The sequence below is a fragment of the Phocoena phocoena genome, chromosome 11, assembly GCF_963924675.1.
Source record: "Phocoena phocoena chromosome 11, mPhoPho1.1, whole genome shotgun sequence".
Classification (NCBI taxonomy): Eukaryota; Metazoa; Chordata; class Mammalia; order Artiodactyla; family Phocoenidae; genus Phocoena; species Phocoena phocoena.
In genome coordinates, this window is record NC_089229.1 from 101,814,017 (window position 1) to 101,956,741 (window position 142,725).

The 142,725-nt window shown below is 53.2% G+C and overlaps 1 protein-coding gene across 2 annotated transcripts; it reads right to left on the bottom strand.

Moving 5' to 3' along the window:
- Positions 1-6,456: 6,456 nt before the first annotated feature.
- On the bottom strand, positions 6,457-104,848 carry MICAL3 (microtubule associated monooxygenase, calponin and LIM domain containing 3). Of its 2 annotated transcripts, XM_065886646.1 has the most exons (31): positions 104,585-104,848; positions 102,442-102,649; positions 100,492-100,608; positions 99,983-100,084; positions 99,305-99,460; positions 98,245-98,345; positions 96,015-96,272; positions 95,558-95,673; positions 92,621-92,747; positions 91,641-91,737; positions 89,144-89,291; positions 86,964-87,160; positions 85,536-85,648; positions 85,384-85,446; positions 84,765-84,938; positions 73,448-73,634; positions 64,746-64,834; positions 63,932-64,019; positions 46,655-46,850; positions 40,639-40,865; positions 37,419-37,553; positions 33,696-33,809; positions 32,892-33,029; positions 32,617-32,699; positions 30,033-31,731; positions 29,501-29,595; positions 22,747-22,857; positions 21,373-21,466; positions 6,945-7,044; positions 6,715-6,788; positions 6,457-6,641 (listed from the first exon to the last, which is right to left on the bottom strand). In XM_065886646.1, the coding sequence occupies exons 1-31, from the start codon at positions 104,846-104,848 to the stop codon at positions 6,457-6,459; spliced, it is 5,856 nt and encodes a 1,951-aa protein (XP_065742718.1). The 2 variants fall into 2 exon arrangements, with proteins under 2 accessions (XP_065742718.1, XP_065742719.1); XM_065886647.1 differs by lacking the exons at positions 6,457-6,641; positions 6,715-6,788; positions 6,945-7,044; ... (8 more) ...; positions 40,639-40,865; positions 46,655-46,850 and adding exons at positions 74,108-74,215; positions 76,485-76,592; positions 78,655-78,711; positions 80,368-80,466 and having other exon boundaries at positions 63,687-64,019.
- Between the last annotated feature and the right edge of the window lie 37,877 nt (positions 104,849-142,725).

Below are 142,725 nucleotides of genomic sequence, written 5' to 3' on the forward strand. Positions count from 1 at the left end.
GTAAGCTCTTTGACATCAATCTTTGCAATCATTTTTTTTGGTTTCACACCAAAAGCAAAGGCAACAAAAGCAAAAATAAACAAGTGGGACTACATCAAATTTAAAAGGAAACCATTAACAAAATAAAAAGGCCATCTATGGAATGGGAGAAGATATTTGCAAATCATACATCTGATAAGGGATTAATATCCAAAATATATAAAAGGGACTTCCCTGGTGGTCCAGTGGTTAAGACTCCACACTTCCAATGTAGCCTGGGTTCCATCCCTGGTTGGGGAACTAAGATCCCGCATGCTATGCGGAGCTGCCACACACACACAAAAAAAAAAAAAAAATATATATATATATATATATATGTGTGTGTGTATATATATATATATATACACATATATATAAATGTGTGTATATATATATATATAAATGTGTATATATATATATATATATACATATATATATAAACTCACACCACTCAACAGCAAAAACAAGCAAAAAAATTGATTAGAAAAATGGGCAGAGGAACTTGGACATTTCTCCAAAGAAGACATACAAATGGCCAACAGGCACATGAAAAGAAGCTAAGTATCACTAATCATCAGGGAAATACAGATCAAAACCACAGTGAGATCACCCACACCTGCTAGAATGGCTATTATCAAAAAGTAAGAAATAACAAGTGTTGGTGGTGAGGGTGTGGACAAAAGGGAACCCTTGTGCACTGCTGGTAAGAATGTAAACTGGTGCAGCCACTATGGAGAACAGTATGGGGGTTCCTCAAAAAGTTAAAAATAGAACTACTATATGATCTAGCAATTCTGCTTCTGGGTATTTATCCAAAAAATGAAATCACTATCTTGAAGAGACACCTGCATCCTCCTGTTCACTGCAGTATTATTCACCATGGCCAAGACATGGAAACAACCGAAGAGTCCATTGGCTGATGAATGGATAAAGAAGATGTGAGCCACCTGTGTGGTGTGTGTGTGTGTGTATCTATAAATGGAATACTGTTCAGCCACAAATAGGAGTTCCTGCTCTTTGCAAGAATGTGGGTGGACCTTGAGGGCATTATGGCTTAGTGAAATAAGTCAGAGAAAAACAAATACTGTATGATCTCATATGTGGAATCTAAAAACAAAAACAAAACCTGGGGACTTCCCTGGTGGTGCAGTGCTTAAGAATCCACCTGCCAATGCAGGGGACACGGGTTTGAGCTCTGGTCCGGGAAGATCCCACATGCTGCGGAGCAACTAAGCCTGTACATCACAACTACTGAGCCTGCGCTCTAGAGCCCACGAGCCACAACTACTGAGCCTGCGTGCTGCAAGTACTGAGTCCGCCTGCCTAGAGCCCGTGCTCCACAACAAAGAGTAGCCCCTGCTCTGCAACTAGAGAAAGCCGCACGCAGCAACAAAGACCCAACACAGCCAAAAAGAGAGAGAGAGAGAAAGGAAGGAAGAAAAATGGACACAGAGAGCAGATTCGTGGCTCCCAGAGACAGGGACAGGGAGTGGGTGAAATGGGTGAAGGGGGTCGAAAGGTACAGACTTCCAGTTATAAAACAAATGTGTCCTGGGAATGAAATGTTCAGCATGGTGACTGTAGTTAACACTGCTGTGTCATGTATGTGGAAGTTGCTGAGAGAGTAGATCTTAAAAGTTCTCACTGCAGGAAAAAACTATGTGAGGTGATGGATGTTAAGACCTACTGGCGTCTGATCTGTAATGTGTACAAACACCAAGCCATGATGTGGGCAGCCGGGAGCCAGAGGTCTGCGTGTGCGAGGTGGTCCGGGCAGAGGGAGCTGGGCTCTAAAGGGGCAGGAAGGGGAAGAAGGGGGCACAGGGATGTGCCGCCGCCCTCCTCCTGAGCTGCCTGCACCGCGGGGCCTGTGTGGGGCTGGACCAGCCAGGGGCCCTGGAGCCTGCAGGGCTGAGGCCAGGGCTCCGAGGGGACTCCCACAGTCGCTGCTGCTTCGACGGGCACCTGTCCCCTCAAGCTGAGGAGGTGAGGCCTCTGACTTCCCCAAGACAAATCCCTTCGGGATGGGGGCTCTGGGCAGCAGCTAGGCTCACACTCCACCTCCCACAGCACCCCCGCCCCAGCCTTCTCTAGGGGTCAGGGTTCCACGGCCGCTGACGCCACTTCTTCCCTCCTGGCGCCCAGCTGCCTCGGGATTTGTGGGGTCCAGCCTTCCTCCATCCCGTCACCAGGATGCAGACTGACAGCCAGTTCGCGAGGGCTGACATCTCACATCCCGAGGGCTGTGGGTACCAGGCGTGCAGTGGGAATCGGGCCGCGGGGCCATGGGCCCTCCCCGCTCTAGACCAAGAGCCAGACCAGCAGAGGCCGGGAGAGCTCTTTCCAGCACCCAGGCCCCTCCAAGCTCCTCCTCTGTGCTCCCCGCCCGCCCCACAGAACCCAGTGGGTCGTGGTGCATTCAGAGGGGTCAGTCTGGGAGGCCAGGGAGGCCCAGTAACTTGCTTGGAGGCTGCGGGAGGTTGGCTGACGTGTAGGGAGGGCCACCACAGCCCTGGAGAAAGGTCTGGCCCTGGGCGGGGGTGGACCAGCTCCCAACCTTCAAGGCGCTTTCCCACCAAGACAGAGCCGAGGCTGTGGACCTCAAAGGACAGGTAGAGAGGTGAGTACCGCCCGGGGCCCCCAGTCCCCACGCCCTCCGCCCCTGGGCCGCCCCCTCTCTGCCCCCGCGTGCTCCGTCCCGCTGCTCCCTCTGCCTGAGGCAGACGCGGGTGCGGGCCGAAGCGCCTCCCCGGCTCGCGCTGCCCTGGACACGCTGCAGGCGGCGGAAGCGGGTTGTTGAGTGACTTAGTGACCGGAAACCCCGAGAGGTCCGAGACCCTCAGCCAGCAGGGGCAGCGTGTGTGCTTGTGTGCACCCTGGGCACTCTCTCCACGTCTGTCCTGGAATCAGGGGCCTTCTCCACTGCCCCGCTGAAGTCCAAGTTGCAAGGCCACCTCAGAGAGGGGACATGGGCGTGGGGCTGCCACAAAACGCTCCCTGCCAAGCCCGGCAGCCCCGGCCCCTGGGCACCGCACTGGAGGTCTCTGTGCGCTGTGGGTGCTGGCCCACCCGGGGATGCTTCCTCCCTCCCCGCCGAGCCGCACTCGGGGAGTCTCCCGGGCAATACAACAGCCGGTTCTGTCCTTCCCATTTCCCACTCTGGGACCGTGGGGATCAGGGTTCAGGAGGGATTTTGGAGCCACGGACATGGGTTCTTGGACGAATGGTGGCAGCTGCAGGGCAGCCTTCCCTCAGTTGTCTGCCTGAAGCCACCATCACCTCCTACCACGTGGGTGCCTGTGAACCACAGCCAAACCCTGCCTGTCTCCATCTCTGATCAAGGGTCCCCTCTTAGGAACAAAAGGGGGTCAGCACAGATGGCACCAGCCCCACTGCCCCCACCAGGCACAGTCCCTGACCCAGACTTCCTTTGAGGAATCGAGGGCCACGCTGCTTGTTTTTCTACCTGATGCGCACATGGTGCCAGAGGCTCTGGGAATCAGCTGGCCCAGCACTGACCCCGCCCGCTGCCACCCCAGAGGGAAGCCCTGTGCCTTTGGGATTAGCTCCACGGTGACAGAGGCCAGCCACACGCCCCGCGGCCAGCGCACAAGGAGGGCGCTGGGGCCTCAACATCAGGGATCCCAAGACCCTGTGCTCTGAATGTACTTGGGGACGTGGATACATCTCATCGACTTAGGCCTGCAGGCTGCAGAGCCCACAGCACCGGGCTGCCAGGGCCTCGGGGTCACCCTGACGAGGAGACCACTTCACAGAACGCGCATCTCTCCGGGAGGGTCCTGGCGCTGCTTTGGAGGGCGGCCTCGTACACCCTGGGTGTTACACACAGTTTCTCAACGGGTGTCAGCAGGTGGCCAGACCAGGACAACATGGACAAAAATAAAGTCGGCTGAGAAAGCACAAAGGTTGTATTCCTCAAACCCATACACACACTGACAGGTGCCACCACGTGTGGACACCAACCCACCAAAAAGCGTGCCCTGGCTCATGCCAAGAATACCCTCCGTACTTGTTTTAAAAACTTTTATTGCGCATAAAATGGCCCATTCCCCTTTGTAGATCAGTTGTTACCACCTTTAAAATTTTCTTTAAACTCTCTCCACTTTCTGCCCCACTGAAAAAATTCTGCTCTTTGAAAAGATAGTGGATAGTCTATCACTGCTGGTCAGAGCAGCTGGAGGACAGCTCCCGGGGCAAAGGCCAGAAGACGCCATCTGAGCAGGACTGGACCCTCAGGTGGAGCCGCTGGTGGCCTCGGACTGAGGCGAGGTGCGCTGCCGCCCTGGCCCTGCTGGAGCTGAACCCGGCTCTCCCTGCACGGGCCTCGGGCTTGGGCCTGCTCACGCCGTGGCATTTCAGAGAGAGATTTCCTGTTGCCCTGCCTTCAAGGGGACTTGACAGGAGCTGAGTGCATTTCCAGAGCTGGGAAACACTGCATGCAGCCCGTCAGCAGGGCACTACAACAACCTGCAAACTAGTGGTTATAAAACGGGAGCTTTCAGAAAAAGTGCTCGACTAGAACCTGAAGTCGCAGCCCTGCGGGAGGGAGTGGCGGAGCATTTCCGAGCTTCTCTGCAGCCTCCAGGCCGTCCTCGTTCCTGCAGGCACGGTGTGCTTCCGCAGGGGCGGGTGTCATGTCCCTCCTCGCCACTCTGTAAACTTGTCCTCGTCCTGGGTGGGCAGAAGCTCGAGGGACGGGCCTGGCAGTTGCGGTGCACCGGGGCGGTGGGTAGGAAGGGTAGGCAAAGGCCACACAGGCGATGAATCCTGTCCCAAGCCCAATTTTATTGGAAGGCTGGGATTTAAGGATGGGATCTAGAACACCCTCCGCTCCCCCTTCTAAGAAACGAGAATAGAAATGGAGGCTCTACCTCATCAAGCAAGAGGTGACGGTCAGAGCCGCGAGGGCTGGAGCAGCGCGTGCCCTGGATTCCAGACGGCAGCTTTGGGACAGACTGAAGAAGACAGCTCTTTGCTCCTTTGCAGTGAGAATGACTGTTCAAGTTGAGGCACGATGTGGCTCCCCAGGGACGTCCCAAGGTCGGTGTGGACGCCCCCTGTCCTGCCCTGAGGCCACTCTCTTCCCTGCACGCAGTCCCGCTCTACCAGGAGTCGGCTGGAGGGCCTCGGGACTGGCCTGGCACTGCCCTCGCTCCTCTGTGGACGAGCACGGCCCCTGCAGAGTCTAACAGTGGCTCTGCAGGCTGGACACTGCCGGCCTCTGGCTGAGCCACGGCACGAGCTGGCTCCGCGGTGCTTCCTGTCCAGTACCTCCCCACGAAGAGGTGCTGGGCTGGAGCTGGGCCGGAGCTCATGTGTGTGTGTGGGGGGCCCCAACTGGAGTCCCCCAGTGTGCCGTCACTGCAGCTCCAGCTGGCTGGATCTGGGCCTCGCTGAGCAGGGTCCCACGCGCTGGTGTAGCCGGCCTAAAACTTTCTTTAATAAACGTGCTGTGGCAGGTGAGATCTCGGCACCAAAATGGAGGAAAAATGGGTTCTGCAGAGCCAGGATTCCAACAGGGAGGCCAAGAGGCATCTGTGCCTCATGGTGTGGCCTCCAGCAGCTCAAACGCGTCCTTGACAAGCGAGCGGTGTAGACACGGACGCCCGGGGCCGGGCACAGGAGGACGGGCGCTGCACGCCGGGCCCACACGGGGGTCTTGCTGACCTGAGGGTTCAGGTCAGCCCCACGATGAAAGAGTAATGAATTGAGTGACAGCGCGGTCAGCTGGGACCCACCTCCACACCCCTACCCAGGTGCCAAGCAATGAGTGTCCTGGTAAAGATATAAAAGTGAAGTTGCTTCTTTTCAAGTATTAAAAAAATAAGTTAATTGACAAAGAGGCCACACCTCCCAGGCTGTCAGCTTCGTTCGGGGCAAACCCAGGAACGAGGCGAGGCCTCCCGCCCGCCACGAGGAGCCCGTGACAAGGCCGAAGGCCTGTGGTGGGGCCAGAAGAGGGTCTCTGCCCGACCCTGAAGTCAGTATCTTCCAGTGTTGTGAATTAAAAGCAAATGCAGCAGCCTCAGGCCTCAGGCCACAGCCAGGAGAGGCCTGGAGCGTGGCACTGGGCCGCGGGGCGGGCCTCCTCAGCCCTGGATGAAGTCTGCGCTGGCCCCCTGGGCCTGGGGATCGGGGCGGAGCCGCGTCCCATCAACCAGGCGTCCCCCCAGGATCCGCGTTCCCCGTCTCTGAAGCAGGAGGGCAGGGAGGCCTCTTCGAGGAGGCTGCACTACTGGACCACCGTCTTCACTGGGGCTCCCACAGCTTGGTGTCTGACTGCTTCTCAGAGCCACGAGGAGGTCTGAGTGCAAACTCCCAGGAGGCAGCAGGCCCACTCCGACCTCGGATCTGGGTGGTCTGGGAGCAGCCAGCCCGGGTCGGACGGTGCACAGACCAGCCAGGGCCGGGCGGCGCTCAGGACCAGTTCAGGCTGAAGCCCTTGGACAGCATGGCGGCCTCCAGGTCCTTGTCCTCCTCCTTCTCCCGGAGCCGCTGCTCCTCCAGCAGGGCCACCAGGGCGTCTCTCTGCTCCACCACCTCCAGCATCTCGTTCAGGATCCTCTTCTCCTCCGACAGCTCCTCCTCTGTCTTCAGGTGATCTGGGCAGAACCAAACACGTGAGTCCCCAGCGCCAGAGGCAGCGGCCCACACCTGCCTCCCCGCCCCTCCTACCTTCCATGGCCATCCGCTCGCGGAGCTCCTGCTGCAGCCGGCTCTGCCGGTCCTCCAGCTCCAGCTCCCGGGCGCTGGGGTTTCCGGGGATTTGGGGGGAAAACGAGCCAGTGACTGGTGGGGGGTGGCACAGTTCCGCACCCCCTAAACTGGGAGGGGGCTGCGCTCCTGCTGCGATGGGCCCTGCGCCCACATCCCACCTCGGCTCCCCCAGACCCGAGGCCACTCACAAGATCATGAGCTCCGACTCATAGCGCACCACGGCGTTCTTCTCCTGCACCAGCTTGAACCACTCCTGCATCAGCTTGGGGTCGTCCTTTTTGCCCATGCCTGCCGAGAGAGGGCGTGTCGGGCAGGCCGTGCCGTCGTCCCCAGCCCGGACGCGGCAACAGGGAAAGTGTGCAGAGAGCCCAGCAGGGCGCTGCCTGACGCTCCCGGGCCAGGCCCAGTCTGCCTTCGGGCACGAGGACGCCCACCCCCAAGGGTCCCCAGCCTGCACCTTCCTCTGTCCCTCCGGCCGGCCTCACGCCCCAGCCACTGGAGGCAGCTCGCCTGGACCTTTCCTGCTCGGCCGCTTGCTTTCTCTTGGCATGTTTTCAGTGCTCTGCCCTCCTTTTTTCTCTTTTTCATTCATCTAGCGCGTATTTGGTACTTGCTAGGTACTAGGCCTGCTCTGAGGCCAGTCTAATGAAGAGGCAAATGGAGATTAAAAGGGTACTCGGCCCTCCTTTCCGGGGACACTCACTACGGCACCTCCACAGGGTCACTGCCCCGAAGCCTCCTCGTTTCCGATACCCTGACCAGGGAGGTGCCTCTCAACTTGCGGCTTCCTGACAGATGCTGCCACGACCCCTGCATGGCAGACGCAGTACGTCCCTGGGAGGTGTGGGGACTCTCACCAGGGCAGGGAGACGGCAGGCTCCCCCCAAGCCCCTGCTCTGATCCAAGCCCAGCAGCAGCTTCTGGGGCTGGTGCACCCTACTCAGCTGACACCCGTCTCCACCAGGAGCGGCCTGGCCCCCTCGGGCTCAGCCGCCGCAGGAGGGAAGGAAGACCTTTCCAAGGAGCCACAGCCCACGGAGGGGACACAAGGAAGCCCACGGCCGTAGTGGGTCCTGCCCAGACGCAGAAGCCAGACTGCGGTGGCTCTTCGCTGTTTTCAGATTACAAGCCACTCGACAGTCTCAGGAAACCTGGGGACTCTCTTCCTGGAAAACTGCACGTGAACACATCCAATACCTCTGCCAAGGACTCCAGGTGTTCATGGGCCCCACAAGTCCACCCCCGGCTGGGCTAAGAGGCCGGGACGGGGAGGTCTCTCCAAGTGCCTCTGCTTTACGGGTCACTGGTCAGAAGTCCTCTCCCAGTAAAACCAAGCCCAGGAACACACGGGGTGGCTCTCAGGGACCCCGACCTCCCACCACACGCGAGGGCAGGGGCCACGTCTGCACTGCGCTGTCCTGGGTCCTGGCCGCTGCGGAGTGCGTGCTGGGCACCAGGGCCAGAGCACTCCCGACCGCCCGGTAGCCCCCATCCAGCTCCGCGCGTTCCTTCCTGAGCGGCTCTGCACAGGGCACCCGCGGGGCGTACGGGGAGCACGGGGCCCGGGGCAGGTAAGCTCTCTGGGCGCCAGGATGCCTCCTGAAGCGCTCGAGCCAGCTCCGGAGGGACGGCCGAGGTGGACGCAGCTGGTGGTGGTCAGCGGTGAGCGAGCGCCGGGGAGAGCAGAGGAAGGTTAGCGGGTTAGCCGTGGTCACACTCCCCGGCCCCGCCCGCATGCCTTGTCAACGACAATCACCACCACAAGGGACTGCAAACCAGACAAACTTAAAACACACACACTCAGCAAGACACAGGGCAGAGAAGTCTGCTTTTAGTGGTTTGGAAGGAACTGGGGCATCTGTGCAGAACAGTCTTTGTAAGGACAGTATTCCTCGACGTCACCAGCACACGTCACTGCCGCACGGGGCAGGGCTCCTCACCCGCGTCCCGGTCCCTCTATCTGCGGGACTGGAGGCTGAAAGGCCCGACCACGAGTGGTGGCCTGGAACCGGGGATGCCTGCAGCCTGAGGCCCCCAGACCTGGACCTGCTCCCTGCCTGCACCCGCCCCCCAGCCCCCCGAGACAGTCGAAGGGATACTGTACCTTGTAAGGGACTGCCACATACTCAGGGGGTTTGTAACAGGGCTACCAGGTACCAGAAGAAGGAGAAAGAGCTGGGTTTCCGGTCCCTGTTTGACTAGTGTTGCTACGGCCCCCCGAGAGGCGGTGGGGAGAAGGTTGGGGTTTACTTTACCTTCCTGGACACAGCAAGGGCAGAAGGAGAGAGGTCTACGTCGTGGAGTCCCGCCACTGGGCTCAACTTCAAAAAGGGCCAAACAAGGAGGACGAGGCGAGACGGACAGAGAGGAGGGGGAGGTGGAAGTGGAGGGGGAGGGAGAGGAGAAGTGAGAACAAGCAGAGGACAGAAAGCAAACGAAGTGAGAAAGGAACAACAGGAGGAAAAGAAAAAATACAAGAAATGGAAAAGCAGAAGCGAGGGAAACACGTCTACAAATGAATTCAGTCCTGTATCCGGCACAGAGACTGAGCAGGAACAGACCCGGGCCTGGGGAGGGCGGGCTCCCTCCTCCTGTGGTCCTGCCGGGAGGGCGGGAGAGCTGGGGATGACAATCTGGGGGCCTTTTGGGTTTGGGGATCCCTCGGTGAAAACATCCAAAGTGCCAGCAGGCCTGCCCGCTGCCGTGGAATAGCCAGGCCTGAGTGAGAGTTCTCAGATGTTACCACGTGGGTGAATCTAAGGGCTGGGGGGCTCTCTGGGCACTGAACCCATAGAGGAGCTCCCCGCCACGGAGGCAGCGCTCAGTCTTTGATGGGCCTCCAGGGCTGACACCTGTGATGCTCTGATTCTGAGCCAGGGCTCGTTGGTCCAGCGTGTCCCCACGGAGGCGGTCCCCACTGCCCAAATCTCTGTCCCCCCACAGCCAGAGAGAGCCGATTGCCCCTCTTCCTCTGCCCCTTCCCTCTCTGCAGAGGGTCGACGCCACAGCTGGGGACGCTGTCACACTGCGGACTGCACGACAGGACACGCCAAAAACTCACAGAAACAAAGCTGGGAAGTCGTGCAGAGGACATCTCTAGACTCGGGGCCTGGGGCTCTCAGGAGCGGGGACCGTCAGCAAGGGACCATCACAGAACCACAGGGCACACGCAGGAGCCATGGCCCCACGTGGTAGGCAGGGCCTGGACCATTAGAAACAAGCCTGTTTAGGTGAACACAAGGGCCAAGCAGCCACCTGTTGGTTGAGAGGCCCTTTACTTTGCAACGGGGTGAGTGCAACTGCCATATTTTCTCTTTCTTTTAAGCTCTTCTCTGTGTTCTCCACAGGGCTTTGTGCATGAATCTGATATTGGGTGAAAATTCACGACTAAGGCCAGAGGCTGTGTGTGTGGTGGGTGTGCAGAGGCTGTGTGTGTGAGGTGGGTGTGCAGAGGCTGTGTGTGGGGGTGGGTGTGCAGAGGCTGTGGTGGGTGTGCAGAGGCTGTGTGTGTGGTGGGTGTGCAGAGGCTGTGTGTGTGAGGTGGGTGTGCAGAGGCTGTGTGTGGGGGTGGGTGTGCAGAGGCTGTGGTGGGTGTGCAGAGGCTGTGTGTGTGGTATGTGTGCAGAGGCTGTGTGGGGTAGGTGTGCAGAGGCTGTGTGAGGTGGGTGTGCAGAGGCTGTGTGTGTGTGGTGTGTGTGCAGAGGCTGTGTGTGTGTGGTGGATGTCAGAGGCTGTGTGAGGTGGGTGTGCAGAGGCTGTGTGCAGAGGCTGTGTGTGTGGTGGGTGTGCAGAGGCTGTGTGTGTGGTGGGTGTCAGAGGCTGTGTGTGGTGGGTGTGCAGAGGCTGTGTGTGTGGTGGGTGTGCAGAGGCTGTGTGTGTGTGGTGGGTGTCAGAGGCTGTGTGTGGTGGGTGTGCAGAGGCTGTGTGTGTGTGGTGGATGTCAGAGGCTGTGTGAGGTGGGTGTGCAGAGGCTGTGTGCAGAGGCTGTGTGTGTGGTGAGTGTGCAGAGGCTGTGTGTGTGGTGGGTGTCAGAGGCTGTGTGTGGTGGGTGTGCAGAGGCTGTGTGTGTGGTGGGTGTGCAGAGGCTGTGTGTGTGTGGTGGGTGTCAGAGGCTGTGTGTGGTGGGTGTGCAGAGGCTGTGTGTGTGAGGTGGGTGTGCAGAGGCTGTGTGTGGGGGGTGGGTGTGCAGAGGCTGTGGTGGGTGTGCAGAGGCTGTGTGTGGGGGGTGGGTGTGCAGAGGCTGTGTGTGTGAGGTGGGTATGCAGAGGCTGTGTGGGGGGGGTGGGTGTGCAGAGGCTGTGGTGGGTGTGCAGAGGCTGTGGTGGGTGTGCAGAGGCTGTGTGTGTGTGGTGGGTGTGCAGAGGCTGTGTGGGGTGGGTGTGCAGAGGCTGTGTGTGGTGGGTGTGCAGAGGCTGTGTGGGGTGGGTGTGCAGAGGCTGTGTGTGTGTGGTGGGTGTGCAGAGGCTGTGTGTGGGGTGGGAGTGCAGAGGCTGTGTGTGGGGGGTGGGTGTGCAGAGGCTGTGGTGGGTGTGCAGAGGCTGTGGTGGGTGTGCAGAGGCTGTGTGTGGGGGGTGGGTGTGCAGAGGCTGTGGTGGGTGTGCAGAGGCTGTGTGTGTGGTGTGTGTGCAGAGGCTGTGTGTGTGAGGTGGGTGTGCAGAGGCTGTGTGTGGGGTGGGTGTGCAGAGGCTGTGGTGGGTGTGCAGAGGCTGTGTGTGTGGTGTGTGTGCAGAGGCTGTGTGTGTGTGGTGGATGTCAGAGGCTATGTGAGGTGGGTGTGCAGAGGCTGTGTGTGTGTGGTGGGTGTGCAGAGGCTGTGTGTGAGGTGGGTGTGCAGAGGCTGTGTGTGGTGGGTGTCAGAGGCTGTGTGGGGTGGGTGTGCAGAGGTGCAGAGGCTGTGTGGGGTGGGTGTGCAGAGGCTGTGTGTGAGGTGGGTGTGCAGAGGCTGTGTGTGTGTGGTGGGTGTGCAGAGGTTGTGTGGGGTGGGTGTGCAGAGGCTGTGTGGGGTGGGTGTGCAGAGGCTGTGTATGTGTGGTGGGTGTGCAGAGGCTGTGTGTGAGGTGGGTGTGCAGAGGCTGTGTGGTGGGTGTGCAGAGGCTGTGTATGTGTGGTGGGTGTGCAGAGGTTGTGTGGGGTGGGTGTGCAGAGGCTGTGTATGTGTGGTGGGTGTGCAGAGGCTGTGTGGGGTGGGTGTGCAGAGGCTGTGTGTGAGGTGGGTGTGCAGAGGCTGTGTGGTGGGTGTGCAGAGGCTGTGTATGTGTGGTGGGTGTGCAGAGGTTGTGTGTGGGGTGGGTGTGCAGAGGCTGTGTGTGTGGTGGGTGTCAGAGGCTGTGTGTGTGTGGTGGGTGTGCAGAGGTTGTGTGTGTGTGGTGGGTGTCAGAGGCTGTGTGGGGTGGGTGTGCAGAGGCTGTGTATGTGTGGTGGGTGTGCAGAGGCTGTGTGTGAGGTGGGTGTGCAGAGGCTGTGTACGTGTGGGGGGTGTGCAGAGGCTGTGTGTGTGGTAGGTGTGCAGAGGCTGTGTGTGTGTGTGTGTGTGTGTGTGTGTGGTACATGTGCAGCAATTACGTCCAGAGTTCCGAGTGGCGTGACCAGCTGGTCACTGGGGCAGGCGCGAGCCCTCCTTTCTTACAAACACCCCCAACTTATAACTCATCTACATCCAACCTTCTCTGTCTAAAGGCTGGTGCTCAGGACACCTGGATATGCCCACAAACTAGAGGGTCCCCACCTCTGACGCTTCCTGGGATAGATGTTAAATGCAAACAGGCTGCAGTGAAAGTGGAACAGCATCCCTGCTTGTTAGCAAGGGACAGGGACATGACACACAGCCACACGCATCCGAAACAAAGAGGCACGCGCCGGCAGCATAGGTAAGAATGTGCTTCCCCTTCTAGACATCACAAAACGCAGCATTCAGCCCTTGTATGCAGCCCACGTCCTCAGACGCCCTTCCAGCACAGAACACGGCATGAGATCGCAGAACAGGACTCAAGACAGAAATTAGGAAAGCACATGTGGAATGGCCAGAGGCCATGAAGGGCGGGTTGTGACTCTCCTCCTTAGCCTTCCTGCACGCTCTGATATTTCCATAATGTATACTTTATAATCAGAAAAAACACCCAATAAATACTGTTTTATAAAGAAGAAACTGAAGGAAAAAATCAGCCAAACAAGGGGAGTTCCACCCCAGACCTGAACCTGAAACGAGCATGCAAGGGAGACACAGAGACGCTGGTTTGGAGCTAGTCTCTTGCCTCATTTGGAGACATGAGAGACACAGGTTTGGTTCACCAGCTGTAAGGGCAGAGAGGTCGTCACACTCAGGGCAAATAGAAGTCGTTGACATTAGTTTCTGTATAAGGTCGAGGAGATGGGGTCCTGTCCATGTGCATCACTCACTCTGACCCCAGCTGCCACCCAGAGCACCCAGAGCCCGCGTGCCAGGTGCGGCCTTGCAGGGTGGCCGTCAGCACCCACCCTCCCCAACTTCGGGTCAAGCAACGCGTGTCACTGAACTTGAAAAGCTGCAGATTATCATCGTGCAGCCAGGCACATCTCATGGATTCCAGAGGGACGCGTGACATGAGCGTGGCAGTGCGTCAGAATTCAAACCACGGGCACCTGTGTGGCCTCCTCTGGCCCCTGCACTGGCCCCGGGGGCTGCCCAGCCAGACAGGCACGGCAGCTCTGCCGTCAAAGGAGGGGCCGGAGGCTCAGAGGGTCTGAGGTGTGCAGCCCGACTAGGACCCACCCTCGCTCTCCCGTTCCCAGCACAGAGGGCCCTTCCTAGAGGACCGACAGAGGCTCCAGGCAAACCCAACAAAAGGACGCAGCTTGGAGGACAGGGGTCACACACAGAGCCCACTCGGGTGCCAGACCTGGAAGGGCCACCAAGCCGCCTGCGCCCCGCCTAACAGAGAAGCCCAGAGAAGGCGAGTGGCTGGGCTGGGAACACGGTGAAGCGGGCCTGAAGCCAGGTTTCGTCTCCCTAAGTCAGGTGCTCTCCAGCGACTGCCTTGCCTCTCTGGTGGCCCGGGGCCGGTCCAGGACCCTGCAGGCTGTGGAACAGTGGGCACCCACGACCAGTCCTGCGGCAACCCCCCTCCACTTGTTCTTTCTATATATTTCCATCTCCCCTGCTTCCTCGTAAAGGCTTTGCCTGCAGCACTGCATCCTCCCTCCCACCCAATCACCCTACTACAGGGAACGTCAGGGTAGCTGGAGACAGAGTGGCTGGTTTGCAAGACGTAGGGCGGCATGCAGCATCTGACAGGGTGGAAGGCTCTGCCCGGCAGACCTGGCCGACAGACAGACAGCTGGGGAGATACCTTGTTAAGAAAACTCAGTATGGAACAAACCTCTAGACTGGGGAAAAACGAAGGGAAAAAAAATGCATGTGAAAACTGAGATCCAACACGCACACACACGCACACACATACACACACACATGTATACACACAGGCTGGGACACGCACACACACGGGAATGCTGGGGAATCTCAAGGATTTAAAGTTCCTAAAGCAAAACCAGAGCCAGGCTAATGCTCAAACCGAACAGACCAGCCCAAAATCTGCTAGCATCAACTCAGTGGGGCAAACAGCACAGGCGGGCTCGGAAGGGGGAGTGGGCAGGCGGGACGTGCTTCCCTGCCTTCCCGCCACAACTCACAGCAACAATGAAAGCCCCTCCCCAGTCCTTTCCACTACGTTTCTAAACCACTCATGTTCTTTCAATGTCCCCTTGAGACATACAAATCACGAGGTGAGGTCTTTGAAAACTAGAAATCAGGTGTATGTATTTCAATTAATTTTTTTTTGGTCACACCGCGCTGCACGGGGGATCTTAGCTCCCCGACCAGGGATCAAACCCACGCCCCCTGCATTGGAAGCACAGAGTCTTAAACAATGGACTGCCAGGGAAGTCCCCAGGTGTATATAGTTCTAATTTAAAGTTCTGCAGAAGAGATGTTTTTATCTGAAGATGTCCAGTCGCCTACCTTGGTCTAGTGCAGCAAGACTGATGGCTGGGCAGGGAGGACGCTGCCTCTGTCCTTTGAAATCACAAGATTCAGCTTTGTGAAAAGGGGATCTTTATACTCTGTGGCTCAGAAAGAGGCTTTTAACAGACTTGGTGACTTTAAAGGTTAGCTGAGAGCCACTGTAAGACTCCACGGAAGCACGTCTGTGTGGTGGGCAGAGGCCGGGCAGGGATCTGGAGGCTGGCCTCCTCTTACCCACGCAGGAAGTAAGGTTGGTGCTGGGTTTCCCTGTGGCTCTTTGGGGATACAACAGTAGAGAAGCAATCAGATTCTACACTTCGGGCTCCAAATTTCAAAAGGGTAAAATTTCCCCAAATAATGAGATTACCAAGCACTCTAAGAAGGTAACAGCATCAGGAACTGAAAAGGGGGCTGATTCTGGCATCTGTTCTCCTCCCAGACCCTGCGGGAGGGCAGCAGCCTCTGTGTGCTGAGCAGAGCCCGCCGAGGCTGGACTTTACCCAGAAATCACAGAGAACTGACAGAGCAGGAAGTGAATCAGGCAGCAGGGGTCATAAGGTGTTTAGTGCAGGTGTTCACAATTCAGAGATACACTGAGTTCCTTTTTCTATTTATTTCATTTTCCCCTGGAATTTGTGGGAATTCTAAACCCAGAAGGCTAGAAGCTGAAGTCCAGGGACACAGAAATGGAAACGGCCAACATCTTATCCCTCAAGCCAACAGGAGCAAAGAAAACAAAACTAGCCACACGAGGTAATCAGTGTGGCAACAGTACTCGAGCTGGGAGGGAAGGGCAAACGCAATTTTAAAGAAACGGGTTCGATAGTTCTTCCCAGTAGATTCTGAATTAAACAAAAAAACACTTGTCACATTCGTTTGGAATCGACATAAACGTTGCCCAGGGGTGTCGGGAAGCGGCGGAAAGGGAGCCCAGGACGTTAGTCAGGGGTGGGGTCTGTTAGTCGGGGTGTAAGCATCAGCCCTTCTACAGCAGCAACAGCCACGAGGTGGCAGCACCTGACACCAGAAGCTCGGGGACCTGGAGGGCCATGCAGAGGGGCGAACCCGTGGACATGGGGTGAGAAAGCAGAGCAGAGGCCAGCGACAGCCCACCCCCAAGGAGGCTGGGAGGCTGGGAGCCTCCTTACTGGTGGAGCCTCTCTAAGGCCAGGGCTCTGTCTTGAGTCGCAATCAGAATCATGCTTTGGTTTTTAAATGAATGGGCCAAGAAGTGACTCAAAAGGATGGGATTACAGTAAAATACGAGAGACAGTGACCTTTGTCCCCTCGTCTGTCTCAAGAGCACTTTCAGGCATGGAGCCTGCATGGGGAGATGAAGAGGTGAGACAGCCTGACCCAGGACTCAGGACTCCAAGAAGGCGCTGGGCCCCGGGAGCCTCGGCTCCTGATACGAGGGCAGCCTTCCAGGAGGAAAGGTGCCCAAGGTCTAGAGGTGAGACTCAGGCCTTGGCTGTTTCTCTGATCCGACACAAATGGTGAGCTTTGTATGCAAGACAACAAACACACTGAGTTCCTTTGAGATGGCGGTTCCACTTTAGAAGGCATGAGAACGGCCTGGAAGGTTTGTTAATGCAGGTAACCAGGCCTCACCTCCAGGGTTCCTGACTCAGAAGGTCTGGGGTGGGGCCTGAGAACCTGCACTTCTAACAGGCCCCCAAGGGGTGGTGCCAATGCTGCCACTCCAGGGACCATACATGGAGGACCACTGCCTGGGACTTTTCCTGTCTTGGTTGAAAAGAGCTGCAAAGTAGGTCCCTGGACAGAGCAAGGAGGGGGGTACCTTCTCAGAGGCATCGGTCAACACAGCCTCAAGTCTGGTGAATCTGGGCAGAAATCACCGTGACACCACTCCCAGGCACCTGGACCTCTCAGGGGGCGCCCGAGCACGCCCTGACGGAGACAGTGGAGGCCGATCTCTCTGTGTGTTTGGTTCCCCAGTGTGGTTGGCAGTGAGCTTCCTGGGGGGAGTGGGAGGGATGTGCTTCGAGGGGAGGTCATGGTAGAGTGTGTGTGTATGCGTGCGTGTTGAATGTGTCGTGTGTGTTCCTACCGTCAAACAACCCAACGATATTAGTGGGACCAGAGTGAAGATTTGAGGTTGACAGGCTGGGGTAGGTGAACTTTTATTTATAAAACATTAAAATAACCCCGGGCAGCAAAAGCTATCTCAGGTCTCCCCCTGGAGCACATACGGGCAGGGGGAGGGTCGGGCATTGCTCCCTTTGAGCTGGAAAAGGGCCTGTGCTTTTGCCATCTGCTGGTTATCGGGATGACTTCTTGCTGTTTGTGAGCAGGTGCGGGGGAGGGGGGCATCAGCAGGGTTAGTTCAGCAACAGGGCTGCATACATACCACCCAGACGCAAGTCGATGAGGTCAGTGTAATAAGACTCTCCCCAATAGTCTACAACAAGGAATCGGTGAAGAGAGTTACTGCATCAGATAACCCTCCGGTCCCCCCGAGCCTCGAGCAATGAACGGCGTGAAGCATAAGAAACACCCAGAGACGCAGCAGGAGGGGGACAGGTGGCAGCTGGAAAGCATGTGTCCCCCCAGGTGCCCCCTCCCCCATGTGCACACTGTAGCCACAGACCTCTGGGTGCGAGGGGCGATCACAGAAAACCACAGGTGACTGCACTGACAGAAAGTGATCGGCCAGGACAGAAGCCTGGGCTTGGTTGGGAAGCCTGCTGGGACTCAACCTCATCTAAGATTTTAAAAAACTCAAGGGCAGGTCAAAGGCTACGAACCTAATTGCTGAATATGAGAAGCCCCAGGCTGAGGGGCTGAAGGCGAAACGGGAACACCCTAAAAAAGCTGTGTCAGGAACCAGCCCTCAGCTTGCCCTGTCCACACCGACCCCACCAGAAGCAGAAGCACTTCTGCTGGACGGTCTGAGATGAAGGAGGCCCTGTATCTTCTGCGTTCAGGCCCCCAAGAGCAGGCAACGGGCGGCAACGTATTCTTGTTCATCATATTCCAGGACCCCAACACAGGCGCTGTGAGCGAGGGCGGCCCCCAGGACCGTAATGCACGCAGAGTGGAGTTGGCTGCGGTTCGCTACCCTTTCCTCCACAACTCACAGCTGGTCCTGGCAGCCTCTGGTTCCACACGAGGGCTCCTTCCAAAACACACACACCGGAAAGCAGACTGAGGCTGATCCAGTGGGTTCCAGAGACAAAGAGGGCTTCCCAGCTGCCCCAGACCAGAAACCTCACGAGTCTCCGTCTTATCCAAGGCTCTGAAGCTAAACTTGCCGTGCGGATATACGTGAGACTCAGAACTACGCGAGCCTTCTCTGGAAGGCAGCTAGGCCACCAGTCTGACCCCTCAGAGAGCCCATCGGGTGAGACCGAATGGCCAGTTCAGGGAAGGAGCTGACCAGCACTACTCAGCCCGAGTGGCCTTCTCAAAGGCTCGGCCGCGGGCAAGCAGACGAGCAGGAGGCATGGGACACAGAAGCCCAAGAGAAGGCACCGCTGAGCCTCAAAGACGACCTCTGTCAGGTGGGAGCAGAGCCCCAGGGGCTTCTGCCAAGAGGGAGCCTAGGAAGTGATGTGCTTAAAAGAAGAAAAGCGAAGTACTGGGTTCCTGTGTCGAGTGTTTCCAAATGCATTGTGGGAATCTCCCAACGGAGGTACCGCAGCCCGTCTTTGAAACAGGAGACATGTATTTGGACAGAAGTTCTGGGAAGCTTAGCAGACTCTGGACCAGAATTGTGGTTTCAACCTGCTCTCTGGAAGCTTCCGGCTCTTCAAGTGCTGTTCTGGGGTCTCCCAAATACCCGATTCCCAACTACTTTTAACTCATCAAAAAACTTAAACATGGCTTCCCCGGTGGTGCAGTGGTTAAGAATCCTCCTGCCAATGCAGGGGACACAGGTTCCATCCCTGGCCCGGGAAGATCCCACATGTCGCGGAGCAACTAAGCCCGTGCGCCACAACTACTGAGCCTGCGATCTAGAGCCCATGAGCCACAACTACTGAAGCCTGTGCGCCTAGAGCCCGTGCTCCGCAAGAGAGACCACAACAATGAGAAGCCCGCGCACCGCAACGAAGAGTAGCCCCCACTCGCCGCAACTACAGAAAGCCTGCGTGCAGCAACAAAGACCCAACACAGCCAAAAGTAAAAAATTAAAAAAAAAAAAACTTAAACAGGACACACCATGTTCGAATCTTTGATCTGCCAATGTGTAACCCACTGAAGCCCATCAACATGTTAATCTGTGCTGCAGGTAAACTCGCTTCTGTGAGGCCCCAGGACCAGGCTTCTTCTGCCCTCTGTGTGCGAGTGTCTGCCCTGCCTGTGATGCGTGGGAAAATGACACTTCATTCATCAACTTCAATCCTGGCCTGCTAGCAGGGTCTCACTCTCTGAGTGTCCTGCCAGGGTGGTCCTCCAGGTGCAGGGTGGTCCTCCAGGTGCCAAGGTGGTCCTCCAGGTGCCAAGGTGGTCCTCCAGGTGCAGGGGGGTCCTCCAGGTGCCAGGGTGATCCTCCAGGTACCAGGGTGGTCCTCCAGGTGCCACAACACATAGCACACCTGGTTCTGGGTTCACTGTATGTTTGGGAGTATTTATCTGATCTCTTCTTCATAAAGAATCTGAACTGCAGTTGGATCTGTAGTGATTCCACTGAGAGAGCAACTCTGACTTGAAGCTGCAGACACCCAGACCGTTCTCACTGTGCATGTCCTAAGATTCCCATGGCTGTATACGACCTGCCCCCACCTCTGCGCATCAGGTGCCCACCCTACGTCCAGGGCTGGACTGGACATGGAGGGTATTAACCCTGCAGCTCTCCACAACCTGCATTTTCAAATTGTGTTTATTAACATTTAAGAGTAATTTTTTTTTTTGCGTTAAACTTGAACTCATAATTTGTCTTGTAAAAAAGCGTTCTGCTGCTTTTTAAAAAAGTTTGAAAACCACTGACTTAGACGAAATTCTGGTTGTATGTGTTTACAAAAAGGTAATTATGTAAACAACTAGTAAGCGGAATTTCAGCAAAATCCCAGGTCAATCTTCAGTGGTCCCTTTTCTCTGGCCCCTTGGCAGGCAGCAGACTGAGGAATGCAGCTTGCTGTGGAAATGCCGAGGAGCTGCTGTGGACAAACCGCAGGGCAGCTGACAGGCATCTGAATGCCAGGCGGAACCATCAGCGCTGGCTGTGCATCTGAACCTCAGAGCCCTGTGGGGCACAGGGGCACTTACGCAAACTGTGGCCCCTCTCCACCTCGGCAGGAGGAATCTGAGGGTCCAGGCTCCTCCTGGCATCTTCTGCAACCAGAGAGACCAGAGATGGCAGGGCCCGCGGGTCCCCGTTCCCACTGCTTGCAGGGCTGCTCCATCCAGGTGGTCACGTTTGACAGAGGAGGCCGGGTCAGGGCACGCAGGGCGGGGGCCCTGCTGGGTGAACCTGAGTCCCCGCTCCCGGGCACAGGGGCTGGCTCGCCTCCGGAGTCAAGTTCTCACATTTCATCTGGTGGCACAGTGAGTCCAGCATCAGGCACAAGACATCACAGCCTCATCTTCCTGCCTCGTGTCCTGTCTTCACCTGAAGGTCACCCTGAGTCCACTGCTAGCTGCATTCCATGGCCGTGAAGGGTCAGGACGGGAGACACCTTCTCTGTGCCTGACCCCAGTCCTCCAGAGCCCCACGAACGCATCCCGACACCAGCCGCTCACTCGGAGGCCAACCACTGGTCAGTCTTCCAGCAAGATCAGAGGCAGCGACAGGCCGCATTCGTGGCTGCCTCTTCCTGATTCGCCTTCAGTTTACCCTCAGCCCAAAGCCCAGAGGACCCGCCCCCGCTCCCAAGGAAAACCACGTCACCACCTGTCCTCATCCCTGGTCCCACGACTCTAGTGCTGACCCTGGAGGCCCGTGCTCTCTACAAAGGGATGGAGGCTCCAGATTCGGGGACTTGGGAAGGCAGGGAGGAATCACTTGTGCCTGGGTTGGGGCTACCAGCTGGGGCTGATCCAGTGGTTTCGAGGTCCTGAACCAAGAGGGCCTCCTGGGCCCTCGGCGCCTCTTTGCTCTCCAAGCCCCACTGTGCTGGGCCCACCCACAGGCTCTGGGGACAGTGGTGTGACTGCACTGCCCCCATGGCCCTGCCCCAGGAAGGGCAGTTACCAGCACATGGCCCTCACAGCCACTTCCCAGGGTCTGCTCTGCTTGGGCTCTACCCTGAGTGCCCAGCCTCCAGGACAGAGCCTGGTCCACCCGGGGCACCAGCTCCACCCGTTGGGGCGGGGGGGCGGGGGTGGCCTGCACGAGCAGTTCTGTGATGGTTCCTTGTGCACAGCCTGCCCCGTTCCAGTCACTGTCTTCTCAAGGAAAAGATGGGGAGGAGGGAGGAGAGAGGAGGCCCAGGGCATCAGCAGCAGATGGTGGGCCGAGGGGACGGCCAGCCCTGCGATGCACGGGCCTTTCTCCTCCTTTGCTTAACAGAAGCCCTGGCTCTCAGTGACGAGGGGACCAGAGAGAGAATCCTGCTGGAGACTAGCTGACTCCCAGGGGCAGGACAGGAACTAGCCTCCCGCGGGGCTGGGTGGGCATTCCTCAGGGATCCCCTGTCCGCCAGGAACCCAGCCGGTACCTGCTTCCCCACGCAGCGCCTTCTCCACAGCGACGCCCCTCTCCTCCAGCTGGCGCTGCTTCTCCTCCACCTGCTCCAGCTGCCGCTGGATGATCTGCGGGTGACACGACAGCGTGAAGGAGGGAGAAGGGCAAAGCGGGCGGGTGCCCAGAGCGTGGCATGAGCACACGAGGGTGCAAACACCCCAGCGGGGCTCTTGAGAGTCTCAAACAGATCCTGCTTCGACAAGATTAAAACTGCCCAGTGCAGACTCGCGCTTGCTGGGGTCAGGGGTTGGGGTGAGGGACTGGGAGTTTGGGGTTAGTGGCTGTAAACTATTAGACGTAGGATGGATGAACACCAAGGTCCTGGTGTACAGCACAGAGAATCACAGCCAATCTCCTGGGATACACCATCACGGAAAAGAGTATAAAAGGAATGTATACACGTAGATAACTGAATCACTTCGCTGTACAGCAGAGATTAGCACAACATCGTGAACCAACTCCACCTCAGCGAGGAAACATGGCTCCACTCTGCACGGAGTGAGGCTTCTCGGGGATGACTGACACCCGGGACGACCTCCCACCCCGAAGCAGCAGCAGGGACATATCTTCACACAGAAAATGAAATAAAATCCAGGGATCCGGTCATGCAGGGAACGCAGATCCAGAGTAACGTCCGGGGAGAGGACGAGAAGGCTGGTTTTGGAAAACCAGAGGAATCTCTTCGCTGGGAATGGACTTGCTGTTCATGTTTCTTGCTGTTGTAGAGCTTTTGATTATTGTCCTAATCTTTATGAACACAGCTATATACATACGATTTCATTAAAAAACCACATTGTATTTAGGTATCATTTAATACTTTGCGTTAAAAAATTATTTTTTGTTAAAAAAAAAAATCTGGGGGCTTTTCTGGTGGCGCAGTGGTTGAGAGTCCGCCTGCCGACGCGGGGGACACGGGTTTGTGCCCCGGTCCGGGGAGATCCCACATGCCGCGGAACGGCTGGGCCCGTGAGCCATGGCCGCTGAGCCTGTGCGTCGGAAGCCTGTGCTCCGCAACGGGAGAGGCGACAACAGTGAGAGGCCCACATACCGAAAAAAAAAAAAAAAAAAAAACCTGAAAGGCCTGGGATCCTGAGGACAGCTCCAACCTCTAAATCCCAGGCGTGTCGGAGGCCAGCCAGTCACAGCTGCCTCTTGCTAACAGCTCTGACAAACGCAGGAGCTGGCTTTACAGTGGCTCTTCCAGAGCTAGGGATCTAGGAGACTCAAAGCCGGGCCCCTCCCTTTCCCCCAGCCAGCGCCCCCCGCGAGGCTTCTGCAGTTGCACGAGTGGCGGCCCTGCTCGCCTCCTCTCCCGCCCTCCTGTGGGTGCGGACTCCCAGCGGCTCACCTGGGCACGGTGCAGCCGCTTCAGCTCCTCCTGCTTGGCCTGCCTCCGGGCTGCTTTCTGCACACGCCGGGTCAGCTTGGTGTTCAGCTCCTCCTCCGTGTAAGTCCTCGGCTGCAGGGGACGATAGGGGTTTATTCAGTGAGGGTCATGGAGGCCGCAGGGCAGGCGGGGGCGAGGTGTGCGCAGACGCCCAGACCCTCAGCCTGGCAGGAGTTCCACGGGCCAGGGGGCACGTGGAGATCCATGGGAGACGCTCCCATGGGGCAGGGACAGGAGGCTGGCTGCACAATGACTGCTGGGCAGTTAGGACAGGAGGGTGGGGCGCCTTTACTGCTGAGATCACCGGTTTCCCATGTAAGGACATCTGCTCTTCTTTAAGACAGTGGGGATAAACATGTTGATCAAATGTTTCCCCCAAGCCTCTTGCTTGTAGGGGGCACACAGGGAAAGGAAAAAGAAAACCCAGGATCCTTCTACTTTTTGGTTTGGTATCAAAAGCCACCTTTTTCAGATGAGCACTACTGGCAAGGTTCTTTGAAGAAGCCGCGCCTGAAGGCAACAGGGTGCTTCTATTTTAAGTCTGAGCGAACCCAAACCAACTAATGCAGCTGGAAGAAGGGTGCCAGTGAACCTGGACAGATCAGGGGTCTGCACACCAAGAGGAGCGAGGATGTGCTCTGGCAGGGCTGTGGGGCTGTCAACAACGGAGGGGGGCTCCCAGCCAGACAGCACAGCTGCACCTGCGAACGTGGCGCGGAGGGCACAGTGGGTGAATGCGGGCGACACTGAGGGACACCTTCTTTACTGCCTCCAAGAAAACGAAAAAGGAGCCTTTGCAGACTTTAAGGGAGCTTCCGAATTTAACTCAGGAGTTTATCCTGGTAATCTTTATTCTAAGAGTTCCAGTGCTAGTGGAGAGCCACCACTTAAGGACCGTCTCAGGACTCCCCGAGCATGTACCCTGCAGGTCACGGAGACAAGGGCTCAAAAACTCCCCGTTCCTGTGGCGCCCAGGCCCAGAGGGGCCTCCCTGTCCCCACTGGCATCTGGAGCAAAAGCACCACATGGCCCCCCAGCCTGCGACAAGCAAGGGGCCTCCCCGTTCTTGTCCGTTGCCGCCGTCCACGCGTGCCCGGACACGGTTAGTGAGGGTTCGGCTGCCGGGCCGGGCGGGGCTGCAGCAAGGCCTTCCCACAGGGACAGGACACAGCCTTCGATGCACATCATGTCCTGAACATAAACCGACTTTTAAGGGGACGTGATGGAGAACAAAGCAGAATGGCAATAATAACAATGATCAAAAATTTAAAACAGGACCCAGAAACGGAGCAAAATCAGCTACAAGTTTAAAACAAACGTGCGCGACTAAAACGCATGACGGCTCTTCCCGTGTCAGCCAGGATGGCTGCGTGTAGGCTGGGAGTGAGACGCCAGCAGCGCCACCTCAGCGAACCCGCCTGAGTGAAGCCAGGGGTCACTCTTCTGCCGAGAAGTCAGTGCCTCCTTCACTGAAGGTCCCAAACTTCCTGTGCTCTGTCCTCAGTCCCCTTGTGTGAAAAGTAACCATAAGGTCACAGGAGCTCTTTCTCTGTGCAAGTTCAGATTCCTCTCTCTGGCCGAACACTGCGGGGTGATGGCTGGGGGCAGGTGGTGGGAGACCCGGGCAGACTGCCTGTCACCCAAGTTCTCTGTCCTGCTGGTGTCCCTGAACAGGCCCCAGCGGCCCTGGGAGGGGGTGGCCATCTCCCGATTATACACCAAGAAAGGGACCTAAATGGCACGAATAACAGACTTCCATCAGGGATACTGCAGGCAGTCAGTGTGGCCTCTTCTCACCCACTGAGCCTAGAACAGAGGTGCTTGGCAGCCCCATTAAATAGCTCAAAGGCAGGAAGGGAGTGAGAGGGGCAGCCACTTCTCCCACGTCAGGGCCTCCCAGAGGCCACACCTGGCCATGTGTGCACATCCTGCCTCAAGCCAGAGTGAGGAAGGTTTTCATTATCAGAACAAGGCAGTTAAAAAGGAGACAGGTAATTTCCCCATGTGGCACATGAAAAAATCCAAAGGAACTAGTAACTACAGCCTGAGGACCAGCACTTATCTATTAAATTAAAGGGGGTGATTGAATAGCCCAAACAACCTTAAGAAAGAAGAATGGAGCTGGAGGAATCAGGCTACCTGACTTCAGACTATACTACAAAGCTACAGTAATCAAGACAGTATGGTACTGGCACAAAAAACAGACACATAGATCAATGGAACAGGATAGAAAGCCCAGAAATAAACCCACGCACCTGTGGTCAACTAATCTATGACAAAGGAGGCAAGGATATACAATGGAGAAAAAACAGTCTCTTCAATAAGTGATGCTGGGAAAACTGGACAGCTACATGTAAAAGAATGAAATTAGAACCTTCTCTAACACCATACACAAAAATAAACTCAAGGGCTTCCCTGGTGGCGCAGTGGTTAAGAATCTGCCTGCCAATGCAGGAGACACAGGTTTGAGCCCTGGTCCGGGAAGATCCCACATGCCACAGAGCAACTAAGCCCATGCGCCACAACTACTGAGTCTGCGCTCTAGAGCCCACGAGCCACAACTACTGAGCCCCCATGCCTAGAGCCCGTGCTCCGCAACAAGAGAAGCCACTGCAATGAGAAACCCACGCACCGCAATGAAGAGTAGCCTCCACTAGCCGCAGCTAGAGAAAGCGTGCAAGCAGCAACAAAGACACAACACAGCCAAAAATAAATAAAATAAATAAATTTATTTAAAATATGGCATGGCTTCCCTGGTGGCGCAGTGGTTGACAATCCACCTGCCGATGCAGGGGACACGGGTTCGTGCCCCGGTCCAGGAAGATCCCACATGCCGTGGAGCGGCTAGGCCCGTGAGCCATAGCTGCTGAGCCTGCGCATCTGGAGCCTGTGCTCCGCAACGGGAGAGGCCACAACAGTGAGAGGCCCACATACCGCGAAAAAGAAAAAGAAGGCATTTTTTACAGAAGTAGAACAAAAACTCTTAAAATTTGTATGGAGACACAAAAGACCCCGAATAGCCAAAGCAGTCTTGAGGGAAAAAAAACGGAGCTGGAGGAATCAGACTCCCTGACTTCAGACTATACTACAAAGCTACAGTAATCAAGACAGCATGGTACTGGCACAAAAACAGAAATAAAGATAAATGGAACAGTATAGAAAGCCCAGAGATAAACCCACACACCTATGGTCAACTTATCTATGACAAAGGAGGCAAGGATATACAATGGAGAAAAGACAGCCTCTTCAATAAGTGGTGCTGGGAAAACTGGACAGCTACATGTAAAAGAATGAAATTAGAACACTTCCTAACACCATGCACAAAAATAAACTCAAAATGGATTAGAGACCTAAATGTAAGACCGGACACTATAAAACTCTTCGAGGAAAACATAGGCAGAACACTCTTTGACATAAATCTCAGCAAGATCTTTTCTGACCCACCTCCTAGAGTAATGAAAATAAAAACAAAAATAAACAAATGGGACCTAGTGAAACTTAAAAGCTTTTGCAAAGCAAAGGAAACTACAAACAAGACAAAAAGACAACCCTCAGAATGGGAGAAAATATTTGCAAATGAATCAACCGACAAAGGATTAATCTCCAAAATATATAAACAGCTCATGCAGCTCAATATTTAAAAAACAAACCACCCAATCCAAAAATGGGCAGAAGACCTAAATAGACATTTCTCCAAAGAAAACATACAGATGGCCAAGAAGCACATGAAAAGCTGCTCAACATCATTAATTATTAGAGAAATGCAAATCAAAACTACAATGAGGTATCACCTCACACCAGTTAGAATGGGCATCATCAGAAAATCTACAAACAACAAATGCTGGAGAGGGTGTGGAGGAAAGGGAACCCTCTTGCACTGTTGGTGGGAATGTAAATTGATACAGTCACTATGGAGAAGAGTATGGAGGTTCCTTAAAAAACTAAACATAGAACTACCATATGACTCAGCAATCCCACTACTGGGCATGTACCCTGAGAAAACCATAATTCAAAAAGACACATTCACCCCAATGTTCACTGCAACACTATTTATAATAGCCAGGTCATGGAAGCAACCTAAATGTCCATCGACAGACGAATGGATAAAGAAGATGTAGTACATGTATATACAATGGAATATTACTCAGCCATAAAAAGGGACGAAATTAGGTCACTTGTAGAGATGTGGATGCATCTAGAGACTGTCATACAGAGTGAAGTAAGTCAGAAAGAGAAAAACAAATGTCGTATATCAACACATACCTGTGGAACCTAGAAAAATGGTACAGATGAACCGGTTTGCAGGGCAGAAACTGAGACTCAGATGTAGAGAACAAACGTACGGACAGCAAGGTAGGAGAGCGGAGGGGGTGGTGGGGTGGTAGTGGTGGTGGTGGGGTGAACTGGGAGATTGGGATTGACATATGTACACTAATATGCATAAAATAGATAACTAATTAAAACCTGCTATATAAAAAAACAAACTAAAAAACAAAACAAAAAAAATGGATTAAAGACCTAAATGTAAGACCAGATACTATAAAACCCCCAGAGGAAAAATAGGCAGAACATTCTTTGACATAAATCACAGCAATTTTTTTTTTGGATCCATCTCCCAGAGTAATGGAAATAAAAGCAAAAATAAACAAATGGGATCTAATTAAACTCAAAAGCTTCTGCACAGCAAAGGAAACCATAAACAAAACAAAAAGACAACCAACGGACTGGGAGAAAATATTTGCAAACCATGAGATCAACAAGGAGTTAATCTCCAAAATATACAAATAGCTCATACAGCTTGATATCAAAAAAACAAACAGCCCAATCAAAAAATGGTCAGAAGACCTCAACAGACATTTCTCCAAAGACATACAGATGGCCAACAGGCACATGAAAAGATGTTCATCATCGCTAATTATGAGAGAAATGCAAATCCAAACCAGAATGAGGTATCACCTCATACTGGTCAGAATGGCCATCATCAAAAAGCCTACAAATAATAAATGCTGGAGATGATGTGGAGAAAAGGGAACCCTCCTACACTGTTGGTGGGAATGTAAATGGTGCAGCCGCTATGGAGAACAGTATGGAGGTTCCTTAAAAACTAAAAATAGAACTACCACATCATCCAGCAATCCCACTCCTGGGCATATATCCAGAGAAAACCATACTTCGAAAAGATACGTGCATCCCTATGTTCATTGCAGCACTATTTACAATAGCCAAGACACGGAAGCAACCTAAATGTCCTTCGACAGAGGAATGGATGAAGAAGACATGGCACATATATACAGCGAAATATTACTCAGCCATAAGAAGGAATGAAATAATGCCATTTGTGACAACGTGGATGGACCTGGAGATTATCACATTAAGTGAAGTAAGCCAGACAGAGAAAGACAAATACCATATGATATCACTTATATGTGGAATCTTAAAAAAATGACACAAATGGGCTTATATACAAAACAGAAATAGACTCACAGACATAGAAAAAAATTGTTACCAAATGGGAAGTGGGGGAGGGATAAATTAGGAGTCTGGGATTGACAGACACACACTACTATATATAAAATAAATAATAAACAAGGGCCTACTATACAGCACAGGGAACTCTACTCAACACTCTGTAATAACCTATAATGGAAAAGAATCTCAAAAAGAATATATGTATATATATATATACACACATATATGTATAACTAGATCCCTTTCCTGCACACCTAAGACTAACACAACACTACACTTCACTTAAAAAAAGAAACGCGCTGGTGCTTCACCGACTTCTGGGGGTTCAGCCCCGGGAACGTGGCTGCCAGCTCCCGGGCCAGTGGGCCAGGCCGCATGGTTTGGTTGTATTTGAGTCAAACTGAGGCAAAGTGGGAAACATGAGTTATCTCTTGTTGACAGGGCTACAGGTGATTTTTTTTAAATCTGTATTAATTTTTCTATATAAACATTTTAAATAAAAATAAGTCATTTTTAGTTAGTTTTTTGCTTTTTTAAATGAAACGAAACTCAGGTTTGTTTCACAGCCGCCTGAAGCAGGGTCGAGGAACCACGTGCCCCACTGCGCGGACCCGAGGCTCCCATGGGGGTCTGCAGGAGGCTCCCCACCCGCCGGCTGATGCAGCCCCATGCTCTGGGGGCGTCCCACGCCCCTCAGTTCTTACTCTGAAGATGCTCAGACCTGCAGGAGATGGAGAGGCGGACGACACCCTCGCCAACCTGTGCCTCTTCTCCTGAGTCGCCTGCAGACGACACAGCCCTTTCCCCCACAGACGGAGCTCATGTGTCCTCAGCACAAGATGCTTCCCACGCAGCTCCCGCGCTCCAATAGCGTACTCGGGGCGAAACCGGGGTGACGTTATCACGTACCCGGACATAACGTCGTGCCAGGTCAGCACGTCCTGGGCGCAGCCCTGACTTCAGAGTTCCCTACACGGCCCCCGGCGACAGGGAGCTCGTGGGATCCTAGGGCTGGGGTCCCAGACTCGCTGTCGGCGTGGATGAGGAGGGCGCCTGGGGCCCGGGGACAGCTGTGGTCAGAGGGACGCGCTCCCCCTCAGACTGGCCCTGACACAGGCGGCTCGGGCCCAGAGGAGAGCTCCCGCCGTGTCTTGGCCTGGACACGGGCCAGGCGCGGGGTTCAGCCGTGCGTCGGCTGGGGTGAGGCGCTGAACAGGGGACGGAGTCGCAGCCACGGCCCACCCACCTCTCTCCTGGACTTCTGGGACGTCCGCTCCAGGACATCGTCGCTGGAGATGTCCGAGTCCTCCGAGCAGCTCAGCTGGCGTCGGGGCCGCAGCTCTGCGGGGGTAGAGGCAGAGCAGGGACAGTGACCAGTGGCCACACGGGGTACTCTCCCCACTTCCACACCCACGGCAGCCCAGGGCAGGGGAACGGAGGTGTGGTTCTCCCCGGTTTGGGTCTGTCCCGCATCCGGAGCCTCGAGCCTGGATGCTGACGCACATCCAGGCGGGACTGGGCCCACACGCACCGAAGGGGCCCCGTCTGGAGCCAGCGCCCAGCCACTCACCATCAGGCCCTCCCTGGGAAGTCACAGCCCCCCCACGGCCCCCGCCCAGCTGCACGCTGGTTTCAGAAGGGCCTGGGTTTAGTTTCCTTCTCCCTAGGAAGCCCCAGGGGAGGGGGCAGAATGGGAAGCGGGTCTTTCAAGGGAGCTACGGGGGCTGCAGAGCCCGCACCGTGCGCTCTGCCCGGGAGGGGCCCCCGTGCTGCTGTACCTGCTCTCGTGGCGGGAGACGCCCCCGGCTTGCCGGTGTCCACAGTGGTCCCGCTGGAAGGGGTGCTGGGGCGGGACCTGCCATCGCCCTTCTTCTTCTTGTCCTTCCTGTACCCGGAGAAGACGGACTTCCACAGGGACCTGGGCTTGGCTGCTGCTTCCTCCAGGGCGCTGGGGCTGGGCCTCTCCGCGGGCCGGCCGTCACCCTTGGGCTTCTTCTCTTTCTTGTTTCTTCTGGGGGAGAAGAGGGACGATCTCTTCTTGCTCTTCCCACTGGAGCCCTCAGACGAGGTAACCGAGCCGTCCAGGCCCCCTGAGTCCGAGGGAGGGGACGGGACCTCCTCACTCGTGGGTTTGTGCGTTGGGGTGGGCTCCTCGGGGCCCTTGGGGGGCACGGCGGTGGCTCTACGGGGTGCCGGGGTCCTGGGGGCCCTGGGGGCGGTGGCTACGGTGTCCATCTCCTTCATCCTGCTCAGCTGCCGGGCCATGGCATCCCTCAGCGCCGGGCTCCGCACTGACTTCTCCCGGGCGCGCATACGCTCGGCTGCCAGCTCCTTGGCCTCGGCGGAGACCAGCGGCAGCCCCCGCTTCTGTGGCGGGAGCCCACTCTCAGGCCCCCGGCCTCTCTCCTGGGCCAGGGGCTGCTCGGGGCAGGGCCAGCGGGAGGGGGGCGTGAAGAAGGGCTCCTGCAGACTCGAGTCTTCCGTGCGGTCGTCATACGTGTCCTCCACATCGTCCGCAAAGGGGATCTCGTCCACGCTCTCCACAAATGGCTTCGGTGTCTCCTCCGGGGGCGGCCGGGTGGGCTCCCGCGGGGTCCGCGCGCACGTGGCCGGTGCTCGGGGCTCCGAGGCTGCGAGCGGCCCCGCCAGGGCCGGCTTCCCGTGAAGGGTGGCGGGCTCCTCGTCGGGAGGCGGGGGCGGCGGGCTGGAGGGGGGTGTGAGCATGGTGGAGTCGGAGGTGCTGAAGCTCTGGCTGCCGGGCGTCCTGGTGCGGGAGGAGCTGCCCTGCAGGCCCAGCCCCGAGCTGCTGGACAGGTCTCTGTGCTCCGCCCGGGCGCCCTTTGGCTCCCTGCCAGGTGGGGACCCCGGGGTGGGCGGGGAGGGCTGGGTCCCCCTGGCGGCAGGCGGCCCCAGCCTCCCGGGGACAGGTGTGGGTTTCAGAAGCCAGGGTCCCTCGCCCTGGGGGAGCTTCTCAGCTCGACAGGCCTGCAGGGGCACGGGCTGGAACGCGGGCTCGGGTCCAGGGCCCCGTCGCACGGGCGTGAGCCCCAGGCTGCGGCGGATCTCTGCGCTCTTCATCCAGAACTCTGCCACCAGGTCGCTGCGTCTCAGGGCCTCGTCCCCAGGGAGGGGGCTGCCCAGTGTGTCCTTGGTGACCCCCTGGCTCTTCACGGGGAGGGGGGCCAGGGGGGTGGAGGTTCTGGCCGGCACAGGCTGGAAGCGGATGGGGGACACGGTGGGGGACGGCACGGTGGCCTCGGCGGACGGCTGAGGCTGGGAGCAGATGGGGAGGGGGGCCAGCGGGGACCGGCGCTGTGGGCTTGCAGGTGAGGGCGGCGTCCTGGCTTCAGGCTGCGATTGGACGGGGGTGCCGGCTGTGGGCTCCCCATGGGCGAGCTCTGGCTCTGGCTCTGGCACAGGGCTCTCCGCGGGCAACCCCCTCATGGCGGCTGCAGAGGCGCGCGGGGCTCGGGTGCCCTGTGGGAAAGCAAGGTGACAGGAGCTGCTTAGAAGGCAGGGCTCTGATGGGCATGCTCTCCCGCCAAGGACCTGAGCTTCCTGAAACACCCTCTCCATGTGGGGGGCCACGATCAAGGGCCAGGAGAACACCCCCCGTTTTGATCCGTCTGTCAAGCTTCAGAGCCCCTCACCCAGTGAACATGTGAAGCTTTCAGGTTTGGTTCATCCCAAACGCATCTGGTTCTTTGGGCCCTGAACTGACACCAGCCAAAGGATGCTAACGACCAGCCCCAGAGCTCCGAGGTCTCTGACGTGAGACTTAAAACAGCATCAATCGCAGTCTGCCTCCCGGACTGTCCTTCCCGCCACGCCCCGGCCTCATTGCAGATGAAACCCCCCAAATCACCTTGCTCCTCAGGACCCCAAAGACCAAGCCAAGTAGCCCCAGGCCTCAAGCTCCGGCCGCCCTCTAGATGGCCTCCCCTAAACGTGCTCCACAGGACACAGTGTTACTATGTATTTATGGAGCGTCCTGCAGTGCGTAGTTCAAAGACCACTGGTCACCTGGACAAGTATTTTTAATTTAGAAAATCATACATTCATTTTAGCATAATATCGAGAAAAAACACATCTGTTGTATCAAACCAGTAATCCCACAAATATTACTGTTTTAACTTAAAAATAAATTTATGTTAAAACGGTATGCTGTATGGACACACAGAGAACAGTAGTGGGAAGCTCAGCGGTGGGATTGGCGCACAGCAGGCCACACTGGGCCGGAGCCCCAGGGCCACTCCTGTTTTCAACAGCCCATCAGCACAGGGAATAAAAAAACTGGGTTCACACCAAGGCCCCTAAGGAGTCCCATCAGCTCTGCCTCCAAAGTGGGCCCCAAATCCTTACCTGTGCCCTGGGGCTGTGGGCTGGGGAGGACAGGACCGAGCGCTCCTCAGGGGACCGGCTGGGGCTGGAGACTTGGGAGCGACCTGAGAAAACAGACGCAGGATTTGCAAGAGGAAACACCCGCTCGCACTGCAGCGGGGCTGCTCCCAGGGCGTCCCGACCGCGGCCATGTCACCAGCGTAGGATCTGCATCCAAAGGTCCAAAGGTGAGCTGCACAGGTGCCACAGGGGAAGGGGCCGTGCAGGGAGGGGAGGGCAGGGGCTCGCACGCAGACCTCTCTCTGGGCGCCTCGCCAAGGCCGGCAGTGGCTCCTCCTCGCCTTCAGACACCCGCAGCTCCAGTCCCACTCCCGCCGCCACCTGCTGCAGCTCCGTGTCGGCCTCTGACGGCACGTCGTCCGACCAGTGCTGACCTGCCGAGGGAAGTGAGCACAGATCTCAAGTGAGGCTGTGCTCCTTGCCAGGCTCCCGGCTCCTCAGAGGACAGCCGCCAGGCCGCCAACTGCAGCGTGAGGTCCAGCCGGCTCTGCATCCCGGCCAGGCGCTGCCCGCTGGTCCCCCTCCTGAGACTCGTCCATCAACACGGCATCCTCTGTGACGCGGAGCCCCAGGACGCCCGTGGCACCTCCTCTCTTTTGAGGGTGCGGGCCTTCCTGAGCACACGGACGGCTCCACAGGAAGGACCAGCCTCGGGGACTCGGAGCCCTCCCGGCCCAGCCCCACCCGTTCTCACCTCCCAGCCCAGTCCCTGCCCCTCCCCCTCAACGCCATCTCCTCCTCGTACCAGCTTCCAGAGGCAGCAGCTGGATTAAAGGCCTCGTAGGAAGCCCTGAATCTGCTCGGTTTCTCCCCAAGACTTAACGAGCGCAGCCCACGTCCAAAGGGTGGGTGAAACGACACATCTTCAGATTAGTGGCCGAACAAGGAAGGAACCGGGAGCCCTAACGGCCGCTCCTCTGAGCACCTCACTTTCGTCTTAATGTGTGTTCCGTCTTCCCTGAGCTCAGACCACTGCGGGCCCCTCCCCGGGAGGAAGAAGGCGGGCACCACGGTTGGGGGAGGCTCTGGGGTCCCCGTACCATCGCCCAGCTCTGCGCCAGTGTCCCCCGTATCCCCATTCTCCGCTGCCTCGCCTTCTATCTCTGCTGGCTCTGAGTCCACATCTTCCTCCAGGTCGTCCTCGTCAAACGGGACTGCAAGGCAGAGATGTTCAAAGGAAGGAAGAGGAGAGAGACGGACAGACAGACGACAGACGTGTGGGCAGGGGGCTCCCAGGGCTGTCATGTGACGACCGCAAGGAGGAGAGGGAAGAAGCCTGCCTGGGTGGGGGTCGGTGGGCCGGGAGGGCTCCGAGGGCAGGGCGGGGCCAGGCTGGGTGGGGCCTCCTGAACACGGATCAGGAAGGTACCCAGCTGCAAACGTGGCAGCAGGGCCCTGCACCCACCGCAGCGTGCACGAGCCGCTTAACCCTCGAGGGGGCCGCTAACCCTGCCTTTCAGGGAAGACACGGAGCCCAGGCAGCTGGGGGATCTGTTTGCAGCCCCACCGCTCAGCCTGGCACCAGTGCCGTGTGCAGGGGGGTGACCGACCGGCAGGGCTGCAGCCCCGCTTGGGAGAATTTAGACATGTACTTTTTTTAAGCGTAAGAGAGGGACAAGGGGACGTGGAAAGTTCGTTTTTTTGGACTCAAGACCAGCCCTTCAGCGCCGCAAAATGCGGCAAAGCTTCATTTCTCCTGAGCAAGGAGGCTGACGTACACACTCACACTCTCTCTCACACACACACACACACACACACACACACACACACTCACACCTGTTCCTAACCCTGCACAAGAACTCGGACTACAGTCCAGGTTACAAGAAGGCAGCAGGAAGCAGCCACAGACGCATTGTGCCGCCTGGACCAGGGGTCCCTCCTCCTGGGGGTGCCCTGGGGGCTCTTCTCGGGTCTCCTTTCAGGAAAGGGGCTGGCCTTTGACCCGCACATACTTGGCCTCAGGGTCAAGCCCGGCAGGCTGGGCAGCAGAGGAGCCCGCGGAAACGCAAGGCCAGGCCAAAGGACCATGAGGCCCTCGATGGCCAGCAGCCCAGCCTCGTGAAGCCGCATCCCCGACGCGCGGGGCTGTGCGGTGCCCAGCAGTGACCGTGAGTGGCCACAGGGCCAGAGCACGAGGAAACTGGGGACAAGACAGCCGTGGAGGCCTGGAGGCGGGCACCTCTAGGTGCTAGGAAGGTATTTCTTGACCCAGGTGGCATGTGGGTGAGTCCTGGTGTTGTTAAATAATTCCTTAAGCTGTTACGTATCCTCACCGCCCCTCTGGTGCACTCGGCTTATTAAGACTAGGCGATGGTGCACACCCGCTCGGGAGAGTGCTATGAAATCCGTGTGGGACGGACGAGGCAGGGCCAGGACGCCCTGCTGTGACGACGGCATTTGCCAGGGCCAGTCCTGGGGAGAGCGCTCAGCTACTTCCACAGACTGAGACCTCTGTGCGCCGGCACTGCTGCTCCCTCATCACACACCAGCGGAGGGGACTTCTGAGGCAAACAAGCCTCCCCTCCCGGTGCTTCCTGTGGGACAGCGAGCTGGCCGCTGATGGGGACAGAACCCGGGCCCACCCCACGGCGGGCGCCCGCCGGGCCCACACGCGTGCTACAATTAGTCTGTGAGTGACCGGGCATCAAGAGGCAATTTTACACGTTTGTGTTGGCAAGTCCGTCGGAAGCAAGAGTGACACGGACTCCCCAGCCTGGCGTGGCTCCAGACACAGGACACTAGAGCAGCCCAAGCCCAGACCTGGCCCTGCGGCCCCCAGCGGTTCTCCTACTCAGAGAAACATCTGCGCAGACTCGGGGTTAGGAGTCTACGGTCCTCAGCGGCACCCTGAAAGGAACGACTGTCACACGTATCAAAATACACGACAAGCATCAATGCAGCAGCAGCAACGCTGAAAGAGACATAGCTTGAGGGAGGGAACTGGGGGTTAATCCAAGTTAGGATGGAGCGGGTGCTAGAAGCAGCCACACACAAGGAAGCAGGCGGCGCCGACACGCTCAGCTCTGGTCTATTCAGCGGCCGCTGGGGCGTCCCGATACCTCAGCCTTGTCCAACCGTCCTGGGGACAAAACTAACTAGAAGAGGGTGACCGCAGCCCTCTCTACGGCTCGGCGTGAAGGTGCCTCCTGACCTGTGAGCCGAGGAGGATAACGGGCGGCTGGCAGGCGGCTGGCGGGGCAACCAGCCCTTCTGCATTTCACAACCGGTAGGGGCCAAGCTTGTCCCACGTCCTGCCCGGATGCCAGAGCCCCTCACTGAGAAACGCCCCCCCGCCGAAAAGTGCACTGAGGACAAGCAAGGTCTCTCGGCTCCCTCGTGGCCCTCACCCCAGCAATGACTGCCTCAGTCGTGGCACCACAGGAGCGTAACTGACTGTTGCGAGAATCCTCCAGCCCACACCCAGCCACTGTCCAGCCTCATTTCTGCGGACTCTGAGCCTCAGTGCTGTGCACAGTCCTTCGGCTTCGGTTTCACTCTATGTCTGCTAACAAAACGACACCCGCCCCCGCCCGACTGCACTACTGCTCTGCTCTGGTTTTCCCAGGAGGGCGCGTGGCGTGTCTGGTCCATGCAAGGGCGGCGGCCTGAGCGAGGCATGCACGTGCCCCCGCCCTCCGCCGCGCATGCACTAGCGGCAGCACTGGAAGTCCAGAGTTAAGGGACCAGCAGAGCTGCCGAGAGAGTGGTTATGGTGAGCGGGCAGAGAACGAACATCACCCAACAACCTCCGGAGACCGACTCCAGCCAGGCCTGCACTGCTGCACGGCGAACGGAGGGAAGGTCGGGCCCTGAATTTGAAACAGACGATAAATACAAAGTTACACGGGAGTAAGCGTTCCTGGCGAGGAGAGCAGAGGTCCTCCTGTGGTCCACACGGAAGAGAGACGGACGACGTTACAGCCCGAGGCCCGTCCGGCCCCGACCAGGGGCAAGCGGGGTGTCGGGACAGGGAGAGGAGAGAGAGCACGGGAGGGTCAAGGGGGCGTCCCCGGTCAGCAGGCTCTCTCTCGGCTCCTGCGGAGCTGCTGGGTGTTTACGCGGCCGCAAACGTGGTTAAAGAGGTGGGCCTTGCCTGCGGCGAAGGTGGCTAACTCCCATGAAGGCCGGGCCACCCACTCTGCGCCCTTGGCACCCTGCAGGCTGTGTCCCCAACAGGCACCGAGTGCAAACATGGAGACAGGTGAGCAAGAGACAGAGGACGAAGCACCAAGGTGGGCACGGTCTCCAGGTTTTCCTTTCCTTCCTTCAAAGAAGCCAGAGCAAGGTTCATCATCGTCCTGCCGTGGGATGCAGAGCACCTCCCCGAAAACCTAGAGCTGGTAAAGATGCTCCTTCAGAGGCCTCCTGGATATAAATTGCTTCTTAAAACTTTATTTCAGTCCAAGATATGGTCCCTTGACCCCATCCTGTCCGTGCACACTCACACCGAGACACACCGCACGAGGAAAAGCACAGGACATTCCTCCAAGTGGAGAAGGAAGAACCCTGCCTAGTGACATGGGCAACGTCAGCAAATTCTTGGTTTTCCCAACGTCAAGTTCACTGTTTCGCGTCAGCGGACAACAGCCCACCTCTTACCCACCGAGACTTCACATATCCTCTGACGAGAGCCCAGGGAGCAGACATGCTCCGCTGGCTCTTACTTGTGAGGAGCCTGGGGGCCCCGCCCTACAGGAGAGTCCCCGGCAGCCCGAGGGGAAGCGGGACAGAGGTGCCAGGCACCCTGCACCTGGAGGAGTTACCTCTGGAAGGAGGGGACTCAGAGGCTGGTGACACTTGCTCCTCCTGGCTCTCACGGATGTGCGTCCAGTGCACGTCAGCCTGGATCTCCAAGGGATCGGCTGGATTTACGAGCTGCTGCAGCCTTGGGCTCCCAGCTAGTGTACCAGGTTCAAGGGGCAGAGGAGACGAGGAAGGGAGAGATGACGGGAAGGAAGGAAGGAGAAAGTAAACAGGCCAGGGAAGGAAGGATCAAACACCACAGGAGAGGAAACAGAAGGAAAAGTTACCATACTTGCCAGGATCAGTTTGAATCAGAAAGAGGCAAGGACTGAGAATAAGCACACGCGCACACACGCGCACACGCACACACGCCCGACTTCTACTCGTTCAACTTGATTCAGTCCCTTCAAGCCTCATGCAGCTGTCAATGTGGATGAAGAGAGGCCTACACTCCCCTCCGATGCAGAAAGTACCTTCCTTTCTGAAGCTCTTTTCATCTTAACTGCGTCTGAGGGACCCAAGCGCCCAGTTAGGAGAAAAGAGCGGGTCACAACTGGCCTCTGTAGGGCCAGCCTCCCAAGGTCCCAAGTACGTGGCTCTGTTGGCCACACAGCCCGTGCCTATGGCCCCCTGCCGCGTGGACACAGAGGTGGGGCGGGACAGGGCAGCCGGCTCACGTGGGGCAGACAGTGACGCTGCTGGGATTCTAGTTTTTATCTTCTGCAGCTAAAGAGAAAAACATCCCCTTCTACAATGGGCCTCATGCAGCATATGCTGGGCTGGGGCGGGGGTGGGCTCAGAGAAGGCTGCGGTGGGGAGGAAGCGGAGTCTGTCCTGAAGACCCCAGAGCACTGGGAGTTCACGGGAACAAGAAGTAAACCCCTCTTTGCCCTTTCTGAGGTCAAAGCCCTCTTCCCGAACACGATACTGGTGCCCCGCTGACCCACCCCTGGACGTAAGGCTCGGCTTCTTAGCCAGGTGAGAACTCACCAGGGACCCCGCCTTCAGGCTGTTCTTGCTCTCGGGGGCCCAAGGAATCTGCATGCACCCCTGCCCCGAAGGCTCCCATCATCAGTGCTTGGACCATGCCATACAGTTGGGTTAAAATGAGGGACAGCCAGCAACTTGGGGGAAGGGACCCTACAGGAGGGAGGGTGGCTTCTCGGGCAGCAAGAGCGGGTACCACCTGATCAGAAGGACTCTCTACGGTCTAACTGGGCAACCTGGCTTTGGCTTTGGCTTCATCATGAAAACAACAACCTCCTAATCTCCAAGCAACAGGGAACATGACGTGGGCAGAACTCACCGCTAAGGCCACCGAACGTGGATGGGGGCTGTGCTGGGCGTGGGGTCGCAGCCCGTGTGCTCTCTTGGGAGCCGCTGGCCTCTAAGGGCTTCCTCTAGGGTCGAGGGGCCTTGGAGGTGCTGGACGGGGCTGAGTCACAGCAGCCACCAGAGAGCCCGACTGTCTTCAGACCAAGACATTAAGTCAAGGAGGAAACGCAGGCCCCTTCTCCACCTTCCAGGCAAGCAGGGGAAGACAGCGAGCCTTCTCCCTGGGGCGCGCCTGCGTGTCGCCAGTGCATGCAGCCTTGGGGACTCATCGCCCAGGCACAGGGGAGGGGCTCCGGGCGCCTGTGCTGGCCCCGCCACTTCTGAGAGTTGACTGTGACGTGGGGTGCTCGGCTCACATCAGAGGAGGAGCTGAGTCGTAACCGGATGAGGGACTGGCAGCAAATGGTCAAGGGGCACAGGGGCACCCAGGGGTGGATGCCTCGCCCGCCACTGCAGCTCTAGGAAACCCCGTCTCTCCATAGGGGACCTGCTCTCGGGGGCAGCTGGACGGCTGCCAGGGGCCGGGGTGGAGGTGGGCAGAGGTACCTTCACGTGTACCCATGTCCTCTTCCTCTGGCAGGTGCCCCAGCAGCTGGCCTTGCAGGAGTTCTCTGTCCCGGGGCCAGTACTCTCCTTCCACACCCACAGCAAAGCACCGCGTGGGGGCAGACGGGGAGGAGAGGACAGAGAGAAGAGTCATCCCCAGATTCCTCCACTCCAAGCCCGTTCCCGCAGGCTGGAGCCGGACGCTACTTCCACGTCCAGGAGATCAGGTCTCGGGAGGGAAGCAGGGCCAAGCTTTCCTGAACAGGGGGCACCACGCCCCGACCCCTGGCTGTGTCCCCTGGGGCGGGCAGTGCACGCGATCCCCACTGACTCACGCCGGGGCACTCGGCTCTACAGACACAGCCGGCGGAGGAAGCAGCCCGGACGCCATCCCCCCACTCCTCACACGAGGGTGGTGTGCAGGCCCCACGTGCTGCCTTGGGGTCCCACCCCAACCTCCGGGTGGGAGGGAGGCCTACACAGCAGGACCGGGGCCACGGGGGCTCCAGGAGCCCGAGGGAGGCCCCACCTCTGCCGCCTGACCTCGTCAGGGCCGCCAGCTCGGGGCTCCACTGCCAGCTGAGGACCACGGGTAACGCGCACCCTGCCCGGTCAGTGCCTGGCCCTCACTGAGCTGGAGCGAACGAGCCTGGGCTAGGACTGGCCGCGAGCACAGGGAACTCCAGGAGGAACAGAGAGATAGGCCTGCAAGGCGCAGAGCCCTCCAGGGCCAGCCCCACGGGCCAGGCTCCTTGGCTAACGGCTCACGTCCTCCTCATCCTGCCCACACCCCACACGGAAAGCACGGCCTAAGCAGACACGAGTTCCCGCGGACTCAGGGCTCTGCCTGCCTGGCCCTGCTCACCACTCCAGGCCCGGTGCAGCCGGGACAGGGAGAATGACCCTCCGACAAAGGCCAGAGAAGGAGCCCAGGAAGCTCTTCCTCACCACCCGGGATCACACAGGCGGACGGGGCAGGACCCAACACCTCGAGTGCGAGACAAGAGGCATCTCAGAGCCAGCCTGACTGACCTACCAGGACACGGGTCCCACACGTCACCACGCACCACCGGTGACCCCTCCTGGGGGGCCCTACCTCCTCAATGCTCGACAGCCTCCGACGTCCAGGACCAGGAGCCAGGGAACCCCCAGAAAGCTACGTTCCCTTCGTTCCTTTAGCTGGAACAGGACAGGACGAGTGGCCTGACCTGGAGGATGCCCTCATCTGCCTCTGCGTGCAGCTCTACCCGGACAGCCCTTCACGGGCCCCCTGGGGCCTGTGCGAGGCATGCCACGTGAGCCCGGCCACGGAAGCCTCCCACACGCAGGTCGGGTCGGGAGAAGAGGCTTTACTCTGACCTTCACTAGACGCGTCCTCCTCGTCTTCCTCGTCCTCCTCGTCCTCCTCGTCCCCCGCGTCCTCCGCGTCCTCCTCCCCAGCCGCGAAGCTCCTGGAGGCCTCGAGCTCCTCTTCACTCCTTCCTTTCAGAAGAGCGTGGATCCTCACGGCCTCCTTCCAGGGAACGCCGCCCAGGTCCGAGGGGGGCAGTGGGGGTTCCTCCTCTTCCATCTCGGACTCAGAACTGCTGCAGAAGTGACCACAGAACCCAGTGAGGGGGCCACAGAACGGAGAAGGGGGTGGCTCAAAGCCAGGGGCACAGGCAGAGGCTCCCGGCAAGGCACCCGCCAGGCGGGAAGGGAGGGATGACACCTTGGGGCCAGCGCACAGAGGGTGAATGGAGGGCGAGATGGGTCACACGGGCCGGGGCAGCCCCGCCAAGCACAGGCTCGAAGCTCGTGACCCTGGGGACCGAGGGTGAAGAGCACCTCCACTCCCGTGGACGCACCATCTCGTTGGACGATCCCGGGTGGGAAGAAGGGCCGCCGGCAGGAAGCGGGCTGGCGGGGGTGCTGCTCGCAGGAAAGGGAGCCCCAGGCCCCGCTCCCCAACCCCACAGTGCAGTGGGCGGCGCTGCGGGTGAGGGCGCCTGGACGAGCCCCCACCCTGCGGAGGGGTGCTCGCTGCGTGAGGGCCCCGACGCCTGCTCCCGGGGCTGAGAGCGCCCGCCTTGCTCAGAGGGCCTGGCCCAGCCGCCCGTGTCTGGAGGAGACCCTAAGCCCCGGGATGCCCTGCCTGATGGGGAGGCCTGGCTCCCTGGGGCCTCCGGTCAGGATGGAGAGTCTAAGAACGTGGTTTGGGGTGAAGGCCTTGGGTCACCAGCGTCGGCCGACCCGGAGACCGGGCTCAACCACATTCCACAGGGAACGTGGACCCCAAGGCTCTGTGGGTGTCCTCACACATTAACACCAGGAGAGTGGCTCTGCCTGAGCCCGCAGGGACGGGAGCCGCCCTTCTCAGACTGGCCTCCACGCTCCGCTCCGTAACAGAGAAGGGCCGTGAGCACAGCCCCGCCAGTGGGTTCTGTCCTGTAGCCTTTCTAGAAAACTACTGTACCCGAGGGTGGCGCTGGGGACTCCATCACTTTCATCGAGTCAGAGGTGAGGGTGGCCTCCCGGGCTGTGTCCCTCGACCCCTCACTGGGCCGCAGGGCTCCGCCATGACAGCTGTGTGACCACGAGCTGGCTGGTCATGCTCTCCAAGCCTGTGTCCACGCCGGGAAGGGGGTGTGAACACCGGCTTGTAGCGGGTGCCCCTAGTGGAGTGAGACTTTACTGACTGCATCATGCTTGTGCTACACTCCGGTCCTCCAGCCATCCATTCGCGTGTTTACACATTTACAAACTCATTCATGCGTGTACTCGCAGACGTTTCTGAGCACCTACTGAAGCTCAGCCGCTGACCTCAGAAAGAAAGAGCGGCTCCTCACTGCCGGCAGCTCAGTCTGGTGACTCCCACTTCACTCATTCATTCAACTACAATTTACTGAGTGTCTCTGCCCACAGTGCCCTTCCTAGACGTCACAAAGCTGCCACAGAAAAGATCTTCAGCGTCAGGGGAGATAAGATGCGAACACCAGGACTAGACAAGGTGGCCGGTAAATGCAGGGCGGTGGGGGTCTGTGCGAGGCAGTTTCAAGTGGGAAGACATAAGAATGTGGACCACAGAAAGCTTGTCCTCTGGAGTTTGTTAGCCCTCAGTGTTTACTTAGCCATGATTTTTGCCTTATCGTTGTGATTTCACTTCTTTACACTTATTAACTAACGACAACGTGTGAGCCCGTGTGTGTCATTTAACATCTTTCAAACGTGAAATCAGGGTAAGAACCTCAGGTTCTAACCTCAGGTCGATTTGCAACACTTCAGGTGGACAGGGAGGCCAGCCTGCCCTCCTTCATGCCAGGCGCACTGGGGCCCCAGCTGTCGGCGGGCAGCTCTCTGGGAGGTGGGCTCAGGGCAGCCCCTCCCCGTGCCGTGTCATGAGGGCAGCTTGCGTGATGAGGCCCCACTTGAAGCTGTGACAGCTCAAGGACCACGGAGAATAGCAAGGGAGGCACAGAGCATAAAAACAGGGCGGAAGGTCAACCATGCTTCTGGAGTGCCATGCGCTTCTAGAGATGGGACACAGGCAAGCCGCCCTGCCTGCCTGCCTGCCTTGGTGAAAGAGAGAGAGGTGGACAGGTACTGCCAGCTGCTCCTCTCCAGGCATCACCGTCCACAGGCCCTCAGAGCAGCCCTCCGGGTCTGGCTAGGCTCCTCACGTCATGTCAGATTCACAGTGTGAAGTCACTACTCAAGGTTCATCTTATGATATATTCTCGGGCTGCTCCCAGTGCCTGAATCTCTGGGTCTGGCCTTTGAGGGGCAGGAGGAAGGATCTGTGTGAGGCACATTCCCTGCCTGGACTACAGCCTGGAACACTTCCAGGGGGCAGAACCCCTACAGCAGAACAAAACACAAGACAACCGACTTCCCTGTCCTTTAGGGAGGAGAGGAAGACCACAGGACACAGCCTCCCAGGATACACAGAGCCAGAAAATGCAGTCGTTAAGGCTAGCTTTCCACGACAGCAGGGATCTGCTTCCACACTTGTAACTCCATCCTGCCCCGTGTGGCTATTCGATCCAGATAGCCTCCCAGGCCACACCCTCTCATCGCTTGCCTCGCACTGCCGAGATGGGCAAAAGCAGACGAGGGATGCGACCAGGAAGGCCAGGCAGGCTGCACCCGCGTTCACAGGGTGGGAGGTGGTCCCTGTGAAGCCCCTCAGCAAAGCCCATCAGCAGAGCTGACACGTCCCGCTGGAACCCCGCAGCGGAAGCCTCCCCGCTGGGTGTGCCCGAATCACTCCTCTCACAGCGCCTTCCTCGAACCTCCCCAGGCGCCGTCTTCTCACGGAGCCCACGGTGGGCTGGCAGGAGGACACAAAGCCAACGGACCAGCTTCTCAAGGGACAGGGTCTGCTGCAGACTTAAAAGCGCCAGCAGACGAGCAGATCCAGAGAAGGGGACGTGCTTGGAGCACGAGGCACTTCACATGGACCAGCTCAACTGATCGCACAGTAGCTCAAGGGCACAGCCACTGTTATCATCCCCGTTCCCACAAATGAGGAAGCGGGCTTCCAGAGGTGGGATGGTCTGGGTGAGAAGTCAGGAACCCCCAGCGTCCACCCACATCAGGTCACCCCGTCAAACCCAGGAGGAAGGTCACGACCCGGTTCCTGGCTGCCGCATCAACCTGGGAACTCGGGCAGCCGCCGTGGATGGACACCACCTGAAGCTGCTGATGGCTTCCCTTTTAAGTTAACCCGCTGGTAATCAGAGCGTCTCCGAGCGATAACCCGTCCTGCGCAGCGGGACAAGGTCCCGCCCACCCTGCCAACCCTGTAAGCACTGAGCCGCCCGTGGAGGAGACCAGCCGGGTCCTGCGATCTGCACGCGGTGCAGACCACTCCGCGCTCAGGCTGGCACCCTGCGGGTGGAGGGTGAGAAGGGGAGCAGTCAGGTGTGCCTCGCAGGAGGGGCTGTTCCTCACGCTGTCACCCTTTGGGCTGGCCTGTCTCCTGTGACCTTCAGGGAGTCCTCTGCAGCCCTGGCTGCCCGTCTGGGAAGCACACCTGGGCTCCGGCCCTCCCTGACACAGGAAGGAGAAAACACACGGAAACCAGACCAGCCTTCTCCTGCCCCGGCACCCAGGCTCTCCCAGAGAAAATGCAAGCGCTGTTTCCAGGGTCCCCTCTGGAAGATGCTCCTTCCCCCCCTCCAAGGAAGGTCATGGAGCCGATGAGGCCTCGGTCGAGATGCTCTGCTGGTGTGAAGGAAACCGCAAAGATGATGGGAATCGCCTGGGTATCTGTCAAAACAGGTGTTCCTGGTCTCCACCCCACGCCCACCGAGTGAGACGCTGGCAGGAGCAGGGCCAGGAATTATCCTTTGACCAAGTGTCGCACGTGTCGCATCAGGGACATCTGAGAAATTTAGAGCAGTGGTTCTCACAGCGTGGTCTCCAGACCACAGCACCAGCCGGGAACTTCTGAGACATGCAGATCACGGGCTCTACCCCAGACGGACTGGGACAGAAACCTCCCAGCTGTCTGTGCTCTCACGAGCCGGCAGGTGATTTTGATGCAGGCGAAGCTTGGTCACCACTGCCCCAGGGCAAATTTGAGGCAAGCCCGATTTCTGGCACTTAAACCACCTGTTCAAGGAAACCCAAACAGGAATCACCACCCTGCCGCTCCTAGTGAGGGTTGCCTGGGCTGTGCTTGGATCCACAGGTAAGACAGTGATTACAGCAACTGCCCACCGGGTGCAGACACTGTGCCCACTACTTTATTTAGTTTAATGCTCAAAGCAAACCTCTGAAGCGCAGTGTCCTTTGCAGATGAGGAAAGGAGGGCAAGAGAGCGTAAGAAACTTGCCCCCAACCAGCAGAAGGTGGAGCTAGGCCTCAAGTCTGGGGTGTCTGCCGCAAAGTCACGCCCCAACGGCACCCCGCGCTCTGCCCGCACCGCAGCGCCCGAGGTAAGAGGAGAGTGAATTCCCGCTTGGACCGGTCAGTTCCTGGAAACTGTCATCTCTCATCTTCAAGTCCGACGACTCCCCAAGGAAGGATGGAGGCATCTTACGGCTTCCTTGGGGAAATGAGCTCTGGTGCCGCACTCTTACGAGACCGTCGTTACACTTTACATAGCACCCACGCTTAGCCCTTTTTCAAATGGGAACTTGAGTACGATGGGGCATTTACTACACCACTGGGTGCTGACTGACCTATCCTTCTACCTCACCTGCTGCGAAGGCTGTGACACAGCCTTCCTGCAAAGCCCAGGCTACATCACCTCCACTCCTGCCCCATAATCCCTCGGTTTACAGATCACAGTGCAGGAAATGTTATTCCTGCAGGACAGGGTCTGCCCATGTCACCGAGCCCAGCCCTCCACTCCGCCCCACCTCAGGAGCGCCGCGTCCTGAGGGCGCTGGTTGGGGAGGCTCTGCAAGGGGGGCTGCAGGGGGTCCGCCTGTCCTGACTCCACTCCACCTGCCTGTCCTGTTCTCTTCCAGCCTGCTCACTACTGAGCCCTGACTTGGGCACTGACCCCACTGACTCAGGCAGGCCTGCGGGTGGCGGGAATGCGCGGACAAGGACAGAGATGAGGGGGTGTGTGGCGCACTTTCCCCAAAGGTGCACGCGGCTCAGCCGGCCGGCACCACGCACTGCGAGGGGCCCTGGGATGCAGGTTTCTGCTTCTTTCCACACACAGGAGAAAGAAAGAAGCCCAGAGAGATGAGACAGCTTCCCCAAGACTGCACGGCGACCCGGTGGCTGAGTCACCCCAGAGCCTCCATGGAGCCCACCCCCAGGGGCACGGTCGCCACCCCCGCCCCGTGGAAGCCCCTCCCCCGACACATCTGTAAACAACAGCCCAGGGCACATTTTTTCTGTTCCTTTTCAATGAAAAGCAGGGTTAAGGTCTTGGTAGGCGCTCAGTAAGTACTGAATCTCTGAATTAAGTCAAACAAACTGGTCCTTTCTGACTAACGAGACGGGGAGCTGGGGCACCAGGCGGCAGGGAACACGGAGAGCCCTGGATGTGGACCAGAGACCCTGGGCTTGAACCTCAGTCAACCCTCCACCCTGGTCCTGGTCACCATCGCTTTCCTTACCACGAGGGGGCCAAGATGCACATCCTATATATTTCACAGGCCCCGGAGGACAACCAGCTGAGGAGTTGGACGCTGGAGTCCGCAGCCAACGCCTACAAGCACCTACACGTGCCCAGCTCTGTCCCAAGCACCTTCTACCCCGGGACCCTCGCACAACTCTGTAGGAGGCCCTGGCGCTGCCGCCCCTCACACGGACGAGGGGACAGGCAGAGAGGTCACACGACTGTCCAGTCACGGGTCACGATGCAAACCCAGGCCGTCGGGCTCAGGGCCCCGCTCCCCTGCCCGTCACAGACGCAGCCCCACAGGCTGACCTGCTGGCCGCGTCCTCCTCCGTCCCCGTGTCCAGCACACTGCTCAGGTTGTGCTCGGCCTGCGTCTCCTCAGGCACCTCCTCCAGACCCTCCGCCTGCCGCACCGACAGGCGGTAGTTCTCCAGCTCAATCCTCTCCGGGGTGCCCCGCAGCCTCTTAGCGATGCTGGGCTCCTCCAGGCCGTTCACGCTCGGGCCTGCACGACAAGCAAGAAGCAAAGTTCTGGGATCAGCGACAGGGACGAGGGAAGGAACTTCTCCCTGGAAGGAGGGGCAGCTGTCCCACGAGGCCAGGGAGCCGGACACGGCAGCAGTCAACAAGGTCGGGTCCCGGAGAGCCCAGAGGTCTCTGGTGTGAGGGGGCAGAAGACAAAAGACCCCACATCTGCCCTACAGGGACGTGACAGCCTGGGGAGCAGTGCACACTGGCCAGAGGGCAGGGGCAGGACTGGCCCTCAAGGGAAAGCAGCCTGTTGAGAAGGGAGTCCTCTCTGCTGCCCCACCCCCTCGGTCCAAGACCTGCTGCCCCCCATAAAATGGTCCAGGACCCAATGTCCCCACCCGCTTGGTTCAGGACCTGCTGCTGCAATGCCATGGTCCGGACCTGCTGCCCCACCCCATGGTCCAGGACCCAGTCGAGGTTCGGGCACTGCATCTGGTTGGTCTACTGAGGTATCCAGGTAAGCTATTCTGCAGAGCTTCTCACACTGTGGGTTTGTCTGTCTCACATTTAGATTCACGGCAAGACTTTTTGTTCCACGGGAACACCTTGTGGACGACTCTGGGCTCCTCCCACTGCACCCACGCAGGACAGTCAGGCCCCCTCGGTCCTGGTGACACCGGCTGGACAGCTTGGTCGAGCTGGCGCCAACCCACGTCTCTGTGGTAAAGAGACCTTGTCCCCTTTGTAATTAATAAGTAATCTATGCGGTGATGCGGAGAGACTCTGGACTACCTGTTCCCAGAATACCCACGTCAGGGGGCTAAAGATCCACTGATGACCCTGCCTGGTCAATTATTGCTCTGGGAGGCCCACGATGGCGGTTTCTAGACTCTATCATTCCTTTGCGAAGAAATCTGAGGACTGGGCTTCCCTGGTGGTGCAGTGGTTAAGAATCCGCCTGCCAATGCAGGGGACACAGGTTCGAGCCCTGGTCCGGGAGGATCCCATGTGCCACGGAGCAACTAAGCCCATGCGCCACAACTACTGAGCCTGCGCTCTAGAGCCCGCGAACCACAACTACTGAGCCTTCATGCCACAACTACTGAAGCCTGTGCGCCTAGAACCCGTGCTCCGCAACAAGAGAAGCCACCGCAATGAGAAGCCCGCGCACTGCAACAGAGTAGCCCCCACTCGCTGCAACTAGAGAAAGCCAGCGTGCAGCAACAAAGACCCAACGCAGCCAAAATAACAGAAAGAAAAGAAAAGGGCTTGTGGACTCTGAGGTCTCAGGTGTCTGATGTCGCCGTCACGCACCCCTCACCTCCCCCATCTCCATCGTTACCCTTCCTAATACACCTTGTGACCCCACGTTTGGGCAGAAGAGGCCCACCGACCACTCTCCTGTGTCCACTGTGACAGGACGTCACATGTGGTGCGGAGTCAGACACCCGCTGAGACAACGGACTCCGCCAGTGACCAGCCGAAGGACCTTAGGAAAATCACACAACCACTGAGAGCTCGCTTCCTGATCCATGAACAAGGACAATCCCACGTCGCGGGGTTACTACGAGTACGAAGTGAATTACACAGCGCATGTACGCGCATTTGTGCAGGTGCCATCTCTGTGCTCCGTACACTCTGCCTCCCTCTTCTAGGAGTTAGGTGATACAGCTGAGGTCCAGGAACATTTTCACCACCGATCTGTACAAGTCCATTGCATCCATCTGCCCTGGATTGCAAACGACAGTTACTGGACACAGAAGGTGGGAAGAGCCTCTGAGCAGAGCAAGCAGCACCGGGAAGGGGCCCAGGTGGAGGGACGCAGGCACCAGGGCGGGGCGGGGCGGGGCGGGGCACAGGGCCTTGCGTCCCGCCAGGGCAGGCACCTGGCTTCGGCGAAACTCTCAGCTTTAGGGACCAACACTAGGTTTAGCAGGTGAGGTCACGCCAGCCAGTGTCAGGTGGTCTTCAGGCGAAGCCCAGAGGCCCCCTGATGAAGGGCTGAAGGACGGGGTGGGAACACTGATTCAGTAACTTTTGTGACGTGAGAGGTTGTGCAGAAAACGTCTGGAAGGCTGGCCCTTCTGTCATGCGCATGTTCCGAACCTCCTCGTAAAATGATTAGAAATAACCCCGTGAATGCGGGCAGTCACGGAATGAAGTCTCAGCGCATCTGCTGCAGTGACCAGGATCTCCCACCAAACAGCACCCTTCAAATCACTAGAGATTCTTTCTGAAAAGCAAGACCTGGGGCGTGTTCACTTACAAATGCAGGTAAACGTATAACCATGGGGTCTGGGCACGAATCCTGTGCCGTCTGCACACATCTGCCCGTCCCGGTCTTGGTGCCCCGGGAACCTCATTTTGGACACCCCCGGACTATCCTTCAACACTGAGCTCAGGGCCCCCGAAGTGTGAGCTCTGATGCTGGACGAGGGCGTGTGGAAAATTAGGAAACACGTGGTCTCCAGATGACAGCATGAAAGAGGCAGGGAGCACAGCAGGTGGACACGGTCTAGACAGTCTCCACACCTGCCCCCAGGCCCTCCGAGGGCACAGGCTCTAATCGCAGGGCCAGCCTTTCCAAACACCAGCCTTCCTGGCCTCCCTTCTCCTCATCAAAACCCAGCTCGATAAAGACAAGGCCAAGGGTCCCCGACTACAGTACCACTTGATTCTGTCCTTCCCATCGTGTATTTTTGACAACTGCCCTTAAACGGAAAGGGAAATAAATGGGTGGCAACTACCTGAGCACAAAGTTTTGGGGAATTCCATGAATATGGAATAAAGACCAGTATTTCTTTTAGATGGTAGAAGAAAAACAGAGTAAGAGCTGTCACTTAAGGGAAAACAACTCACATCACCAGTTCCGACTGAGCAATTTCAAGGTAGAGAAGGAACACACTCATGGGAAGACCCTTGGGGGAAACGCACAGTGTCTCCCAGGAATTCCACGAGAACCTGGGGAAACAACACAGGCTAAAACGCTCTCTACTCCGAGCGCCGCAGGCCGGGCATGGCAAAGAAAGTCCTCACAGGGATGGTTCCAGGCGTATTAGAGGCATCAGGGCTCGAGCACACACGCGGGACCACGGGAGCATGGAAAAGGGGCGCGTGGCCCACCCAGGGATCCAAGGAGGGCGGTCTGGAGGAACACGAAGGTAGGCGCCAGCTTTAAGGTAGGTAACAGTTTGCAAATGAGATCACCGAGGTTCAGAGACAGTAAGCTGCCCAAGGTCACACAGCTGGTGAGCGGTGCGGCCAAGACCCGACCCAGGAGGACAGCGTCTGCTCAGAGGCCTGGTGTGCTGCCGCCAAGGCGCATTTCCTTGGAGTCCTGCTCTGCCTTCCCCCGCAGGGGCGTCTTCACCACGATCTCCTCCCCACCGTGACCTTCATGACGAAGGACAGAGACTCCACGGAAATGTCCTGGAGCAGAGCGTCTGGCGTCTGGAATGACATCCTGCCCTCCCAGCGTCAATTCTCTGGAGTTTCCACAGGCTGCATAGAGCAGGGGATCACCCAACCCCAAGCCCAGAGGCTGGGGCTCTGGGGAGGGGAGATGTTAATTTAATACTGGGCTTGGCCACAAGCAACAAAAACGAAGCCAGAAACACTCAAGATCATTCACACATCGGTCCCCACAGAGAGGAGGCTGTGGGCCATGAAGCCCAAGACATTCCCACTGGAGATGCTGTGAAAGGCGGGAGGGCTGGGGTCACTCACTGGTCAGGCCCCAGGCCCCTCTGGTCTCCACCCACTTTCAGCGACCAGGGAAAGCAGGCTGTTCCCTCGGGGCCGGGTCCCCATGGAGGCCGTTTTCCCAAAGGGAAGGTGGCACCCAGAGGATGCTCGGCAAGTACCCCAGATCCACCAACTGCCTAAGCGTGCTCAGCATTCCCGGGCCATAAGCTTAAATGTCACGGGAACTTCAGACACACAAACACCAACAGAATCAGCGTCCTTGACTCTCTGTCCTGAGCAGAGGGCCATTGGCCAGACTAACCAGATGGTGATGGTAAATTAAGACGCTGAAGGAAGTAATGGTGGAGGTGGCCTTGGCAGTGGTTCTGACACCGTGACAGAGGACCCCCACCTGCCGCCCCCGGGTCCCCGCTGTCTCGTCAGCTTCAGAGGAGCCCAGGAGAGCAGAGGTTGCAGAAGGGCAGTTTGGAAAGTCAGAGTGAACCAGCAGGGTCGGGCCAAGAGCCCCGGCCTCTCCACGTCACGTGCTTTTGATGCAGCAACACACAGGGGCTTCCCAGCTGAAAGTGGGATGAGGGATTTGGGATCATTCCTAGGCCGACTGTTCCCTAAGTCCAGGCAAGCAGATCTCAGGTCACTGGAGGCCAATTCCAGCTCCACAGACCGAAGGGAAACAGCTCCAGGATCTGGGTGGCACCCTAAATAAGAGAAAGGCTCTGAGCCTGAGCGACGGGCCTTGCTCTGGGCCAGTCACTGCCTGTGTGAGCTCCATACATCATCCTCAAGCAAACATTTTCCTCACGGGAGAACCTGCTCTCAGCTGACGGACGAGCGCTGCCAAAGCCCTTGGCAACACGCGTGAAATCACCCTGGGGGAGAGATGGCCCTCCTCACGAGGAGCCCCCATCCTCACGGGGCTGCGAGGGGGTCCCTGCTGCAGTTCTGCGGCAACACGTGGCCACCCCGGGACAGGACCGCTGTCCGGACCAGAGACAGCTGCCTCTGTGGGGCGTTGCCTTCGAGAGGGGCCCCGTGACGTGAGTGGCCCGGCAGCCCCACGGGGAAGAAGCAGCCCACTCTCCCCACCTCACTGCCACTCAAGCTGCCGGCTGAGCTGCCGCTCAGCTGTCCGAGAAGCAGGCGGCCGCTCTGCCCGGGACCCTGTCCCCGCTCCCGTCCGGCGGGACAGTGGGGTCTGGTGTCTGCGGGACGAGGAGGCCCACCTTGGGGGAAAGGCTCACTGGGGCTGCTTCCACGGCCTTCTCAGAAGGGCCGTGGGACAGCTGGTTTGGGCCTCGGCAGCCTCTGCTGGGCCGGCCGCACGCCTGAGGCCTCGCACGGCGATTTCTCCCTCTGGAGGACACCGCACACTTCACCGGCGCTTTGGTTCTGGAGGCCAAAGGAAGGAGTTTCCAAGCACTGCCTCGGTGAGGTGACTGCGGCCCCTGCACGTGGACCCTCCGACAGACTCTTCTGTGGTTTCCTGCTGTCAGGGGGTGGGGTTCACTGCATGTCCCGAGGTCACAGGACAGGAGGGTGTCAGATGCTCCTTTGCTCGGGAAGCAGGTGATGAAGGAACAGGGACGACCGGCTGAGTCAGGACTGTGACGTGGGCTGCACGCCCCGCCGCTGGGCGCTGCCGGCGCTATTGCCACCCAGGGTTCTGATGTCCAGGCCCTAGGACACCGGTCCCGGATGGCACCCGGGGCCGTGTGGCTGTGCAGCGAGGGACGGGATCGCTAACTGCCCCTCCACACCCAGCGTCTCCTCGTCATCCGGGGGACTGCGTGCTCACGTGCGGCACAGAGAAAAGCAGGTCACGCACACGCAAGGGGGAGATACTGAATTACCAAGAGTCAGGCAGTGACCGAGAGGCCAAGGACGGGAAGCGCAACAGGGACAAGTCAGAACTGTCCCAGGAAACCCACCAGCTGGGAGGTGGGAGCCTGCAGCCCGCAGAGTCCCCTCGGGAAGCCGAGGGGCTCGTCCATCGCCACAGCCCTTGGCTCCCCATCTGCAGGATCCCGGGGGACTTTTGCTGTTACGTTAGTTTTCTAACAAGATGTGACTTTTGCTGCAGCTCCCAAAGGTGTCTTTTTGGCAGGTGGAAATCCTGGCACATGTCACTCTAACTGGCCAAGGCAAAGAGGTCTCTTTTAAGGCACGTACCTAAGTCTCCATTAAAAAAAAACACCTTACCAGGCTTCGTGTAGCTCTCTTGATAACATATCTTTCATGTGTCGAAATATCTCTGAGATGAAACTCGACTTGACCCTTAACAGTCAGCTGGGTCACCCTGCAGAATGGCCACCTCTCTGCTGTCTAAAGCGTTGGGGTCTGCTGTGTTTTCTCTTAAATCCCACAGAGCTGAGCTCTAGCTGCAGTTCTGCTGTTTCCACCTGGCCGCCCACATGCACACACCTGTGCACACACGGGAGCCATGGGTGTGGCCGGCAGATCAGGAGGGTCCCTACAGCTCAAGGTAAGGGGCCTGTCCACCAGCCCACTCATGGGGCTAGCCTCTGAAATCTTAATAAGAGGCGGGTAAAGATAAGGGTGGTCCACAGGTCAGCCCAGCCCGGGCCTCTGCCTGCTGCTGCTGGCCCCTCCGCACCCCCAGGGCTCTAGCGCACCTTCATCACACCATCCACCTCCTGAGTGCACCCCAAACTGGAGGGTCCGCTGCACAGGGCTCTCCCGGCCTCCTGCGGTTCTGGTGCCATCAATGCAGCAGAGCAAGTGTTCGGTAAAGCGTCTTGAATAAACAATCAAGATGGAAGGTCTCAGCCTGTATCTGAACTACAGCAACACCTCACTATACTTCTAAGGAATTGGCTGGACATAATCTGGTCTCAGTTTCCTCATCTTGACACACAACACTGAGGGCCTCTGCGTGTCTCAAGGAGCTTGATACTGTTCCAGGCCCCAAGAAGAGGCAGGAACACCACCTCTGTGAAGACAGTAGCCATTCCCTTAGCGCCCGGGACACAGAAATTCCTTTGAAGATGCCAACGTCCTACAAGACTCCACGGAGGAAGGCTCTGAAAAGACACCATCTCAAACGACCTGATGTCCTAAATGCATGTCCTCGCTTCACCGTGGAGAGCAGCTGAGCCCCAGGGAGCATCTCGCGCACTGGAGGACCAGACCCGTACGAGCACGCGGAGGGGAGAGGTGGGAAGGGAGAGAAGGACCACGAGTCTGCCCACCAGGCACTGCCAGATGATGAGCTTTTCCCAAGATATGCATTTAGACTGCACCCCTCCCCTCCGGGGCACTTCAGTCCAGAGTGCATCCCAAGCTGGCTGCGAGGGGCTCTCGGGGGGCCAGCTGCACAGCCCCAGAGCGGGCTTGGCCTCTGAGCCGTGGAAGGTGGGTAGTGAGGCCCTGCCCATAATCCAACGATCAACAGGGACAAACCCACCTCGCGACGAAAGGCCCTCTGCTCTGCGACAGGCTCCTTCCAAAGACAGCATCTCCGCAACGGCCTCCCCTCGGGCACCATAGATCTGTTGTGGGAAAGGAGCCAAGCTCCTCCAGCAATGCCCACGAGCACCACCTGAGGCGCACCTCGGCGGCCCTGTCACACCTGTGCTCTCATCTGTCAGCCGGTCCCTGAGACTTCCGGGCACGGGGGCCTGCACGGCTGGTGCTGGGAGTTCACAGCCCTCTCCGGCGACCAGCCTGACACCCACGAAGCACTGTCCCTGCGCTGCCTCCAGGCCGGGAGGTGGCTCGGAGCCCCTGGCGGCTTGTGGGGAGCCACACCGTCCCCAGGCCCACGTGTAACCCTACCTCTGCCTAAGAGAAGCTATAATCCTGCACAGCCCTCTGACTCTCACGTGGGTGTTGAAATTCAGCTTAATGTCAACCTATCCAGGACTGCTTTTCTTCCGCTGCTACAGTGAAGAGCCCCCAGGGTGTCGTGGAGTTAGCAGGTGACCTCACAGCCCATCCACGCAGGCTGAGGAACAAGCAAGGCCAAATTTAGCCAAGCCCTGCAGAGATTCAATGCCCACTGTCTCAGGACCAGACACGGCCAGCCCTCCTCACCGTTCTGTTTCCCCAAATCTCTGCTGGCTGGGAACCCATCCCAGCAGGCCGTCCGGTCCTCACCCCGCAGGATGCGTCGCCCAGTCAGCAGAAATAACCCTAACTCACTCTCGCTCTGATTATGCCAGCATTTTCTGGAATCTCCACCAATGATCAGAGTTGATATTCCTGTAATCCTTTTAAATAAACAAGTTTCCACACGTTTTAGCTTATTTGCTCTTGACAACAATCTCATGGAGCAGCAGGGAGCCTTTCTTCCATTTTATGATCTTAATAGATGGGGAAACTGAGGCTCAGAGAGATAAATGACCGAAGACAGCAAGGATAACAGGCTGCATCTTCTCTTCAAGATCTGTGCTTGTCCCCTTTAGACCCAGCTCTGCTCTTCCAGGCTGTGGTCACCTCAGAAGATGAGCACATTCTGGGGCGCAGGGCGATTCACTGTGGTTCAGGAAAACGGACTCTGTTCTAAAACATTTCCTCGGTGTCTGACAGCACACACAGTACCGGCACGGCTGCTGACGTGTACACCACGTCACGTGCTGGGAGGCGTGTGCCCACAACCTAACAGGGGCGGGCAGGCCACTGCTGTCCAGTGTGGTCTGTATCACTTTCTTTGTCCTCACGCACTCTCTTCCCTGGTCTCCTATGGGAACAATCAAATGGAGGCTAATTTTACATTTAGGGCCTGTCCTTACTTCTCTTGACTTTAGTCTAGAATGGTGGTGGTCAACCAGGTGATCTTTTCCTCTGGGGTCACCTGGCAATGTCACAGCCTGGGAAGGGGGGAGTCCTGAGATCCAGTGGGAAGAGGCCAGGGATACTGCAAACAGCCAACAACGCACAACAAAGAACTATCCGTCCAAACGTCAATAGTGCTGAGCCCGAGAGCCCTGCCTGGAAATCACAGCAGACTATCTCCCACCTCTCACTGATCAGGCCAACCAGCACACCAGATGTTGGACCGCGGCCCAATGGACAAAGTCATTAGGACAGAGCAGTGATGCTGCCGCCAGAGTGAGGCACCCTGAACCTTGGAGGGCAGCGCGTGGAGGGCCTGTCAGGAAGGGCCGTGTGGGGCAGACAATCCCTGTGCCGGGCAGACATGCCCCGCCCTTCACTGTCCTTCGGTACAGAGGAGTCTCTCTCTCACGGAGATGCTGTCCGTCCCACCGTCCCCCGTCCACCCGCCCAGCCCTCCGGCGTGGGGCCTGGGGACAGAGGCCAGGTGCTAGAGGCTGACAGGTACGTAAGAAGGCCTGCTCACTAAATCCAGGGAGAAAAGCAGACGTGGAAACACGACGAGGAAAAACACTGCTTCTTTCTCCGTGTCCCCAACTCTCTTCTTTTTCCATTTTCCAAAAACATCCTCTATGAGCTCGCAGGGCCCGACATGACACACCTGCCCGAGGCTGGGCCTGGACATGCTCAGGCCTCCCGAGCTGCTTCCGTGTCCAACCCAAGCTGATCCAACACGGCAGAACCCAAAATGCTCACTGCGATGACACGCACGCTTAGCCTGGATCTAAGCGTCATTTCATGTGAGTGGAGTCTGGAGCGGCCCAAACTCCGACAGGTAAGAATGTCCGTGTTTAACTCCTGTCATGGGTGATTCTGCTCAAAGTGTCAGGACAGAAAGAGGCAGACACTCATCTCTCCCTCTCCTCTGCCAACCCCACCCAGGGCCAGGCCAGGCAACTACTGTGAATGGCAGCTGTAAAGCATCAGTAGCAAGAGAACGAAACCGTCAGCTCCACCACCCCCGGGGGCCTCTTAGAGAAGTGTGATAAAATGCGAGCGTAGAGGAGAAATAAGCAACAGGCGTACAAGTCAGAAGTAGCTAGACTGTTGCCCTTGAGCAGCACTGAACACCATCCCAGAGCACAAGCCCGGCTCCTCCAGACTGACAGGGAGGTTCCGTGTGGAGGGACATCTTAATAGCATGACTTTAGGCTTGGTATCGTCTGAACTGATCAAAGAGTGCTGATACAGAGAAAATGAAAAGCAGTCGATTCAACATCATTATTCTCCGCCTCCGTCTCTTCTGATCTCCCCCTTCACATACCAGTGATGAAACCCTTTGCTCTGGAATCTACCCTCTTTGCAAAGGCACATTCCCAGCCCTGGGGTCGCCGCTAAAAATCTGGGGACACGTATTTCCTGGAAATAACCAAATGCACATTCACAGATGACACGGGCATTCGTGCATGTTTTTAGAAAGTCATCTTGGCAGAGCTGACACGCAGCTCTCTTCCCGCTGCCCCGTGCGGAGAAGCTGAGGCTGGAGGACACGGGAGTGGAGGGGGCGGCACTGTGCACGTCCTGTACCGACTCCACCCGGCTCTGCCTGGGTCAGTCACGGGGCCTCGATCCAGTCTGCAAAACGCTACCTTCCTCACAGCCTACGGTGTGATTAGATGAGGGACGCGTATACAGAAGGCGTCTGGACAGTGCCTGGCACACAGTAAGTGCTGCACACTAGCTGTACCCCATTCCTGAATTGTTCTCTCTGAGTTCGTGTGACGTCGGCCCAAGGGCAGATTCACCAGTATAAACACTCGGGGGAGACTGACAGCAGTGAGCACACTTCAAGTTTCACTCTCTTTTTTTATCTGAGGGAGACTCCAACAGAAGCGGGGGCTCTCCCGGTTGTAAACACGATGGCCCCTTGGCGTGGTATTTGCAGTCGCCCGGAGCACGGCTGTTGGCTCTCAGCAGCCCCCGAGGGCAGCAAGACTCTGGCCCTTCCCGCACGCAGGCAGCTGGCCAAGCTCCGTCGCCCCAGGGCCCAGAGCCTCCACTGGGGCTGCCTTCCCGGCACCCGGATCCCTGTGTTCCTGGGCCTCCAGCAATGCTGATGCCCCACTGAAGGCAGGCAGGGAACTGGTTTAGAGTAATTCACAGGAGACAGAACCTGGGGCAGAGCCTTCTCTTCTAGAGGAAGAACGTACTGACCCAGGTAAGTCTGCTGGTGGCAAATGGTGGGAGGGAAATGTTACAGCTGGTCTTCTCCAGCCTGGTCTTTCTAGATTCTGACTCAGTTCTAGAAAACAGGGGAACAAGAATAAACAGGCTACTGTAACCATATTGTAACAACATCAGCTGTTCTCCATCGGCACCAGGTGGAGCTCAGGCGCCTTACAGACTCTCCGCCCTCAGGTCCCTAGGCACACTTTTCTTTGGGTCTGGTCTCTGAGCAGCCGCAAGGCACCAGGAGGATGACAGTCTCAGGAAGTCACCTCCACTGGTGCCCGGCTTTATTACCCTGGAAGAACACGAGAACTGAACGAAAGAATGTTTATGTAGGCCTCGGCACTGAAACAGCCCCGATTTCGTTGTGTGTTTGAGGCCCAGGTCCTTCTGGAGCCCCGACCCCCGCCTGGCAGCACAGGTCTGCAGGGGCCCCCAGTAGGGCCGAGCTTTCTTGGGGAGTCAGCTGTGATGGAGGCCCAGTCACACCGGGACCCGGGGCGCAGGAACCGCAGAGAAGCAAGCAGGTGCCTGGATTGCAGGGCCCAAGCTCTTCCGGTAACCGGGGCCCCTTAACACAAAATAACCACCAAAGACCTACAATTCCAGGCAAGGACACTATGAAACAGCAGTGACACAGTGGAAATAACCCTGACATTTTACCCAAGTACAGAATAGGAACTCATACCAGGGACAGTTTCATACAACTAATGCACAGTCACGGCAAGCTGGTGAGCACAGATATAGAGGTAAAGAACACGTAAGAGGCAAAAGAAATTCTGACTCAACTTTAAGGATTTTTCTAGCAATCACTAGCATGGCCCCAGGAGTCTGTTTTTAGTAGGCAGAGCTAGGGCCCCGGACCCCCTTCTGCCGGAAGGTATCCCCAAACTGCCCTTTATGCCAACGCCCCTCTGTGAGTGATGGGGGGCAGTCTAACCTCACCTGTGGACACCATCAAGGGCGAGGTCAGGTTTGCCTGGCTCGGGTGTAGGGGCGACTCAACCTCTCACCCACTGCCCTTCTTGGAGCAAAGCCTCGCTGACCCCAGAGCAGCTGTGGAGCGAGAGGCGTTACCCCAGCGCGCACGCCTCCTCCCCGCAGGCCCTCAGGACGGATCTACTCGCCGGCACTTGCTGGATGCTTGGCTGGACTGAGGTGCCAGGTAAGGCCCAGTTTTGGAGTCTTGGTGAGGTTGTAGAGCTCTGTGAAAGGGCCTGGCGTTTGGGGAGGAGTCTTCCTGAAGCTGTCTGCTGGCTATCACACCCCAGCAAGGCCCGAGCGGGGGCTTGTCTTCAGTGGGTCCCTCAGGGGACAGGACGGGAACAGAGGGCAGCCCATTCTCACTGCTTCCTGCACCCCGTCGCACACAGGAGCCCTCCTGGGCAGTGTCCCAGTGAGGGAAGGGCCAGGGAACCGATGAGAAAAAAAGAGAATGGGCTTCAAGTTTCAGAAAGAAACTCGACCCAAAGGGAGCTCTCCAGGGTCTTCAGCCCGACTCCTTTTTCTCCCAGCCTTCTGCAGGGCCCAGGACAGACCAGACTGACTGATTTCAGAGAAGGGGGAGGGTGGCGAGCAGGCCGGGAGAGGCAGGCGCTCTCCATGCTGGGACCAACTCCCAACCCAGTGATGGTGCTGTGGCCGCGCAGGGACCCAAGGGGGCCGCCGGGTGGAGGGGAGGCCGGGAGGCCGCCATCACCTAGAGCACGGTGGGCGCAGACTGGCGCTGAGCAGCCCCCTCCGATGTGCCCTCTCCTGGCCCCATTCAGCACCCAAACGGCTGTGCCCCTGTGGCCGGCGGGCCAGCCGGCACCAGAGGCCCCGCTGCCAAGGTCACAGTGTGTGTGTGAGAAGGGGGCTCAGCCCTCCAGGCTCGAGCAGCCAAGCAGAACTGGACCCCCTGCCTGTGTGTCCAGGTCACAGAAACAGACAGAGCTGGGAGGACAGAGCTGGGAGGACAGAGCAAGGACCGTCCCTGACGCCAGGCAAAAGCCTCAAGGCGGCGAAGAGGCGCCCAAGCGCTCCGGTCCCCACGGTACCAGCTAGTCGGAAAGAGGAGGGCACGGCCTGGGCTCAGGAAGAGGCAGGCTCCACGGAGAGCTTTCTCCTTCACCTGCTCCCGCCTCAGGGCCCTCGTGCCGGATGATGCAGTGGGGGACACAGGTGGCATCTTCCTCCAAGCAAGGAAGCAAAATGTCTTCCACCATGCCCCCCCCAAACAGGGGCCCTTCCACTAACGGGAACCTGTGTTTTAGGTATAAACACACTGTTGCCCCATTCTAACACACCTACGTTCTCTCCCGAGCCCGGCCCAGGAGTGAGGATCCTGAGGTACCGTGGTCTCACGCCCACTCCTGACCTGCTTGAGCGACCCCTCCCCACCCTCCAATCAGGAAAAGGGAGGAAAAGAAATACTCAGAAACCTGAAGATTGTTTGGAATTTATTCTCTTAAATAAGAACGGTAACACTTGTTATAAAAAAATAAAAGCACAACACCTTAGTTTCACAATAACGGAAAAACAAAGTTACACAATTAAATAAAAACAAAGAAACACACCAAAACGCACAACAGCACAGGTTAGAGACGAAGGCAAAGGCGAGGCTTCACGGCAGGAAGGCCGGAGACGGACAGGTGCACCGTCCCTGGCACAGCTCTGGCCTCTGTACCACTCCTGGGGACCCGCCTGCTGCCTGCCCCCGCCCTCTACCCCAAGCTTAACAGATCAGGAAAAGTGGGTGGCCACTTTTTTAACTCACTGGCCAGGCCTTGAAGGCCATGCTGAGGCCCCTTTCAGGAGAGACTAAGGATTCCACTGTCCTACAGACACACTGAACACCAAGAGACAGCAGGGAGCTGTGCTAACAGACCCGCGCCTGGAAGTGAAGCGGTCCCGTGGGGTTCCTGAGCGAGAGCCCTGCTCCCCTGCTTTGTCTAAGTCACCTTCCTGGGGTGGGGAGTGTGCACTGCTCATGTCCGGGGGCACTTGCCCCCGCGGTCCCCACCTCCCCGGGAACACTAAGCCAGGTCGGTGGCACGGTCCCCGGTGTAAGCCAGAGCCCAGGGGCAAGAAGCTCGGGGAAGCTTCGCTAGTATTGCTATCACCGCTTAGGGCACAACATATAAACGTGTACTTGTAGATATGAAACTAAGCCATATCTTAGTGATGTGTTCACACATCACCGTCTACTTGGACTCTTGGGGTGGGGGGTTGGAGAGTGAAGCTGGATGCGGAATTCTCTTTGCTTTTCTAAATAGGTTTTCCAGAAATGCCTATAAGGGAAGAGGACTTGGGAAGCAGTGGGAAGATCCTCCTGACGGCAGGAACCCAGGATTGTACCGCGCGTGGCTATTCTAGCTGGTGTGGGAAACGCCTGCGTTTCCTAATGGCTCATTCAGCATCCAGACTATGGAACCCAAGGGTGATCGTGCAGGTGTGTCTGGGGACGCGGCATGCGGCAGCCACAGTGAGGCAGCCTTTTATGTTAAGATCATCTTTCTGTAAGACGACAGACAATGAAGCCTTTCTCCCATCCCATGTCTGTCACCTGTACTGGAAGCAAAGCTCTTCTGTTCCCTGTGATACCCCATGCCTGTACGCTTCAGTTCTGGTTACCCACTATGTGAGGTGCAAAGGGGATTCCTCCGGATGAAAAAAGGATCTAAAAACCTTCAACTGAGGGTCTTGTATTCGAGGGCACAACATCCCACTGGGGGTTTTCTTTCTCTGCCTGTTGTTATCCAAATGTTTCCTAAAGTCAGGGCAGGTACTAGGAGGCCAGGGTAAGAAAATCTGTGCCAGGTCCACTGACCTGCAGCACTAAGTATAAGAAGCTTGGAAACAAAGCACTTACTGATTTTGAGAACAGCAAAGAGGGTTTCTACAGTAAAAGCACATTACAAACAAAGATGCTAAATCAGGCGGCAGCTGCGGGCCAGGGGGCCAGAGACAGATGACGCCGGACCAGGTTCTAACTCGCGGGTTGTGTTTGCTTTTTTGGCAACAGCAGTCGTTTTGGTGTAAGAGAAGAACATAAGGGAAGCGAGGGAAATGCCACAAGCTAAAGGGGGGCACGGAGCAGTGCCAGCCACAGTCACGTCTCCTCCAGACGGCCTCCTGGGGGACGTGGATCTGGGGTGTGAACCGTGCTCCACGTATGACTCGCTCTGCTCAGAGCGCAGCCCAGGGGACGTGCCCAGAACCAGCCTGACCACAGCCGTCCACAACACGCTTCCTGAAGCCCCGAAACACCTGAGTTTTTCTGAAGCTTTTCAAAAGGAAGTTCTAGTTAACCAATCAAAGCTTTGGTTTGGGATTTAAAGAAGGGAATCCTTATTAAAGGAGAAAAAGAAACCGATTTCCTGCCAGCTAGAACATACACCCACGACCCTGCTCCTGTTCTACGAAGGGGAAGTGCTGGTGCTCCGCGGCACGTCCACTTGGAACCGCGCTCTCAGAAAGCTCGGGCCTCCACAGGCAGGGACTCACTGGACCCCAGCGGCCCCGGTGCTGGCCTTGCCACTGCCCACAGGGCACCTCCAACTGGGCTTCACATCCTGAACCCCTCATGCTGTGACAGGCGCATCACCTTCAGAATCAAGAAGGTCCTCAGGACTTTGATTCTGTCACCACGACCCCAGCTCTCATCTTCTCTCCCTGCCTCACAGAGTGGTCCTCTTCTCTATGGAACGCTTCATTCTCCACAACTGCTAAAAACCCGAAGCCCACTATGCTTTCAAAGCAGGCAGGCAGAGACGGCAAACTGAACTGGACAGAGTGCACGACCTAGGCTCAGGAACGGCCTGACCTCAGCTGGCTTCGCTCTTCTTCAGATGCCCACAAAGAGAGCCGAACATTTTAGTTGTTTGCTGAGCACCCAGGTGGTTCCCACCTGCTCAAAGGCACACGCCCTGTCTCTACCAGCTCCCCTGTTGCAAGGGCCGTCAGCACTTCTTGAAAAAGACAGATTATAAAGGGGCTCAAGGGGTACCAAGTCATTTGTAGCTTAAACATGGCTATAAAATATTGGTCCAATCTGCAGGGCACTTAAAAACTTGCCTAGATTTTATCAGGACACACATAGTAGCAGAAGCTGAGTTCACCTAAACTCCAGTCACTGCACCCAGGGGCACTGCCCAGCGTCTGGGACACCCTCCTGCCCCAGAGCAACACCACGGGGCCTGCGTTAGTTCTGGAGCACGGGCGAAGGAGCAACTCTGCTAACCTCCCATTTGAAGGCTCAGTGGATAACTTTTCTCTTCTCCCATTTTGGAAATTCCACTACCAACTCCCTCTCCATAGTTTCTGGCCTTAGCTGATAATCTTTAGTTTTCAATATGGTGATTTCCGTGAGTTTGTAAACGGCTGCTTGAGACCTATTTGCTCTGAAGGGAAGAAACTTGTGACAGGTGAAAACAGGGCCCTGACGACTTCCTCTCCGACTGGCTACAGTGACCGTGGGCTATGACCTGTCGGGGCTGCGCAGGGCATCAGGACCACCCACATCTGTGGAACTGTGGACACATGTCACAGGCTGGTTTGGCAGGGAGTAGGGAGAGGTGATTTTAAGGAAAAACCACAATTCTTCATAAGAAGTCTGGTGCCCATGAGCCCTTCCTTCTCCTGACCTTCGAGACCAGAACAAATGTGTTTTTAGATGTGGGGTGGTGGCACTCACCTCCTGACACAGGAAGAGGTTAGTGAAAGTGGGACCAATCAGGGCCTGATCCTCGTTAGGAGTTCAAATGCCCCAAAATGACCAGGACAGGGCATGTCCCTCAGGGGTTACAGGTGAGGTGGGACAGCAGTGGCAGCTCACCTGGACACCTGAGCAGGGAAGAGGATGGAGGATGTCCAGTTCAGGTGGACACACATTCAGACCTTGGGGCCTTTTCACAATTCCACGCTCTATCCAAGGAGCCCACAGTGAGGGACTACAGGAAGGCCCCACTGCCCTGGGTCATCACTTGGGTCAGTGCTAAAAGCAGCCTGTTTTGAACTCCTGTTCCCTAGACAGGGCCTGGGCCAACCCCCCAAGGTATTTGATGGATGTGGGCAGGTCCCAGGACTCCAGCAATAAAAATTTGAGATTCTGAATAGACAGTTCCGAAGCCTGGGTGACGCCGCTCACCAGAAGGCACCCCTACTGGCTCATGGTCGGCCAGTGAAACTCCCCTCTGATTTGTACCAGCACCTCCGACAGGCCATAGAGAAAGGGGACTCCGAATGCAAGCAGCTGGCACATGAAAAAGGAGTCCAGAGGGTTTTGGGCCACCTGATGCCCAATTGAAGAAATGTTGCTTTGGAGGTGCTGGCTCATCCCCTTGGCCTTGTCACAGAGGCCGAGAGAGTGACGCGCCACCCAGCCAAACAAGGAAGTGAGGCTACCTGGAGTTCTCTCGGCAGGGCTGGCACTGGCGCTGGGCTGTCCGTTGGTGTCTGCAGCAGGGCTGTCCTGCAGGGGTCCCCTGGCCTCCTAGGAAAGTCCACAAGAAGAGGAAGAGTGACTGAGTGAAGCACCCACATCTCAGGAGACAATGACGCCTGGCTGCTGGTCTGCTGCCCTCACCAGGAAACCCAGAGCTGCACCAGGGCACACTTCACGCGGGAGTCGCAGGCACCTCACGTCCCTTCCCCCACAGGCTCTCTGCAGTCCGCAGAGGCCCTCCTGGGAGCATCAGTCAACTGCACGCCCACAGGGCAACACCACAGAGCGGAGAGAATACACAGCTCACTTGGAAAGACAGATGCGGGAGCTGATTACACTCACTTTTTTTTTTTTTTTTTTGGTAAAAAGAAGGTTCTTAGATAAGTAATTCCCAGAATATAGAAAGTTCAAGGAATTGGCTGCAGAGCATTTATTTCTAGCCAAGTCATTTTCCGGTGTCCTCCTCTCAGGAAGCGTGAGATTTTCAAAGGCAAAAGGCTTTTTTTACACAGTAAGCAGAAGACAAGGTCTGACATGGTCTTCCAAATCCAACTCAGGTGGTGCTGGAACATTACCTTACTGAAACCCAACATTAGATTAGGCTTGAAAAGATGCTCCCTCCCCATATCGGACTGTGACCATCTCTCAGGCCCTCCCACTCACAGGAAAGGCAATGCAGTGGCCATTCAGGGCCTGCTGGCCACACCCTGACCTGTCACCACACTGAAACAGCACCTGCTGCCCCCCCCGCCCCCTGCGGCCGATCAACATTACCTTTCCAGACAGAGGGGCCACTGCTGGTCTCTTCCTCTGTACAGGCCCGGACAGCCGGTAACAGTAGTGTGGTTTGCAGTAGAATTTACCTGCAGGCAGCAAGGGGCAGGGGAAGAGGGTGAGCAAGTCTCTGAGATTCCCAGCTTGACCCCTGGTCTTGGCACGGTCATCCGCTCGCCCCGGCACCGGCCTTCCCCAGGCCCAGGCTTCTTGTCCAGGGCGGCCAGGCCCTCCTCTCCCCTGTGCCCGGATGTGTGGAGGCCACGGAGCCATCACCCAATCAGGGCTTGGAGCAAAGACCGAAGCCTGCACGGCAGGGCCCGCAAACAAAGTGGCAGTGTGTGCAGAACAAAGATGTGGTCACATGAAGAGCCAGAGGAGCATTTCTGGGGAAACCAAGAATGAACACAAGCGGTGGTGGCCTGAAGGCTGCCGGGGGTGGGGCGGCACCGAACATGAGCCCGCTGGGGCCCTCCTGCCGTCCTTCTGCAAGCACCCGTGGGCCAGCGCCACCCACAGTGGGTCAGGACCAGCATTAAAAACAACGCAAAACAAACCAAAAATCCTACAGTGCACTGTGACTAAAACAAAACAGAATAAAGCCTAATAAAAAGCATCAGCATGCACTGTGGCATCCTCAGAGTCAAGGATTATCTCTCACAGCTCAGCTGTGCCCACCTGGGTTTTCTGGGTCCTAGTGTAACATGTATGTCCTATTGTGGACATGATCAAAAGTTTGAAAAACACCAACCTTGGCTTTTCCCACGAGGCTGGTAGTGGGATTCAGTCACTGAGGGTTGTTTTTTCCCAACTCTGTCTTTCCCCCCACTTACAGCCAAGGCTTTCGAAAATTAAAGGATAGACCCTATTACAGAAACTGTTGAAACAGGAGTAATTCCACTCATCCTTCTCATCTGGAGAGAGTGGCTCCTTTGACAAATGAACTTTCCTATTCCCAAAGTTAAAGTAAGAGGACCTAACCAGAAATACAATAGAATAGATCAATGAACCTGATTTTTTTTTGAAAAGATAAACAAAAGTAACAAAACTTTATGAGATTAATTCAGAAAAAGAGAGAAGACTCAAATAAATAAAATCAGAAATGAACAAAGACATTACAACTGATACCACAGAAACACAGAGGATCGTAAGAAACTGCTAAAAACAATTATATGCCAAAAAGCTGGATAATCTAGTAGAAATGAGTCTGAGTCTCGGGAAGAAACAGAAAATCTGAACAGACCAATATTGAGTAAGGAGACTGAATCAGTAAATAAAACCCTCGCAAAACAGAAAAGCCCAGGACCAGATGGTTTCACTGGTGAACTCTACCAAACATTTAAAGAAGAATTAACAATACTTCTCAAACGCTTCCAAGTAACTGAACGGGAGGGAACACTCCCAAACTCATTTTATGAGACCATCATTACCAAAGCCAGATAAGGACAGTACAAGAAAAGAAAATTACAGACCAATAACCCTGATGAATACAGATGTAAAAATTCTCAACAAAATATTAGCAAACCAAATTCAACAGCACATTAAAAGGATCGTAGGGCTTCCCCGGTGGCGCAGTGGTTGAGAGTCCGCCTGCCGATGCAGGGGACACGGGTTCGTGCCCCAGTCCGGGAAGATCCCACATGCCGTGGAGCGGCTGGGCCCGTGAGCCATGGCCGCTGAGCCTGTGCGTCCCGAGCCTGTGCTCCACAACAGGAGAGGCCACAACAGTGAGAGGCCTGCATACCGCAAAAAAAAAAAAAAAAAAAAAAAAAAAAAAAAAGGATCATACAGCATTATCAAGTGGGATTTATTCCAGGAATGCAAGGATGGTTCAATAGCCATAAGTCAATAAATGGGATTCACCACATTAACAGAAAGAGAGAGAAAAAAATGATCATCTCAACAGATGCAGAAAAGCATTTGACAAAGTACAACATCCTCTCATGATAAAAAGTGCTCAAAAAACTTGGTATAGAAGCACCGTACCAACAAAATAAAGGCCATATATGACAAGCTCACAGCTAACATCATATTCAACAGCAAAAGGCTGAAAGCTTTTCTTCTAAGATCAGGAACAAGACAAGGCTACCCACTCTCACCATTCCTATTCAATACTGGAAATCCTAGCCAGAACAATCAGGCAAGAAAAAGAAAAAAAAAGGCTTCCAAATAGATAAGGAAGAAGTAAAACTGTCTTCGTTTGTAGATGATATGATCTTATATACAGAAAATGCTAAAGACTCCACCCAAAAAAACTGCTAGAAATTTAGGAAAGTTGCAGGATACAAAATCAACATATAGAAAACAGTTGTGTTTCTATACACTAACAATGAAACATCAGGAAAAAAAATGAAGAAAAAAATCCCATTCATAATAGCATCAAAAAATAAAATAAAATTCTTAGGAATAAACCTAACCGAGGAGATGAAAGACCTATACACTGAAAACTATAAGACTTTGATGAAAGAAACTGAAAACACAAATAAATGGGAAGATATCCAGTGTTCATGGATCAGAATATTGTTATAATGTTCACATTACCCAAAGCCATCTATAGATTCACTGTAATCGCTATTAAAATTTCAATGGCATTTTTCACAGAAACGCAAAAAACAATTGTAAAACTTGTATGGAACCACAAAGAATCCCAAATAACCAAAGCAATCCTGAGAAAGAAGAGCAAAGCTAGAGGCATCACACGTCCTGATTTTAAACTATATTACTAAGCTATAGTAATCAAAAGAGTATGGGGACTTCCCTGGTGGTGCAGTGGTTAAGATTCTGTGTTCCCAATGCAGGGGGCCTGGGTTCAATCCCTGGTCAGGGAACTAGGTCCCGCATGCCGCAACTTAAAAAAAAAAAATGTAATGAATTGGGAGATTGGGATTGACATATATACACTAACATGTATAAAATGGATAACTAATAAGAACCTGCTGTATAAAAAAATAAATAAAATAAAATTCAAAATAAAATAAAATAAAGTTATTATAGGGACTTCCCTAGTGATCCACTGGTAAAGAATCTGCCTTCCAGTTCAGGGGACACAGGTTCGATCCCCTGCCGGGGAACTAAGACCCCACAGCCGCAGGGCAACTAAGCCCGCATGCCACAACTACTGAGCCCATGTGCCCTGGAGCCTGCAGGCCACAACTAGAGAGAAGCCCACACACCACAACGAAGAGCCCACGTGCCGCAATGAAAAATCCCGCATGCTTCAATGAAGATCCTGCACCTCGCAACTAAGACCCAATGCAGCCAAAAATAAATAAAAAATAAATTTTTGAAAACAATTGTTATTAAAATATATATACCTTGCACACCACAAAAAAGGTCCCAAACTATGGGTTAATATTCAAAATATATATGGAACTCATATAACCCAATAGCAAAGAACCTAACAACCTGACTAAAAAATGAGCAGGGGAACTGAAGAGAGTTTCCCAAAACAGACATACAAATGGCCAACATATAGATGAAAAGGGGCTCAACATCACTAGTCATAAGGGAAATGCAAATCAAAACCACAGGATATCACCACATACCAGACAGAATGCCTACTGTCAAAAAGACAAGAGGTAACAAGCGTTGGAGAGGGTGTGGAGAAAAGGGGACCCTCATGCACTGTTGGTGGGAATGTAAATTGGTGCAGCCACTATGGAGAACAGTATGGAGGTTCCTCAAAAAATTAAAAATGGAACTACCATATGATCCAGGAATTCCATTTCTGGGTATTTATCCGAAGAAAACAAAAACACTAATTATAATAAAAGATATATGCACCCCCATGTTCATAGCAGCATTATTTACAATGGCCAAGATACAAGAACAACCCAAGCTTCCATCCACGGATGGATATATGTATATAATATATATATACATACACATATGTATACACAATGGAATATTATTCAGCCATGAGCAAGGAGGAAATCCTGCTATATGACAATCTGGATGGACCTTCAGGGCATTGTGTTAAGTGAAATAAGTCAGACAGAGAAAGACAAATACTGTATATCACCTACATGTGGAATCTAAAAAAGACAAACTCCAAGAAACAGAGAGTAGAATGGTGGCCAGTAGGGGTGGGGGGAGGGGAAATGAGATATTGACCAAGGAGTAGGGACTTCTAGTTATAAGATTAACAAGTTTGGGGATCTAACGCACAGCATGGTGATCAAAGCAAATAATACTGCGTCATATACTTGAATGTTGCTTAAAGAGTGGGTCTTAAATGTTCTCACCACAGAAAAGAGTTAGTAACTATGTGATGGCACGGAGGTGGTAACACTGTGGTTTTAGCCTAGGTTACACTGTGGTGGTAATAACTTTACAAATAAATGTGTCAAATCAACGGGCAGTACACATAAACCGATGTGTCAATTATATCTCAAAAAAAAAGTCAAGGAGATAAATGAATGGCATTCTTCTTCCCTTCTCCTGGTGATCCGATTACATCTCTCTCTCTTTTTTCCCCTCAAAGTAACTGACTTCTGTTCTCCTTTTACGGGTACTTCTCCCCCTCCCAACACTGCATAAATCTTTTAGAAAAAGAGAGTTTGTGGACTTTCATAATTTCAAATAGTATTCATATAGATAGTATATTTTCTGAAATAGAGTTTCCCACTAGCTCCTGGCACGTAATCAGAACTCAGAGAACCACACCTCCTGTCAGGGGCACTTGAGAGCAAAGGACTATCAACCCCACTGCTTATCTCTCTATAAGGGGAGTTGAGTCGTGGGTTATTTTTAGCAGCTTGGACACAATCTCCTTCTACAATCTGTAATAAACCATTTCACTTTTGCGAATTTTGGCCAAGATAAAATGTAATTAGGACAAGACAAAAGTATTGGTGCTTGGATCACACACTAGTTTTTGCCTGTCTTGTGTCTCATTCTTTAAGGAACACTCCTCCCTCCTCCACATGACTCTGATGGGGCTGCCAACCACGTGGCCTGACATTACCCAGCACAGAAGTGGATAAATGACCCAGATAGGTCAATCAGAATATCCCCTTTCCCTCCAGCCCACCCCAGGACACGGTGCTCTAGGATCTGGCATGTGGCTAAGTTAGGCTAACAGATTCTTAGGGATGGGGAGAGAGAAGGGGCAGCCCTGCTATCTGCAAGAAAGATGTCAATCTTATGCATAAACTTTAATCTGATCTGGGTTTCCATTACTTTTAACCAAAAGTCTTATTTATTGTAGTATCAGAAAACTACAACCTAACTACAAAACTACAGTTAGGTTCATTCTTTTCTTCTATTTTTCCTCCATTAATTTGCTTTTTTTCTAGTAATAGCAGAATTCTAGATTTAAAAATACAACTCAATAGATTGACCTACCAGGGAATCCTCATTGAATTCTGTTACGGTATCCTAAATCAATAAAGTAAAGAGGTTTAGGTTTCAAAAACGAGTCCCATGAGCCTGACCAAAAGGTAAAAAGAAAATTCCAAACCCTTGTTTTCTCTATGAATGCAGCACAACCTGAGGGGAGGAACACACACACTGAAACCAGAGCTCAGTGCAGGCACTATCCCAGCCACTCAGTGGTCCATGACCCTCTCAGCACGCGTTTCCTCACGTACAGCATGAAGACCACACCGTCTCGTGGGGTGAGAGCCATCAATGAGACATCATCACATGTCCTGCACTGTAGCTGCTCGATTAATGCACCTCAAACCCCTTCCCAAACCCAACTTGGTGATACTTTTTGCTTCTTATGTTAATAACAAAAAGGGCTGATTTTCATCTAACATTTACCATGTGCCAAATACTGTAAGTGCTTTACAACTATTGACTCATTTAATCCTCAAAACCCAGTGAGGCACAGAAGGGCTAAGCCACGCTAGCGAGTCTTGGACAGGACTTGAACATCGGACGCCTGGCTCTTCACAATGGTGCCCATCTCAATCAGCAAGTATGGCCACGCTAACGTCACAAAGCAACCACAAAGCATGGTTGATCCCGTCAAGTCACTGATTTTAGATGGTCTAAGTAAATTCAGGAACCTCGACAATAAACGTAGGAATGACTGAAGATGGAACTGGAGAAAACAGACAGCTAAGAGGCGAGCCTGAGGCAGACGGGCCACAGGTTCCTTCCCCCAGCAACTCCAGGTCAGAGCCGTCAGGACAGGTCAGAGCCAGAAATGTTCTGGTCAGGAGGCAGAGGAGCCCTGCCACCTCTCCGGGGAGAGAACGTGTGGCGACAGGAGGCTGCCCCGTGAGGGTGGGAGGGGCACGCTCCAGCAGAGGACACAGCGAGCGCACGCGTGTCAGTGCAACGGAGAAGCAAGCAGCTCGCAGGGGACAGGCAGAAGCAGGGGGCCGGGGGGCAGGCTGGGAGGACGCACGGAGCTCTCAGCCCCGGGGACCGCGGGTCCACCTGTGCCACAGGGGTCGTCAGGGTGAACAGTGGGAGGCCGGGGAGATCTGCTTGTGTCTTTAAGATCCCCTGGGCTGCCCTGTGGGAGCAGACACGGGGCAGCGGCGGGGGGGCAGCGGGCTCGTCACTCCCGAGGGCGGCCCTTCAGACCTCCTCAGTGGATGGTGTGTGTTTTCTCTCCTCGAGAGGACAGGAAAGATGTGACATACTGTTTGATTTAGAGTCCTTGTCTTAAGAGGTGGCAGCAGGCAAATAAGCTAGTCTGTGGCAACAGAAAGACTCCATCCTTTTCAAGGGGCTGAAGGGACAAGGGTAAAACCTGGACGCCTCTCTCAAGTGAGTGAGTCCCCACTGACCAGGCCGGAGTTGCCGTGGGCCAGAAGCGCTAACCCCAGGACGTCTGACCTGGGGGACCTCAGAGGTCACTTACTGCTGTGTGGACCTGGACAAGTAACTTACAGCTTCTCTGAATTCAGTTTCCTGATGTGTAAAATTACAACAATAAAGCTAGCTACCTTCCGGTGGTCATGAGGATGAAATGTCACAATATGTTAAGGGCCCGGCACGGGCTGGGTTAACCCCCTCTCCGGAGCCACAATCCCTGCCCTTTTCTCTCTTACCTGAGGCTCTTCCATTAGATTTCTGAACCTCATGAGGCTAAACCCTCAGGACCCCTAAGGTTCCCTCCTGTCTCCAAGTCCAGCTGTCACTGAGGAGGGCGGAGCTGAGGGAAAGGTTCACCTGGGCTGAAGTCTGGGGAGCTGGTCAGGCCTGCTCTCAGGAAGGCCGTGCCTAAGCACGTGGGCCTGCTCGTCCGGCCCCCACACCATGGTCACTCCCCCGGGGTCCGCTGCCCTCTCGCTGGGCACACCAGCTCCTCCGCCCCTCTGCTGAGCCCTCGCCCACCATGCTCCAGAGTCCACGGCAGGATGGCTAAGTAGTTCCTGACCCTCCTGAGCTTCCCGGACTCCTCCTCCTCTGTGCTTCACAAAGTTACAGTCTGCACTACGCACCGTGGCCCTTGGTCACTCCCTTACGCCGTCTGCTGCCGGATCACTCCATCAGGACAGCCCCTCTTACACCATCTACGCCCTCAGGAGAATGTGGCAAAAGTGTGGCGCACAATCTATGGGCAAAAATACTCGTGGATCGATTCGCTGGACCTGAAGGGATCTTTCTAGGCAGAACTCGCAGACAGTTAGAAACACTGGGTGGGCTCCGTCTGCCAACCCCATCCGGGGAGAGCAAAGGCATTCTCCAAAGACCAGGTGTGTGGGAATACTGATACCTAACAGTCTAGACAATTGTCTCAGCTCTTCCCTCGCTGGGTGGTGCTTTTCACTAACGTAACAAGAGGACCAGGTGCCACAAGAGTAGAGTCAGCTTTTCTCAGGTCACCACTCAGCTCTTCTGGCTGCTTCTCCCTCACTAGTCGAAGAGCCTGGAGGACTGTTTCCTCACCACAGGGCGTCCCTCTCCCATGGGACATCCCCTGACAGTCTCCTCAGTCAGTGCAAGGGACCTGAGGATTTACTTTCCCCTTCTATTAATCTGGGTCTTTTCATTATTGTTGAATCAGTAAGATGGCCTCTCATAAGGTCCCTTCTGCTTCCTGTAGGAAGGGGCGTAGGGATCACTGATGTCTCCGGTGACCTTTTCCAATTAACCCCAAAGGGTTTTCAGGCGGCAGACACGCCTCTCCATAAGGCTTTGTTACCTGTCTGCATAATTCTCCACCTTCTGCCTATAAAACCAACAAATATCACAAAAGGCCAGGGCTTGAACAGCACAGTAACTAGACTGAGGCCTGGGCAACGTGCTCTCAATTCACCAGAGATGCTGATACGAGAGAGCACGGGTGACATTGGGCATAACTCAGGCACCTTCAGGAAGCCAAGGTCTGAGAACAGTGGCAGCGGATACAGTTTCAATGTGCTGTCACTGACCTTAGGCAAGAAATGTGGCTTCTATAAGCCTGGGATTCTTCTTCTCTAAAGCGAACACAAAAAAGACTTACTCTCCTCAGGTCCCTTTTATCTTAAGATCCCCACCGTGAGGTACGACAGCAGGTGTCTGTGAAGCCAGGAAAACGATTTAGGTAAACGCATGCCCTTCTCATCACCATGGTCACTGAGTCATCTATGATACAGCTTGGTGACCCTGCAGAAATATTTATAAGAAAGAGTCTGGGAGAAAACACAGACTACAGGGGGGTGGATGGGAAGCCTCAGGAGAGGCAAAAAAGAGAGCGTTAGTGTAAGAACGCAGCGGGGGCCCTGAGTCTGGGTGCGGCCTCCAGCGCGGGGACTCACCGTCCTCGAGGGCGTACGCGTAGGCCGAGAGGCGCAGGGTGGTGGTGCAGTACTCGCACTTGAAGCAGCTCCGGTGGAAGAACTTGCCCTCAGCGCTCAGCCGCTCCATCACGTAGACCCGCTTCCGGCAGAAGTAACAAGTGTCGCTGCCTCCCAAGTTCTGTGGGAACTCCTTCTTCATGGAGCCCTGGGGGTGGGGGGTGGGGGGACACGCATCAGGCGAGGCCTCCCGGCCCCTCCCCAGGGCGCACAACCCTCCCTACGCGGTTCTGCCTGGGGACGGGAGCCGCACACCACCGCAGGCCGGTGCCTCCGGTGCCCACGCAGCACTTGGCACTGCGTCTGTTCTACACGATTTCATAACAAGCAAACCAAATCCTCTTAACGGATTCTGATCTGAAGGTGTTCCCGTGGTTCTCCATGGACACAGGCCCTGGACTCTAGAGCAATCACTTTAGAGATACTGAGTATGCTGTTCACACAACATTCTAAACAACGGTTTCAGTCCTAGAAGTTCAGTTACAAAATTCAGACAACCTCAAAAAATAATTACCACATGGCACGCAGCAGCCACATATGCCACTGAGCTACTTAGAACAAAGCAGGCTTGTTTACCAGAGCTGTCTTATCTAGACAGACAGTGCCCTTAGTGTATCTTACCAGTTCCTTCTTGTCTAGAAGGGTTTTAGGCTGTTCTTTCCTTTGAAGCTGATTGGCTATCTGCTCAGCCAATGAGCTCACTCCGCCCGTGTACATCTTTATATACTTCTATTGGTTGGAGATTGTTAAACGACCAGAAAGAAGGGAAATGAGAAGGAAAAAAATAAATAAATTAAGAAGACAGGGGAAAAAAATTCTTCGAAAGGTATAAAATGAATACAAGGTGCAGCAACAAACATGCCAACACAGTGCCCACGAGCAGGGGACTAGGTGTCAGTGTCCACACACCAGTGTCAGCACAGGCGGGAGCGATGGCCACAGAGACAGTGAAATTCAGTAAGGAGAACCTGGTCTCTCATGTCCCTCTGGACAAAGTGCGGGGGATGTGGAGGCGGGACGACAAGATGGATGCAAACAGAGTGAGAAGGGCCTACCACCCAGCGGCTCAGATTACACACAGAGAACCTCAAAGAACCTAAGAGAACACCTCCCTTAAGGCAGCGGGTACCAGACTGAAGGCACATCCCAGGGCCTGGGAGAGGGCCTGGGGAGTTATTTCCTCATTTAGAAAGAAAGTAAGGCCGACTCTCCATCTGGGTAACGGATGCCAACAGCCCAGTGTCACCGGGGATGACATCCGTCTTCACTATGACCTCCTTCGCTCAGAGCCCCTGTCCTGTGCACCAGAGGCCCCCGGGCTTTACCAGGAAGAACCCTTCTCTGCCCGTTCTCCCCATGGAGACTTCTGAGTTCCCCTGAGCCCTGAGACCAAGCCTTCCGGACCAGCTGGGGCACTGCTGACACGGCTGCTGTGGAAGCCAGAATGTGTTTCTAGTCCAGGAGGGGTTATATCTTTATACGCTGAAACAAGATAAAAGAAAAAAAATCCAACCACCTCAATCCTCTTTCTAGCAATGTTGAAAAAGCAGCAGGAGAAAACTATAAATTTCAATGGCAAACCTTCCTGTGGGAGCCCAGCTTTGAGCTCGTCCTGTGCGGACGGCCCAGACACCCAGTGTGTATGACACACCTCTCAGCAGCTGTGTGCCCGCCGGGTCTGAGGAGCCCTCCCTCTAATTCCAAATCCAAAACATGCCGGGAGCAGTTGTGCTGGGGATGCCAACAACCCCATCAGGAAACGGTCTGAACACACGAAACCGTGTGTAAGAGAATCACCAGCCTGAGCAATGGCACGTCCTGGGCGCGGCAGGGACAAACCAGAGGAATGCTCTAGGGGGAAACTGACCCTGTGCAAATACAAGAACGACAGCAGCACAAATGAGCAAACAATTCTCCAAGGTTCAGCTGGAACTGAGGAGTCAATTATATTTTCAATTTAAAATAAGGCGATTTCCAAAGGATAGTGCCATCTGCTCATTAACTCCACAGCTTATACCCATCTGTGGTCGAGAAACACAAGTGGCTCTTAGACCTAAGCCTTCTTTGGATTAGAAACATTAGGGAAGCTTAAGCCTGGAACAGACAGGAACCCAGGCACAGCCAAGCTGAGCATTGAACAGCTGACGCCAGGGAGTAGGAAACTGCAGCAGATAAGTGGGAGCGTGGACCAGATGACAAGTCTGAGGCTGGGACACTGGGCAAGCCCAGGGTCCTCCCTGTTCAGCCAGGACCCTGCTCTCCCATCAGAACCAGCACTGTCAGCAAGTATAGCCCAGGGCTGCCTGGTGCAAAGGCATCTGTCAACTTCAGTTCTCAGCGATGCGACAGTACTGACGAGCACACCCCTAAGAGAGGTGGAGACTCGAGTCCTATTTGTTTCTGGCATGAAAAGCAGATGGTTTTCCTCTCCCCACTCTTAAGAAACAGTCGAAATGTAGCACTCTCTGGACTTATACTGTGGCCACCACACATGCGTATCATTCTGTACAGTCTGCTACCAGCTCAAGAACAGGAAACAAACAGAAAGGACAAAAGCCCCTGCAATCTCTCCGTAAACTCGTCCACAGCTGGGTCAGTTCCATCATAGGAAATAGCAGAGTTCTTCCTTAAGAGATTACAGTTCAAGAGGCACCCAGAATACTGTGTATCCACCACTCTCTTTAAGAGATTTAATTACACAATGGTTCATATTTTATAACACATTAATAGGAAGAGGTCTGGAGTTAAAGAAAGCTAATGGCTACAAAGTGCTTTCTCATTATTTGATACAGTTGGACTATAATGAAAATGGGTTGACTGGGACAGAATTTGCTGCAGTGAAGCTAGCAGCCTCCTTAACTCAGGTGGACGCCTACCGACCTCACATGCATGACGGACACACACAACTGGATTCCTAAGGAGACAGGCTGCCGTTCGTGTGGGTGAAGAAAGTGCAGGCTGAAGAGGACGAGCCTGGCCAAGCCCTGGGCCCCGCTACCTGTCGGAGGAAGTCAGAGGAGGGAGAGGCAGGGCGGCTGGCGGAGCGGAGGCTTAGAGAAAGCTCCCACTGGTCGACAAAAAATCGACGAGAAGGCTCTGGCTCTGGCTATAAAATACAAGACGGAGAAAAAAATCAAAGGAAACGTTAAGTTAAAAGTTACACGCTGACCTGAACACAAGGAACTTGGCAGTTTCAGACCCTTTATCTGGATGACAAATGCACTAAAGAAACGCTCTTAGTTCCAGAAGCATCAGTGGCTCATTCCAGGCTCCCACTGTGCGTCACACTCACAGCCACACCCGCGCTGCAACACGGCCCCCCAGGAAGTCTTGTCTGCACCCCCGCTCTCAAGCGCACAGTGCTGCCAGTCAGCAGGCAGCGTCCTATTCACACGTCCTGTGTGCCCTGCAGAGCCCCTCACGGCCTGGGCTGGAATTTCTCTTGAGCACAAGGAGATTCCACCGGCTCGTCACTCTGCTGGCCTTAAGAGGAGCAGACAGGAGACGACAGCTCTGGAGCAAAGCTCGCTTTCTCCATAAAAGCCAGGAAAGGGGCCCCTCCTCCTCCTGGTGGGGCTCAGACACAGAGCTTGCCCCGGAGCTGGCCCCAACCCTCTGCAGACTGCATGCAGCACGTGGAGCAAAAGTGGGCCCAGCAGCCGGGCACTGTCCGGTCCCCAAGCCAGGAGGGGCTGCAAGCTTGGCGAGCAGTAACCGCTTCGTTGCCTGCAGGTTCGGGCTGAGATACCTGCGGGCCGCAGGGAAGAAGCACCCCTCGGCCTTCAGCTCGCACTAACTTCAAAGCTTCAGGCATGTCATGGGTGATGGGGGGTGTCACCAGCCTCTGCTCCAGAGGCTCAGAGAGAAAATCCCTGGACGGCAGCGAGCAGGCAAGCTCACAGCTGGACTGGCGGGCAGAAGAGGGAGAGTCCGGGAAGGAACAAAAACAGTGACCCCCCAGGAGTACCTGGATTGGAACCCTGCACCAAAGACCCTGGAGACCAGCCCACCTGGGAAATGAAGGAAAACTCCCGCCAACCCTGCTGCTTCCTGAGCTCCAAATCCCACCTGTCCTCGGTGCCCTGCAGCCCCAACTTCTACCAGCTTCCCCATTCAATCTCTCTTTCCTCCACTGACTTCCCTCCGCTCCCCACTGAGACCCTGTTTCATTCAAGACCATCAGCGCCTCCTCAGATAGGCATTCCCCAAAACGGAGGGCACTGCCCTGTGCAGTCAAAGTGCCTAGCTTTCTTCTTGACAGGAACCAGCCTGGGAAGAAGGAAGAAAGGCTGGGCACAGGCAGTGAAGCTGTGGGTGACACGGGTGACATGGAAAGGCCCCCCTCCCCCGCCCCGGGCCTGCTTCCTGCCTGGCAACTGGTAGGAAGGCAGTGCTACCACTATTTTCCTAATGGGTCCAGGAGGGAACCAGACTTACTGCTCAGCCATGAGGGCATTTCTCAGAGAGCAAAGGCAGAGGGGGAGGCAAAAATAAGAGGAGAGGGCCCATGTGAAATGAACAGTTAGAGATGATTCTTCATTCTGGCTGCAGAGCTACACCCACTCAGGCCTCCATTTAAGGGTAACAATAACAACCAAAAAAGTTTCATAGTCAGCAGGTTTTGAGATGAGCATCTCTGCAACTCGTCAGATCATACGATGGCCAGGTGTGCTCAGGCATCTCCCTACTAGCGTCTCGAACAGATACCACTTTTCATTATGGACCCCGTCTTGTCATCGCCTTCCTTCTCGCCCCCGTCCTCTTCACACCTGAAGAATCCCCATGCTCTAAGAGCTTTGGCTTTCTCAGTATTTCTACGTCAGCATCCCGGAAGTAGCCAAGCAAGTGCCTCCTGCTTACTGACCTCGACCCTTCCCCAGAAGTCAAAGGTGCATATCTGGGAGTGGGAAGGGGGCACAGGGAGGGGAAGAGGCCGTTCACAGGGCACAAACTCTCAGGGTTCCTATCTGGTCTGACGCTGAGTGGATGGATGTTCCACCGTGAATGCTATTTGCAAGGGTCATCATTGTAAGCGAAAAGAGTCCCGGCTCTTGGCTGGGTGACCAGAGTGTGGAAGAAGCAAGGGAGAGGGGCCACGCCTGCGCCCCCACCCCAGCGTGCCGCATCTGTGTGGCTGCCAGCATCCCATGCCACAGTCGTGCTTTTACCCTCTCGTGGTGGGGACTCTGCTTGCCACGGCTGTCAGCATCAAGATCGCTGTACGTCTGTTGGCAACAAAATAGAAACTTAAGCTCCATCCAAATGCTCTATCTGGACCTACTAAGTGACAGCCCCAGAAAGTGAGAGTTCATTTCAACACATAACCTGTTGTCTACTGGTCCCCAACCCCAAGTAACCACAGTCCCGTCTACATCAAATCCTGTGACTCAAGGGCAGCTCTGCAGAGCTGTTCTCCCACCCGGCCTCCAACGAGGTCAGCTACATGGGTAAATAAGGAACTACGGTTAGTACACAGGTGGAACAAACATATTTCTTTCACACAGCGGCACGTGATCAGAGGCATTCAGTGGAAGGCTAACAGGAGAGGCAGGTTAGGAGGGTGAAGCTTCCACACCAAGGCATTAGAGGCGACAACAGCCCACGGGAGACTCCAAGAGTGCACAGCACTAAGGGGCGAGGGGAGCACAGAAGCTGCACCCAAGAGGCTGGGGACCGTGACCCAGGCCCACGCCGCCTCCGCTGCCCTGAGGAAACCACTAACACAGCGACGTGGGGTTGGGCCGTCTAGGCCCCTAGTCACTCTCTGGATAGCCCAGCACTCACTGTATGGCCCTGCCCTGCTGCGAGAACTGACCTGGAGCGTCCGACGTGGCCACTCTGTTGTCCAGAGCCCGTGAGCTCGCGGTCTCCGCGGGCAGGACGAGGCCAGGGCTCGGGCTCCAGAGTCACACCACTTGGGTTCAGTCCCTAGCTCTCTGCTCACTGTGTGACTTCGCACAACTACTTGGCCCCCCTAGCCTGCACCACGGTCTCCTCATCTGTAAAAGGTGAGGATAACAGGACCTGCCTCGTAGGGTTATTGTGAGAAGAGACCAAGATGACACAGGAGAAGCACTGAGAACACTGCCTGACTCAGAGGAAATGCCCCATGTTGGTTCTTGGGCAGAGACAGGGCCCAGGGTGGTCACTACCCTACAAGGGTTCAGCGTCCAGACCCAGGGGCATAGGCTGGGCCCCTGCATATCAGACACATTATGGGATCACCTTCTAAATAGGTTACCATAGCTGAGAAAATGTCTTTCCATATATCCTACCTTCAAAATCAGTGTTTTACTTTATAGGGACATACAACACAAGTGAAAAAAGCCGTTCTATAAACGCACTTCGTACGAGCGTGCTGGCCACAAAGCACGTGGGGTTAACTCGCCTTGAAGCACTTCTCCAGTGGTCTGCCTGGACAGTGAGTGGGGTGGACGGAAAGGGCAGGTGTTTGTTGGCAAAAGCTGGATAAGCAAGAGGCAGGGCTCTCAAAATCAGAAGGAGCCAAACTCACAGAGTGGAGCCCTATAAAAAGCTTCCCAACATTCACCTTAACTGTATCTCCTTGGGCAGCAAGACAAAAATGGCTGATTTCAGTGGGGTTATGTAAAAACGTTCTCCAGGGCTTTTGGACCTCACATCTGTGTCAAGTACAGTTTAAATTTTAGTTTGTGGCTGCACAGTTGTAGTCCTGTGATGCGGGACTAGATTAAACTACCCAGGGTTTGAACGGACGATGTGCTATCCTGAGGCCCACCAGCAAAGGTCGCTTTGCCAGTAAGTCATCACTGAAATGAGGGGATCCTGACTTGGTCTCTCCCCTGGCCACCCACACAGGCAGGCAGGCACACAGGACAGCGGAGCATGCAGAGGGGGGTCACCTGCTGGTCGCCACGTGCCCGACAGGGAGGCGGAGTAGGGGGAGGAGAGAGTGTGATCACTTTTTTGGGGCAGGTCCGAGAATGCTCCTTTTCCTGTCGCTTTTACGCCAATAGACACAAACAGAGAGAACACAGGTGAGATGGTGGCCACGTTGAGGCTGGGTCTGGAAGGACTGAAGGCATTTGCCAAAAGCATCCCAGAGGCCCTTCCCCACCTATCCATCCTCAGCACAAACTGGCGTGTTCAGGCAGGGGCCTGTCCCGCCTGTCGTGGCCTCGGGGCAGAGGCGCTCTGTTTGCAGATCCCAGAGTCATCTCTGCAGCCACTGCGGGGTCCGGACCTGCACGGCGGCGCTTTCTAAATGCCAGGGGACCAGGGCATATTCTCCTCTGCTGGCTTATCAGGGAGGCTGGGGGGTAAAAGGGGCTCAGTTACAAGTAGAGAGAAGGGCACACAGACTCCCGTTACAGGGGGGAGCGTGGCGACTGCTGCCCACAGCGGGGGCGCCCGGGCACCTGCAGCAGCAGACCAGCACCTCCTGGGCCACCCACGCCCACGTCCTGCCACTGCTTCCCCCTGCTCAGTCCCCTCACTCACACGCGGAAGGTTCTGGGAGACGACCACAGAAATACAAGAACGAACAGGAAACAGGGTATAAAATTAACACCTTTCGCTAACTGACACCACACAATGTCCGTGGATCACTTTCCCACGGTGTCCGCTTCCTGTGAACCTGTCTCTGATTGACAGAACCCTGCAGTGCTGAAGGAACCACCAGATTCCCGAGTCAGAGGAAGCCTCAGATTCCTCACGTCCGGGGCTACCGTGTGGGGCGGCTCCCAGCAAAGCCCGGAGGGAAGAGGCCACAGAAGCCACTCCTCCGTCTGTTCCCATACCACTGACCATCTACAGCCAAACCAAGGCTGCTTAACCGCAGACTTCGCCTGCAGGACCCATTTCTGAGATCAGAAGGGGATGAGGTGGGGAGGGAAGAGCCGGGTGACGCCACAGGAAGGTGACGAGAAGCGAGCATCCCCACACTCTTCCTCACCACTGTGCTCGCCACACCCGCCTGCCTCAGTTGGACCCGCTTCCAGGGGAACAGCAAGTGAGTCACAGGAAGGCGCGCCGTCAGCCCCCAGGGCGCACCCCTGGACTTCCTGTGCCCCTGGGCTGGTGCGTCAACTGGCGTGGCCCTCCAGTGCTCTGTCTTTCAGGGGATAAATGGGCAAAGCAAGGCTCATGACGCCATCCCTGACTTAGCACTGGCAATAAGTCGTTTGTGAACACATCTCAGGAGGACGTGAGAGCTGTGTGTCACGGGTCGTCTCACAGCCCAGCACATTACAATTCCGCTCTACACATAGAATCTAACGGGGTCCAGCTACCCGGCTGCTGCTCCTGACCGGCATCTCCGGTACCCCTTCCCCAGACCAGGCTTCACTTTAAGGGTCTGTTCGGCCTGGAGAGCCTGGCGGTACATACTCAACTCCACCAACCGTGATCACAAATCACCTGGGTGCGTCAGGCAGCACCCGCACAGGCTGGAGGCTCCCAGCCACTGCAGCAACAGGAGAAGCAGGGCTCTGGGCACCCCTGCAGCCCAGCACCCAGCGGGAGCCAAGCCCATCTTCCGCGGGACAGAGGCAGCAGTGGCAGTCGAGCCAGCCCCTCGGGTCCCTGACCCGGGCTTCCTGGGATGCCCACCCAGAGCCACTCCAGGACATGCCACTCAGAGTCACCTCTTCACCCACCAACTGTGCTTCCCTGTCTCAGTCCACCTCCGTGACTAGTGTAAGAACCTGGGAATGTAGTGCAGAGTTCACCTTCCCCTTTAGTAATACTGAATTCAAGACTAACCTTCAAATCATACCTTCCACCTAGACTTCAAAGGTCTACCCTAGGCAAAGGGTAAGTAAGGAAAATAGAAGTGAATTTCTAATGAGTTTTCCTCAGAAGACCTCCCCTCCCCAAGCATGGGGAGAGAGGCAGCTTGGCTTCATGGTGACTTTGGACGCTGCTCCCAAGCTTCCACCTCAGCCTCACGGGCCCTGCCTTAACGTGCATATTATCAAAAGAAAAGTCAGAAAGAAACATTCTGCCCTAAGTGTAATTCAACTCAAATCTAACTCACCACTCCCCAGCACCTCCCAGCACAGGAGGGAATCAGGGTCAGCCCCTCTGACTGCTCAGAACCCCAGTCCTCAGCGATTCCAAACCAAGAGACAGCAAACCCAGGCCGCACTCAGGGCTGTGACATGGGGGGAACAGAGCAGAGGACTCCCATCGCTCTGGCGGGTTTCCTGTTCCCCGCCAGGCGCCAGCCCCTCTTTCTTTCCGCCCCACTCTATACTATGTAGGAGAAGCAGATTTACAGGAGATCTTGCAGAAACTTTAGTGAAAATTTCCAAAAAGAGTATTTTAAATGTGGACAAAACACTGAGAAAACGCCCATGATCATCTCTGTCCATGATCTGAAACAAGGAAAAAACCAGTTTGAGACTATTTCTTGGATAACATTTTCCTGTTTAACACGAGAAGACCACTGCCCCGAGCCCCAAGCTCTAGAAACTCGGGATTGTCCTCCAGGGGTCACGCGGATGCATTTCAGCCAAAGGTCAACTTGGGACAAAAGTTATAACAGCAAAACCCCAAAGGCTAAGTACCTGAACACAGGTACCACATAACTTCAGCTAGTTTCAACACCAATATAACAGCCCACCCTTTTCACTGTTTTCCCAAATCCCAAGGAGTTAAACAAGTCATGCAATACTATCAGTAGTGTCTGTTAAACCTTCCCCCAGAGTCGCCACTCAGATGCGCACAGAGATCCCTACCCCGTGACCTAGGGCTCTACAGTGCAGGTCCCACCTGGCTGGCTCGGAGGAGGAGCAGGTGGGAAGGCCCAGCACCCATTCTGGTCCCTGGGCAGTTCCTTTACCTGTTTCCACTGGGGGGTGGGAGCAGGGCGACCCTGCTCAGGCAGGCAGCAGGACGGCTGGCTGAGCCCACGCTCTTGTGTCGGCTGTGACACACAGGCCAAGTATTGGATAGGGGACAGGACACAGAGACAAAAAAAAAAAAAAAAAAAAGAAAGCATTAAGGTAGCAGACACAAAAATGGTTCTCCCGGAGGATAGACACTCATCTAAGAACTGAAGGAGGGTGCACAGAATTAGTTCTAGGAAGTTATACTTACAAAGGAAAATCCTCCCTCCCCAACTCAGGCGAAGCCAAATGCAAAAGAAAAGACAAACAGAAACTGTAATTCTGATTATCCTTTCCCCAAGCTCAATGCTCTGAGCCTAAACCACTAATTCTGGCTTGGAAAATGAATCTTTCCACTCAAAATGAGTGGGGACATACTTCCTCTAGTGGAGAGCACCCCAGCCTTGCTGAGGAGGATGGAACCTGGGCTGCTACGGCCGCCCGGCAGCCTCACACGTTCACAATCAAGCCTGCACGCTCTCTGTGGGCCTCGGCACGAACGCCTGGAGCGTGAGGATCTAACCAAGCACTAGATGTGGGAAGAAGTCAGTGATGTGGTCGGCCTGGTCCCTGGTCCACAGGAACAAGGGCTGGCGCACGTGGCGAAGATGAAGAGGTACTCCCCGCACAAGGAGCTTTAGAAGAAATGTTCATTGTGGATCTCACAATGCCTGTACCTCCTCTTGTGAGAAGCCTTAGTGACTTTTAGACAAGCAAGAGGAGACACGAGACCTAACAGACATGGCAGTCCAGCCCTCAGCAGGACTCAGGGAGTGAGGGCAGTCCACGGAGAACCTTTACAGCGCTCACACTCGTGACCTAGTTCAAGGACAGTCTAGGAAAACCATGTGCAACACACAAGAGTGTCTACCTCTCTGTCCTTCATCAACGATGAGAAACAACTAAACATCCAGCACCAGAGGAAGAGTTAAGAAAAGCATGGAGCACACACTTTGGAAGAGGCTTATAAAGAGTTTGGAACATGGAAATACACCCAAAGTTACATGAAGAAAGCAGAACAGGAAAGTGTACGTTAAGAATGACCTCAACCATGAAAACAAGAATGCACTAAAAAAAGACCAGAAAGAAACATAGCAAAATATTAACAGAATTATAGGGGCCTTAATTACACTTTCCAGTATTTTCCTCAATAAGCAGGTACCTCTTATATCACTTACGTATGCATGTACGTGAACACACACCTACGTACACAGGCCTGGACACGCCATTTTAAAGATCCTCAGGTGGGCCTGGCTGGTGAGGACAGGAACCCTCGTCCCTGCCCCACGCAGACGCCAGTCTCGAGCCCTGAGCCCTCAGGACCGGGAAGTTCCCCGTCTCACTCACTAACCCCCCTTTCCTCTGTGGCCAGCCCAGGTCCGGGCGGGCGAGGTGTGAGCTGGGCTTACCTGTCTCCTCACACCCGTGGACTGCACGGGCGCGTTCTCCTCAAACTTGGCCAGCAGCTGGGTCGCCATGTACTTCACCTTGTTCTGGTTGCCAAGGGCCACATCCACCCTCCGGTCGCTCAGTGTGCTCACCAGCGTAGGCCTTCCTCCTCTGTAGCCCCGGGGCGCGTCCTCCTGGTGAACAGGGGTATCAAGAGCCAGCCTCGGCTAGAGGAGCCCCTGCCCACACCCCAGGGCCTGGCACAGCGGCTGGTCCCTGCTTTAGGTCGAGCTCAGTGGCTCTCCTCAAGGTTCAAATCTCAAGATGGCCTCGGGCCCAGGGGCAGTATGAAGAGGCACTCGGGCTCTTGCTGGTGTGGTTACATCCCAGGAAAGCTGCTGCCCTTCGCCACATATGGGATTCCAAAGAGACAGGAAGGCCCAGAGCACATGTGTGTGTTCCCTGGATGCTCTCCAAAAACTTACACAAAGGCAAAAGGCCACAGAAAGCATCTGTGCGCAACAATTCCCACAAAGAGTGAGCCGAGAAGATCTAGCAGTGCCGATTTGGGAACGAAGCGTTTCAGCCAAGGAGGGCGATTCAGTACAGTCTTTCTGGCAAATTCCAGATATTTCTCACCTCTTCCGACTGGCTGGTCTTTCTCCTCTTCCCAGCACCATCCAAGTCCTTTTCCTTTTTGTCCTGCACCAAGAGCAAAGGGAAACCGCATTCCTCTAGTCACTGCACTGTGCCATTAGTTCTGCAGCTGGAGGAAAAACCCTTCCACTTACCTTGGGAGAGCGCTTCCGAGAGATGGTCTGCCCCAGCTTGCTCAGGAAGGAGATAGGGGATTTAGTGCTGGCTACCAGGACGGCCCTCTCCTCAGCATTCAGGTCCAAGGCGTCTGCGGGCAGAAACCAGCAGTGTCCAAGGACAGCCCTGAGGGTGCCTCCTTGCAGGAGGCTCTCGGAACCTCAGGAAGCTCTGAGGGTTCGTGCACTCTGAACCCGGTAGGAACTCCACAGAGAAAATGCACACGGAGCCCTGGACGCTGGGCCTTCTCTTCTCCATCCATACAAACAAAACCAACGCTTGCCCCAATCCACTTCAGTCACAAAAACCTCCACTTTTGCTTTTCAGACGCTGCAATCTGCTTGCTGGTTACAACAGAGTGCCGAAGCCTCACTTCAAGATGAAAAGTTTAGGCCGGGAGAGAAAGGGAGGGGCATCGGCGGGGAGGAGACGGGACTCGGGTCATGGGTTCAGGGTGTGCTTGTTGATGTCAGAGTTGTGCGTGTCTGTTGTAAGAACTGCATCTCTAATGAGAGAAAGCCACAGATGTCTACAAGTACATGGGCCAGAAGCACTGGAGAATGGTACCTAAACTCTGTGGGTTCCAATGTTTTATTAGTAACAATAGTAATGTTGAAATAATAATTGAAACTAATAATACATTGCTAACATTTGTTTAAGTGCTTCCATTCGCCAAACACTCTCCTTGGCGTATTACAATCGCGCCATGCACATATTATCCCCACTTTACAGATGGGGAAACTGAGGCACAGGGGAGTTAGTGACTTCAGGTGGAGGCAGGGGATGTAAACCAGGTCAGGTGCCACGGGCAACACTTGTAAGCACCATGATGCTTACTCAGTCTGTTTTCTGACAGCCTGAGGGCCAAGGGAAGAGTTTTGGAAACACTAAAAGGTAGGAGAAGAAAGAGAAGTCAGAGAAGGAACAGTTAACAGAAGAAAGAGAACAAAGCAAGTATAGTCCGGGATCACAGAAGCCAAGAGGAAGAGAGAATTTCAAGAGAAAGGACGTCATTCCAAGGGCTGAACAACGCAGAACAGCTGGGTACCTGAGAGGTGAGAGAGGAGGGAAGAACATGCATCTGGTGATTCTTCACGACCACGGCCAACAGTTTTGGCCGGGTTGCAAAGTGTCACAAAGATTAGGCAGTGAGGAAGTCCAGGCCACAGCAAAAGCACCTTTTCAAAAAGTCTGGTTCTGAGAGAAAGGGAACAAGGGTGGTGGAGTCAAGGACAAGGTTCTAGACGGGAATGCTCATGGCCTCCACAACTGCAGGTTTGCTGAGCAAGACCCGGGTCAGAACGACGGGCTGACAACAGTGCAGAGAAGCGGGTCTGCTGGAAGAAGGGGCACAGGGGAAGGAGAGGCAGGGGAGCCACACGGCAGCACCCCTGGGGGGCCCTTACCTCGGGAGGGGAGCGAGTCCCTGAACATCTCGTAGAACTGGGTCAGGTACATCACCATGGACAGCTTGTCCGGCTCCCCCACCGAGGCCATCTCTCTGCCTGTCATGATGGGAGAAATGCCCAGCTCCTTCTCAGCAATATCAAAGGCCAGCTGGTTATTCTTCTCCACATTTTGCTCATCCAAAGAATCAAAATCTCTGAGAAACAGGACGAGGAAAACGTGTCAAGATGGGCTGCTTGTCCCCAGACCAGAAAACACGGTATCACAGAGTCATCATTATTTCTCGGTCTTTCAGCTAAAATCCAGGGTGCAGGCCTCACTGAAATCGGAGAGCAAACCTCTCTCTCTCACTTCTGTCTCCCTCCTTTTACTAATGAAATGCAAATCATCCTCAGGGAGAAGAAAGGATTAACAATCTACCCATAAGAGAAAAGAGGGGAAAAGTTGGAAAACATAACATTTTATCAATAACATAAAATTCTTACTAAAATGTAAGCTCAAGAAAAGGAACTGTTTTTGTTAAGTTTCTCCTGTGCCCCGTGTGTGGTCTGCCTGTATTAAACTCAGGCTCAACAACAATAAAGGTCCTATTTGGATCAGGCTGTTGTCTAAAGGCCTGGAACCATCACCCCCTGTGTCCTTTGGAGCTGACAAGCTGTTGATGTACTAAATCAGCTCTGGTGAATCTTACTCAGCCTTCCCCTCTAATTAAAAGGGAAATTCCAAAACTTTCCTCAGAAGATTTCTCCACTGCTAAATTTCCTAAGTATTTAGATTAACAAACATTTCCCACTGGGTTTCAGGCTTCTTGCTATTCAGTCAAGTAAAGACTGACAGCATCCTCCTTTAGCTGATTTCAGATTAACTGGGCAGGCCTTATTTTGTGTTAACCTGCTGACTCCGCAACCGTTTTTCATTTTTTAAACTCCTGTACTCTGTATGTTAAGCCTACTAAACTGTGGGGGGGCCTCATCCTGAGTGACGTCACGGCAGCTTAAACGGTGCCAAATTAGCTACTCACGGCTCTGGGCACTGTCAGGAGGAAACGCCCGGGCCCCCGGCAGCCTTCGGTCCATTCCCACAGGAGTGTGTCCCCTCGGCACCAGGCTCCCTTCAGGGACTCCTGCCCTCCCCCTTCTGTCCTGACCTCCCTCTGGACTAGGACTGACTTGCCTGGCCCTTCTCCTGAGCACTTCTGTGTCATCCACCGCAGTCGTTCTCAGGCTGCCCCCTGCCCCCCAGAGGGGTCAATAAGCCCTACTCCAAGTCAGTTTTCACCAGTCTCGGCGTGAGCTAAGGGACAAGGGCACAGAGGCCACTTCCGCTTATCAAGCACATCAGCACCCCCACTCCTAAGCACTAGATGAAGCCCCTTTCTTTTATTAACATAAAAGAGAGCCAGATCTTTCAGGACTCCTTAAGCAATCATTAGAACAAAACAAATACACAAAAATGGGCCCGTAAGTGGACCTAGTGATGAAAGGACATACAGCCAAAATGATGCCACATGCTCTGCTCGTTTCCGAATCTTCTTGTTTGGCTTCCATGGTAACGAATGCCTACGGGGAAATCTAGGTGCACCGGTCACCACAGCTGACCTGGGTCATCCTGTCATACTAGTCTGCATTTAGGTGAGTAGAGGATGACCAAAAGAGGAAAAGTCACCGCACAGGTGCGTAAGGCCACCTGAGTGTTAGGGGTGTAACAGAGCACGCTTGCAAAAAGTGCAAGAGACAAGAGACAATGCCGACAAGCCCCGGCGAATGGAGGAAGTGCTTTGCTGGTAGTGACACGCGTGCCTTCAGCCCACACTCCGGCCAGGCTTTCCTCGTGACCAGCAGCACTGGAGAGAGAGCTGGCTGAACGCAGAGCTCTCAGCCTGGGGCCAAGAAACAGAGTTTTCCTTCCTGTGATGTTAACAGGCCTGGGGGTGTTATAACCGGTTTTCCACGTTTTGAGTGCTGAGACTTTACAAACAGCTAATAATTCCTGGATTGAGCTACATAATGCCTAACAGACACAGCTTTAAATATAACTATAAATTAAAATTAGTGACTGACTTCCAGAAGAAGTATCTTATATATATCTCGTTCTAGGAAAAGGTACAGAGTTTGGCCACTTGGAAGCAGGGCACTCGCAAGTCCTGTGGGAATACAGATGAAGCAGAGCCTGTTCTCACATCAGATCAGGGCGGTATCTGTGGATGATGGCACACAGGGCCAGGCCGCTCTTCCACGACATGGTGAGGTCCGTCACGTTCACCCCAGCGTAGCCATCTGTCTGCCGCTGGCACCAACCCAGCAGTTTGCTGGAACGAGCCACAGACTCTAAAACAACAACAATGTTATTATTGGAAGTGCGGTCACCTGGTAGCTTTGATAGGGAATCCACATAACCAGGTTGAAAAAATACTGAAGGCAAGGGCAAAATAGTCGTCACTGGTTTTCAAAAGTAAGAAGCTACTTAACTGGTACCATAAGAGTGGAATTTAATTTAATTTTTTTTTTTGGCTGTGCAGTGCAGCTTGTGGGATCTTAGTTCCCCAACCAGGGATCAAACCCAGGCCCACAGCAATGAAACTGCAGAGTCCTAACCACTGGACTGCCAGGGAATTCCCATGGAATTTATGGTAGACAAGAAACGACCAATTTATCCAGACTCTGAGGTCAACGTCCATGCCCCGTCCATGACAGATCACAAGTGGATGCTGTGGATCCTCTCACGCTGAAGCCCAGGGTCCCGGCCACTCTCCAGGACAGGGACGTACGGGAAGGGTGCCACCTGCTGAGCTGTCACCCTCACACGTGATGGCTCTAAGATTTCCCTGGAGAGTTGTCTGGCAGGTGGCGGAGGAAACGCCTTCCCTTCAAGGTAACATTGGGAGCACCCGAGAAGAAACGTTCCATTCCACCTAGCAGCACGTTAAACACTTGCTCTCACACTTTCCAAGGTACCAAGCAATCTGCCAAGTGAAGAAACTTTGCAGGACCACACAGGCAAGGCCAAGGACGCCAGACCAGGCCAGGCTTGGCACTCAGTATGACAAGTGGTCACATCTTGAAAAACTCAACACATAGACACACATACTGGGACGTCTTCCTGTCACTGATGTTTCTTCTAAACCACGAAGAGCCTTTATAAAAAACCATTTTTCATGATCACATCTGAAGAGCTCTGATATGGAACATTTAGATCAGATTAGATCATTTAGAAGAATCTGTGAACGCCTATTTGTGTCCAAGAAAGTCTGTTCCTTACCTTAAGCAGCTGAAAACACTTAACCTTATACTAAGCCATTTGTACATAACAAATTTGTGAACATAACAAAATAAAAACTGCATATCTAAAAATCCCGTTTCACTTCAGTCTTTCAGGGAAAATGTATCCTGAAATGACACAGAGAACTCCTGCTGGTGTCACCATCATAAGTCTCCTGGCTTCAGAAATTCACTTCATTCAGATGTCTCCCAAGTCTGTGTATCCACTGATCCAATATGTACTGGACGACTTCAATATTCCAGGTTCTAGAATAACAGTGAACAAAGACACACTCTCTGGGCACTTCCCTGGCGGTCCAGTGGTTAGGACTCCATGCTCTCACTGCCTAGGGCCCAGGTTCAATCCCTGGTCGGGGAACTAAGATCCCGCGAACTGTGCGGTGCGGCCAAAAATAAATAAAAGACACACTGTCTGCTTTCAAGGAGGTGACACCCCAGTGGAGGAAGATGAAAATGCTTCCAGCTGCCTGTTGGTGGTCACATCTGCCTTGATATCCCAACAGCATGTCAAATTCAAAATGCCCATGACAGAGCTCAATTCTTCTCAACCCAGAGTCCTTGTTCAGACTCTGCCAGTGCTCTGGCTCCTTATGCTCTCGGCAGCCACTTCTGACGCCCTGCTGCACGCCAGGTGCTGCAGCGAACACCCCGACACGCCCCTGAGTCCTCGCAGCCAACGTGAGGTGGGCATGGTTACCCCCACTTTGCACACACGGAAACCCAAATTCAGAGACGTCACGTATGCTGGCAAGCCACACGCTTCACGGACGGGCACAGCTGGACTGGATGCCGTCTCCCTTCTCATCCACGGCATCAACACCGGACCGGCCAGCCTGACCATTGGCGCACTTCTGAACTACCTGCTCTGCTCCAGTGCCCTTCTCTGTCCCAGTTCACCTGCAGCTGGCCAGTCACTCTCCTTTTAAAGAACTCTTCAGGGGCCTGCACCGCATGAGCTCCGCCTCCATCACCGTGTCCTGCAGCCATCGTGGTCCTCAGCTAAGAAGCCACTGCTTCTTCTGTAAAGCCTTCCCTGAAAACCTTGGTGTGCGTGTGTGCTCCCAAGTCCGCACCCCTGTCCTCTCAACAGCACCGTATCTGATTTCTCTTTATACCCTCGCGACACCTTAGACCAGGTTTCCCACCCTCGACAGCACTGCTGCTTTAGGCAGTTGATCCTTCGCTGTGGGGCTGACTTGTGTACCACAGGGGGCAGAGCAGTAGTAACCCCCCAAGTCCTGACACCCAAAAATGTCTCCAGACATGACCAAACGTCCCCTGGGGGCAAACCACCTCTGGTGAGAACCATGTACATGAGAGCCAGTACTGTGCGCACCAAGAGCTCAGCCAATTACACAGAACGCTCTCGACGGCGGAAAGGCCATTACCAGGACTCACCATTGCGGGCCAATTTTGGGGTAGTTCGGGAATTCACGAGGTTCTCCATCTCCAGATGAATATCTTTTGTTTCTCCAGTATCATACAGATGGCGCACCTGGCAGGAAGTTTACAAGTTGTAAAGAAGGAAAATCACATACCAAGTAATAAATTCCCGACTGAGAGCACACTGACTGAAGTGGAAGGCTGGGGAAAGTGCAGTCAGGAGGTGTAACGCCAACCTTAATCCTTTCTGGGATACGGTGGATCACGTACACACAAATGCGTGTGACCTGTAAGAACCTGTGCTCAGAGACAGCCACGGAGGGCCCTCGCACAGTCTCTGCTGGGCCATTACTGCTGCCCAGTGACAGCAGGTTTCCCCCACAAACACAGAGGCCTAGATAAAAAGTGAATAAAAAATTACTCTAGAACACAGGCAAATACGTTGAATGGGCTGCTTTCTCAGCATTGTTGGGCTCCCAGGGATTATTATGCTTTGTAAAATGTCACTCTCAGTGCAGTAACAAGGCTTTAGACATTCTGAGTTGGCCGGCAGTATCTTTTACTTGCAGAGGGTCTTATCTTTCCACGTTCTCTCAAGTGACCAGTGCTGTCTGCCTGCACAACGATCCTGGGAGCAGCAGGGATGGTGACCTCCATGGTACAGATGGGGAAACAAGTTCAGGGAAGGTGAGCGGCAGCCCCCGGGTCACGGTGACTGGTGGCAGTGACGCAGGTGCCTGCTGCACGTCCTGACTAGAGAACGAGGGCTGAGCTCCTGCACTGTCCACGGGAACCAGGAGATGGGACAGAGCCCTCCAGTCACCAGACAACCCGCTGCCCTAGCTGGTCAGTCTGCTGACGGCAGATGCCTCCCTCAGCCAACTCAGGAAGACGTATGCTTGGATTGGGAAGGAATGCTGTGTGCGCCTGTATTCACAGAGTCTGACTGGTCCTGACCGTGGCTGGGACACGGATGACGGGCCAGGGGCGCTTACCTGGCTTGGCCGGAGGAAGTTGACGTTCATGTTCGGGTATCTGGTGACGGGGTCTATGCTGTACTGGCTGAAGTTCTTGCTCACATTCTCGGGGGTGGTCTGAGGCAGCAACCTATAAATGCTTTCCCTGCAACAATGAACAACAGTGCACTCAGAGCAGTGACAGCACCAGAAGCTCCTCCCTCCCTCTGATAATATTTCTATTTTCTGACAGTCCAGGGTGGGACAAATCCTCCTCCTTGTCGGGTTGCCTCCAACCGCACATCAGCCCTGGCTTCCCATCCCCACCATCTCAATGATCCCACAGGCACCAGACTGTTAGGGGCCAAGGAGAAGGGCAAGTCCACTGCTGTGGGCAGGGAGCCAAGTCTCACTCTACTTTACTGCTGCGCTGTTTTAGCAAGTAGGCCAATGTTTAATTTTTAAGAAAATCACTGATGAAAAAAACTTGCCACCAAATTTACCCAGAGTACCTTAGGCGACAGACTTAAAAATGGTATCGACCACTACTTTCGTTCAGCAAACCCTCTTTCTCTAGCTCTGGTCAAGGCACTTGTTCTTTATTAGCAAGCGAATCCGAGACCTTACCTCATCTGCAATTATCTGCTTCACAATGTCTGACAGTTGAGAGTCAATGTTCACAAGCACTTTGTTGTTTTCCTTTGGATTCGAAGTCACTTTTAATTTCTTCTCCTATGTTAGTACATCCCCTGCTACCGCACTGATTTCATTAGTACAAGTCTCTCTAGTTTAAGGACAGGAAGATTAAATGCACTATTTTCATGTACTGGGTTGGCCAAAAAGTGCCTTCGGTTTTTAAGTAAAAACTAAAGACACATTTTTCATTTTCACCAAGAAATTTATTGAACAATGTATTTACCCTTTTGTTCCACTACCTTCTGCCATTTTTCAGACAACTTCATAATTCCATCTTCCCAAAACTTTTTATCTTTTTGAGCAAACAACTGTTCCAGGTGCCTTTTACAGTCTTCCAGGGAACTGAAATTTTTTCCATTAAGAGAATTTTGTAAAGACCGAAATAAATGGAAATCCGAAGGTGCAATGTCTAGTGAATACGGCAGATGAATCAGAACTTCCCAGCTAAGCTGTAACAGTTTTTGCCTGGTCATCAAGGAAACACGTGGTCTTGCGTTATCCTGATGGAAGATTATGCGTTTTCTGTTGACTAGTTCCAGACACTTTTCGTCAAGTGCCACTTTCAGTTGGTCTAATTGGGAGCAGTGCTTGTTGGAATTAATCGTTTCGTTTTCCAGAAGGAGCTCATGGTAGAGGACTTCTTTCCAATCCCACCATATACACAACATCACCTTCTTTGGATGAGCACCGGCCTTTGGTGTGGTTGGTGATGGTTCTTTTTGCTTGCCCCACCATCTCTTCCATTCCACATTATTGGACAGTAACCACTTCTCATCGCCCGTCACAATTTGTTTTAAAAACGGGATTTTTTGCTACGTTTAAGTAGAGAAACACATGCGGAAATATGGTCAAGAAGGTTTTTTTCGCTTAACTTATGTGCAACTCAAACATCAAAATGATTAACATAACCAAGCTGGAGCGAATGATGTTCAGCCCTTGATTTGCATATTTTGAGTATGTCGGCTATCTCCCGCGTGGTGTAACATTGATTGTTCTCAATTAATGTCTCGATTTGATCACTATCAACTTCAACTGGTCTACCCAATCGTGGAGCACCGTCCAGCGAGAAATCTCCAGCACAAAACTTTGCAAACCACCTTTGACATGTTCAGTCAGTCACAGCACCGTCTCCAGACACTGCACAAATCTTTTTTTTGTGCTTCAGTTGTGTGTTTTTACCTTTCTAGAAATGATAAAGCATAATATGCTGAAAATGTTACTTTTTTTCTTCCATCTTCAATAGTAAAATGGCTACACAAAAATTCACCAATTTTGATGTCTTTTTTTTTTTTAATTTAATTTAATTTCTTTTTGACTGCACTGGGTCTTTGTTACTGCACGCAGGCTTTCTCTAGTTCTGGTGAGCGGGGGCTACTCTCTGTTGCAGTGCCTGGGCTTCTCATTGTGGTGGCTTCTCTTGTTGTGGAGCACGGACTCTAGGCGCATGGGCTTCAGTGGTTGTGGCACGCGGGCTCAGTAGTTGTGGCTCGAGGGCTCTAGAGCGCAGGCTCAGTAGTTGTGGCACACGGGCTTAGCTGCTCTGTGGCGTTTGGGATCTTCCCGGACCAGGGCTAGAACCCAAGTCCCCTGCATTGGCAGGCGGATTCTTAACCACTGCGCCACCAGGGAAGTCCCAATAAGTCTTTTTTAAAATGCAGGCTGATATGACAGCTGTCACATACAATCTAACAAAATTGTTTCGAATGAAGTTAAAGATAACTAAGATGCTACTAGAGCCATCTTAGGGGAAAAAACGAATGAACCTTTTGGCCAATCGAATATTTGTTCATGTAGCTGTCACAAAGGAATCAGAGAGCATCCTTCAATTTTACACAAAGATTCAGATACCATTCATCAGTAACAAATTTGATTTGAAAGGGATAAGAGAACATCACTTAGATTAGATAATCTTTAGGTTTCTATGATTTTTTTTTTTGTGTGTGTGTGGTACACGGGCCTCTCACTGTTGTGGAGCACAGGCTCCAGACGCGCAGGCTCAGCGGCCATGGCTCATGGGCCTAGCCGCTCCACGGCTAGGGCACAAACCCGTGTTCGGACCGGGGCACGAACCCGTGTCCCCTGCACCGGCAGGTGGACTCTCAACCACTGCACCACCAGGGAAGCCCTAGGTTTCTATAATTTTATGAATACCTATCTTGCTTTCCCTCTCCTAAATATAAAAACATCATTAATGAAGAAGGAAAGAGAAACCTGAACTCTGCCTGAGGAGCAAACCACTGACCCTTCTGTGTCACCGCAGAAGGACGCCCCTCCGGTTACCTCTCTGCCAGGACTTCCAAGGGGCTCCTTCCCAGAGACCAACTGCGCACCATCCAGGCCGAGTCCATAGCAGCTAGAAAGCCCCGGGCTATTCCTGTTCCCATTGGCCAAAAAGGCTACAGAAACAGAAAACAAAGAATTAACCTGAATTACCTTTTAAAAGAGAGAAACTAAACTAAGGAGGAGAGAAAGAGTTTGCTGTTGAAGAGCAGCTGTACCCTGCCCTTCCCTTCCCTACTTCACAACCTGCAGACGGGCAAGTCACAAAGCCTTCAGAACTGATACCCACAGTGGCAAGCCTGGGCTCCCCGTGGCCTGGGGCCCTCCCCTGTACACTAGACCGTGTGGCAGTGCAGACACTCGCTCCCCAGCTGGGACCCCAGAGCTGCCCCTCAGTGCGATGCCCCCTCGCCAGGCCTCCAACCCGAACTGCCACCTCCCGCTGCTCAGCACTCACCTCCAAAAGGCTGTCCCCCACCAGGGCCACTAGCAGCTGGTGGCCACCGTGCTCCCGCACCAGGGCCGCGTTCTCGGAGGCGTACATGCACGTGAAGTCGAACATGGCCACGTCGGGCTGCCCGTAGTGGTTGATGGCGAAGTCCAGGGAGGGCAGCTGCTGCTGGGTGGAGAAGTCGGCCGCCTCCCGGGCATAGCTCAGCAGGGCCTCCTGGTCCACATTCTCCCGGGACAGTAGGAGCTCCGTGTCGGCGTAGTCCTATCTCCAGAGGGAGAAGAGGCTCGATGGAAACGCCCAGGCAGGGGCGCCAGAGCCCGCCGGCCACAGCCATGCTGCGCGTGCCAGACGGAACCTAGTTCTGCAGCCTTCCCCTCCCTGTTCCCAAAGCAGTCTTCTATGCAAATTCAAAAGAAAAGGGGGGAGGCTGTTTCTAAAGGAACACAGGTTTTGCCGCCTAGAAACAGAGCACCCGCTTTTCCATTTACTTGGAACAAGTCACTGCTTCTTCAGTCTAGTCCACTCCACCTCACGGAGTTGCTTTGAATACCAAACACAATGATTTAATGTGATGACGCTCTGTAAACTGAAAAGCATTCATAGTTCAGGCTGCTATCAGCAATCACCGTCTTCTGGGCAGCAGCTGGACCTACACGGGACACTCAACCTTGCATAGCTCATCGAACCCAAAGGAAGAACCTGAAAGCTTCAGTGCCAGAGGGATGAGGAGGTGGGGGCAATAGGAGTCCTGGGGGCCGGAAAGAAATACACTGAAAAGTGGAACAGAAGTCTTCAAAACAATACACAAGATTCTGAAAGTCCCCATAGTAATCCACCAGCAAAGAAAAACAATGATGAGGGAAAAGGGCTTTCCACAGAAAGGGTCGAGAAACTCCCTTTCTGTTTTGGAGGCTCTGGCACACTGAGCCAAGTCTTTCTTCTCAAGTGGGCCCTAAGCTTTCCAAGTGCCCCTGATGGTACTTTCCGCTGGCACTACAAGATGTAAGAGCCAAACACATACTCAGGTTGGTCCTGGAAACTGTTCGTTCAACACTTAGTAAGTGGCCACCATGGGCTCTAAGTCTTAGCTTGGTCCCAAGGCATACCCGTGGGTTCACCGGCTATTTCTTACTGATAGAGCATCCGACTAAATATATCTTGCTCATGCTTTTGGCAGAATGGGCTGTGCCCACTGCTCTGTCCTGTTCTCCTCACACGCATAAGGGGCCACGGGGCTGAGACACAGACACGAGGTCCACGAGCTCCCAGCTCCCCAGCACCGCCTGCAGACAAGGCAGCACCATAACTCAGACTGCAGTCACCCGACTCATCATCATCCTGCAAAGACAAAGGACATCCTGAAATTCAGCCGCCAGTCTGCGCTGGGAACTGCACAGGCCTGAATCACCGCATCTGGTGCCTCTTCTCTCCACTCATCACACAGGGACAGTTAATTCTCAAATCCAGACCAACAAGACCAAGTTAAGACTTAAGAAACTCTCCTTAAGGAGCCATCCACCTGTGGTTCTCTGCGTCCACATTCTGTCATCATCCCAGGGACTCTCATACAATTAGTCATCTGGAAAAAAGGCTTAGCTGGCCCTGGCTCTGGGTGAACAAGAGCCCTCATTGTCAGGCCATAAAGAGGTCCAAATATAGCCTGATCCAGGCACTGTAACCATACCTGCAGTAAAGCCAGAACCATTCTCAGGCTCCCATAAACACCAGTTTTTGCTTCTTGGTCTAACTCCCTTCCCTCTATAACCCCCTCCTAAAGATGACCTACTAACCAACCAATAATCGGTCATATATGGAACTCATCATAACCACAAACAGAATCACCTGAAATTAAAATGAATATTTATGCATGAAATGCTATGTGAGATTTGCTTTGCACAGCCCCAAGTGGGAGTGGGGAGTGGGCTGGGGTACTCCTGGGACAGTGCTGGCCACATGCTGACAACTGCTTATGCTGGATAACAGGCACATCGGGGTTCATTACACAAGTCTCTCCACTTTTGTTCGTGCTTGAAATTTTCCATAAAAGATTTTTTTTTAAGTTAAACTAAAAAACATCAGAGGACTACAAAGTACATGGTCCCAGGAGATGAGTGAGGCACTCATTTTCATCCCCTTGCATGAAAAAACTCATCAGACAATAAAATTCTTTCTCTTGGTAATCACATGACCCAGTACAACATAAAAAGCGGTTTAAAAGAAATCCGTGACTCACGTGCAGTATCACCCCTTTGTCCAGTAAACTCTGCTTTTTGGCTGTCATAACAAAATAGTGTGTGTCATCTTTGTAGTAGACGATGTTCTCCAAATCGATCCCTGCAACAGAGAACAACGTGCACATAAGGGTCTGCTGAGATGAAGGTGGGTTAGGCAGCCAGAGAGACTGTCCTGGCCCACAGAGGCCAGGGTTGCGGAACTCCAGACAGGGAACGAGAAAATGAAAAAGGCACCTGAGCCTGATCCCTCACCTCCTGCACATTTGTTCATGAAAAGGGGGGGAGCTCTGGTTATCCTCACACTGCTCTGCATTCACCTGACACCCTGTTACCCTGGCAACAGCAATCAATCAGAAGCAGAAACACAAGGATGGGAAGAAAGGAGAGGTTAACCTCTAGTAAGAGGGTTTGAGTCAGTTCTCCGGTTAAACCTCTTTGATGCTCATCAAGGCAACGGGGGAATCTCCTGGACTCTCACGGGCAGGACAGACAACTGGATGCCTGGAAGTACAGAGTGCACTACTGGCTCTTTAATTCGATTAACCTGAAAAACAGATGCAGTGGGAAGAAACCATGTTCTTCCGGAAAATAGGTAAGTGGAATTTGCCACACATTTTTATTACAGCAAAATGTCTAAGTGAATCCATCTATTCACAAGCTATCATACAACAACCTCATTTCTATCTAGCACGTGGTTTACTTCAAAGCCAAACAAACTCAGGAAAAAGAAGACACACTCAACACCTAGAGTCAGGTTCTCAACAAACCAGAGTTCCCCTCCAACAGCCGACGGTGTCAGGCACCACCATGCAGAGCCAGGCAGGGGGAAGGGCTGGAGGAGCAGCCCATCCCTGCAATGAGGACAAAGGACACCCGAGTAGGAGACAGAGACACAGAAAGCATAACGCTCAGAATGAAGCACAGGAGTGAAGAAGGAGCAGACGGGCAAACAACACAGCAGTTTCACTGATGACCCCCCCTGACCAAACCCTCCAAGAGAAAGATCACAAGCGGTATTTATATTTCTATCCTTTTTGCTGTGGAGGCATTGACACCAACCTGTGGCTTCCCTCAGTTCCTGGAAAAATTTTTGGTTGAATATAAAAGCCACACCACTGATCTCTTCCACTTTTGCTTCTGCGGTTGTATTTCGGTTAATAAAATTTGCTGTAATGGCAATGGCCAGTTTGCCACGAAATTCTTTCCGACGAAATCCTGGAAGGAAAGAAATTTTCAGAGGTGGCAAAAGCTGGCTAAAGAAGGAAGATCACGTCACACAGGTGGGGCGCTGAGGAAGACATGAGGGAATATGGGGATGGGAATCAATGGGAAGGTTTTAGGGCAGCTCTCCTCTATCTGGAAATAAGGTGTTTACCTCCCAAAGACTGTAACAATCCAGGAAAGACGTCAGTCACCCACAACTAGCACACCGCTGGAAATCTGACGGACCAGAACAGTACTCAGTACAAGGGGTTCCATTTCATAAAAAGGGACGCCGTCTGCTTTAATAACTTAGGTTTAATCCTGCAATGTTCCCTGCTCACGGGTGGCTTGTCTCCCTGTGCCCTGGAGAAGTGGTCCAGTACCAGCTGGCGGGGCGAAGGTGGGGCCTGCCGTTCACCCAGCCTAGGCAGCGCACGCGTGAGGATTCTCAGGAGCGGGGCCTCTGAAGACACAAGCTCTTGGCAGGGTTCCTCCACATGAAGCAGGTGAAGGAGACAGGAGCACTACCCGTACCTTCCAAGGTGTTCCTGCGGCCATCCCCTCCAATGATCACTTCAAACTCATATTCTGATACAGGATGGGTTTTGGGGTGCACCAGGGCCCGCCAACCTATCCCTGCGGACGGAAGTCAAAATGAAGGTTATCACCCAGACCCATTCATATATCTAAGACATCTCTAGGTACCCAGGTGTGCAGACTGCACAAAACCCCACGCCAAAAACACACCAGGCATAAAAGCATGGGGTACAAACCAAAGAGAGAAAGAAGCCTCGAGGAAGGGTCACAAAGGAACGTCCTCACCACACGACTTCCTATAACAAATCCAAGCCCTTGTAATGTCTAGTACTATGTCAGAGGCCTCCTCATAAGTCAAAAGTTCCTCCAAAGACACAGGCTGTGCAAATGGAGACACCCCTTTAACTAGCTCTGAAAACAACCCTCAGATTCCTCTCTTCTCCCTGGATCTCATCTTTCCTCACCTCTTCAAGGCCCTTTTATCCCTCCTTCATTTGTTCACTCACGTTCATTTTCCTGGTCCTCAGGAGGCTCCACAAGTCCTTGGAATTCCACATTGACATGGATTTCAATGCCTAGGATCAATGCTACTTTCAAAAGTATTAGTTGAAGCTGACGGATACCTGGGTGAACAGGAAGATTACAGGAGTGAGGGCCCACCGGGTAGAGAGGACAAGTCAGCATCACTGCACCAGTCCCCCCGTCCACCAATGCAGAGTTTATCCAGATGCTCAAAGCCACCTACAGCAGGCGGCTCTTCCGAGCCATGCTCCATAGCGTCTTCTTTTCTTTCTCAAGGGCAAATACAATTCAGTGCAAGAGGTGTTCTAGAGAGACACACAGCCTACCTCTCAAAAGCTCCGAGACAGAAGGAGACTCTCCCTTCCATCCTCCCTGACACAGAGCCACAGTGACCGAGCAGCACCTACGATCCTGACAGGACTCACCACAGGAGGCAGAAGACAGGCACCCAATTGGATACAAAGGTGCTGCTTTTTGGGGTGCTTCCAATTGGATACAAAGGGCTGCCTCACTTCCTGAACTGCCCACGGCATCTCTCTCTCAGCCTGTTCCCTCACTGATCTTCACACTCTTACACGCTGAGAGGGGATCCCTCAAACCAACCTTAGTCTCTTACCATTCCCCCCCCACCACTGGTCTACGGCTGCAGAAACTAAGGCTCAAAGTAATTGAAAATCTTGCTCATTATCATAGTGAGACTTATTTATTTGTTCAGTGTCCAATGAATAGTTCCCAGGTGTCAGACACGGATGGCCCCAGGTACACTGAGAGAAAGTCTGGGCCCTGATGTGGGACCCTCTCAGCTCCAAGACAAATCCTGCCACACACAAGGCAGACAAGTCCGCTGATATACTGACCTCGGTCTACTGTTAACACCGACTGCCTACAGGCTGTGACCAATGAGCTAGGAATACGTGCTAATCCTCCACGCAGCCGTCTCAGCTATCTCCCCCACTTCGCACCGTTCCATGTCACACTCCCAAAGACTTGTTCAATCCCCTGCTAGCGCACATCTCATTCCTGCAGATGGCTGTTACCCATTGCAGCCCGACAGATGCACAGAGGGCTTCTGCTGCCGGTGGAATGTGGCATCTGCTGGCCAGTGGCATCTGCTGGCCAACTGCTTCAAAGAGCAGTGAGTAGCTGAATGTTTACAGGACACATCTGAGGAGCTCAGAACAACAGTTCCTTGATAAGGCTGTCCTGCAATCATTAATGATGATCAACAGACAAGACTTCAACTTCATAATGTAGACAACAGTCTGTTCTGAACCGCTTTTCAGAGCGGCATGAAAACAAAAGCACCGTCTGCATTAACTTCTACTGCCTCGATCACAGGCCCAGGCTGAGCTTGGAGGGGACAGGAGGAGAGCAGGAGCCCTCCACGCTGCAGACCTCATGAGAATCACTCGGCCAAAGGGATCCCACTATCTACTTGCCACTCACAGCCAGACTAGGAGTCTGCTTCTTTCATCACTGTGGCTCCCCAGGACCATCCCCAGAGTCTTTGTTCTCACATTAGGAGAGTACCCACCTAGCATATCACAGCAAGCCGCATACCTCGTGCTTCTCCCATCGGACTAAGAGCCACCAGAGGGTCAAAGCCCAAACTGGCAGTCTGTTTCCTAGCCTGGCCCCAATCCTATCCCACCCACTGCCGGTGCTCAGTAAGCGCTCAGGATGTTAGAATTCCTTAATCTAAACTCATTTCATAGGAGACACCCTGGTAGTTAAGAATCTCAGGTTACAGAACCACTGGAGGGCAGGTATTTTGACTCCAAGCTGAGTGTGTTTTCTACACAATAGATACTAAGGATGTCAGGACACACTGGGCTTCTGAGTACGAACTCCTCTGGTAATCTGCCTGACTCTTTCTCCTGAAAACTGAGTAGAGGGTAGGGGTGGGATCCTACAGAAGAACTGATTTCACTTACTGATGTGGTCGATGGCTCCAGCACAGAACTTGCCGTAGAACTTCTTGGCACCCAGGCCTCGCAGGTCGTGTATGGTGAATGGCCAGAGATGCAAGACATTGTTGCGGGAGAAGGCATCTCGTTTCTCAATCACGACCACCTTAGCTCCCAATAAGGATAAATCGATGGCTGTGCGGAGACCGCAGGGGCCAGCTCCAATGATGAGACACTGAAAAACACAGCTGCTTTCAGGGCGAAGGCAGCACCTCTTGAGCGCATAACCACCATTCCCTAAAGCCCCCCAGTAGGGCTACTCTCCCCATGACCAAGAAACCTTCAAACCCATCCGGGTCAGAGAGGAGTGCCTGCAATGGCTTCAGAGAAAAGCTGTGGGCGCTCTGGATGGAGGAGACTTAACTGTAAGTGCTGGACAGAAACTCAGACGTGGCACCTGCAGATCACATTTATCTGGGTCCTCACATCAACACACAATATGAAGATCACATCTCATCTCTCAACAACAGGAAAAAACCTTCTCGAAGGTTTCTAAGTCAAGCAGATCTCTGTCCACAGAGGCACAGATCATTAAATACAACACCAAGCAATTTTAGGGTCCTGGAATGGACCTACCACTTGAGAGACTCCAAGGTGGTAATTTTCAAGAGCCAAAGTTTTATGTGCAGAAAAGAGTTCTAAAATCACCAACTTTAGACTGAAAATCCAGGGAAATGATCTTGAAGATCCATATTCTAGAGAAGTACTCAGGGTGAGACCACACACTTATCTTAACTAGTTGGCATGCACGTTCAGAAGAAAGACATGCACTGTTTCTGGCTTCCAATTCCTTTTATTCTTTTTTCTTTTTCCATATGAATTTATTTATTTATTTATTTATATTTTTAATTTTGGCTGTGTTGGGTCTTCGTTGCTGTGCACGGGCTTTCTCTAGTTGCAGCGAGCGGGGGCTACTCTTCGTTGTGGTGCGCTTCTAATTGCGGTGGCTTCTCTTGTTGCGGAGCATGGGCTCTAGGTGCGTGGGCTTCAGTAGTTGTGGCTCGCGGGCTCTAGAGCGCAGGCTCAGTAGTTGTGGCGCACAGGATTAGTTGCTCCGCGGCATGTAGGATCTTCCCGGACCAGTGCTCAAACCCATGTCCCTTGCATTGGCAGGCAGATTCTTAACCCCTGTACCACCAGGGAAGCCCCTCCAATGCAGCCAAAAATAAATAAATAAATATATATATATATATATATATATATATATATATATGTATGTATACGTATGTGTGTGTGTATATATATATATATGTGTATGTATATATATAAAACTCTAGCGTGCACTTGAATTACTTGCGTTTTGTGGATGAATATCTACCCAAATGCAAACCAACACAGGGCAAGTTAAGGCTCTCGAAAGGACAGTAACAACAGTCACAAAGTCATCTGCAACTTCATTTCCCTGCTAGCTTTTCCGAACTTCTCACAGAAAGTGCTCTTACTAAGGAGGAGAGCAGGAATGTATTACCTTTCTCCTCTCCCCACGCCTCCCCCTGCACAGGTGACTGGGCATCTCGGGTCTTTGCCCAGGCCTAACCGTTTCATGGAAACTCTATTTCTCTAGATTGTGAAGAAAGCAAAAGAAATACTTTGGTTTACAAAGCCCTTGCTTATCAAGATAGAACTCTGGAAAATGGATGAAAGGAGGTCTGAAGCCTGTGGGAAAAAAATCCCCAAGTTGGCAAATACTCTACACCTTACCAGAGGCTGAGTCTGGAACAATGACTTTGCCAAGCGCTAGGCTGCCACAGTCAGACAGGACACTGATAGGGCCTGGCTACCTCTTTGTTCAGAGGCCTGCATCCTCCTAACAGTCTGAGATCCAACTAGAGCCTCAGCAAAATCAAACAACTCCTATGGTGTTTGACTGCAGGGTTGTTCTCAGTAGCTGAAACCCCGAATGTTCCTATGTGAATCCACGAGATAAAAATGGGGCACACAGAACAGTCGAATGAACGAACACAGGTAGCGGATCCACAGAGTTCTGCCGCAGTGTGAGCTTGACGGCCTCCCTAGGCTGTGGCCTCATCAGGCTACCTCCACCCAATGCTCTCTCCTTCTCCAGCTGAGTCCCTGGGTCAGTGCCCAGGGCCTGGGCGGCTGCCCCTACCTTAGTGTTAGTGCACGCCTTTCCCTTCTTGTAGTCTTTGTGGCTGCCCCGCTTGTCCAGCTTTGCCCAGAGGGCCTTGGCTCTCCAGTAGTTGAGCTTGGACTTGAGCTTGTGGTAAAAGGAGCGGTGGTCCTTAGGCTTCAGTTCCAGGTGGTTGCAGAGCTCTTGGAAGGCCTTGAGTGTCCCCTTGCAAGTGGTGGCCTGCACGAACCGGTCAAAGAGGATGTGAGCCCGATTCGTCGCCTCGTTCTTACGCTCCTCCATGTCTCCCCACTCTCAAGCCCCTGACAAATGGGGCGGTGGGGGGGCTGTCGATCCACCTGACGCCGTCACGTTAATCTAATAAAGAAAGAAAGAGGAACGGTTAGCAAATCCAAAGCTGCATCTAGAAACGTTTTCTAGGAGACATAGCTTTTCAGAGTGCACTTCCTAAGTGTTGCAGGCACTTGTTACACAAGCGTGATAAGCTGCCCGTCCTCTAGACTCCAGGCACCGTCTGAGACACCGCGGGCAGAGAAATGAGGAAGACTGCGGTTGCTTTCAAGGATCTTACAGTTTAGTGGGTGAACAGAAGCTTAGATGTGCCCTACTAAGTGTCAGAGAGAGAGAGGCTCAAGGGATGTGGGAACGCAGGGGAAGAGCACCTACATCATGGGGGAGGGATCCTCATCCAGGATGAGCCTCTGAGGGATGACATCTGAGGGTTTCAGGATGAATTAGTGTCAACCAGGCAGGGAGGAAGCACAGGACGTGGAAAAGGAAGTAAACTGGAAGGCTTGCAAGGGACTCTTACAGATGAAAGGGTCAGAGATGTTTCTTGTGGAGTGAGTGGTGAGCCCAGGCTGAGGGATTACAAACAGAAGCCCTCATCTGTGGCGGGTTCCCTGTTACAGCTGAGCTGCCTTAGTGGAGGGGCTCACTAGGCAGTCGGCTGAGTCGGCTCGGGGGCACAGCACACAGGTGGTAGCTGACCTGTGAAGGCTGGTCAGATCACACGGGGGAGCCCTGGGCTCTGGCGGAGATCTGGACTCAGCGAGGGAGGAGCTGGCAGCCAAGGACGAGCGTGCTCTGAAGAGCTTCCGAGGCACAGCGGAGAGGTCTGAGAGCAGAGCCAAGGTTGGCGTGTAGGGACCGAAGTCCTGCCATGTGGACGGCATGTGGCAGGTAGGATTTTACAGTCATTCCATTTTGCCCACAAAGAAACCTGACAGCAGTAATGATGCCGTCTATACCTCCCACTTATCAAAAACCTCCAGCACCTACCCACCTACGTTTGCTGGGAGAAGCTTCAAGAAGGGAGGGGCCCCGCAAGCACTCCTTCACCCACTCCCTGCCTTGGGTCTGTACCACACTTACTTGTCATCACTGCGGAGAACTGCTGCTGGGGGCAGGAGGCAAAGGGCCAGAGGCTGGAACAGGGCAAGCAGAGAAGCAGGGCAGGGCAACAAGACGAGCAGCACCTCGGCCCTGGGTCCACATGTGCCGGGCCTGGGCTGCCCCACTCGGCCTTGGTTCTCCCTCACGTGAGGTGAGAGTGGATGCCCCGAGTTCAGTGTGGGAAAACCCTCCCAGCCACAGGACTCAGGCCCGGGGCTCCAGGCGACTTCCCACCGGGTGACAAACAGGGCTGAGCCCGAGCTCTGCTTTAAAGAGGACCTGCTCGTGGAGATGGCAGGGGATGGAGGAAGGGAGCTGCTGACCCACTGTGTTGGGGGGAGGAGGGGTGGAAGTGAGGAGTGACCCGCTATTTAGTGAACCAGCCCAGGGCAAAGGGAGCCACCAAACTATGTGCTGATGAGACCCTCTGCTTGCCTCCCCAGGCCTGGAAGAGCCCCACGTCCCGTCCTGAAGCTCTTACAGGCGGGAGAAGCCCCCTTGGGAAGCAGGAATAAGATTCTGCTTCTTTCCACACTTCACCGTGTATTATAAGGCTGATCGAACCAACTGGAGGTGTGGGTGGTTTCCTGAGAGAAGGCAGTACCTAAATAAGAGGAACTGCCACTTTCCTCTTGTGTTTTCTGTGTCAACAGACACAGCACTTGTTCTGCAGAGGCCGAGGTGAAGATGGTCATTCTTTACCTGAAACACACTGACCTGGCTTCTCATCTCAAATACCTCACTAACTCAACAACCCCTCCTATGCACACTGCTAAACAACAGCTTGTCCCAATAGCCATGTGGCCAAGAGTCCACCAAGAAATGGAACTAACCTTCAGTTTCCCGTAAATAGAAGTTTATTCTAGGTAGTGCTGAGCAGCAAGATATTTTAAAGTTTCTGAAAAGAGCCCATTCTTCTTCTTACAAGTCAATGCTCATCTTAGAAACTGCAGGTAGTCAGAAGACGGCTTTTAAGTGGCAGAGAAAACCAGACATGCTCGTCCAGAAGCAGAAGAAAGGGTAATAACCCAGGACTAGAAACAAGGGTCCCGGGTGTTGCCCGTCGGGGCCTCTGCAGCTTTATTTGCTTTGCTCGTGTAGCCAGCGCTCCTGCCCGTGCGAGCCCCATGTGTGTGCACAGCTCTCTCGAACCCCACCAGAGTCACAGTGTTTAGAGAGCTTTGAACACACCGGCTCTGATCTCTCTGCCTCTCGTCAAGAAAGAAAATGATTTTTCTTTGTTCCTGAACAGCAGCAGCCACCTTCCACGCCCTGCCAGGATCTGGAGCCCGAGGTACCACCGTGTTCTAGCTGACACCGACACGCTCAAGATCCTGCGACATGCATTTCTAAAGGCCTTTCCCGTCTCACCCCACCCTAAAAGAGTCTCGGCATTTATTTTCAAAGAAGAATTCTGACGTGTGGGCTAACACCCCCTTGGTTGGCTGTAGCCCACCCTGTTTGAAACAAACATTTACTTCCAAAGAGCTGAGCACTTGCTCAAATCAAACCTCACCACACATGAACACCTTCATTAATAACTGGCCCCCAATCCTTCTGCTGATGCAAAACACTTTCAAATGAACAGGCTCCAGCCACTCCCGGACAGCTGCAGAGAGCCTGCTTGCAAGAGGCAGACAGGGAGTAAGTGCCCAGTGTAAGAGAGTTCCACCTGCAGGTCACTAATGACAACAGATAAGTAGAGGGAAGCTGGTTCCTGGAACAATGTGACAGGCACCCGAGGTAAGACTACACAAGACCAATTCCCTTGGGCTGCCTCAGCTTTCCCCCTCTGTGAGCCAAGTGGCCGTAGCAGAAGACACTCCAGTGTCTGTTCTGCAGCTCTGCTGGCGGGACAGCCTCGTGCAGCCTGGGGACTACCCGGCACTGGGTTCACGCTAAGAGCAGCTGAGCAGACGGCAGAAGGACCACTCCCGCCATCGCCCTCATGCTTTCATTCCTGAATGTCAAACCCAGGTCGTGCTCCTCCGGGCCTCTCCTGGACCACCCCCATGTGCTGTACGTCCCACTAGCCACGGAAAATCAACAGTCATAAACACAGGAGCCTACATACCAGGAAACCTGGCCAGAAGGTGCCAGAAATCCTGAGGACTGAAAAGTCAAGGTGTGGAAGGAAGGGACGAGGGAAGTGAGGAGCCTGAGGAGAGACGAGGAAGAGGTGGGGCCCGCTCTCCGCACGTCAGTGCGATCTCTGCCACCAGCAATGGCCTGCGAGTTCCATCCCACAGCAGCTGACTGCTGACTCAGAAGCACACTCCTTGGCTGTGGAGGAAAGTGCTAGAGAGACAGCCTATGAAGTGCATGCAGGAACAGAGTTTATGTTTCTATTTATAAGAGTAAAACGTTGTCACTGACTCATGGCTGGTTTGAGAACACTCAGTCTCTAGCTCTTAGAATAGATGGTTGGTTATTTGAGGGGTGGGGGAGACTTATCTTTAAAAATAGAAAAATTAAAGAGAATCAAAACAACAAAATAAGAATTATACTTCAAGAGTAAGAAATCAGAGCCAAGTTTGGTTAATTTTCTCCCTAGCCACTGCACCACTAATATTCTGGCACATGTGCAAATCTGACTCTTACAAAGGATCTATGAAATGCTCCTTTCCTAGCCCATGCAGTCAGAGGCGTGACTTGTCTAAACAGACCTAAAGGAAGGCAGATAGGAAGACATGTTTTACAATGTCATTAGGAGGAAAATTAGATGACAAATGCACTTCAGATTACAGAGATTCCTTCATGTTTTACAGAAACAAGGACCAAAGTAGCCAAATGCCTTGAGTTCTTGGTCAGTCTTTCTGCAAACGGGCCACTCCGGCCACCACCGTCTGTGGATGGGGACACTGAGTCCCTGGCCTGGGGCATCTGACTGAATCAGACTGCCTGGGAATGAAACTCCTCGCCGCCCCAACTGCTTCCCAGCTCCTGTCCCAAAGGCCTCTCATCTCTCATGGCCCCAAGATAAGGCTCTCTAGGTCCCAAGGAAGCAAGCTCAAAATACAAGAAGGAAAGCAGTCCTTCTCACAATTCTTGTTGCTGCCTTTGTTCTATCCTCAGTTCTTCTCTGACTTTCCAGCCTATTTAGCATCAGATGGACACTCGGCAGGATGCTGAGGACATCGGAAACCAGCCCCCGTGCCCCTCCCCATTCCATGGATCTGCTCTTTAGTCCCACGCCCCGGTCCTCATCCACGCCTGCGATTCTGCAAGTGCATGACTGGAATGGCTCTCTCTTCCACCACCTCAAGGCTTCATCAGGGCAGGGACCGGATCTCTGCAGCTTCAGCCTGGCCTGCAGTAGGAACACTCTAGTTTCTGTGGAGTTGACAAGGGAAAAGAATCCCTAGTGGGAGTCTGTCTGGAGGTCCCTGCGTGGCTGGGGGAGGAGGAGGAGAAGCGGGGGGATGTTACAGAGGAGAGTTCTATCTAATGTGCCACCAAAATGGGGTGTCTAAGAACACAGTCAGCCTGGGCAGGGAAGAGCAACTATCAAGAATGCAGTGCTTTTGTTACGGATTCTCACACTGCCTTATTCTAGGAGGTGGAACGGCCCTCTCTAGAGGAGTCTGAGAGGAGCCTGGACCATGACCTCTGGGTTCTCTTCCAAGTCTCCAATTCTGAAAGACGCTAACCCCTAATGTTGTATCTTCTCAAAACTTTTTATTTTACTTGCTTTGATAGCAACCTATTTCTTCAGGAAAAACACCTACACAATTGACCAAGGAGTCAGAAATGACCTCTGCCCATAGAGAACAAACTTGTGGTTGCCGAGGGGGAGAGGGAAAGGGATGGACTGGGAGTTTGGGGTTGGCAGATGCAAACTATTACATTTAGAATGGATAAACAACAAGGTCCTAACGTATAGCACAGGGAACTATACTCAATATCCTGTGATAAACCATAATGGAAAAGAACATAAAAAAAAGAATGTATATATGTATATAACTGAGTCACTTTGCTGTACAGCAGAGATTGACACACTGTAAATCAACTATACTTCAATAAAAATTTTTTAAAATATATATAAATGGGATCATTAAAAAGATAAAATATTGAAGGGTCAGAAAAATAAAATATATCTAAAACATAACTTTAAAAAAAGAAAAGAAATGACGTCTGCCTTTGTCACCCCAAGCAAACACTAACAAGTCCAAGTCAGAGCCGAACACCAGTAAACATAATGGCTGATGCCGATGCAAATGCCAGTGTCTGTCCCAAATAACCTGGGAAAACAAAGAGTCAAAAAGAGCAATGCCCCTGCCCCAGTGTCTCAGGAAGAGCATCTTCACCTGCAAAGTGTAGGTAACGTGCAATGAATCACAGGGTTTTGCAGGAACTGAGGTAATGAATGCAAAATGTTTAGCAGTGCCAGGTGCACAGCAAGACCCAGTAAATGGCAGGAGTGTTGTTATTATCTAGTAGTTTATAATCCCATCAACAAAAGGTTATACTCAGCTAAATAAGTGGCTATTCATATAACAGAATGAGAGAACTCAGACAGCTCTGTCTTCTGAAAGAAAGAAAAATGTTGTAAAACTTCCTTTGTCTCTCCCTCACTCTTCACCCTCCCCACTCCACTTGTCCCAGAAGGTGTGACAATGGCATTGGGCAGGAGGGGCTAAAGGTTAACACCCAAGTGGGCAAGTTCCTGCCAAACTCAGATGTTCAAACAAGAAAGATACAAGGACTGTCAGTGACAGTGAAAACAGCCAACACTGAATACTTATTGGCGGTCAGATCCACACCGCATCTCCACCGTCACCACAATCTACCACCTGCATTTTGCAGGTGGAAAACTGCTGCTTAAAGATGTTTAAACGTCACACATCAGGAACACGGTGCAGCCAGGTTTTGTATCCAGAGCTCAAGGCCCGAGCCATTCGAAGGAAGAACCACCTGAGAACACAGCTTGAGAAACAAGAGCTCATCAGAACGACGTCCCCGGTCCAGAACCTCCAGGAAGAGCGCTCCGGGTGAACTTCGCAAGGACACACAATACAAGATTCTTTTTCTTCTCACAATTCATCGCTGTATGGGCTCCTCTGAAATGGAGTCCTTTCTCAAATGGAGGTCAGGGCACTCTGGGGTCACAGTGACCCTCTGAGTGGCAGCTGAAAGGCTGAGCGCTCCCCAGCCTGCATCCCTCAGCAGCTCTCGCACCTGAGCCATCTTCAGCACCTCTCAGGAGGTGATCACAAAGCATTTCTGAATCACCCAATGCTACTCCACTTGCTGCAGGAACTCAGGGCAGGACAGGAGGTGAATCTCAACCTACTCACTACCAAAGGTCCAGAGCTGAGGGACAGAGACCAAAAGACCAACCCCTTCCTGCCCACAAGTCTGAGAGCCTTGTTATGATCCAGGCTGCCAGGGCAAGGAAAGGGCCTCTGGTTGGGGAGAGAGGCACACTGAGGTTGTGGGAAAGCGCAACCAAAAGCTGTTTTCTGCACAAGGGCAGGCCCCAATCCACGTATCTTGGCGCTGTGTACCCAGTTCCCGGCACACAGTAGGTGCTCAGTGAGGTTCTGCTGACTAGAGGACTGACTACCCAGCCACCTGCACTTGTGCAGAGTTGGGAAATGGTCTGCCTGGCAGTCGTGCAGGGTGACCTCAAGGGCCACTGCTGGACAGGGGCTCAGAGAACACCAAAGCTGCGGCAGCCCAACGGGATACCGATACTCCCACAAGGACAGCTGTGGAGCTGTAGGGAAACACCTCCAGTATCTCCTGCTCCCGGGGGCAGACCCTGCAGCAAAAGCTTTGTAAACATGTGAACTGCTGGCAAGAGGTTAACGTGGCACCGAATCGGGGGTTTTTCAGTCGTCTGGTCTGCCTACTACCAACTGCCATGAATCACAAAATATAAGATGGTCAAGATACAAAGGACCACCCAGTGTGACCAGCCACCCCACACCTGCATCTTCTGTGTACCGACCACAACACACAAACAGCTGCACTGACAGGCAGCTTTCTACCTTGTGAAGCAGTCTTCACCATCTTTGAGCAGCTTGAAATGTTAATTTCCCAAGGACACAATTTCTAGGTAGAAGACCTCATAGTTTTTACTCCATGGTCCAAAATTTCCCCTTGGAAGTATCCAGAACAAAATTAGTTCCTCTTTTACAGGCCAGCCGTCCAAACATCTGCTATCTTCACATCCTCCTCAGTTCCTTCAACCATTTCTCTTTTGACGTGGCTTTCAGTTTCTTCACCTCAGCATTCTTCCATAAGCTCCTACGACCATGTCAATACCCATCTCATCTGCCCTCCTTCCGTGACGATGAACATGCCCACGTGAAGCAACCCATGTGCACCGATCCCACCCCCCTTACTCAAGCACACACACTGCCTCCTGCACTGGTCCTCTCCTCCTGCATCAGTCCCTCCCCCAAACAACTATTCCCACTGACGTAGGCTCTCATCTTTAAAAACCCTGCCCCGTCCCCATCTCCTCTGACCAGTGTACCCCACTCCCCAGGAGAACTGTCTGTGCTGTGCTCGTGACTTCCTCTCCCACTGTCCCTGAACCTACAACTGTCCCTGAACCTACAACAATGAGGCTTCATTCCCACTGCTCCGCATAAACATCTCATCAAGGACACAGTGACTGCCACACTGTCAAATCCAACGGCCAATCCTCAAGCCTAGTTTCCTCCACCAGCCCAGAGCTCGAGTCACAGCCCACCACGCCTCTCCTCGGCCCTGGGACACCACCCTCCTGGTTCTCCTCTGGGCTCTACAGATACTTTCCTGTGTCCTTTACCGGTCTCTCACATATCCCCACCCTTTGCATGTTGAAATGGTCACGGGGTCACTCAGTCTTTGGGTCTCTTCTCAATCTACATCCACTCCCTGAACATCAGTGGCTTCCTAACTTTTTAAACCGTACACACAGTTCTCTCTATATATAGTTTATGCAAATGTAATTTTTCTTAACAATAAAGCTATTTTTAATTTCAATCAATCAAAATCTTGTAGCTTTTAGACTCTATTGCTCAAGACTGCACGTAAGCAACTTAAATGCAAATTACATTGGTAGCGCTTAGGGGAAGCAGACTGTGTACTTTGTTTTTGCTCTCCACTTCTATTTGATATTTTTATTAGTTATCTGTTTTATACATATTAGTGTAAATATGTCAATCCCAATCTCCCAATTCATCCCATCACCACCACCCACCCCCATAAATGTAATTTTTGAAAAATGTCACAAGTTACCTTTACTACTGAAATATTCTGACGTTTTCTGTTCTCTCATTCTTTAAAGTTGCTGGTCCCCACTATATTGCTTTCATGACCCATTAATGAGACATAACTCACTTTGAAAAACTCTGCCCTCCATGTCCCCCAGTACCATGGCCTTAAGTATCCATTTTACATAGACATCGTCACTGGTGCACAAATCTATTTTCTCTCCTCTGAACCTGTAAAACCAACTGCTTATTTGACATTTCTACTTGGAAATTTGACAAGCATCTCAAACTTAATATGCACACAACCTTGATTCCCATTCCTATCCCCAGCCTGCTTCTTCCTTAGTATTTTCTGCATCTCAGCAAATGACACCAACATCCAGCCAGCTGCTCAAGCTAAAACCCTTAGAATTATGCTAATTTCTGTCACATCCCATAGTCAGTTCTTCAGTATCTTCTGTCTGTTCCATCTTCAAAGTACAGCCCAATCCAACCATTCTCCACCATCTCGTCCCCCACCCTCATCAAAGTCATGTCATCCCTCCCTTGGGTTCCTCCAGAGCCCCTCCCTGCTGCCACTGTCCCAGTCCCACCTCCCCCGAATGTGTTCCAATAGCAGCCTGAGCATTCACTCAATGTTGGTCCAATCAGGTTACACCTCTGCTCTACAGCTCCACGGCTTCCCAGCTCAGAGTTAAATCCAAAGTCCTCACAATGGCCTCTGAGGCCCAGAGTGACCTACCGCACTCCCGTCCCCTATGCTCTTTAGGCTCTAGCCAGACTGGCCTCCTTCTTGTTCACCAAGTACCCCCAGCAGCGGCCACCCAGGTCTCTGCATGCCCGGTCTCCCTGCTGATGCTCTCCACCAGATGGCCACACGGCTTTCATTTGTTTGTTTTTTATTTATTTATTTTTGGCTGTGTTGGGTCTTTGTTGCTGTGTACCGGCTTTATCTAGTTGTGGTGGGCGGAGGCTACTCTTTGTTGCAGTACGTGGCCTTCTCACTGCAGTGGCTTCTCCTGTTGAGGAGCACGGGCTCTAGAGTGCAGGCTCACTAGTTCTGGCTCGAGGGCTCTAGAGCGCAGGCTCAGTAGTTGTGGGGCACGGGCTTAGTTGCTCCGTGGCATGTGGGATCGCCCCGGACCAGGGCTCGAACCCATGGCCCCTGCGTTGGCAGGCGGATTCTTAACCACTGAGCCACCAGGGAAGCTCCCCACAGCTTCCTCTTCACCTTCTTCAGGCCTTTGCTCAAACATCACCTCGTTAGAGAACCCTTTCCTGACCCCCCCCACAGACGAAACAGCACCCACCTCCCATTTCTCTTTAACCCCCTCACCTTGCTTCATTTTTCCTGTGGCATTTGTTATGACCTGACATAGTGTATGTGTATTGTCCATCTTCTCCAGCAGAATGTAAGCCCCAACTATAAAGAAAAGAGCTCAACTGGAATGTGCCCCTCACTGCCGACACCACCGCACAGAACAACCTGCAAATCTTTATCACTAATGTGCTGCTTCTAAAATCTACCCCCATATTTACGCGCTTTGCTTTCAAGACCCACTGGGACCTTTCAACTATCTTTACTAAAACTCATCTTGTTTGATTCAGCCAGAGTCATGGATGCAGTTCCCATCTTAGCATTAAAACAAACATTTTTACCATGGCCTACAAGGCCCTAGAACAGTGTTTCACAAAATTTTGGTCTTAGGACTCATACTTTATACTCTTAAAAATATTGAGAACCCAAAGATCTATCAATACTTACTGCATGTGAAGTTAAAACTGAGAAAAATTTCAATATTAATTCAGTTTAAAACAATCCATTACACAGTAATTAACATTTTTTCCATAAAATATTTTCCAAAACAAAAATGTAGTGATTAGAGTGATAATGTTTTTACATTGTTGCAAATCTCCTCAATGTCTGGCTTATTTAAGACAGCTGGATTCCCACATCTGCTTCCTGCACTCCATCTGCTGCAGTATCACGTATCACGCAGCCTCTAGAAAACTCCACCGTACACTCGTGAGCAGAAAAGAGGGGAAAAGGCAAGTATTTCCAGCTTAGTATCACTGTGAAAATAGTGTTAAGCTCACAGACCCCCCCTGAAAAGGTGTCGGGGAGCCCCTATGAGACCCACACCCCATGCCCTTACCTCTCTCACCTCCTGCTACTGCGGCCCCCTTACTCATCCCCTCCGTCACACCAGCTTCCTTCCTGCCCCGCGGACAGACTCTCCCCTCAGCCTGGGCACTCGCTGCTCCTATGTCTGAAATACTCTCCCCCAGATCCAGTCACATATTCAAAAAATACTACCAAGCATCTGTTGTGTGCCAAGCACTCTTCTTTTTCCTTTTTTTAAATACATTTATTTTATTTATTTTTGGCAGCGTTGGGTCTTCGTTGCTGTGCGTGGGCTTTCTCTAGTTGTGGCAAGCAGGGGCTACTCTTCGTTGCAGTGCATGGGCTTCTCATTGCGGTGGCTTCTCTTGTTGCGGAGCACAGGCTCTAGGCACACGGGCTCAGTAGTTGTGGCTCGCAGGTTCTAGAGCACAGGCTCAGTAGTTGTGGCTCGTGGGCTCTAGAGCACAGGCTCAGTAGTTGTGGCTCACGGGCTCTAGAGTGCAAGCTCAGTAGTTGTGGTGCGCAGGCTCAGTAGTTGTGGCTCATGGACTCTAGAGTACAGGCTCAGTAGTTGTGGCACGTGGGCTCAGTAGTTGTGGTTCACGGGCTCTAGAGCGCAGGCTCAGTAGTTGTGGCCCGTGGGATCTAGTGCGCAGGCTCAGTAGTTGTGTGCCGAGCACTTTTCTAGGCGCTAGAAATAACACAGTGAACAGAGGGAAAACCTGTCCCTGCCTCCCTGGGTGCCCGTCCTCTGAAGGGGCTGACAGGTGTGTGATGCAACCTCACCACCCTTGGCTGTTATTCGAGTGTCACCTCCTCAGTGTGGCCTTCCTTGAGCACACCATTTAAAACTGACCCCCCACCCAGCTTAGCCTCTTGCCCTGTTTTCCCCGAAGCACTCACCACAGTCTGATGTACTATAAATGCCATTTACTGTCTTCCTCTCTAGAATGTGAGTTCTACAAGGACAAGGATTTTTGCCACTTTGCTCCCTGCTGTATCGTCGCACCCAGAATGGGTCCTGACTCAGAGCAGCGCACAACTGCCTCTTTTTTGTTGTTGTTGTTGTTTTAATTTATTTTATTTATTTATTTTTGGCTCTGTTGGGTCTTCAGTGCTGTATGTGGGCTTTCTCTAATTGTGGTGAGCAGGGGATACTCTTAGTTGTGGTGTGCGGGCTTCTCATTGCAGTGGCTTCTCTTGTTGCGGAGCATGGGCTCTAGGCACGCGGGCTCAGCAGTTACGGCACGTGGGCTCAGTAGTTGTGGCTCGCGGGCTCTAGAGCTCAGGCTCAGCAGTTGTGCACACGGGCTTAGCTGCTCCACGGCATGTGGGATCTTCCTGGACCAGGGCTTGAACCCGTGTCCCCTGCATTGGCAGGCAGATTCTCAACCACTATGCCACCCGGGAAGCCCAACAACTACCTCTTGAATCCATGAACAGATGCGTGACATCAGGGGGTTCAAGCAGAATTCTGTTGGGACGTGAGATGGAAGTCACCAAATGAAAATGGACTGAGAGCCACCAGGTTGAGAGCAGGAACACGCAGAATCCTACAAGGGGACCCGCGCCTTTTCCACGGCCACACCTGCTGTGGACCCTCCCTCTATAGACCCCTCCGGCAGACCCCTGCACCCATGCAGCAGGAGAGGAGAGCCGGACAGGAGCCAAGCCCTGGAGGCAGCTTTGTTTTCACAGCCAAATGGTTTCAGAGTAACAGACCCCATGAAAAGAATCTGGCTGCACAGAAGAAGAGTTTATCAGTGTCACGAAGTGTTACAGGGCAGCTCCCAGTCCACCTCCCCCGGAAGCTAAGGGAAAGACCCATAATCTTTCTATATCCGGGGTGCGTGTGTGTGTTTGTGTTTAAAATCTGTCTCAGAAATCCATGCTGCTGTCGTAAGTTGGGGTGCCTGCAAAGGCAGCGTTTCCTCACTCACGGCTGAAGACAAAGGGGAGCCGCACCGCCCAGCAGCTTCTGACAAGGCTGCCCAGAGATTAAGTGGAGAAGGTGGGCAAACAGAGACAGACAGCTGGACCCTTGAAACACCAGCTTCAGAGGTGGGATAGGGATGGAACTTTTCTGAACAGTAGGAAAAAAAGTCAGCAGCGCAGACTGATGTGGCCACATCAACCTACAGGGTTGGGAGGGGCGTCAGCACCACCCAGGGATTCAGGCCCCGCAAACCACGCCCACCCCATCCACTCTTAATGCCCCCGTCTGGCAGGAGCAGGGGCCTCACCTTCCCCTTCTCCAGCCCCCACTCACTGTCCTCACCCCTACCCTCCCTGGAGGAAGGTCCTGCCAGTCAGAGGCCCTTTGTTCTCTGAAACCGGCGCCATCTACTGTAGTACATTTCCCCCCTTTTTGGCCATTTTTAAGTGCACAGTTCAGTGGCATTAAGTACATTCGCGTCCTGTGCAACTATCACCACCACCCACCTGTCATACATTTTAAACTTCTTGCTCCCTCCCAGCCTGCATGCTGGGGTCTCTCCCATCTTCCCACACACCTGTGCACCTTTCCAGCTGCCGGCCCCTCCCTCCTGCTTCCTGAGGGCGCCATGTACCCCTTGCTGTCCCCACCGCATGACCTCCTAACTATGCCCCATCACCTTTCCCCTCCCTCTGAATCTGGCTTCTGTCCTCATCACTCCACTGAGGGCGCTGTGAAAGGCTCAGACACTTCAACCCCTATCTCACTTGTTCCCGCTCATTTGTTCTTCCTGGAAACCCTCCTCTCCTTGGCTCTGTCTCCTGCTTCTCAACCACTACTATCCTCAGGCTTCTCAGCTCCCTCAAATGGCTACAACTGTTTCAGCTGCCCCTCTCTTCATAAACTGGACGACCCCTACACTTCTAACTTTGCTGACCTTGCTTCTGCGATCCAAACGCTACTGAAGATCTCCATCCAGACATCCCACGGGTACCTCAAACTGAGGAGTGCACCACAGGACACTTCCGTTCTCTTCCCCAGTTCTCACCTCCTCATGTAGTCAAATGCTGCCACTATCCACCCACCAATGGAAACCGGGGGTCATTTCAGACCCTTCTCGGTGTTAATCTCACAATCCGATCAACCAATAGCAAAGACCTCTTGATTCTAACTCTCTGGGACCTCTTCTTTATAAAGCATCTCCCTACCAGTATCTTGGTGGGAGCACCTGTGATCTCTAGTTGGACCATTACTACAGCCTTTTCATCTTAAGCCCCCTCCAATCCATCCCCCACAGGAGTGCCTGAGCGTTTTTTTTTAAAGAGCAAATGTGATCCCTTGCCTCAAATGTGATCCACTACAGCCTTCCAGTGTTTTTAGGGAATAATCCAAAGCCTCAGCAAGGTTCAAAAGGCCCCAGAGGTCTAGCAGCAGCCTTGCTCCCACTCCTCCACACACAGTCCACTGTCCTCAGTCATCCTCGCAGCCTCCAGGACGCGCCTCAAGTGTAGACACGGTGCTCCCTCGCCCGGCACGGCCTTCCTCCCTGCCCACCACCCCGGCCCCTCTGCGCTCCTTCTCACCTGGGCACATCCCTCCCCCCTTTCCACACTTGCCACTGCTCCGAAATGAAGCCCACGTCTGCCTGCCCATCAGCTCAGGGGGGCACTAGTTAGCAGGAAGAGTCATTCATTTCTGTTCTTGCACTCAGTACACGTGACAGTGGGGAGGAGAAAGAGAAATGAAAGGCTCACGTGGGGGGCTTCCCTGGTGGCAGAGCGGTTGGGAATCCGCCTGCCACTGCAGGGGACACAGGTTCGAACCCTGGTCAGGAAGATCCCACGTGCCGCGGAGCAACTAAGCCCGTGTGCCACAGCTGCTGAGCCTGCGCTCTAGAGCCCACGAGCCACAACTACTGAGCCCATGAGCCACAACTACTGAGACTGTGTGCCACAACTAAGCCTGCACTCTGGAACCCGCGAGCCACAACTACTGAGCCTGCGCTGTAGAGCCCACGAGCCACAACTACTGAGCCCATGCACCCACAGCCCGTGCTCCGCAACAAGAGAAGCCACCCCAATGAGAAGCCCACGCACCGCAACGAAGAGTAGCCCCTGCTCGCCACAACTAGAGAAAGCCCACGCACAGCAATGAAGACCCAACTCAGCCAAAAAAAAAAGAAAAAAAAGGCTTATGTGGGCCACAGAGTCTAATGTCACAGAATACAGAAAGGAGAAAAAATGTGTGTGAAGATTCATTTGTTACTAACTTGTTATTGATTTAAGGGGTGAGAGAAGGGCAAGGAAGTGGCCAAAGCTGAGTTTCCTAAGGTATCTCTGGACAGTTCTTGATTAAGAAAAGGACTTTTGTTTTCAATTCACATTTCAGGACAATATTTACCTTTTCCAGATACCAAAGGATCACAGGTCACTGGTACAGTGATGTCTAAGCTCCCAAGGGTTAGACAGTCCAAAGGAAAAGGTTCACCAGATGCCCACAGGGTTCTTGGAGATGGAAACAGGGAAGGAAGGAGGAGATAAAGCAAGCATAAGTATGCTTCCTCTGGGAAGACTGGCTGTAAAACAGGAGCAGTAAGATGCAGCTGTCTCAGGAGGATGGCAGCTAATGAAGGAAAAAGATCTCAAATCTCCAACAGGGTTGATGACGAGCCCCTCCACCTCCACCCCACACACCAAGCAAACTGACCAGATCTGCCTTGGCTCCAGGCCACAGAAGAGAGTGCGGCTAGATGGCTCCAAGACCATGATTTTTTTTCAACTATCTTCATGGAGAAAATCTCAGCTGTTTTCTCCAAAGCAGAAATAAACTGAGAAGGCTAATCTTAAACCAGCTCTACAGAACATACTTTCCCTTCCCAATTAGCTTAAGAGGGTATGGGACTTAGGCAAAATTTCCCCAGCAAAACACAGTTTTCTCTGGTTCAAACACTCCTCAAGGCCAGCCCTCTCATTCTGCTGATTCCTACTGAGCTCTGACACCATCGACCATCATTCCCGCAGCTACAGCCCTAATTCCTTCACGAGGGAAAGAGTCCATCTGGTTAGAAATAAAACACTCAGAGAAAGGGAATACAACAAGCTTCATTTCCTTATGCTTAAGGAATACTGCAAATTCCTGAGCTACACTCTGGCAGGCTCTTGAAAGGGCCCAGCCCACAGCCTCTCCTTGCTTACGCCAACCCTGCCCTGGGGAGGATCCCCACCCTGTCCAGGGTACGCTGTCGGTATAGCCAAGACTTGAGTTTCTTTTCTCCCAAAGACCAACTGCCGATAACCAACTGCCATGAGACCTATGGGCTCCAAAACTCCAACTACTCTGGGCCCAAAGCCAGCAACCTACCAAAGTTTTTCTACAGAAGACTAATTAATCTTCACTCAATTCAGTGCCAACGAGATTAGGCAGTAAAGTCCTCAAAGCACCTAAAGGGTCTGCTCCACATCCACCGTGTCCTAAAACACCTACAGCGCCCTATGGCCACCTTCAGCATCCTTCTCTGGTCCAGCAGCAGCGAGCTTCAGGTGACACGTTGTTCCTTGCCCACCACTGGATTTTCTGAAACCCTCGCCCAAGTTTTCACAGGCATAATTCATTGCTACTTGACCTGCTGGCTCTGGTGCACAGAAGGCGAACGCTTTGGTTTGCTCCACAGCCTGAAATCTAACATCTGAGAGAACTCAAGTGCTCCGTAAGGGATATCATTAGGCACTACCTACTGCCTGACCCTCTCACCACTGTGGCTAAGGCAGGTCTGCCTCTGGGAAGCACCCTCATGAGGAATGCCCTCTGCCCTCTCGTGAACTGGACGAGCTCCGTACCTCAGCCATGATCACCACCACTCAGTGCCGAGCATGACCAAGTGATCTGGGTACATTTCACCCTCTCAGGTTCCTACTTTTGGGTACAGACTGAGTATATCACCTTCAGGAATATCACTCGCTTCGGGACAGGGAAAAGTGAATGTACCTGTTCAACTTAAATACATATCTGATACAGACACTGGACATCAGACATAAAGACCTTCTTATAGGACCTTAAAGTAAGCAGCCTTATATCTCAAAAGACGTCTGACCAGAAGCCCCAGAGTATCTCAAATCACAGTGTGAGCGCAGTAGGAATTCAACAAATGCCACACTGGGATGACCTGAAAACGAGGGCCTACCTCCTACGGGCAATTTAGCCCATTTGTTCATGTTAAAGCCTCAATCCCTGCTAACGGCGAGGTTTTTTTTAAACAACCCAGTGTGTGACAGGCACTGACATACAACAGTGAGAGTGGGCAAGATCTTTGCCGTCATGAAGCGTACGGCTCCTGAAGAGGAAGTCAGCGATAATCAGACAGTGAACCAAACCTGCGTCATATACCGCAAGCCAACTGCATCTAGTGGCATTTGGGCTGAAGGCAGGAAATCTGCTTACCTCCTTTTCAATCATCTGGATAATTTGGGGGAGAAAGCAGAAGAGGATAAAGAGGTAAGAGAATATACAGACAACGGGAATCATTACTTAACCACCTCTCCCACTGAACCTTCAAAAGGAACCATTGAGAAATGGCCATACTGCGAGATTTTAGTTTCACCGAAATTCCTGCTCACCCTGTAATCATGTGTTAACAGAGCAATAAAATGGCCAAACAGGGCTTCCCTGGTGGCGCAGTGGTTGAGAGTCCGCCTGCCGATGCAGGCCATGCGGGTTCGTGCCCCGGTCCGGGAGGATCCCACATGCCGCAGAGCGGCTGGGCCCGTGAGCCATGGCCGCTGAGCCTGCGCGTCTGGAGCCTGTGCTCCGCAGTAGGAGAGGCCACAGCAGTGAGAGGCCCGCATACCGCAAAAAACAAAAAAAGGCCAAACAGCTAGTGGGGGAAAAGTCACGGGCTCCAAATAAATAACAAGCTGGGTAACCGGCCTCTAAGCCCTTGAGAACCTGAGCTCCTCACCTTAGAGCCTCGCACCAGAAACAGACGCGCTTGGCTTGTTCCTGGTCAGGTGCTGGACGCCCTGGGCAGAGCAAGTGCAGAGGAGCCAGGTGAGAGCCCAAGCTGTGCCAAATTCCTGGCGTGAAAACCTGCAGGACCTGGCTGAGAACCAGAAGAACTTTAAGCAGGGCTTCTGTTGCCCCAAAAGAGCAGCGCCCAGGCAGCAGAAGCTGCACAGACTGGGCGGAGTGTTTTTCTTAACAACTTTGAGGTATAACTTACATACCGTAAGATTCCTCTGTTCTAAGTGTACAGTTCGATGATTTTTTAGTAAATTTACCAAGCTATGCGACCATCACCACAATAGAGTTTTAGAACATTTCCATCAATCTCAGGGGATTTTTAATAACTCCCAAATCTGAAGATGATTATGCTATAGTCAGATTTAAGGGGCTGATGCATACGAAGGTAGTATCCACTGCTCTTGCTGCCAATTCAGCAGCATGAAGGGAACTCAGTGCAGCCACACGAAGGAAGCCACAGCCGTCTTGTATCCGCATGAAAAGATGGGCTTGGCTTGGGGACCTGGAAATGTATACAATTTTCTTAAAAAGTCACTAATGCTGAGAAGAGTGCTTCCCAAACTACAAGGAAGAGCCCCTTAATCTGTTTACCTTCCCTGGCACCCTGCCCACAATGGCTCACTGATGCTAGTGCACAAATCTCTGCTCACCACAACAGACTGTGAATACTAGAGCCAAGAACTCAGAAACTTTTCAAACAGGCATTGTCCCTTCGTCCTGACAGCTGTTTCACTTTCAAAAGCACAGTGTAAAGGAACGGGGCATGAATCTCAAATCTAATAATTTTCCAAATCACAGATCAAACAAAAGAAATGAGATTTATGAAGAAATGCTCTGACCTTTAAAACATAAATGCATAGGCATCTTAAACTGATGCTAACTCACAGGATTATAGGGTTTTACATCCTATGACATCCCGAGATTGATGTTGGCCTAAGCCGTCAATGTTTCGTCACATGCAGAATGTAAGCAAGAGCAGCATGAAGGGATAGTGGAATCAGAAAGTTAGAAAACGTTAGCAGACTGAAGGTCTACAACTTCCCAACACACAACGGAACCACACAGAAGTGCACATCCTTCCCTGAGCCCATCTGGCGACTGTGCCTTTAGCACCTTCAGGATATCTGGGCCCTCCTACCGACAGCCTGGTGTGGAGAGGGGACACCAAGAGAGGAGGGTGACTCTACAAAGAGCCACGAGAAAGCCAATCTGACAAAGGATGAAGGACTGCACAGAGCAGCTCTCCTCCCCGGTTTCTTCCGTATGCTCCTCGGACCTCTGCCACACTGAAGACCACTGAGGGCCCCCAGGCCTCTGTCCCTGGACCTCTTCCTTTCTGTTTCTTTCTGCACCTTCTCTGTAACTCTCTCCTGGGCATCTCCAGCAGAATATGCCAGGGCACCCTCACGTGTGGTTTCAGGAAAAACTCTTCATCTGCTCTTCCAAACTGGTCTGCCCCCCTGACTCGCAACCCCTGTAAAATTGCCATCCACCCGAGCCAGAGCTCCAGGCATCAGCCTTCACGTCTGCCCTACTCCACATGTCCTTCTCGTCGCCCCCAGAGTGTCAGGGGCTGTGCTGTGTGTGGTACTGTAGGGAATGTAGAACGGGACCGGATAAACTGCCATCTGTTCTTCCTAACTTTCTCTCCACATACCCCCTCCTTGCCAACCTCGTTGCCCTGAACTTTATTATCTCTACCTGGACTCTACCTAGATCTCCTAAATGCAGATCCTGTCTCAAGGTGGGGTTTTTTATTTTTACTTTTTGTGGTAATATATATACAAAATTTACCATTTTAACCATTTTTAAGCGTGCAATTCAGTACATTCACAATATAGTGTAATAATCGCCAGAACTTTTCAGGACCCCAACAGAAACTTGGTACCCGTTAAATAATGACCACTCATGTCCCCCCTTCCCTGTACCCGCTGGTAATCTCTATCCTTCCTTCCGTCTCTGTGAACGTGCCTATTCTAGGCGCCTCGTATAAGTGGAAGCAGGTGAGATGTGTTCTTTCGTGTCTGCTTGTCTGGCTTAGCACAGTGTTTACTGGTGTCGTCAGAGGCAGCAGAACTTCATCCCTTCTCATGGCTGAGAATGTTCCATTGTATGTGTATGTTCATTCACCAACGGACACCTGGCTCATGTCCACCTTTTGGTTATTGTCAATAACGCTGCTATGGACATGGGTATACGAGTTTGTAGACCCCGTCTCAAGTTTGAAATTCTAATTCATATGCTGTATTTCTTCCAAAGTGATCTTTCTAATCAAATCTCATCATGCCACACCTCTGTTTACACATTTTGAGACACGCTTCGCTGATGGACTAAATTCCTTGGTGGCCAGAGCACTCGCTTCCCCTCCATCCCCCTCACTCGCTGCCCCTTGACACACCTAACTCTTCCCCGTGCGGTCCTGTTTCACCGCCGACGACACGTTTCTCCACCCCGCACACACATTCAACCTCCTCCGATCTTCTCTGCACCGAGGCCGATGATGGCTGTGAACCTACTCACCACCCATCAGGGCTTCGGTTCCACGTTCCCTCTGAGCCCTTCTCTCAACAACTTCACTCCTCCCTTCTCTGGGCACAGATTCCTCCTCTGTTCCCACTAGACTCTGTGCTCCTGGAGGAAGCAAGTTTCTCTCAGGTCTCTATCCCCAGCATTTAGCAGAGTGTCAGAGCCACGGCAAACGTTCAGATCTCTACGGAATGAATTTTTGGTTTATGAGTATATACTTCTAGTGTTCAAGATAAACTATTTTTAAAAAGCAGCAGAAATACTTGTGGGTCCAATTTTTTTTTTTTTTTTTTTTTTTGGCAGTACGCGGGCCTCTCACTGTTGTGGCCTCTCCCGTTGCGGAGCACAGGCTCCGGACGTGCAGGCTCAGCGGCCATGGCTCACGGGCCCAGCCGCTCCGCGGCACGTGGGATCTTCCCGGACCAGGGCACGAACCTATGTCCCCTGCATCGGCAGGCGGACTCTCAACCACTGCGCCACCAGGGAAGCCCCAATATTTTATTTTTAAAACCATGAGTAAATTGAGTTGCTAACTTCCAAACCTACAACGCATTAATTCCCAAGAAAGGAGCAATAAATAACCACGTTTTGTCCAAAGGCTTCCCTCCTCAAACATGCCTGAACCCCAACTGTTCCCAGTTTCAGAAGGAACACACCTCCTTAAAGCCAAAGGGCTACTTGTAACCAAAAAAGTCTCATATCCAGAATATGTAAAGGATTCATAGTAAACAGTAAGAAACAGACACCCGACAAAAATTAAGCAAAAGATCTGACCAGGTATTTCACAAAAAAAGACATCCAAATTGCCAGAAAGCACCTGAACGGGTGCCCAATATTACTAGTCATCAATGAAATGTCAATCAGAACTGCAATGAGAAACTACTGCCTGCCCATTAGAATGACTAACAACCAGACACTGAGAACGTAAGCTGAACAACCAAAGCGTAAGCTATACAACCACTTTGGAAAACTGTTCAGTAGTAGTTCGTAAAGTTGAACACACTCTACTATAAAACTCAGAAATTCTACCCTTGAGGATACTTCCAAAAGAAATCAATGTCTATGTTGACCCAAAGACAAGTACAAGAATGTTTATAGCATTTTATACACACACACACACACACACACACGTATTATATAGAGCATTACAGTTCATAATACTCCAAGATGCAAACAACCCAAATAACCAACATACAAAACGAGAAATAAGCAGCAGCCGTGGAATACTATGCAGCAGTGAAAAGGAATGCACTACTGCAACATGCAGCCACGTGGATGAAATGCATAGATCAATGGTGAGCAAAAGAAGGCATATTAACACAAAAGAGAACACAGTGTCAGGCTCCATCTCTGTAAAGACCAAGGACAAACACAATTCAAATCTATGGAATAGGGAATTCCCTGGAGGTCCAGTGGTTAGGACTCTGCACTCTCACTGCCGAGGGCTCAGGTTCAATCCCTGGTCAGGGAACTAAATCCCACAAGCTGCAGCCAAAAAAACAAAAACAAACAAACAAAAATCTATGGAGTGGAAGTCCATCCAGAATAATGGTTGGGGGTGGTGGGGTGTTGTTACTGTCTCAGAAGGGGCAAGAGGACGGGCACCTTTGGGATCCTGTTCTGGACGGTGGTCACACAGTGTGGCTGGCAGTGCCGGGTTGGCTTGGTTCAGCTGAGAACTGCGTTTCCCGGAACCCCCAGAGTTCTGAGTTAGAACTGGCCAAAAACGGAACTCGCGTGAGGTTTGGAAGACGGACTGGACACAGCAGCCACTCCTCTACAAAGGTCTCAGCAGTCAGATGGGGTGATGGACAGAGACAGAGAAGTGCGTGGGGTTCCAGCCCGTCCTCACTCTCCCCCACGCTCCACCCAGCTCTCCCTTCTCGCCCCTTACCCAGACCAACACACACCCGATGGACTCCCTGGACAGCAGCTCTCCAGGAGCTCTGACCTGTCCACCCACACCAATGCCTCAGGCAGACTGGGGAGTGACTCCCCTGTGACCTCCAACCCCCCATCTGGACTTTCACTGTCCCAACACCTCCCACAGTGGGTAAGGCCTAATTTCTGTAATAAATCCCTTAGCCCCCAAATTTCATATGGCTCGACTCCCAGCTGAACACCTTTCTGGATACATACAGAGGTTTATACATATATACATCTGTGTGTGTGTATGTTGCATACTTAGGATTTGTGCACTTTAAGAACATACATTATACCACCATTAAATAAAGAAAAAAAAAGTCAAAAAACAAACCAAAAAAGGGTATTTTTTCCATGCCCTGAGAGAGCAGTAATCTGAGGGCCACCCAGCAGTGCGTGCCAATGGAATCTACAGACCCTCACACCAAGGGAGAACCGGAAGAAGCACTGCTTGGCTAAGGTCCAGCAGACAGCTGGGAGCCTGGTGGGCGTGGCCAGAGCCTGGATGTGTGTTTCTAGACACCAACAGGACACATGCTCCCTGTCTGGCAAGCTGCCGACTCCCTGGAACCAAGTTCCATAGTCCAGAGGGGGTTTTCCCTTTTGAAGGGAAAGACTCACCACAGTCAATGTGCACCTGAATGCAAGTGAGTTAGGAGTCTCAAATGGGCGGAAAGGCACCCGCAGGGCGGGTGCAGAGACGAGGCAGAAGTCCCCCTGTGAATCCAGAGCCCGCACTCTGGTGCTGCTGCTACAGCGGTCTTGGGTACAGAGGCTCCTCTGCACCCCAGTACCCACATGAGGATCAGTGCATACATGGGCATCCCCAAAGTCACTGTTTTCCAAAGACCAACGTGTTTTGCCAACTTTTACTCCATTCAGCAAATCATTTATTGACTATATGGTATATGACAGGTCCTATGCTTGGCACTGAATTTACGTTGGTGAATAAAAACACGGTGCTTGCCCTTGACTGCTGGAGGATACAGACAATAAACAAGTAAGCCAACAAGCATATACAGCTGACCCTTGCACAGTGCAGGTCTGAACTGCGTGGGTCCACTTACACACAATGTTTGTGAATAGTAAATACTACAGAGCTACGCGGTCTGTGGCTGGTCAAACCTGCAGATACTGGGGCTTCCCTGGAGGTCCACTGTTAAGACACTGCGCTTCCACTGTAGAGGGCGAGGGCTGGATCCCTGGTCGGGGAACTAAGATCCCACATGCCGCGTGGCACGGCCAAAAAACTGTAAGAACCCGCAGATACACAGGAGCCAAGGATCAGAGAGCAGACTGTAAATTATACACAGATCAACCCCCGCGTTGTTCAAGGGTCAACTGTAATTACAAAATATGAGTGCCAGGAAGGAAATACACAGGTTATGGTGACCTAGACTAATAGGAGGGGACCCAAGATAAGTTGGTCACAGAAGCTTCTCTGAGCAGGTAACTTACAGCAGGTCTGAAGGACAAGAGGGGGCTTGGGCCTCGCCTCCAGCGTGGACGAAGCCCGTCCCCGGCTCTCCCCACACTGTGCAGCAGCACTGCATGCTTCACAAGGTATTTCCACACAGGTTATCTACTTCCTTCTCACACAAGCCTATGAGCATGGAAGGCGGGCGCTCGTGTCACCGCCTGTCCTGAGTCACACGACGAGCTACCAACGGCACCATGCTTAACTGGTTATATTCTCTCCATTACCTCCCTTTGCTTCCTTTCATCATTACTTTTTTTTTTTTTTGCGGTACACGGGCCTCTCACTGCTGTGGCCTCTCCCGTCGCGGAGCACAGGCTCCGGACGTGCTGGCTCAGTGGCCATGGCTCACGGGCCCAGCCGCTCCGCAGCACGTGGGATCTTCCCGGACCGCGGCACGAACCTGTGTCCCCTGCATCGACAGGCGGACTCTCAACCACTGCGCCACAAGGGAAGCCCCTCTTCTCCCTCTTGTAAATGATTATAGCCACTAGATTTCAAGCTAAATGTAAGACTTTACAATTACTCCCTGCTTTGGAAGGAAGAGGTTTAAGAGATTTTTGGCCACCTCTTACTGGTTATAATACCTATAATCATTTATTGAACTGTCCTATGTGCCGAGCCACTGTGCTGGCACTTCACAAAAATCTTTTCATTTGGTCCTCACACAATCCTATAAAGAATTCTTATGATTTTCATTGTGTAGATGAGAAAACTGAGATCAGAGGGTAATTAACTTGCCCAGCTAGTAAGCTGAAAATGACAACATTTAAACATAGGAATGCCTCACTCTAAAGCCCAAATTGCCCCACCTCTTCCCAAAGGTCCCTAGTGTGTCAAAAACAGAACACAAGGACTTCCCTGGTGGTCCAGTGGTTAAGAGTCTGCACTTCCAATGCATGGGGCGCAGGTTTGATCCCTGGTCAGGGAACTTAGATCCCGCAAGCCGCACGGCGCGGCCTTTAACAAAAAAAAAAAACAAAAAAAAAACAAAAAAAAAGGAACACAAATTCTAGGAAGACCAGAGCACCCAATGGGAAAGGACGTTGTTCTGAGCCTTGGACGCTCCATGTCTTGACTTATTACACCACCAAGGTCAGCAGGGCTCAGCTGTGAACACTAGCAGCTCCACACACTTCTGAGGAACAGACCTGGGGGCAGAGTGGGGCTCCTTTACAACGTTGCCCTTGCCAACATTAAACTTGGCGGATAACGGTGATGAACTCTGGTGCCAAGTACGATTCTGGACAAAAGATTTGGGTGTCAAAAGGTTTGAGTTCAGTCTAAGATGATGCTTTGATAACCGGAGTCTGAAAGGACTAAATGGCAGTTGGGCAGAGGGTGAGACCACTTCTCACTTGTAAGGTAAGTGTACTGCTCTCCCCACCAGTGCTCCTGGCTCTAGATGAAATCTCAAGGACATTCAGCACTTGCAGCAAGACCCACCTGGGTAACAAGTAACACAGGACAAAGACACATCTACACAGGCACTGGAGCCCATGACTCTGAATGAACACTACGCGCCTGTCCCTGGCCACCACGTGGAGCAGTGATAGCCCCCAGTTAAGGGGAAGGGGTGCAGGGGCCGAAATCCAGCCTGCGACCCCACTCAGCAAACCATACATCTGGCGAGGGGCAGAACCCACATATAAGAAGGGGTGCACACAGAGGTGCCACAGGGGAGAACGATGGCCGTGCATCCCTGCCATCCGAGGCCCATGAGAACTATCTGGACCACAGACAGTGAAGTCAGCCGGGGAAGGGCTCCGACTCAACTCTGTGTACCTTGTGAAGAACCAAGCAAAAACTGAAGAACAAACCCGGACGCCTGTCTCTGCAACTCTGAAAGGTGGCACAGACAATCATTTCCAAAGGAATCAAATACTTCTTTCCACACTTAGAAATGAAAAGGCCTTCCTGGCTAGAGAGTGACTCAGGAAACTAGGCTCCTATTTTTATATTAAATTAGAGCAACTGCCCTCCTCTAAAGCAAACGGTCCCATCCACTACTGCCTGTCGACAGGCACCTCCCTCAAGACAACACAGAAACATTAGACACCTATTTGAGAGACATCTGGAACCATCGACCCCACTGCACACACTAAAGATCTGAGCCCCGTCAGGCAGACACAGGAGTATGTGCTGTATTCACTGAAGGACTAACCCTCCTCCAAGTAGCCCTACAAGTCATGTCATCACAACCAGCAGTCCTGTACTACTTCTGGGGAGGAACACGCCTCCAGATCACTGGAGAAGGTCCCTGGACTTTCCAACTCTGAGGCCAAGGACGAAGGTCTGGTCAAGAAAGTGCCACAGTCTGGGTTTCGTTTAGTTTTGTTTTTCAAACATAGAGCACTTTTTCTTCCTTTATTAGCAAAATGAAATAATCAAACTGTGAATAATTTATTTGCTAAATCTTTTAAAGATTTTCACTTTTATCTTTTTTTTTTTTTTTTGCAGTACACGGGCCTCTCACCGCTGTGGCCTCTCCCGTTGCGCAGCACAGGCTCCGGACGCGCAGGCTCAGTGGCCATGGCTCACGGGCCCAGCCGCTCTGCGGCATGTGGGATCTTCCCGGACCGGGGCACGAACCCGCGTCCCCTGCATCGGCAGGCGGACTGTCATCCACCGCGCCACCAGGGAAGCCCCACTATTATCTTTTAAGTAAAGGTATACACATGTACTATATTTTCAAGACAAAGGAAATGAGTAATAATAATTTCATCACAGGTTATAAAAAACATAAAAACAATAATGTTGGGACTGTGGTGACTGACTTGTTCTAGTTAAGCTGATCTGCATAATTTATTTAATGAGAATAAAATGTCATAATTAATGATTACCCAAAGATAATCTAAAATTAATTACCTTATTTTTTGTAATATAAAAAAAATCTCAAGTCCTATATGTATCTAATCAATAAGGGATTGTTAATATTGACTATCATTCAGCTTGCTATGGTTGGGCTTGAATAAAAGTGAAAAAGATTTAGCAATTGTACTGAGTAATAAGTGATCAAGATTACCACGAGGACTAGTGCCCACTCTTCTCAAAGAGAACTGGCCCCAAATTTACCAAACCCTTTATTGTTACTTTCAGTAGTCAACACCAAATGTTTTAAGACCCCTGAGCTTCTTGTGTCATCCCACTATTACCCCCATAGGGCTCAACTTCCTGTTCCTTCTCTCCTCCCTTCAATCCTCAAACCCGACCACTGTGCCTTCTCTAACTGTGGCGACATACGCAGCCACCTCCCCTACACACTCAACCTCATCTCCAGAGTTTCCTCTCTATCCTTGCTTCAAACAACTCTCCCCTAAGACACATCCTCTTTGGTGTTCCCAAGCAGGGGCTTTGTATTAGGAGCTGATGTGCTTGGTGTCCACTGACCCCCACTGTCTCCTCCAGACACTACCACTCCATCCACTTATACAAAACAGCACTTCTGAGGACCATGGTCTGATTTTTTTCAATGTGTCAATCAGCTGCCATTTTAATAACCTTTCTGGGCCAGTTGAACACAACTTCAAAAAAACAAGACTTCTTATAGTTGACAAGCATTTGTGAGTCAGCCTATAAAGAAGAGAACTGATCCTGATGAAGGCCATTAAATCCATAAAACACAACTGAAGAAAAGCCAAACTCAAAGATCAGAGGGAACATGGAAGGACTACTCCCATGAGATAATCAAGTCCAGTGACAGAATATATGAAAGAGGGCTTCCCTGGTGATGCAGCGGTTAAGAATCTGCCTGCCAATGCTGGGGACACAGGGTCGAGCCCTGGTCCAGGAAGATCCCACATGCTGTGGAACAACTAACCCTGTGCGCCACAACTACTGAGCCTGCATTCTAGAGCCCGCGAGCCACAACTACTGAGCCCGTGTGCCTAGAGCCTGTGCTCTGCAACAAAAGAAGCCACCGCAATGAGAAGCCCGCACACTGCAATGAAGAGTAGGCCCCGTTTGTCGCAACTAGAGAAAAGCCAGCGTGCAGCAACAAAGACCCAACGCAGCCAAAAATAAATTTAAATATGTATATATATATATACATATATATATATACATACACACACACATATATGAAGGAACACAACATTCTTAGGAGAAAAAGAATTTTTATAAAACTTCATCATGAGGAAAGAGGCAAAGGTAGCATAAATCCAAGGCTGTGTAAATACAGAAGCAAGGGCAGCCTCAGCAGGGATAGAAAAGGCAAACTAGGCTGAGAAGGGGGAGAAATCAGGCAGAGAATACTCAAGCAGCCTAAAGAACATTTTCTAGACCTATGGACTAATTTCTCAAAGGAAAAGCTGTAAACCCTGCCTCTGACAGGCCAGTGTCAAATGTGCACAGAGAGCTACCTATCAGGGTAAATAACATAAAACAAGCCCAAACAAGCAAACTCTCACCATGTCAGATCCTGGCAGAGCAACAGTCAATCTGCTCCCCACACCTGCTCACTGAAAACGCCCAAGATGCCCAGCTGTGCGCAGAGGCCCCAGCACAGAGGACCGGGGGTCGGGGGGTGGCGCGTCTCCCCCCACCCGCCTCTGGCACAGCAGGGGCTGGTGCAGCGTGACCACACCCACGGCGGCTCCTGTTCTCGGAGACCAATGACGAGTCTTCCTCTTGGAGACTGTGGGGAAAACGAGACTCAGAGCTGTTCCACAGCATCCCTCTCTAGCCTGCCACTGCCCGAGGAGACCCAGGGGTTCACCGTTAGAGACGTGAATGGGAACACTAATGCCACTGTCACCAAGCGGAAAAGCAGGCATCCTCACGGGTGGAGACGAAGCCTTCCCACCAGTGGTGACGGCGGCAGCAGGCCGAGGTCTCGAGCGCCTCAAGCACATCCCCATTCTGTTTTTCTGGAGGACAGCGCCTGGGGCTTGGACAGGCTCCCATCAGACCCTACAACTGCGCTCTTCCCAGCGCTCAAGGGCTCCCCTGCAAAGATGGAAGCTAGAGAGAAAACAGAGACCAGCAGAGCTTCAAATCCACACCAGGGCGACAGCTGTCATTGTTCATAAAATTTAGGCAATTCCCTATTTATGGGACATAAACATTCATGATGGGAAAGAACTACCATGTGCTTCAAGTGGGCCACTTTTGGGGTGTGTGAACTAAGACAGGGACATTTTCCTATACTCTGATATTAGCTATCTGTTCATAAGAATCACCAAGGAACCTGAAAAAAATATTACCCCAGAGCCATCAAATCAGAATCTCTGCAGCGGCGGAAGGTCCCCCCACCGTGATCCTCACGTGCTAACAAGGCAGAGAAGAAGGGAGACAGAAGGCCAACCTGGGAACACGGCACACATGTGGCTGAAAAATCAGAGTTTTGCCCACTTCAGACGGGCTTTCTCCCCTATACACATGTCACCACCTCATCGGCAAAGCCCTGTGAAACCTCAAAACATGGTAATGGAAGGAGAGCTGCCCAACAAAAGAACTGAGTCACGCTCCACCGGGCCTGAGGGACTGCCTTGCTTAGCCTCTGAGGGTGCTTTGCTCAGAAGATGTAAACCAGCTGTGATGTTCTGTCCCTCCTAGGTGATGTTACACCACAACTGTCTGAAGAAGGCCCAGTGACTGTATGTTTGCGGGGAGCACAGTCCACGTGGGTGAAGGCAGATTAATGAGTGACGTGGCCACCAGGCCAGCTGGACTTTCCTTTCACCTGACAAGTCAAAGCCCTGGGGACCCGCAGAGGGTAAATATAGCCTGGCCCCACCAAGGGCCGCTCTGTGGGTAGGCAGGGACGCCTGTCCAGTCCTGTCCCTCTTACCAGAGTGGTGAGCCCTTTCCGGGCAAGCTTTTCGGAAATGGTCATTAAGGTCAGTGCTAATTCATGTCTGACCATGAGTCTGAGAAGAGAAAGGTGGGTTGAAAAAAATGTGTCCTGAAGTAACTTTTTGGGTCCTTTGGCCAAGATCATATGAGAACCTGAGACAGGCTTTCAGGTGCTCAGAGACAGCAACGGACCCCTGACGGAATGGACACTGGTGTCAGCAGCTGCAGAGACCCCTAAAGGAGCCTGGCCTCTCCATGAGGCCCCCAGACACTCAGAGCAGCTGGAGATGGCAAGTGTCCCTTAGTTCCAGCAATTCTCCCGGGCAGTACGAGGTGAGCCCAGCCCAGCGACAACCAAGGCAGTCCTGCCAGGCCAGGCCCGCTCTGCTGGAACCCTAATGGCCCAGCTGCACCACAGCAGGCCCAGGAAGGTCCAAGGTGAAGGCAAATCTCAACAGGCCCACTTAAGAGTAAATTCACATGGAACTTTTGCTCCTTGGGCTCTTTAAATCAGAGGCAAAATTCTGCGGTTGTACCATTCCCTCAATCTACGTTACAGTTGTCACCCTATAGCTAGGTTTACCTCTACGATGAAAACATGCTGACAGCAAGAGTTCCCAAGCTCTGTGAGGAAACAAGTGAAATTTTTCCATTATTTATTTTCCTGAAATTAACTCCTCTTCCTACCCTTTCTTGGGCCACTAGAATAGTTTCCTTGAAAATGCCTCTAGGGACTTCCCTGGTGGCACAGTGGTTGGGAATCCACCCGCCAATGCAGGGGACACGGGTTCGAGCCCTGGTCTGGGAAGATCCCACATGCCACAGAGCAACTAAGCTTGTGTGCCATTAACTACTGAGCCTGAGCTCTGGAGCCCGCGAGCCACAACTACTGAGGCCACGAGCCACAACTACAGAGGCCACGAGCCACAACTACTGAAGCCTTGCGCCACAACTACTGAAGCCCGCATGCCACAACTGATGAAGCCAACACTCCTAGAGCCTGTGCTCCGCAACAGGAGGGGCCACCGCAATGAGAAGCCCACGCACTGCAACTTAGAGAAAGCCTGTGCGCAGCAACGATCCAACACAGCCAAAACAAAAAACAAAAAGAAAATGCCTCTATCTTTCTCTTAACAGAGAAGATTAAAGCAGAAACAACAAAATCCCTTCAGTGCAAAAAGTACTATGTGCTCTCATGAAAAACAAAGGCTCTTTCCAGGTATAAGAAGGCTCCCTGTTCTAGGTGCCTGCGACTGAGCTTTAGAAATAAATCAAAGCTATCTGCAGCCACAGCTCTGCTCTCACCTTTCTCTATCCCCTTTGATAGCATGAACTAGAAGCAACAAAAGAGCAAGAGCTCTGCTGTCTGCTTTTTGGGGGCTTGTCCCACAGAGAAAACAGTCAGTTTGAGCTTTATGCCATGACATCATCAGCCACCAATCAATGCAGAGAAGGAGCAGGTTTTGTCTGTGGAACCAACCACTGCAATTGTCAAACTGCAAAAGGCAGTGCAGGTGTGAGGTAGGGTTTTCTCTTACCCTGTTTCTGTTAAACTATAAAAGAAAAGTAAGAAGAGGGAAAAAACTTGTCTATGGAAAAAATAAAGAAACCCCCAAATTCCCTAGGTATTAGCAACAGACCATCCAGGACCCTACACCTGTGCAAAGACTGACAGTAGAAGCCTTTGTTCTGTGAGGCACTGAATGGAATCTTCCCAGGGCACCCCCTGCCAAGAAAATAGTCAGCTTTAGGAAAGTTTTTTTTTTAACCTGAGCACACACGCGCGCGTGTGTTTTCAAATAGGGTTCCAAAGTAGTGAAGGGAGTATGGAATAAAAAGAAAATACTTTAGTTATCCAGACATTAGTTAAAATCTCTACCCAGAAACTACATACTTTTTACTTGTGGATCACAGCTGGAGGTTCTTGGGAATTGCTTATTTTCAGCCCATTTTCGTCCCAGAAAATGCTGCCCATCTTATTATGAATGAAGCCGTTTAGCCAAGGTCAGAATATGCAAGGAGAGAGGGGTGGCAGAGGACACAGGGCTCTGAGAGTGGGGGTGAGGGAGCAAACTCACAGAGCAAACATTGTTTACGACTGCCAGCCAAGCTAATGTGGTCTCTCCGCCTGTTCAAGCAGATTATCACAGTAAGTCCCAAACAATCAAGTCAAGGCAGGGAGGGGGCTGAGCCAGCCTACGCTCTGCGGATGGCACGAGGGCAACATTCCACGCAAGGTTCGCCCGGGCCACAGTCTGTGCCAGCTCTTCTGGGAACCCACCAGGCGAGAGTGCTGGACACAGCCAAGCAGTAAGGAGGACAAGCTCTCAAATCAGATTAAAGGCCGAAGCGACTAGGCTTCCAGAGGCAGGCACTACACCAGTCCACGTACAGCCACGTGAGAAGGCATGAGGGAGGCACTGCAAGATGCATCTTTCAATGAAAATAGGTGCAACCGCACATGCTGGGAGAGGCACAGGCTGCTGGGTCCTCACACAGCCATCAGAGGATGGGGCGGCCACACTGCTGGGGGTGGAGCAGTCACTGAGATCACCGTACGATTTACTTCTGACAGTGTCACTGCACCCTCTGAGCTCCTAAACGTTAATATAAACGACAAATATACTATCAGAGGCCATTAAACGGAAATGTCTCACAAGCAGTCAGACTTTTTTTTAAACAATCAATGCACGCTCTGATGTTAACTTCAGGCCAGACTTCCCCAGCTCTCCTCCCAGGGTGCCACCCCATCTCCACCCTCTCCTCTCCGGAGCGGCGCCCTGGTGCAGGCCTCCGCGCTGCCTGCCTGGCTCAGCTGGAACTAAGTCTGAAAACCATCCGGGGGCCTGTGCTCCCTGTCCCTCAGCCACTGGGGGACATGAAACCGATATTCAGGACACCCTGGCTCTGGTCCCCCCGAGGCGCACCCTGCTGCGAGCCCCTGAGCGGGACAGTCACCTGCTACAGGAAGAGGGGCCTCCCTCATTGACACTCCACAGTTCCCTGAACAAAACAACAGCAAGATTAGCAGGGGAAACTGCTCTCTTCCACTGGACAAGCTACTCTGTGAGGCTCAGACATCAAGGCGTAAAGAGGAGTCCAAGGCTCAGGGGACAGAGGGGCTCCAAGAGAGCAACGGCCTCTCCACACAGGCCTGCCAGCAGCACCAACCGTGCCCCCATCCCACCATGTGCACCCCCAGCCAACCAAGAATGCCATTCCAGCCCGGCCCGCCTCATCAAAGACCACAGAGACCGGAGAAGGAAGGGGCGAGAGAGAGAAGAGGCTACACTTACCTGGCTGACCAAGATAAAGGGATGGAGTGAGTGAGAAAGGCCAAGCACCACACGAGCACTTCACTGTCGCTCGGGACGGTGGAAGATCTGGCCACGAGCCACACCAGGGCAGGATCAGGGCCGGGGGCAGCTTTCAAGAGAACACAGCTACTTTCTCAGGTCACGGGAAAAGGCAGAAACAGGTCCAGAGGAATACACTGCAATACCCTTATGAAGTTGTTCAAAATCTAGTCTGCAAGTCAGGACAGAAAATCCTCCCTGGTAAAAGCAAGGTGTTGATACTAAACGTGAGAAGGAAGGAGTGGCCACAGGTGTAAAGGACCCAGGGCAAGTGGCGTCTCAGGCTCCAGGTCTTTTCCTTGGAGGCCCTCTGGCCACCCCGGGACCCTTACCGGCTCTAATCACAGGAGCACCTTCTACATCTGCACTAGGGTCCCGAAGACCAGGGAAGGCGTCATTTTCTGTGGTTGGTGGGGGGAAACCCTACTTTTTAAAAGAACAGAAAAAAGGGGAACAAGGCAGCTTGTCTATCAATTAGAAAAGCTGGCACTGCTGGCTTTCTGACCCTCAGCTCTGCAGCTGGTGCGCCTCCTGCGTGAACAAGAGTGCAGGCTGTGCACAAACAGGACCAGGGGAGTTTCTTCCATTTAGTGTCAGGAGAGTTGCCTTGTAAATGGGACACCTCCTTCTTCACGTGTGTGGCAAAGCCCTCTTGTGAAGAGCCTCTGTGAGAACTCCTACCCACAGTCCCAGAGCATCTCAGCACCTGACACACGGAACCATCCTAGCGTCACACACGTGGACACACACACACACCCGGAATTACCAGGGGACACACATCTAAATCCACCAGGCAATTTGGGAGCATTCCTCTTATCTGGAACGTACAGTAAAAACCTGTATTTTGTGGTGATATCTGTCTCTTTCTTCCTCTTAATGAGGGTTGATTTACCTTCTCTTTGTTCCAAAAGCAACACTCTACTTTGAGCCCGGTTATCACAGGAGGACCACATCTGAGCTGAGGGAGCAGTAAGCTGGTTCTTAGAAGCTACCTATTTTTAGTCTCTGGTCCTTCCTGACCTCTTCCCAAGGGAAGGCCCCTCCCTCTGCTCTCCGGCAAACAGCTCTGCCAGAGCACAGGACACTCATACCAAGCGGGAAGCAGGGGGCTGGAGAGCCCTGATGCTGCCCCTCCACACGTCAGGGAGGACATTTTTTAAATCACAAATAAAGTGGGAGCGTGACTCAGAAGACAAATACTGTACAAAAGTCGTTTGTCGTCCATCTAGGATGGGAGCACAGCTCTGTGCCACGCAGCTGGACTGGACATCTGTCCTGCATCTGTCAGGCACGGTAAGCTCACAGCCCACAGCACTGTTGGCAAGCCTGAACCAGCCAAGACGGCCACTTACCCCGCAGAGACCGAGGCCACCCACTGGCATGACCGCGACTCCCCAGACATGGCCAGCCTTCTGCCTTCACCAAGCAGGGAGTGCAGAGGAAAGAGGAAAACACTCGGACACCTGCCTCACTCTGAACTCCAAGATATGCCCTCCTTTCACGAGACTTCACAGTATTTTATACATGTAGCTGTTACAGAATCGCCAACCTGAACTGAAGAGTGAATTCTGCTAATTCCAGTTTTCCACTGACTTGTCATTGTAAAATTGTAAGTATAGAAAGAAGTCTCAATCCCCTCAAGAGTTAAACATTTTTTAACTTGACTTGTAACAAGGTTCAAACATAGTAGGTGAAATATGAATAGATCCAATGCATAAGACAAGGTAAACAGTCTATTTTAAACCAAGAGCAAAGAAAACGAGGAAAAGAATTTGAAAAAGAATATGTGTGTGTGTATAACCGAATCACTTTGCTGTACACGTGAAACTAACACATTGTTAATTAACTATACTTCAATTTGAAAAACGGGGGGAAAAAAACCCAAACAGGATGACTTTAAAAAAAGAGTAAAGGAAGTGACAGTCCAGCTGATAAAGTGAATGATTTTCATCTTCAAAGAGCTTGACATCTCTGAACTCACCCCCATATGTACACCCCGCCTTGCAGGGGGCACACCAGCAGACAGCAGAACACGACCCGGGCCTCTGCTTCAACACTAAGTACACGCACCGTATCACATCAGCTCCCAAAGCTGACCTCCGATGCCTGTACCACCCCGCTCCCATCCCACCACCTGCCCCAGAAGAAGAAATCATTTTATAACCTGGCAAGCCCCCCCTTCCCCTCCCGGCCCAAAGGAAGGGCAAGAGCTTGGGGGAGGACTCATCCACTGTGTTGCAACAACCTTGCTGACTTTCTAACTGCATTTCTGAGAGCTCCCAGGACAGTTCTTTAGGTCAGCTTCCACCATTTAGTAGTTCTGTGCATCTGTTTGCAGCAGCATAAACCTTGGGGCGGAGGGGGCAGTGGGGGCACAGTCTTCCAAGGCAGCTGCTCCCCTCACAGCCTCACACCTCAGCCTGGCAGCATTTGGTACCAGGCACCTCCCCGAGACTGGTGTTCCTGGGGATACTGAATACAGAAGGTAGGGACTTGTCCCCCAGAGCTTAGGGCACATCCCAGAAACCATGAGACCACAAGGGGGGCAGATGGAACATGACCCTTAGAAAGCTGTCCCTATTTCAGCCATGTTATAAAACAGTGGATGTCTCAAAAGCTAGCAAGAATCCAATTAAAGCACTTTAAAACTTCTAGCGATTTTTGAGTCCATGAATGCCTTCATTTTGTACCATCTGGCTACCACTTACTGAGCATTATGTGCGGAACACTGGTGCATGCTTTACCTACATTATCTCATTTTACCTTTAGAACAACATTGTAAGTATGTTGTCACCCTCATTTTAGAGATCAGACCATTAAATTAGGGTTTGAGAGAATAATCAAGGCCGCATACCCACAGTAGGTGAGGGAGCTGGGAGAACTTATCTACCGAGGGTGGGCTGGTTCCAACGCCTATGCCCCTTCCACAAATGTTGCCGCACTCGGTGCATTCAAACTTATTGTGCCTCCTCTTAACTTTCTTGCTCTTTTAGCAGTAAATTTTTATGTGCATGCACGTCACCTCTCTCATACAATTCCCTACATGCCGACAAATGTTTCAAATGAAGGGTGACTGCCAGTCAGCCCCCAGATGCTGACTAGTGCCTGCTCAGCGCCGAGACTGCATCAGGTACTGCCAAGAGATCAGAAAGGAAAGATAAATTTGTAAAGGGGAGGACAAAACACTGAGACTGTTAACTACTAACACTAGGTGATGAACAAACACGACAGGAGGCCCGAGAGCAGGTGCTCCTCTGCGTACACCCATCACCCGAGAGTCCTCTTAATGCAGATTCAGATGCCACAGGTCCGGGTGGCGACCTGGGAACAAGCTCCTAAGCAGCAAGGAGCCAAAGGATTTCAAAGGCCTACCTGGGCTGGGATGCTCTGGAGAAGGTAAAGGAGTGAATCAGAAACAGCCTTTACATTTAGAGGACTGAGTAGAATTGGAGAAGTTTGGGATACAGTGTTGGGAAGAGAGAAAACAGTATTTTAGATGGAGCGGAAATATTCAGGCAAAGGAGAAGCATGAAACACAGGTCATTCAGGGGTAGCTGTCTGTGTAAAAAGAAAGATAAAAATATTCCCAAACTGTATCACTACTTAGGTACCAAGAATTACGAGACTTAATTCTCTTGAAGAGCCCTGAGTGGCCTAAGAGTAAGTTCGAGGTAGGGAATAACTTCAGTGTGTTGGTCTAATAAAGGGCAACACCCGTGATAAACATCTTGCAGAAGGCAGCCCCAGCTACTCGGCTACTTGGTGCCCCTCCGAGGTTTAAGGCCATGAACTTGGGCGCACACCCAGCCATTAGCCAAAGAATGTTCATGAGATATTTTTAAATGCTTGCCATCCCGTAATGACCAGGAAAGGAAATCCCACTGTCAGCTCCACCCTATGTCGGCCTCCTAACACGGGTCTCCCAGAAGAAGGGCCAGAACAGTGGTCTCCAACTGTGCCATCTGGTGACGTGGCCCAACTTCCGGGCTGGGTCACTTCCTCTGCTGTCTCAGACCAAGTGGCTCTGCTGCTGCCCAGTAAGCTCCTCAGCAAACAGAAATGAAGGCCCAGATGCAGGAGGGGTCACCAGGATGCCCCGACAGCATGCACGCTCTGGGAAGGCAGGGCAGCGCGGCAGGAGCGCAGTGCACACCACAGGGACGGGGTCTGAACCAGGGCTCGTCTCATAGGCCACACAACTGCTCTCAATCCATTTGTACATTTACAAAATGGAAATCACAATGCAAGCCCTGCCTACCCTACTATTGCAAATCAATTTCAGCAATGTCTGTGAAATGCTTCCCAAGCTGTGAAGCACTATAAAAAACAATTCCTTACTCTTAAAGGGTCTGAGAGATAGAGAGGCCCTTTATGACACTCTCCCTTTCTTGTCAGCACCCCGCTGTCTATATCTGGTATTTAATATCCCTTTCACCAAAGGAAAAACTCAAAAGCACAAAGAAGAAACCACAGGCCTGTTCAAGGTCAAACACCAAATACGTGTGTTTGGAGGAGTGAAAGCCATGGCTCAAGGTTGCCACGAAGTTAAACATTTTTCTGTTATGGTAAAATAAGAGAGCAACTTCCTAATTTGCCCTAGAGGTTCAATGTTTTAACCCTTCCTAAAGGTGCCCTGCAGAGTCAAACCACTGGACTCACACTTGTGTGAACCAACCCGAGAGCCTAGGTGGAGCTGATTGAGGGTGGACAGGACTGCAGCACTGACCCAACAGCTCCTTGGACCACACCAGCTGTGCGAGCAAGGCTTCAGCTTCCTTTTCTGTAAAGACAGGCCAGGACTAGCTAAGTGATTAGACCTCCTGTAGGCAGCCAGTCCCCAACACCCAGAACAGGCAGAAGCTTCTCTGAAATAGTTAGGTGTTTGGCCCAGCACCTCCAAGACCCATGGACCTCCCTACAGACCCTTTAGACAATCGTGTGTTCTAATTCCCTTAATGCACCGCTAAGTCCCAGCATCCAGACTAGAAACCTCTGGAGTAAGTGACCAGCTCCGACATGCAAAGGCAGCCTCCTCAAATCTCCCACCACATTCTAACCTCCCAGCCTTTTAAAGTTTGCCACAATTCTAGAATTGAGAAGGCAGACCTAAGCCAACCTGGGTACATTTGGGGGAAGGGAGGGAGGAGTGGAAACAGAAAGAGGAAAACATCAAACAACCAATCAGTCACGCTGCAAAAACCCTGAGCTTTTATGATTTGTCGTTTGAGGAGAGGAGCTCACACAAGCTGGCACGTCCTGCTTGGCAGGTCCCCACTCAGAGCTGAGGCGCACGGTCCCAGCAGAGCACCTGACGAGCAGAAGGCAACCATCCGTGCGCGACGTGCATAAGGCCCGGAAGCCTCAGTTCAACCCCAACTCTGTCCCTTCCCCATCCACGTGG

What these genes read in the sequence shown, in the direction of transcription:
- MICAL3 (XM_065886646.1), bottom strand. Translation starts at nt 104,848, where the DNA reads ATGGAGGAGCGTAAGAACGAGGCGACGAATCGGGCTCACATCCTCTTT. An exon ending in GGAACTGAGGGAAGCCACAG is followed by an intron (nt 98,346 to 99,304) that starts GTTGGTGTCAAT and finishes TCTCTGTTGCAG; the next exon opens with GGATCGATTTGGAGAACATC. An exon ending in GGAGGACGCGTCTAGTGAAG is followed by an intron (nt 37,554 to 40,638) that starts GTCAGAGTAAAG and finishes CTGGTACACTAG; the next exon opens with CTGGGAGCCCAAGGCTGCAG.